Raw genomic sequence first — 138960 nt, forward strand, 5'->3', positions numbered from 1 at the left:
CACAAACGAAGTACTTATCAACTCGCTAGTGGTAACTATGCTATTGTAAGAGCTTCTTGCAACTTTTATGGGTTTCAGCATGAAAATTGAGAAAATATATTGCTAGCTGCTTTGCAGGACAGTCATGAGGCAGAATGTATGCCATTTTTCTTACCTACCAGAGTTAAGTACCACGATGGAATGCTTCCTTAGGCTATCCCACAACTCACTTTTTATGAGTCGACTGGAATCTTTTCCACGTGGATAAATTCATTAAGAAAAGAGAAAAGCTTACAAGAAATTGTAATGTTTATTCCATTTCTCCTTTAATCCAGAGTGACTGCTGGGAATGTTTAAATACTTCCAGAAACATTTCACTCACCACTTGGCTGAATGCAAGAGACGGAGGTCACGTCTGGTGTCAAAAGATGGAAGGTGTAACATAGAATTTGGGAATGTTGAAGAACAGTCAAGGTTTGTTTTCTTGCTTGACATCTGGACTACCATCCTGGACCTCAGGTGGAGGTACAAAATGACCATCTTTATTTCAGCTTTCTTGGGCAGCTGGTTCTTTTTTGGCCTTCTTTGGTATGTAGTGGCATATATCCATAAAGATCTGCCAGAGTTCAGCCCTTCTATAAATCATACTCCATGTGTAGATAATATCAATGGCTTGACCTCAGCTTTCCTCTTCTCCCTGGAGACGCAGGTCACTATTGGCTATGGGTTCAGGTGTGTTACGGAACAGTGTGCCACAGCGATTTTCCTTCTCATCTTTCAGTCTATCCTAGGAGTTATCATAAACTCTTTCATGTGTGGGGCTATTTTGGCCAAAATCTCCAGGCCCAAAAAGAGGGCAAAAACGATCACCTTTAGCAAGAATGCTGTTATTAGTAAACGGGGTGGAAAACTGTGTCTTCTCATCCGGGTGGCCAACCTCAGGAAAAGTCTGCTGATTGGAAGCCATATCTACGGCAAACTCTTGAAAACCACCATCACCCCTGAAGGAGAGACAATAATCTTGGATCAAGTCAACATCAATTTCATGGTCGATGCTGGCAATGAAAACCTCTTTTTCATCTCCCCCTTGACGATTTACCATGTCATCGACAAGCACAGTCCCTTCTTTCACATGTCAGCTGATACCCTCCTTCAACATGACTTTGAGCTGGTGGTGTTTCTAGATGGGACCGTAGAATCTACCAGTGCGACTTGCCAAGTCCGGACATCTTATATTGCTGAAGAGGTCCTGTGGGGCTATCGTTTTGCTCCCATCGTTTCTAAGACCAGAGAAGGGAAATACAGGGTAGACTTTCACAACTTCAGCAAAACTGTGGAAGTAGAAACTCCACATTGCGCTTTTTGCCTTTACAATGAGAAGGATGCCAAAGCCAAAGCAAAGATGGGATATGACAACCCTGCCTTTGTATTTCAAGAAGTTAGTGAACCCAGTGACACAAAAATGTAACTTTATTGTCATGTGGGATTCATGTGTGCTTATTTTTTGATAGGTCTGGGATGTGCCATGAATACCTAATTATTTTCTGTGCCCAGCTGGGGAAAAAACAATGAACTTGTTTGCTTGTAGACCATAGCAGTCTTAATCTAACCAGAAAAGGCCACAAAGCAGTAATTTCCCAGATGCAGCTAGCTATATTATATGATAGGTACAGAGCACACACGTGTGTTTGTGTGTTCTTAAATTGATAGGCCAAAGGACTTAGACTATAAAATTTGTTACCAGGCAAAGATCATATGTCCTGAGTAATGGGGGGAAAGGGGAAAATTTATTGTTGGCTGGATAGCAAGTGGATTTAAAATTAAATAATTGTCATTACAGTACTACTGTGTAAATGTAAGTGTTTCCTTATGTGGAATATTATATTCAGGGTGCAGTCACAGTGGATCTTAGCCAGCTTTGGCTAATTTTTAAAAATGGAAAGCAGAGTTACACTTGGTTAGTTCTTGGCTGAGAGATGACTAGAAAAGCTCTGGGTTAGATTAGGAAATTGAAAAATTAAAATTTAAAAAAAAAAACCCAGAGAGGAAGGCAATGGCAAATTAATAAAACTACATGGCTGCCTCCTTGAAGTCACCAAGAGAGATTCAAGAGAGACTTTACATTTTTATGATACAAGCATACAGAATTTCAATTGCCCCATGTTCAATAGGACAAAGAAGTCCAGGAAAAGGGCAGCTAGGATTAAAATACAGTTTACTTGCATTTCTGAGAAAGTGAGCTTAAAGGATTTGGGTCTCTTTAGCTTAGACAAATGACACAGTGATGATGAGTGTAAGACTGGCTGACTCTGATGCAGGAATCTTTCCGAATTCCTCCTGGAGATGTATTTGGTATTTCAGCAATATATTCTTCTAGTGGCCTCTTCTTTATCTATGCACAAGCAAAGGGATCCAGGGTTCCTTCCTTCCTCACTCAGGGAGCACCAGCTTCAATTCTGTATGACTGTCGCAAAAAGGAAAATTTGGGAAAGGATTAATGTAATCCTTTCACAGCAAAGGCAGCAACTTTCTTTCCACAGCCAACTCTAGTGTATAATCCTTTTGGAGGCCACAAGGCAGATATCAGACTAAGCTTAATTGCAATACTGCTGGGATCTGCATAAGGTCCTGCTCCAAGGGGGCTGCTCCAAGGAATAGGCATACCCTAGAGATCCTTCAACCAAGCCTTCAACATTTAAGTGATGCAGCTGAAAGAAATATGCTTATTCTGTAAATAAGATGGAATCCAATTCACAGTAGCCCCTCTAAGATGCAAGAGGGACTGTATGGCATGGATGTAAACCCTCTGGATTTGTGCTTATCCTTCAGGTTTTTGGAGAAGTCCTATGTTCTCTCCTTATTTGGTAAGTAAGTTAAAATTAAACTTTGTGGTTTTAAGGCTGAATAAGAAGAGAAAGGCAGGTGAGAGGAGATCAACTTAATGCCCCTCCCCCCAAAAAAGGTTCTGGATTAAGAATACACCCACTTTCTTCCTTTCTTGACCATACCTACTTTTTCACTGTCCTTCCCGCATGCCTTGGTTGCATTTTAATAATTTTAATTTAAATAATTTTAATAAATCTTCTTCTTCTTCTTCTTCTTCTTCTTCTTCTTCTTCTTCTTCTTCTTCTTCTTCTTCTTCTTCTTCTTCTTCTTCTTCTTCTTCTTCTTCTTCTTCTCCTTCTCCTTCTCCTTCTCCTTCTCCTTCTCCTTCTCCTTCTCCTTCTCCTTCTTCCCCTCCTCCCCCTCCTCCTTCCTCCCTTCAAGTAAGTGTCAAGGTAGGGCTAGAATTCACAGTCTCCCAGTTTGTAGCCTGGTGCCTTCACCACTACATCAAACTGGCTCTCTTCTTTTATATAATGCCCTGAAATCTCTTTTCCCCTTCCTCCAGTGAGGTGACTGATCAAACACAAATAGCTTTGGCCTTCAGGGATTTTGCTAGGATGCAGAAAACAGAGAGATGTATTCAAAGAAGTGTGGGAAGTGGGCAGGGATGCAAATGCTTGGAAGGAAGGCAAGAACTCCCATGCTGCAATCTGATCTCTACTACTGACTTTAGCTTTGCGTATTTAATCCACGTGGTACAAAACAACTGGAAAGGCAGCATTCATTTGTCTTCTGTGGGTATTTGCTGCAACCTTACCAATTAGGTTAGTAAATGCCAGAAAAACCCATAAATAAAGGATGCAGGAAGAAAAAAATTGTAAAGTCTTCTTTCCTTTTAGCCTCCTATACACACACACACACACACAGAGAGAGAGAGAGAGAGAGAGAGAGAGAAGTTTTGCAGTAATGGGCAAATAAACGTAATTATCATTTCTCCACTCCCAGACCAAGACAGCAAGAGTGATGGTATGCAGCAATTTAGCAATCTCCATCAAACGCGAGGTTAGTGGTTAATATTTCATACTTGATAACACCACCTTGTAAGACTGAATTGTATGGTTAATGTGCATAGCAACCAGACAGAGGGCACGTTCCTCCATTTCTTATGCCTCATGGAAAATATTAAGGGTATGCAAATATGCAGTTTCCAGCTACAGTTTAAGGGCAGTTCAAGTGAATCTGCAAACCAAATAGGATTTCTGAAAGAAATCAGCCTATCAGACTAAAGTGCAGAATCAAATGAGATGTATGATTGAAATAATTTCTGCCCATGCATACTAATGTCTCTTTCCAAATGGATAGGGACGTTCAACTTGAACTGTCAAGTTGATCCAGATTTTACCTGATCCACACACCCCTAGAGAATATCTCTATGATTGAGAAATGGCACATTTCTGGTCAATGTTCCTGCATGTGCGTATATGAAAAGGGATTGTGTACAGTGGGTAGTTTTGATGCATATTAATCATATTAATCAATCCTGGTGATTGGCTTCAACCACTGTGCAAGACCTGTTTTGGCTACGGTCAAGTGGGGGCCTCATTGACTCTTCTGGACCTTATGCATGCATACTCTTAGCGATTCCCAAAGGCTTACTCTTTTGTAAGAGTACTTAAGCATTCCTACCTGGTTTGGATGAGGAGCCTTGAGTGTTGTGCCCCCACCCAATCCACCTAATGGGCCTACAGATATATGCTGCAGGAAAAAGAGAGCATTTTCGCTCAGGAGAAGTGGCTGAATTGCTGCTTCTTTGATTGTAATTGCTGCGGCCTTCTAGATCCTCCACAATGGCTTTTAATTTTAAGAAACAATGAACACCTGGGATTGACACAGATGTTTGCATTTGTATTGGGAAAAGATCGCAGAGTCAAACCTGAACAAAAGGGATGTTTCTGATTTTCAGCATCTTTTTTTGGAGCAGTTATGAAACAGTATTCCCAAGAGTGGCTTCTACACGGTAGTGGTTTGCTACTTCCTCACTCAGATATCTTATTATTATTATTGGTTGCACTATCAGCCAGATGTTTAGACTGGATTTGGCATTTTTGTCCACCTATCAAGTCCTTCCCAAGGATCTCAAATAAGCAGATATTGTTGTCTGATGGTGTTGAAGGTATCATCGTAGGATGGTGATTTTGTCAGTGCCGATGGTGTTCAAGTGGTGCTCCAGATGTTTTGGGAATGCACCTAAGGCGCCTATAACTATTGGTGCTATCTTTGCTTTCTTTTGCCAGAGTCATTCTACTTCTGTTTATGGGTCTTTGTATTTTGTGATTTTCTCCAGTTCTTTCTCTTTTATTCTGCTGTCTCCAGGTATTGGAATGTCCCCTGTCCAGATTTTTTTGTGTTTCTTATCAACAGTTGTTAAGTCTGGGGCAGGTGCTTGTCTGTTTGAATTCTAAAGTCTCAGAACACTTTGGCTTCTTCATTTCATTTTCTATCACTTTGTCCGTTTTGTGGTCCCACCAGTTCTTGCTTGCAGGCAAATGGTATTTCTTGCAGAATTTCCAATGCACTGTTGTTGCTACTTTGTAGTCAGTCTATGCACTCTTGCAGCAGCTAACTTGGTGGTCCACTGTTTCGTCAGCTTCTTTGCAGAGGCGGCATTTGCTGTCTGTTGCTGCCTTCTCAAATCTGGCTTTGTATGCATTTGTTCTTAAGGCTTGGTCTTGTGTAGCCAGAATTAGCCTCCCTCTGTCTCTTTCTTCAACTTTCCTGCTCTTAGCCATTGCCAGGTTTTGTTGTTACCTGCTTTGCCTGCTAGTCTGTGTGTATGTGTACTGACCATGTAATACTTTGCCTTGCCATATCTCTTTTCTATTCTTCATTTGGTCTTATAGGCCAGTTTGGTCTCTTCGTTATTCAGTAAATCTTCATGGTGTACTAGCTTCAGTGCATCTTCTTCACTGTCCTTGAGATATTCTCCCAATGCCCTTTTTTCTTCTTCGACTGTCTGGTGTACTTGCAACATTCCACGCCCACCTATGCTCCTTGGTAAGTAGAGTCTGTCAACATTGCTGCGTGGATGAAGGACATGGTTCATTGTCATTATTTTTCTGGTCTGCCTGTGCAGGGCTTCTAGTTCTGCTTGAGTCCAGTCCACTATTCCAGCTGTGTATCTAATGACTGGAATTGCCCAGGTGTTAATTGCCTTGATGGTATTTCCTCCACTGAGCTTGGACTTTAAGATCTTCTTCATTCCCCTGATGTATTCACTACTAACCTTCCTCTTGACTTCAATGTGCTTGATGTTGTCAGCTTGAAGGATGCCCAGGTATTGGTAGTGATCTTCTTCATCCAGACTCTTGATGTTATTTCCATAGGCCATCTTGATTCCTTCAGTTTTCACTATTTTTCCCCTATTGATGGTAAGGGTGGCACATTTGTCCCATCAAAACTGCATTGCAATATCTTGGCTATATATTCAGACAGCGTTGAGCAGTGATTCTATTTCAGATGGTGTTTTTCCATACAGCTTCACATTGTTCTTATCTTCCTCTATTGCTCTATACTAACCTGGCGTCTTCTAAATAAGTTAGTTTTCAACTCCCACCATCCCTAGTCAACACTGCTTGACACTTTGGCTAGGTCTTTGTGTAGTCAAAAGTCATCTGGAGGGTACCAAGCTGGGAAGGCTATTCTGTGCATTTATTAATAGTTATTGTTAGTTTCAGTGTTTAACCGTTAGCACAATTGAGCTAGAAAAGCTGGTTGAAAATATTGTAAAGATACATGAAACATTCAATAGTGTAAATCTAAGTTTATAAAGTTTATTTTATAAATATTTAAAATATTTATAAAATATTTTTACAATATAATATTATAAAATATTATTATAAAATAAAAATAAAGTTTATTTTTATTTATTTATAAATTTATATTTACATAAATATAAGTTTACAAAGTTTATAAAGGCATTGGAAGCTGCAATTGGAGACACCCAACCAACCAATTCCAACAAATTCAGCTGACTATAGAAAGGGGCAGAATCTATCATACCTGTTTTCCACGTGGATTCATCTGAAATTTGCATTTTAGAACCTGAACCATTTGCCAATTCACAAAATCGTCTCATCTTGCAAGGATCGAGTAGAGAGTTTTCTGGCAGAGAATGCCCTCTTCAGGACCAAACTGTACTTTCACTGTCAAGTCATTGTAACTCCTGGAATAAATGCATGCAAACCCTTCCTTCCTTCCTTCCTTCCTTCCTTCCTTCCTTCCTTCCTTCCTTCCTTCCTTCCTTCCTTCCTTCCTTCCTTCCTTCCTAGCATCCAAACAAGGATGATTATTTCTGAATCAACATATCTTACTCATCTTAGGCAATAAGGCTTCCTAACTGGTAACACAATTTTTGAAAAATTTCACTTGGCTTTAATTCTTGCACCCTGTCTCTAATCCCCATAGTTTTACAATCCCTGAGAGCGTTCTTTCTGCCTTTCTGCTTCTTTTTCAACTTTCTTACTTCTTGGGTAACTATTATATTCTTGAGCTCCACCTTGTTTTATCTGGATCTCTCCTTGAGGTAACATCAAGCATTCCTGTCTTTCTCCCATTCCCCTTTTCTTTTATCCTATGGGTTTTTTTTTTAGCCTGAGAGTCAGTGCAATTCCATTTTTACTTTTGTGCAGTACCCATTGCACCTTTTTCTGTGTTTTTATTGAATAGTACAGTTATAACAAAAAATCCTGAAATGCTTGGTCCAAGCAGAAATCTGTCTGCTTTCTGTGTGGGAAAATAATTCTCAGCATAGCCACAGGATTATGGTGAAGAAAAATGATGGAGAAGGAAGGGAATTATATATATTAGGAAATGAATAAATTAAAAAAAAACTAAATTACAATATGCACACTCTCTTGTTAACCTCCACAGTTACTGTACCCAGCACTCTGATTTGCTCTTAAGCCATTTGTGCTAATAGCAATTGTGTGGATGTCTTCTACAAAGCAAAGCTTGCTTAGTTCATGACTCTGGTCTGGGTGGTAGTTGGGATTTGCACCCACACTAGCCCCAGGCCTAACTGGTAGGGGGCCAAGCCTATTTACACTGGCAGAAACCCTTCCATTTGTGTAAATGAGAAACATGTTTTCTAATGCATGCATCAGGTGTGGAATTCCAGTCTTAACAGGGGCCATGTTAAAGGGCAATACATACCACAGTCCTGATTAAGAATGGCAGATGACTTGAAAAATTGACTGAATTGCTACCTGCATGAAGAAGGACATATCTAATTTGTCCAATCTCAAAGCCAGCCATTGTTGTCAAGATCAAGAAACAAAGTCCTTTAGCCATTGGAATACCTTCCCAGTCTTCTTCTGGTTTTTGAACCAGAAGCCACACCCAACTTTTTCCATAATTACTGGGGCTAGATCCTTCCCTCCCCTGTCCATCCAATTAAGGCTCCCAAATGTTGTATCATGGCTGGAAATACGCTTCTTCATATGCCAAGCTGTGAACTTTAGGTATCCATTTCATCAATGTTTTATTTTAGTCACTTGACTCATAATGATGCAGGACTGTTTTGAGCTGATAAAAACCCCAAGAGGTAACCTGAGATCTAAGAATAAGCACAGAATATTTCCATGGAGTTCCTGTTGATTGCCATAGCAGGAAGTGCCTGTCAATCCAAAGATGATCTTGGTGGACCAGGATGGAGGAAGATAAGCATTCACCAAAGAGTCCAACATCTCAAGAACCATGAATGGAATTTCCTCTCTGTAGAGTGAAGGCTGTTTCTGAGCAGAAAGATATCAGTCCTCAGTCAGGGAAGAAAAGCTATCAAGGAAATGCAGAATCCACTTAGAAAAGATCATGTAGGAAATCTATTTCTGGGCTTGTCATCCAAAGCCATGAAGCAAAAGTTCAGTTAGGAGGACAAAAATAAATGTAATCTTCTAAAACAGGCAACCTTGCAATAGGAAGCAACCGTTTCATTTTTTCTGTTGGCTAGAGTCTTACTTTGGGAAGGGGGGGGTAGTAGTACTGGGCCCCATACACAGTGGGAATTAATCCCAATTATAGTTTGGTATTTAAAGGATTGAGGAAAATCAATATTTTTAATTCAAGGAAGTAAAACTAAAAGCATGTCAATGATCATTACAATATTTTGGTTTCTCCCACATAGTCCTATTTATTGGGCTATTGACAAAAATAAAAAAGGAAGAATAACATCTATATCAGACCTAAGGAAAGTGTGTAAAGGAAAGTGAGGGTGGGGGGTGGGGTCAAGTGAACATTACTGTATGCTCCTAGGCATAATTCTGCTACTTTGACAACTCTAGGTAATGCTGTTTCCAAATTTCTCAGACTTCTGTCCACCATGAAAGAGAGAAGAACAAAATATCGATCTTCTTCTTCTTCTTGGGGTACTAAAGGCTTTCTTTTACATTCCATGGGTTTTTTCTTAGCTGATCTTATTATTAAAAGGGGGGGGGGGTGCTGAGATGTCTCTTTCCATCACTTCAAAGGCCCCATGATTGGCCCTAAATCCCAGTCTGGGGGGAAAAAGTGTGGATTTCCTGCAGGAATCTTCTCTTGAGATTTAATGGAAGTGTCAGAAGTCAGGAAGACTGCAGAAAAGATCTGGTAGCTCTAAGCAATACTTCACAAAGAACTCATAAAAAGCAATCAAATAGTACCCCCATTTTACCCAGGTTAAGAAATGATTAATTTGCCTCAGGCCAGCCATGTCACAATTGTTCTTACTTTTCCTTTCATTGTTTAACTTCTATAAAAACCATTCCTGATTTACCCTGAGTTAGGCTTATATATTCTGATTTATCTTGTTTGCTCCCCATCTTTCAAGGTTTCAGATAAGGTTCTCTCCTAACCTCAGTTCCAGAAGACTTTGAATTGCAATTGAAGACTTGATGCATGCAAAACACGTGTTCATACATGAGGCTATGGGGAATGTGAAGTGTCTTATGAGAAAGAGAACACACTTGGCTTAATTTTTTACTGCAATTATTACATTTACTTTTATGGGAACTCTTGACCTCTACAGCTTCACCTACTGTGTTCTGTTTCCTTCTGGATTTTGTGAAGGGAGAGACAATAGAAAAGGTAAATGGAAGAGACCACAATGGGGTTAAATAGAGGGAATTAAAGACTTAGGTTTAAAGAAATAGAAATCATTTGTTTTTAAATGACCACATGGGGGTACTCTTGGGTTAAAGAAAGAATATTAATACCTTTGTTTTCATGATGTATTGGCCACCAGAGGGAGCTTTCCTTTTCTTTAGGAGACAATCTAATAGTCTGTGTGGCTGCAAGAGGAATACTCAGCCTAGAGGCCATCAGAAGCCATCGCTGTTTTCAAGAAAGCTTTGCTTTGTTTCTGAAAGGTGGCCTGACTATTGCAAACATAGAAGGGCTACAAAACCAGAAAGAACCAATCAAGCACTGTTCTCCTTTTATCTGCTAAAGAAAGAAGGACATAAGCTACTATTTTGATAACACAAATAAAATCTTGATCCCAAAAGCTGAGGTCTGGAAGAAAATGATAATGAGACCGTTCTGAGAGATTGTTTGAGAGCATTTTCACACCACAAGTTTTTTTCCCCCTCTCCTCAGTCAGTAGCAACTTGAAGGCAATTTGCAACTGAGGTGCTGAGAGCAAAGTACAAAAGTCTCCCCCTCACCTTATGATGCAGCCAGACTGCAGTAGCAAAAATGGCACCCCCACTGTGTACAAAAAAGAGAGAAAGAAAAGGGGAGAAAAAGACATATTTGGTCTTTGCATGCCATTGGTTCTTGCTAAAGAGAAGAGGAAAATTGTCAAAACACTTGTCAATTTCAATCCAGTTTGTTTGGGCTACTGAGTTGAATCCAGTTTGTTTGGGCTACTGAGGGGAGGCCACAAAGCTGTCAAGCTATCATTCCACTTACAGGATCAGCAACTCAGGAGAGAGGAGAAAGAGTGAGAAAGAAGTTCCCTCCAAAGGGGAAATGGTGGCCCACCCCCAAAAAACCTGTCTAACTTGGGAATAGTTTCCACTATAGTGTCCTGAGCCAAAAATCAATTAAGCCAATTTTCCAACTTTGCTAATAACACAGGTTAAGAGTGCCTTTCTAGGTGGGGTGCTGTCTCCATGTGCAAGTAACCTAGGCCATCTGAATGTAGGTGGAAATGCTTCTACTTCTACTGCAACTGGAGGGGAGAATTGTGGACAAAGAGAAGATCTGCTGAAAATACACAGTGACTCTATAGGAAGAGGAAGGCATGGAATCAGGTCTAAGATGCAAGGGAATAAACAGCAAGATGAAATCAAGGACCAAGAGCCATAGAGAGGGATCCACGAACTGAGTATGCTCTAAAGATATTCATTATTGAGTTTCTTCAACCACCTTGATTTAGAAGATCCTTCCTGCTGGAGAATTAATCTGGGATGTTCTGTAGGCAGAGGATGGCTCAATTAAAAAATAAAATCCCACTAAGCTATGGTTAATCGAGTAAGCCTTAGTTGTTTGGAATTATACAATATGCTGAGCCATCAACCATGATTGCCAACTAAAATGGCTGGGTTCATCTGGTACGTTAAGTCCAAACCAAAGACATCACAGTATGATTCAATGTGCTGTGTGAACCCAGCCCGTGGGAAGAAATAGGTGAATTCATACCCTGTGCTATCTCATAATGAAGTCTGTTTGGTTTTGATTTAGTATGATGTGTGAAACCAACCACTGTGGTTTTTAAACTAACATTTATGGCTTAAAGCTGTGTGAGAACCAGGCATTTTTGTGAGAGCTTCCACATGTTCTTAAAATCCCAAACCTGACTATTGGCTCTAAAAGGTGACTTGTCCACCTTTTACTCTTTAGGATTTAAAATCTGGATTTCTCTCAGATCTTTGTGAATTAAACTCAGACTTTCAGGTCTACGCTCTTGAGTTGTAAGTCCTTTCCTGAATATTGTTTTGCCTTCAGTCACAAGTGCTTTTCCTCTAGACTCACCCCATCTTTCTTCTGAAAGTCAGCTTACTAATCGAGAGTAAGTCACATAAAACATTGTCAATGATTTGATGCCAGGACCAATAACAGAAGATGCTTCCATTAAACAATAATTGACACATGAAGAATGGTTGTGTCTTTTCAGGTAGCATTACGAATGCCATTAAGTAGCATCCAGATTATAGGAAGAAAAGCTTGCAGAAACAAAAGCCCAACCTAGATGTTTTACCAACTAGTAGACTTGCCCTTTGATTGGCATCAAGCCTGACAGAATTGTTTAAAGCAGTTAAAAGGGACAATATAGATCGAATAGTTCCTTCCCTATCCTCTCCTTTATGCAAAAAAGGGTTAAGAGAAGAACAGCCTTTAGATTTCAAAATCCCACAACATTCTGGAGGTTCACCACCAGAACTGAGATGGGGGTAGAAAACAATTCCTCAGCACATAAAGATTAGGCTACAAATCCCACAGGGTCTCATATGGGTTCTACAAGGGTGACTGGAAGCCTCCAAAAATGTGCATTGCTTCGAGCACATTTATTTGATCAACTGCTGCACGGTAGCTGTGGGAGAAGGGGGAAGCTGAGTCAGAGGGCCATCCCTCACTGCTGTGTTGTGGTTCCACCCAGCCTTGAGTACCAGGAAGTCCCATCGTGAATTACTCTCCTCCCTCTGTCCCCTCTGTTCTTAGTCGTTCCCAATCATCTAACTTCCCTCCAAGGTCATGGGTGTCAAAGCCTAACACATTGTACACATCTTTATACATTTACACATGGCAAAAACCACTGAGGCTTATCTGTATGAATGAAAGAAACCCCCAACCTTCTTCACTTTAATCAGGAAAGAACCCTTTATTTCATTAGTTTTCACATTATAATTCAGCATACATTAATCTTCAGCTGACCAGGAAATGTTTAAGGGAAACAGCCCTTGAAGGTTACTGCTACGTATTATCTATCTATCTATCTATCTATCCATCCATCCATCCATCCATCCATCCATCATCTACCTACCTACCTACCTACCTACCTACCTACCTACCTACCTACCTACCTACATATCCATCCATCCATCCATCCATCTATCTATCTATCTATCTATCTATCTATCTATCTATCTATCTATCTATCTATCTATCATCTACCTACCTACCTACCTACCTACCTACCTACCTACCTATATATCCATCCATCCATCCATCCATCCATCCATCCATCCATCCATCCATCCATCCATCCATCCATCCATCCATCCATCTATCTATCTATCTATCTATCTATCTATCTATCTATCTATCTATCTATCTATCTATCTATCTATCCATCCATCCATCCATCCATCCATCCATCCATCCATCCATCCATCCATCCATCCATCTATCTATCTATCTATCTATCTATCTATCTATCTATCTATCTATCTATCTATCATCACATAAATATGAAAGGTGCATGAAAATACCCCTATAGGGAACTTTTTTAAAAAAATGGCTTTATAAATGGTCTGCACTATATTTTGCATCAGCAACCAAACATTCGAGAAAGCATTCAAGATAATGTATTTAACATCATGAAACTTTTATTGTTTGTGTGTCAGTTCTTCTATTTAAAATTATAGCAACCAGATTATAAAGTATCACTTGACCCTTTTGGAAAGACTTTATACACTATGTTTATATGTGGAATAGTATCAGCAGATTGAAGATCCCAGTCTTGACTGCTGAAAAGGCTAATTTTCTTCCCCATCTCAGTTGGATTACAAAAATCTCTGAACAGTTTTTATTCCCCCCGCCCTTCTCAGTTGTGTATTTATCTATGGATCCTGGCGGGTCTTCCAGGAAACTTCCCTACATTGTTAAGATTCTGAGAGCATTGTAGAGTCCATAATGCATCTAATGCAGGTTGTTGTTTAGGCTGTGCATGGACTGCCTGCTCAGTGTGGTGACCTGCAAAGCCCTTAAATCCTGCTCATCATTTTCCTTGCTTGTCAGCCAGGCAACGGGGGATAGCTCTTGATCAAAAGGCCAATGGAAGAGAATAAATTCAAAGCCTCTTCCCACAGTGGGAATGTGGCGAGAAGGATGAGATTTTAGCTTCACCTTCTTCTCTATCACCATCCTGCAAGTTTGGGTCACTCCAGAAGGGCTTGGGGGACATGCTGCAACTGGACAACATCAACAGGTTGCCCTCCTTTGTCTTCAGCCACTGGGCCCAATCCATTGTCCTGCATAATTGGCAATGTATGGATTCAAAACACTGTATTCTCCCTTACTACAGTGCCCTACATGTAATGGCTCATAATAGTAAACTTGCTTATCCATCATTAGATACATAAGATGTTATCAGACAATTGTCCAGGATGGATTCTCACTGGCACTGAGTCTCCAGTAGCTGAAGCAGAGAGACATTTTACCCAGTAGCTGTTCCCTGGGCATTTTTTAAAAATATGTGAGATCAGAAGTTGAACCAAAGATCTTCATCAAGCATACTTGTTTTGCATGGTTAACATTTATGCTTTTACTCCTAGAATCTATGTAAGCAGCAGGAGGTGGAGAGGATCATTCTGTTCAGTTTGGGTAGCTCAGAGAGAGAACATTGGTTCCCTTGCATTGCTCAACCCTCATTCTTCTTTTGCATATTTTTGAATTCATTCCCAAATATGAGATGACAAATATCAATTAAATTAATTGAAAAGGGAGCCAAGATGATATTTTGATTACCCAGAGTAACTTGAGAACATCACTATACTACAGACTTAAGTGGTTCAAATAAGCATTTATTCTCTTCCAGGGAAATCTGAAAACAGTAATTTTGCAAGGGGAACTTTGGTAGGGTGCAAAATACAAATCTAAGCCTTCTTCTCAAGAGTCAGTCACCAAATTTCTTTGGAGGTACCTGTGACAGTTAACCAATATAAAACCAGTATAGGTTTGTAATGTATGTTCATTCCACGTTTCTGGATGTAACCATCGATCTGTTTCCAAATGGTATGCTTAGTTTTCCAACAGACACATTACATGCATTTCTTTTTTTAAGTTTATTTTTTTAGCAAAACAAAAACAAAAACAAAAAAACCCAATACAAAGCTGCAACCCAAATGTACAGATTAAAAAGAACATTTTTTTAAAAAAATGGATTTGATAGTAGAAAAACCACAACTGCATTTGTGACCGAGGTCAACTCGTTTTCGTTTCCATCAATATTGTGAGATATAGGTTAAAAACATAACTCTGCATAATTTATACAGTAAGTTGCCCTCTGACTCTGTCGACCTCTTGGGTAGCGGTCTGACAAACGCACAGCGTTCGTGAATCGGTAATGTTTATTTGCAATTCCCCAAACTTTGTTGAAGCTTGTGGAGTTGCTGTCATTTTATATTAGCTCCATTTTGCATTCCTAAGAATATCTGTCCTCGATGCATTATAACTTCCTGGTTTTTTTTTTCCTGGTGCCTTGTGCTTCCAGAGTTATTAACAAAACCATGTAACACAATGCACATTCTTGTAAAGTCCTTTCAATGCCCTTAGTTGCTTTAAAATATACATATTTATTTATAGTTCATTCTCTTTTTTTTTCCAGTTGAGTAAAAAAAACACCACCACCACCACCAAGCCTTCATTGGCCTTAAAGCTAAAATTCCAGTTGGTGTCTGCAAACCAGGTCCTCAAAGTATGTGAATTTTTCTTCAGCACATCTCAAAACTGGAAAAAAAAAACCCACCTTGATTTCCCATTCGTTTGGAACAAACATTCATGTTCTAAGACTTAGATCTCTCTTTTTAAAAAAAGCTTAGGACTTGGCAATGCTTTGTCTAAGATTTTGAGTGATAACCACTGCGCAACCGTAAAACTGGTCCTATAAATGAGAAAAGGCTTTCAACCAAAACAAAAGTATGATACTGGCCCACTGGAGAATCCATCTGCTCCTCTGAGACAGAAGAAGCAGACTTACAAAAATAAAATGTTTATTCCAATAAAAATTATAATAAAAATAACAATATTAATATCCAGTTTTTCCGCTTTCCCCCCAACTGTATCAAAAAGTCCAGAGATTTCCAAAAAGGGAAGAAAACATCCAATCAAAATGAGAAAGCTCACCAAAGATGAAAAGCATTTAGTAGTAGCTGCCTAGGTGTGATGGCATGTGAGAATTGGCATGGCGTGGTACGTTGGGATTTGGATAAATACTTCCGGTAGGGGAAGTCCAGTATGGCGATGCCGCACCAAAGAAACTAGAGGAGGTGACGGGCATAGAGGAAGGGTGGGGAGGGACGAAGTTCATTTTCTGCTGGTGCGCATGGTATGAAGGCATGTAGGAGAGATCTGAAGGGTATTTGTACATTGATGATTCTGTTGGATGGGGCTGAAGTGCTTGAGCGATGCCGTGAAAGTCAAATTTGTAAGCATACCTCTTGCCGTGCACCTTGGTCATAATGTTCTTGTCATAGTAATATCGGAGAGCTCGACTCAGCTTGTCATAATTCATGTTGGGTTTGCTCTTGCGTTCTCCCCAGCGCCTGGCCACCTCGTCAGGGTCTGTCATCTTGAATTCCCCATTGGTGCCTTCCCACGTAATGCAGCTAGCATTGGAACTGTCTGACAGCAATTCAAGCAGGAACTGCCACAGTTGGATTTGTCCACTCCCTATGAGAGGGGAAAGAAAGAGAGAGAGATAAAAAATTATAATGTTCTCTTCTTGCTGTTCACAGGTCAGTCAAAAAGGTCCATCTGACTGGTGAGCGTTAGAGATATAAGCTTTTCAGTGGTGGTCCCCCAGCTCCTTCAAAAGAAGTAAACTGTTAAAAAGAATTTTAACAATCCTTACTTTTCAGTTTCTGTTTTATTTTTAGGAAATTGCTATAGCTTATACGTTGCTGCTTCTTTTATTAAATGATAATGTGATCATTTCATATGCATTGCAGGAATTATTTTACATTTATTGACCTTGTACTGAACGTGGGATAGATGAATTAGCTCATGGGTCAGACTAAATTTGATTCAGGTGGACTTACCTGGATTGGCTAAACGGCTACTGGTGGGTCCTAAGATCTGATATGGATCTAAATTGAGAAAAGAGAAAAAGGATTGGATGTTGGTGAACCCACAGCACAGAGACAGAAGAGCCATAAATGCATTTTTAGCCTGAATATGGCATTACTCCCATTATCTGTATCAGCATTTGTGCTATTATTCCTCAACCAGAATGGAGATACTGGGGAATGAACCTCAGCTTTCCTACACTAGGAACATGGGATCTGCTTCTTAGATCTCTCCTCTTATTGAGATCTAGGGGATAGTGCTTATAACAGTGGAATGGTTAGTTTTGATTCTCAAACTCAGCAAATTAGATCACCCTTATAGATCTATGAAAGAGCATTTGCTCCCTTTCTGAGAATGATCAATTTCAAGAAGGGTCTGATTGTAGTTTTTTCAGCTAAAGCTACTGCAACCAGCTACTGAACAAAAGGGGCTGATTACTTTTTCAAACTGGCACACCACATTAGATGACTTTGTTTATGAAATCAATGAAACAAACACCAAACTTTGGTGTTAGTTGTTCACTCAGTCTCCCTCTCTCTATAAGAGGATTGACATGCAGCTCTAATAACATTCACTGAGAAAGATATTCCAAAATTCAGAAAATCACACAAAATATATAACATTATAGCTCTGTTCCAGGAGACTCAAAGACCTGTTTGGGTCTTCTGGGTACCCACCACCAGAATTTGTTATTTTATCATTTTAGATTTTTGCAAAACACTGGTAAATGACTGTAAATAAACTTGAACTGAGCTAAAATGAAATGAAATGAACTCCACTAGAAACAATTGCTAACTGCTGTATTCAGATAATGGTCAGATAGTAATGTGATTCTGTTTTCACCAAAATCAGTAAAATTGTGTAGATTCCAGCACTATTACCTGGCTGGGGCCGCTGTTGTTCTACGTTTTTGCTTACATTTTGTGTCCCTCCTAGAGGAGGGCCTAGAGAAGCAAAAAAGGAGTGTTAGGTTAGGAAAAAGAAGGAACAGTACAGAGTAGACACCAAAATAATATCATTCACTTTAAATTCATTCACTGACCATTTATATTTATGCTCCATGCTAGAAGATGTTAGTGAGGTTCACTTCACTATTATCTCTTTCCCACAACTCTACTTTCTAATACGTCCACTCACCCTATTATCCTTGGATTGGCTTAGAAAATGAAACTGGAATCTTTTCAAAGTCCAAGTTGCAGCAGCAAAAAGTGTGTGTGTGTGTTGTGTTAATGTTAGAGAGTGGAATGTAACCCCTCAAAGCATCATGTCATACTGTTAGCATAGCCCCTAATTCTCAAGGTCATTGAGATGGCCCTGACCCCTGATGCAGAGAAAGAGGTGAGAGAAATACTACAACAAAAGACCCCAGTTCTTTCCAATAAGACAAGATGATACCACAGAGCTTTCTTTATAAATCCCTACTGAACCTTTCTATTCATGAGACAAGGCACAAGACATCACAAAAATGGAGGTGCCAAGGAAAAGAACTCCATCAGGACCTGTATTGCCATTTGATTTAGTACAGAGCAGTATTTCTTAACCTTGGCAGCTTTAAGATGTGTGGAGTTCAACTCCCAGAATTCCATGCTGACTGGGGAATTCTGGAAGTTGAAGTCCACCCATCTTAAAGCTGCTGAGATTGAAGAGTACTGGTATGGAGGATTAAATCAGTGTAAGGAATACTGTGAGAACACAATCATTGATATCAACTTCACAACACTTTAAATTTCAAAACATAACTTCTTTTGATAAACAACTGTCAGTCTATCAAGGCAAAAGGGATTATCACAGTGACTCACTTTTGTTGTGGCTGGAATTCATATTATTACCCCATCCTGATCTTCGAACAGCATCATAGGAGTTGTCTAATCATAATCAAAAGCAACAAAAGACAAGAATGGGGATGGTTAACTGCAGACCACAAAATTTGATGCTTAGCAGTAATTGAGAATAATCAACAGGCCAAATGCTACATTTTTGTTCGAAAATTTATAGAAATCTATTTCAAACACCATTGGGGGCTGGAATTCTGGGATTTGGTGTTGGAGGGCATCAAAATGGGGAAGGCTGTCATACAGAATGAGAGGTGGCCAACATCTCAGGTAACTTTAAGATTCATGATGGATCTGGGGATCTAGTACAAGTGTGATATAAAATACTGGCAGTAGATTACAATGAATAGGCTGATGAAGCAGGAGCATGGCTCATTTCAAAATAAGCGATCAATGTGGCTGACCCCATACCAGGCCACAAAGTGGATGATGGACATCCCAACTATTACAAAACTTTTCAAAATCATGGAGACAATGCCAAGTATGATTGTGCGATGACAGATCTTTCAAAAACGTAAGGTGTCCCAGCAGTTATTGCTAGCAACAGAAGTACAAGGTAGCCATTGTCCTCATGACCTGCCTTGAAGGCTTTCTTTCTTTCTTTCTTTCTTTCTTTCTTTCTTTCTTTCTTTCTTTCTTTCTTTCTTTCTTTCTTTCTTTCTTTCTTTCTTTCTTATTTATTTATATTATGTACAGCCACCCAATTCAACTCTGACTCTGGGCAACATACAAGAAAAACCATCCACAATACATGCAACATAAAAAGTACAACACAGCGCTTAAACATCAACTAAAACCATAAAATAGCAACTAGTTTAAAATATATTGCAATTCATCTGACTGGGACTCCATTCAACCTGACTCAAAGGCCTGGGGAAAGAGTCAGATCTTGACTGCTTTTCTAAAGGCCTGAAGGGTCGACCATACCATCCTTAGGTGTCTTTTGGGACAGAACAATGGTCTAGGTTGACATGTGGTCTGATCCATCAAGGTTCTTCTCCTGATATGTTTACCTACATGCAGACCTGATGGTTTTTGAGTACCTCTAGCCTAACAATTGAACATTAAAAAACAAACAGAGTTTGCCCATTAAATAAACACAAATGTTATATTTTAGACAGCAGCTCTGAAATGTCTTCATCTGAAACCAATAGCTATTCCGGAATTTATTATCTACGTTACAAAAGATAAGATCCAAAGGAGGAAATGGGTGAACTAACAGTTTGCTCAGTAAGAAACTTTTTTAAAGAAAAGATGCCAACGTTTTCCATAAGCAGACAGCTTAAAGACAGCATTGCATATGCTGTTTAAAATTAATTCTCCTCCAAAAACATTGGGGATGTGGAAGAAAGTAATTTTAATCTCACAAATGAATTAAAGCCAGAAGATTCTATTGTCTGCCCTTTGGGAAAATGACAGAAAATCTTCAGAAAATCCCATAAGCGTTTGTGAATTCTATTTGGCCATGGAAAAAAAAAATCCTTCTTGTTTTTTCTTCTCTTTGTTTTTGTTAGATGGCGACATGGATTTTTTTATTTTTTTATTAAAGGTTAACAAAATAGAGAGTGAAATCTTGGATGAGGTGCCTAGAAAAAAGGAGAATGTATGTGTTCATTTTCTCAATGCGCATGCTGAGTTTTTTTTATTTTTGTTTGTTAAATGTTTCTTTTGCTTGGAATTTAAAGAATAGACATAAAATCTCTACTACAATGAGTTGAGGATTATTGGTATTGTTGTTCTTGTAAAGACGTAAATGATACATTTGTAAAATCTGGGAAATTGTGGAAAATTTGAAGGATAAAATTATAGAAAAGAAATCAAGGCACTGGCTGATATTATTAGTAATAATGTAAGAATAGATGATAGATGATGGATGGATGGATGATGGATGGATGATGATAGATAGATAGATAGATAGATAGATAGATAGATAGATAGATAGATAGATAGATATACACACACATACATACACACACTCAAGCTTTGCAAGGACACATCTAATCCAGCATTTGTGGGAAACAGTGGCCAACCAGGTGTATTTAAGATGTTCACAAGCATGGACAGATATGTTCTTGCCCACTTCCACTGTCCCTCCCTAGTGACATTTAAGGTCTGCTGCCTATGATTCCAGAGGTAGCAATTAACCATCCAGGTTAGTAGCCATTGACAGCTTGAAGCTCCTTTTAAAACCATCTAAACTGTTGGCTGTTACCACATCTGGGAGTGAATCCACTGGAATTCACCATGGCTGTGAATTCCATTGTTTTCCCTATGGAAACTATGGAATGCAATATGACCATTCATATTCCTCCAGAAGTTAACAAGAAATAACACATAAAATGTAAATACAAATAAAATGTAATTAAAAAGGACTCCCTGAACTGAAAAGATAAAATACTCTGGTTAAAATACAGTTCAGACTGATGGCGGTGGCATGCTATATGGAGCTGTGCTTTGGATTAGGAATTTGAAATAAAGGACATCTGGAAAATGTGCTCTGCTGGTGCATCTTTCCAAAACATCAACAATAGTTGCTCAGATGAGCCAAGAATTTGCTTCCTTGCTGTCTCCCCCTCCACTGCAAATGAATGCAATGTGTACAGCAGTACTACCGAAAACCTCCCATCCAAACTCTTGCACAATGTACTTGAAACACAATGAGAAAATGTGAGCCAAGGAATCCATCCAGAGGCTTGGCTTTCATTTATTTTGCTTTATTTCCCAAAAAAATAAATAAATAAATGCTGTGCTCATGACCTGGTCCTCAGAAGTTCCAAGAGAGCCTTCAGAACCTAGTCTAGCCTACAAAGTGAGACACAGCTATCAGACACCTTAATTCCACCCCCAAACACACACACATACACATACACACTCCAAAATGTTGCTTTAAGCTATGAGGTCTATACTACAAGTCAGAAAGAAAAAGATTTGCTCTTGGAAGTAGGTTACTATTATTCTGTCTGCTTCAGCAGAAATTAGATTTGTGGTGGCTTCTGTGATAATTGTGTTTTTAGCTCCAAATAAAAGGCCACAATATAAATCCCCAAAAGCTTGCAAGAACTGTCATTTCACAGCAGCCTGGTTTACATCTCCAGCTTGAATGAGTGCAGACTTTCTTACAGATCAGGTAAAATGATAGTGGTAACCTTTACAATGCTATGTATTCTTTCATAAAAAGGTTTCTGCAATTTGCAAATCTTTAAGCTTCATAAATGGGAGAGGGGGGACAGACATATCAGCAGTATTTTCATTGGTGTTTCTGTAGGACATTTGTGGATCAAATCCTAGCCCTTTGTGCTAATCTAAATGGCCTGACAATCCTCCCCCACGTCATTTGTCCATAGCAATGTGACAATGGCTGTGTTTGCATTTCACACTGAACCACAAGCCAAGCCAAGCACATTTTAGGTTCGCTTGTTGTGGGTAAATTGAGTAAACCTCTGTCTAAGTGTATTGTGTGAAAGTAGCCAATGTAAGATGAGACCATCTTACATTGGCTACTTTCACACAATACACATTTCCTGTTGGTCCCCTTGAGGCTGGTCCATTACAACAAATGGAATGCTGTCCGGTAGGCCATGAAGACGTAATGGAGAAGGTGAGCTGAGGATTTGCGTGTCGCAAATTGTCCTACAATCTTTGCATTTCTGACAGAAAGCAGGAAGAGGGAGAGAGATGCAAGGAAAAAGAGAGAATGAAAAACTGCTATCATTTTTTCTAAATCCATATTTTTCATTTGGGTTCTGCCATCTTCTATCCAGCCCAGAACTCCTTCTCCCTCTTCTCCAAATGTGATTTAGCACACAACAAAGCCAACTGTTGGTTTCAAGGGCTAATCATTTGAAAAACAGTACATTAAACCACTATCAATGTGAGCATCCACAGGGGAAAAGGAAGGCAAGGGATGTTATTGTGCAAACAATGTGAATTCAAATTACATAGTTCATGTCATATGTGTGATGACAACATGACAGCTTCTGACATTACAGCTTCTAACATTACAGCTTCTAACAATGATAGCTTATGGCTATTGCACAACAAAGATGAAGATGAAAGCTAAAAAAAGTATAATGTTCAAGTAGTGTAAGACCGTTCGTCATGGCCCAGAAAAAGAAAGAATAGTTTTTCCTTGTCATTGTGAGGACATTGGAGAAGGTACTTGGTAAGTGTCTCTGCGGAGAGATACCAGAAGTAGAGAGTTGCAACCAAGAAGGCCCTGCTTATCACACCACTCACTTATCTTCTAAAGAGCCTACACGGATAATCTCAATGTTGTGCCTAGTTAATGTGGAGGAAGTAAGCTGTTGTGGCCAGCATTTAAAATGAATGTGGATACTCTTGTTCTCTCTGATATCTGTTTTCCTCTTTCTGACATTCTCTTCAAGAAGCTGAAGACCTGAACTGATCTTCTGACATGGGGTTTGAAAGGACTGCATGATGCAAGTTGTCCATCTTGGTTTTTAAGGAGAAATAATGCCAGGTTACTTATTATAACCCTCTCAACCACGTATATAACCTTTGAATTGAGTAACATTAACAGAAAACAGTAGACATATTGGTTACATTTCAAAATTAAATCAAAAGACAGGCCAGAAAGAAAAAAAAATACCTATTTTGTAAATCCTTAATTCTTTGATAATATGCTACAGACAATATCCATGACATATGCTTTTGTGAGTTGATGTGCAGACGGCGGATAAGATGACTTGACTTCATTAGTTCCATGAATATTCTTAGTTTTGTTTTGTGGGTTTTTTCTGCCTATGTCATAGTGTAATAGTCTGGATTATACAAGACTAAAAGAAAAGGCTATGGGGCAATGAACCCCCCCCCCCGCTTTACATGCATATTCCTTTTGGGAAAGGGGGGCCCAGTGGCCCATTTACAGGGGTGTGCAGAGGAGTTTTTTGGGCATCTAGAGGATAAAATTGCTCACACCTGGTCCCAGTTGGATACCAAGTGTGCAGCATGGTCTATAGAGATGCCCAGGTATAGACCTGCCCTGTTATCTGGGAACAGTTTGATCCTGTTGAACCCAAGGAAGTGGACAGGGTCCTCCAAATGGTCAATACCACCACTTGCCAACTAGATCCATGTCCCTCCTGGCTGGTTAAGGCTACTCAGGAGACAACATTTGGATGGGCCCAGGCGATGGTGAATTCATCCTTGAGGGAAGGAGTGTTTCTAGTGGCCTTTAAAGAGGTGCTGGTGCTTCCCCTCCTCAAGAAGCCATCTTCCCCACTATACTGGACAATTTTCGCCTAGTCTCCCACCTCCCCTTTTTAGGGAAGGTGGTTGAAAAGGTGGTGGTGTTGCAGCAACAGAGGATCTTGGAGGAAATAGTTTATCTGGACCCCTTCCAGTCAGGTTTCAGGCCTGGATGATCATGGATAATCTCTGGCGGGGGCAGGATGGAAGTAGTACATCCATCCTTGCTCTTCTTGACCTCTCAGCAGCTTTTGATACCATCAACCATGGTATCCTTTTGAGCCGACTTAGGGAGTTGGGAGTGGGCAGCGCAGTTCTGTGCTGGTTCTCTTCCTTCCTCTAAGGTCAATCCCAATCAGGATTGATTGAGAGTGAGAGAGCCAGCCCATGGCCCCTCCACTGTGGGATGCCCCAGAGTTCGGTACTCTCTCTGCTCCTTTTTAACATCTACATGAAACCACTGGGTGAGATCATCTGCTACCATGGGATGAGGTATCATCAATATGTAGATGATACCCAGACTTACATCTCCATCTCAGGTGATTTGAGCGATGCCGTGACCACCCTTTCAAGGTGCCTGGAGGCTGTGGGGGTCTGGATGGGGTGCAACAGGCTTCAGCTGAACCCTGGTAAGATGGAGTGGCTGTGGATTAGAGGCCCCTCTGTATCCGAGAACTTACCATCTTTGGTTTTGGACGGGGTTACACTGCCCCAAACAGACCCGGTGCGTAATCTGGGGGTCCTCCTGGACTCACAACTACTGCTCGAAGAGCTGGTGGCAGCTGTGGCCAGGAGGACCTTTGCCCACCTTCAGGTGGTGCACCAGTTATGCCCCTTCTTGGATCAGGAGGCTCTCTGGTCAGTCACTCCCACCGTGGTAATCTCTCAGTTAGACTATTGCAATGCACTCTACATGGGGCTACCCTTGAAAAGTATCTGGAAGCTAAAGCTGGTTAAAAATGCAGAAGCATGGATGATATTAGGTGGTCCTAGGATGGCACATGTAACACCTTTGCTGCAGGAGATACAGTGGGTGCCAGTTTGCTTCCAGGTCCAGGTGTTGGTTATCACCTTTAAAGCCCCACATGGCATGGGTCCAGGTTACCTGAGGGACCACCTCATCCCCATTACATCAACATATCCCACCCAGTCAGGCAGAGAGGGCATGTTGCAGATCCCATCAGCTAGGGAATGTTGGCTGGCGGTGCCCAGGAAGAGAGCTTTCTCTGCCATTGCCCCCACCCTTTGGAATATTCTTCCCCCAGAGGTGTGGGAGGCCCCTATCCTCCCATCTTTCCAAAAAGGTTTAAAGACCTGGCTCTGTCAGTGTGCATGGGGTGATATGGGCTATACCTGTCCCTGGGGATGGTCAGCCCCCTGATGATGCTTCCTGAAATTACTTGCCAATTTTCCATCTTCTTGGAACCTATTTATTTTTAGGATTGTTTTTATGTTGTATGTTGATGAATTTTTATCTTGTTGTGAACCGCCCAGAGTCATTTCACAAGATGGGCAGTGACAAATTTGATAAATAAAATAAATAAAATAAAAATATTCAATATCCAGGTAGAGCTAGAAAAGCTCCAGCCAGAACTAGAAATCATAAAGAACTGCTGACAATATTGGCTAATGACCACACTCCATGGAAGACCATCACCTATGGTCCCGTCATCTATGGGGCCCTGACTTCCTTTTGAGTCAATGCCTAAGGAAGGGGGATAAACATGAGAGGGAGGAAAAAAAAAATAGGTGGCATAATCACAGAGATTCCTTCTATCCACCTCCTCCTCCAAAAAGCTTTAGGTAACTTTAATCATTATTAGTAGTATTTCCCACTTCTCCAATGCTGAGATAAGCCAGGCTGGCAGAAATTGACCCAAAGCCAACTCATCCAGGAATCCAAGAAAGTGGCAGGCTACCGATTAAATTCCATAGATTCATTGATTTGCAAGAAAGCTTTGGAGCCCCACTGGGATGGTAGGGAGCATCCTGGCTGGTGGGTTGATTAGCCTTCTAGTATATAGGCATTTGGTATCTACCCAAGTCCGCCATAGAAACCTTTTAGTGGGCGCATCTCTCACCAGAGGTCAATAATCCAAACATACCCCTAGTTCGAAAAAGGTTCCCCATTAACTGCTGCTGGTTATCATCTCTAGGCCTGCAAAGTGTGACCAATGCGTGGTATAAACAGAATCCTGCAAACAGCCCTTGGAGCTGCTTAGGCATGGCTGAAACACAACCCAGAGAAAAGCTTACCCACTGCTAAGATGGAGAAGAAATCAGCCAGCCGGAAACACATTTGCTATGGTTTTATGGAAAGTGCCCAGCTTGCTCTAAGACCTTTTTGAAGAAGCAAACGTACAAGCAAAACAGCTCATAGCCCCGCACATGTGCAATAGCGCAGAGGTGGGGGGAAGCCCACTTATTTTGCTAAGGGAAAAGGAAACATAATGGTTACTTAGAAAGTGGTCCAGACAAGCTGTCAGGTTCAATTCAGAGAACTGGAGCCTGGTGCTAGGACAACACTAGCCTGCTGTCATCCCCTTGTGAGAACGGGTTTCCTGCCTCCTGCAACTCAGAGACAAGGAATCTTTGTTGTAACAGAGGCTTTTTTTTTTCCTTTTTCTTTTTTTAAAATTTCTCCTCTTTTTGGGGGGCAGGGTGAAAAAACATACGGCCACCTCTGAAGAGGGTCAGCAGGAAAGCAGACACAACATTAAGTCCGGAATTTCAAAGGAAAACATTTTTTAAGGAATCCATAAGAGCAAGCTACTGTCTCTCCTGGAATCATAAACTCCCATTTTGGACTGCAGAATCATAATAAAAATAAGCAAAAAGGAAAAAGGGGAAAAAATCCATTTGTGTGGGATTTTTTTTCCCTTTCTCCTTGCAAAAATATTATAAAATAGAGGCAGGCTATTTTGTTATTAGAAGAAAACTAAGATGCATATTATCATCATGGGAACAGATCCCTTGTAGGGAAATGTATGTTCTTTAACCAGCAGAAATTCTTCCTGGTTGGAGGGCCTACATTTTAAATGCACAATGTATTATTGGAATGTGTGGGTTTCTTTCAGATGAACAAATAGGTCTAGAAGTGGTTCTTCCCAAACTAAATATAAAGGCATTTAATTTTTATTTTCTGCTTTGGAGAATGAAACTTGAAAAAGGAGTTGGATGGTCTGTTCAACTGAACTGTGGCTGAAACTCATCAGCGTTCCTGCATGGTTTTAAGCCAGCCATTATTTATAGCCAGTGTTCCTTCTATAAAATGGGACTATTCATTATTCCTTTCATACATTTGTTGCTACAGTAAGTTAGAAATAAGAACTAAAACCACTATTCACTAATCTATAACACTATCTTCAGTTGAGGCTTCATCTTCTCCCACATCTAATCAGTGGAAGATATGAAAAGCCCCCTCTGTGCATTTTATGGGACAGTTGAAAATGCAAAGCACAGGTCATCAAATTTCTCTTGCTTAAGTCTTGAAAAGCGTTTTTCAACAAAGGCCTTTGCATAAACCACACAGTGTGGAATCTTAGAATGCAAAGGTGGGAAATGGTCTTGGAGGTCAATATATCTAACCACCCAGCACCAGAATCGTCAGGCAGAATGCTATGTGCAAAATAATTTGGGTTGTTGTAGGACCCAACTTGCAAAAGTACAAGATTATGGTTGGGCAGCTTGGACCATGGAGGCCTTTGGGGGTCCTCTTCTAAGGCTCGCTCTAACTGCACGGTGGAGGTTGTCAAGGTTTCCTGCCATTGTGAGACAGGAAATGCAAAAAATACAGGGTAAGCTCTGAATGGGTTTTTAAACAAAAACAACAACAAAGAACCTACCTTGCAAAAAACTAAGAAAGAAATGGAACATTATTGCTATGTCCATGTGGATGATGCAAACCTACCACATCACATAGCTAGAATGCTCACTATGGCCTTCAACCCTTAAAAAAAAGTATATCCCCTGGACCCAAAATGTTGCTCATCCCTACACTAAATCATATGTCCACTTGCACCAAGCATGTACCTGGGGACGCCTCACCTCCTGAATCCCTATGTGCTTTGAAAGCCCATAATATCGTCACTGAACTGCCAAAACCCGAAAACTGAAACAGACTCTTTCCCATTAAAACAAACTAAGCAGATAGGCTCCAGCCGTTCTACTCAAAGCCTGGGGAGTCTCCTTTCATTTACAAGAAAACTGTTTCTCGGCCAAAGAAAACTGGATGATTCTCATTAGAACAATCCAGGTCTCCAAAGCAGATGAAGACCATTTGGACCAAAGATGTCCTGCACTGGAAAACATAAGGATATTTGCTGGCGTGGAACTGTGGCCAATGTCCAGGGAGGTTGGGCTGGATTCCAAAGGAACCTGTTGCAGGAACTTCAAGTCAGATTAATGTGGGGGCAGGCAGAGACTTTCTAAGCTTGTCCCTGAGTAAAACCACAGCTGTTAGGACTAGAGCCAAATACTGGCCTGTTTAGTGAGTAGACTGCTAACTGTGAATGCTGATTAATAACTGAGCCATCCAGGAAGAGAGATATATCTCCATCTCCATCAGTGCATGCCATACATACCTTCTACAGTTTCCCCAGGATTCTGGTAGTCTTAATTTGGGGGAAAGCTGCTCTAAGGTGATAGCTGAGGCCCATTTTTCATACATCTTGCATGGAACCTGGGCTTCAGCAGTCCTTGCTGTTTGTCATCTTCAGAGTTTTCCTTTACTTATTACATTTCTAGGTTGTCCAGGAACCACAGCTCCCTGGCTTCTGCACAAACTCATTAAAATATATAATGCAAAACAAGAATGATATGGAATAGGAAAAATAACTATATTGGGGGAAAATGTGAGCTTGGCTGTTTGAGCAAATATGAGGTCCTAATTTGCTAAGCTGTGGAAGTCTTAGTGGTAGAGCTGAATGCCAAGTCACTCTTATTTTAACTATAAAATTATTCTGCTTTTGATTTAATATAGGGTGCTTATGTGTGTATGGAGGGAAGGAGAGAGCAATGCCTAATTTATTCAAGTAAGCATATGCGTGTATAAGAGAGAGAAAGCTTGGTTGAGAAATGGGGAATATCTTACTGTATGACAGTAACACATAAACTACTATACTTAATAATGAGAAGGAAGGGGAACGGGAATAGGAAGGAGGAGAAGGTGAGAAAGAATAAGAGGAGAAAGGGGGGAGGAGGAGGAGGAGAAGAGGAAGAGGAAGAGGAAGAGGAAGAGGAGGAGGAGGAGGAGGAGGAGGAAGAAGAAGAAGAAGAAGAAGAAGAAGAAGAAGAAGAAGAAGAAGAAGAAGAAGAAGAAGAAGAAGAAGAAGAAGAAGAAGAAGAAGAATAGCTAGCTATCTTCACTTTTGTCCATGAATGGAGTGCCTTGAAGTTGAAGTGACTGAAGAGCACTACATTAAAAACAAACCAAAGCCAGAAGAATGACTTTTATTGATTGAGTCCTCTTTCTCCCTCTGCTTTCCTTTTTCTATTTAGAGCTGTAGCACCTGCCTAGCTCCAGAAAGTATGAGAGCCAAGCACTCAGGCAAGCTTGCTGGGATGTGTGATTACTGCCTGCAGACTGAAGCGCTGTGCTTTTTGCTTTGTTCAAACAACCTTTTATGATTATTTAAATAGAAAACTATTCAACAGGAGAGGCAATTGCCCAGGAGTGGAGTCCAAACAGTTTCATTGCTACCTTGCATTTTTTTTTCCTGCTTCTGAAATCTGGGGCTGTTCTAAGTGGCAAGAGCTGTGGCTGGAGAGAGCGGGCTGCTCAAGTGGGCAATTGCTTTTGCAAACAAAAGCAACACCTGCAACATGCAGCATTGATCTTCTGCGCCTTGGCACACATGTGTGTTTCTCTCTCTCTGAAGCAGATGGCTTGAGGTTCAGTGTAGAATCTGATAACATCCTCTACTGAGGCTGAACTGAAGCCTTGCAGGAAACACAAGGATCCTGCCCCCAGCAGCATCATATTGAGTTTCCTCCTCCCTTTACACACTTCCCCACCCCGTTGTGTGTAGGCTTATTTACCTGTCAAGTTGCATCATTGCATCCGGTGCTTTCTTACCTCTCCCCCTGCCCCACTGGCAGCAGTCAAGAAAACTCACATCATGACGTGTGGGCCCTAGAAAAGATCTCTTTCATTGGCTAAGATTTGATGCTGCTTTCAACTAAAACAGTCAACTTATACCCCGTGGCTGAAAGTGGCCCCCAAGCTTCTTTCTTTGGGACCCATGGAGCTTGCTTTGACTACACCATTGAATGGCCTGATTATCCATCCATCCATCCATCCATCCATCCATCCATCCATCCATCCATCCATCCATCCATTCATCCATCTCTATCATCTATCTATCTAGCATTATCCAGAAGAAAAGAACAATAGACCGTCTGATAAGGCAATACAATCATAACCTTCAATCCCACATATTCCCTGCCACACTCAATAGTCCAGGGCCTGGGTGAAGAACCAGGTTTTCAAGGCTCATTTGAAATTTGAGAAGGGGCTGTTCAGTCTCTAGGGGGATGCTGTTTCAGAGGGTAGGTGCTGCATAGAGAAAGCCTGCTTCCTGGGCCTCATCAGGTGATACTGTTTAATTGATGAGACCTGAAGCATGCCAACTCTGTCTGATCACACAGGATGGGCAGAGACCACAGGAGACAGATGGTCCCTCAAATAAGCAGGACCTATACTCTGAAGGGCTTTATAGTAATAGGCAGCACTTTGAACTGCACCTGGAAGCCTGCTGGCAACTAGTGCAGTTCATGAAGCATGTTACGTGGCGTGCCCATTATTGCTTATGCTATATTCTGAACTGGCTGCAGTTTTTAAGTGGTCTTCAAGGGCAGTCCCATGTAGATTTCATGGGCCTTTTGGCCATAATAAATTGAAATGTAGATTTCATACTTCTGAGCCATAGTTCTGGCTCAGAACTGATAAATGACTTCACCCAATGTCTTACTATAGATGTTAAACAGGAGGGATGAGAGTGTGTCAAGTCCTGCAGCACCTCACATGTCAGAGCTAAATCTTTCCCCCATCAGTATTGACTAGAGCCAACCATGGAGAAAGGAGAACCACTGCAGCACCATGCCACCCACTTCTAAGTCCCTGTAGATAGTCCAGAAAGATACCATGATTGATGGAATCAAGAGCCACTGAGAGATCAAGGAAAGCCAAAATGATTGCCCCCTCTCTGTCCTGGCTCTATGGGGGTCATCAACAAGCATGATCAATGCTGTCTCCATACAGTGCTCCAGCCTGATAATTTTAGATATTCTGGAAAATCAATCTCTTCCAGGGCTTTCTGAAACCACAGCCTGACCACCTTCTTAGCAACTTTTCCTTAAAAAATGGAAGATTGGATACTTGATGAAAATTGTCCAAGATAAGCCAGGAGGCACTTGGATTTAATAAACCAGTGACTGGGTCAACAGTCCTGAGGACTGTTAAAAGTCTCTGCTCATCATTCCTAGCTGAATGGTTAGAAGAGTGAAGAAATAAATTTCCCTCTTCCTTTGCAGATGGGGGCAGGCAGTTCATGTACTGAAACTTGATTCCAAATAATGTTAGGCTTAAGGGAAACTCCTTTTCCCATCCTTTGTTGCTTTTTCACAGAACTACAAAAACTTTGAGAAAGAGAATTTGACTGACAACCCTACCTTTATCCCTTCCCCTAACTCTTGCATGAAGCCAAAGTTGACCTTACACTAGAAGTCCTGTCAAACTTTTAAAATACAGCTGAACTTGGGTTGGATAAAAACTAAACTGGCTGAGTTAGATTTCAGACAGCATGAATTCTCCTCTGGCTTTGTATAGATATTCAAATGGTTGTCCTACACATTTATATTGTTGTTACCCTTCTCCAGCCTTTGAGACACATTGTGCTGCTCTTTGCTTTTGACATACACACTGTGAGCTATACTCCAAAAAGCAATGGTTGGGCCAGAAAAAGACAGGGGAAAATGAAAGCTAACTTTGATTTAACTGAAATATAAATGTAATAAACGTTATATCAGATCAGTTAAATGCAAACACTTTTTTCTCTTCATCACATTTTTGGAATGGCTCTGGGGCTACATCCAAGACCTTCAGGGGCCATACAGTTTTAAAAAATTTTTTGTATCTGAAGTCTGGATTTCCATACAACTTAAAAGAAAAAGAAAAAGAAGAGGGCACAGTTTTATTGCCCATGTTCCAGAAAACTATTAAAAAAATGTCTTAATCACACATTATTTAGTCCTTTCCCATCCCTGACTTCCACCAGATTTTTCTCAAGACAGATCTGTCAGATCTCAGCACACAGTCAAGGTTGGCAAGTGTTAAACTGAAACAGGTCCTGCTCGCTTTTCCTGTGTTTGGAGAGTTAGTCCTATAAACTCAGAGTGAAGCTGGGATTTAGATTAAGTGACCACTGGGGGAAATGATATCAATTGCTGTAGGATGTGGTAATTGGGCTCTGAGGTGAAAGATAACCTTTTAAAGAATTGATTTTTATAGAAAAGGTGTGCCTCGAGTTGAAACTGGGGCCATGCAGAAAAATTCTCCTGCATTTTTATCTATCAGTTCTCATTCAGTTTGATGAAAAAGAATTTACTTTCCAAACTTCTTTGGAATGAGAAGAGAATCTCAGTGAAATGCTCGTGATCAGAGCAGCAACTCTTGCATTTATCTAGTTACAGGGGACCTCTAGTTAGAGATGTTCTGCCTTTCACTTTAGAGTCTCTCCAAGGAAGGGTGGCTCCCTGAAGTCTCACACTTCCATTTCAGCTCCTCAGATGGAGCTTCCGCAGAATAGGAAATGTGGCCAGCCAGGGAGGTTTCAATCCCTGAACCTCCCCCGCCCCATCCAATAAGAACAAACTCCAAAAACACCAGTGAGAGAAATTTGGAAGACATTTCAAATTTCTTTCACAAAGGAACCAAACTTTTGAGAAAGTGCCCACAGAGTTGTAGTGCAACATTAACTGAAGTAGGAATTCACAAAGGCACTGGTTTTCTACCGTCCAGGACCTCCTTCTCAGAGTACAGCTAGAGATGTTGGAGCAGTGCGCCTGGAAGGCATAATCATGAGAGTTCCTTCTTAATTATTCCTTTAGGCCAGTGTTGTCCAAACTTGGCCACTTTAAGATGAGCGGACTTCAACTCCCAGAATTCCCCATGGCTGGCTGGGGAATTCTGGGAGTTGAAGTCCACTCATCTTAAAGTGGCCAAGTTTGGACAACACTGCTTTAGGCAAACAGAAGGGTAAAGAATGAGTCAAGATTTTATTGGCTGACTTCTAATTATCCATGTTACATATAGGGCAGTGTCATTCTATGCAAAGGTTCAATCTAATCAGAGAGGCATGTTCTTTTTTATATGTATATAATAATTTTATAGAAATTTACAGAGGCAAAGATAAAAAACTAATGCAAGCTAAGAGAAATATAAAAAGCAAAAACATTAAAAGGGCAGAGAAAAAGGAAGAAAAGAATAAAGAAAAAAGATATATAAAGAGATGACTTCCCCCTTCATCAAGACAAGTACAATTTCCATAACTTATCACCATCTCTGATACTTCAGCAAAAAAAAATCTCTTCTTCCCATATCTCATGTCTGATCTATAAACAACTTTTAAAGCTTTGTCATTCAATCCTAGTCAGCAAAAGTCCATTAAGAGTTACTAGAAATAATAAGAAGCATATTCTGAGATTCGGAGGGCAAATATGGACCCCAGGAGTTTTGGAAACAACCGGGCCCGTGCAAAAAATGCTACCTAGTTATAATTTTTCATGTGACAGAAGGGGAAAAGGATGAACTACGTGGAAAATAATAATTGGAAATGCATCTAATTACTTTCATTGTAGTTCCATTTAAACAAAATCAAATATAATGTTTATTGTTTTTGGAGTGGGGCCCCTGGTATACCGTTCAAAGGCCAAATACGGATCATGAGTCAAATGTTTATCACTGATCAAAACCCAGTTTCTGTCCACATGGCAAGCACTCCGGGATGAGTTCAGGTGATCAAATTTACTGCACAATGGTGTTGTTGTTGCCGTTCTTTAAAAAAAGTGCAAAAATTAGGTAACTGTTGCATTAGCATATATTTTTGTCCGTTTTTTCCCCCTGGAAAGAGATATATGTATGCAATTTTCTCTTTTATACTCTTTTATATTAAAACAATACAACATTCTTGAATATTTAAAGATTAACTCTACTGAATTATACATCCATCCTGTGATTATACATCCATCTCTTCCATGATGGATTCCATATTTTTCTCCTTTTTGGTCATGCATTTGGTACACAACTACCTTGAGCCAGTTTCTTTGGTATTCTTCACATCAAGGACAGACCATTATTACTATGAACAAATATCGAGAACTCACCTTCTTTGGTACTGATGCGAGGTGATGGTTCTGTGTGGGTTGGTGTATTGTAAGACAGCAAGGAACTGCCTGCAAGGAATGAACAGAGTGAATTTAGTTTGTGCTTTGCACAGATTCATACGGTGCACCAACTACATCCTTCCCTGGACCAGGTGTCTCTCCTCAAGGTCACTCATGCTTTGGTCTCCTCCCAGGTGGATTACTGCAATGTATCCAACATGGGGATGCCATTGAAGGGCACTCAGATGCTACAGCTGGTCCAGAAGACAGTAGTAGAAGCAGTTATGGGTGCATCTTGATACAACCATATAAAACCTCTCTTAAGAAAACTGCACTGGTTACCAGTGAGCTTCCAGATGCAATTCAAGGAGCTGGTTACCAACGTTTTTCATGGCATAGGACCTGTCTATCTGAGGAACTGCCTCTCTCCCATTATTTCTGCCCACCCTGTAAGATCTATTAAGTGATATGAACTGATGGGACCTAAGAAGCCCAGTTGCCCTCTGGAATACCATCTCCTTAGAGACTTTAGATGTTTATTGCCTGTAGATGATTTTGACTTTAGATGTTTTGCAAGCTGTTAGATGTTTTTTGAAAAACTGACTTTTCCCCTAGCTCTGGGATAGGTTGATGGGGTGACCACTGAGATGTTTTGCTAGAATTGGTTGTGAAATATGTTTCCACCATTATGTGATGTTCTTTCTGGTTCTTTGTTGTTTTTAGGGATTGTACTGGTTTTAATTGTATGCTGCCCAGAGCTGACTTTGAGTTGGAGTGGCATTATCAATCAATCAATCAATCAATCAATCAATCACAAACCAACCAACCAACCAACCACCATCATCATAGACAGCTAATCACAGTCCAGGAATAACTGCAGCTAACAAACTAGCCAGAGCTTTAGTTTTTAGTCAATGAAATATTTTCCACTAATTAATAGGTTCAAGCTGGCTAGAGAATCTGTGGGCCATGAACCTTCTTTTCTTTCTGGGACCCTGGGGTCTCTTAAAACTGCATCAAGACATTTAGATTCTTGACCTTTTGAGTCAGGAAACACATGTGGCATAATCTTAAAATTGGCTTTACATCCCTAAAAAGTAAAAGAAATACTTCTCCCCAATACAGAAAATAACCTCTGCCTTTGTCTCATCAGCATGACACAGCCCGACCCTCATTCTATCATCATCATCATCATCATCATCATCATCATCATCATCATCATCATCATCATCATTATCATCATCATCATCGATTACATAGAATTCTCGAGTACTAAACTATTGCCTCCCTTCCTGGATTGTTGTACCACCATTCTCCACCTTTTCTTAAGACCTGCCAGATTTACTGTATAAGTCTCCACTGATACCACAATCCACCCTGATTGCAACTCCTGAATATTGGAAATTAGAGCCTGAGAAACCTTAAGAGTGGCTGGCCTTTACATAATACGTTAATCCAATAACAATAATACGTAAGTCTCAATCCAACAAATGAATCACAGCAGAGATGCAGTGACTCTGTTAATATTTTAGGCTTATCCAAATTCGCAGCATAGCACAACAGTGTGGTTTTCAAGCCTTTCCTGCAATTCATAATGATAAAGGAGGCATGTTCAATTTTTTTTTTCAATGGGACCCATTTATGGGAGGAATAACCCATTGTACTTGCATAGACCATACTTTATAGAATTGAAGACATCATATCGCCTTTCCTTTCCATTCCAGATGAAACTCAATAGGACAAATTCCAGAAGACAAGGTAGCCAGGGACCCTCTGTGTATTCCAAATGTGTACATGAACACAGTTCTGTTGGGGCTGTAGCATTACAAAGTGGAAGATCACTAAGATGGGTACTGCTATACAAAAGGAGAACCCCCTGATTATGGAAAGCCACTGTTTAAGAAGAAAGTCTGAAATCCACGCAAATTCCCTATCCCAACATTCTGGGGTGACATAGTCACATGGTGCCTGCATCATGTGACTTTTCTGAACAGGCAAATAGGCTATGAACCCACTGTTGCAAATATTCTAAATGGAATTCTGGCCATCTTAAAACATCAACCCTTTGATTATCCAAATAATTTATATTATCTGGAGCTTGGAAAACGTCCCTTGAACTTTTCTAGTTCAAGGGGTAAAGGAAACAACAATACGATGCCCAATGAAGCATATAGCTACAGTTTATAGCAAGGATAAGCAATTTCGAAGGCACTTCCTGGGAGATATGGTCAGTCACAGAGCACCTATTTACTGAAAGTCAGTGGTAAACTTGCTCTAAGACTCACCACTCTCAGAAGCTCTCTAAAATCCTACAGGTTTTTTTATTCCTGGGCAGGACGGCATATTTCCAAACAAAACGTCAGGCTAGAGCGATGCACCATTTGCTGAAGATGCCAACGAGGGTTAGGTGAGGCACAAAAGCATTCATGTAAATAAAGACTGTGCTAAAGGGCTGGTGCTTTGCCTGTCCACATACAATGGCCTGTTTATTTTATTTTACTTCTAACTATAGATTAAAAAAAATAACAACTAATGCCAGGTGGGGCAGGAATCTGGGCAAGAAGCCCAGTGGGCATCGCAAGAGGCCTATGAAACTGGGCAAAATAGAAGGGTCATGTGTATCATGGCTTTATACACCTATATTCCTGGCATTTTGTACATTATTTTTTGTTCTCAAATAACAGTGAGAAAGCAAATTTATGGCTGACACATTTTCTGGCAAATTCGAGACAGATCCTCATTCCCGTGCTCAGCATGACGAATACCAGCTCCTCTGGCAAGGTCCAAGAGGTTTCCAGAGATTAAACATGCTGTCTTTGCAGCTAAAATGTGGACAGACACGGTGGATGGGGCTGGGAAGAGGAAGGTAGGCAAGAGGAAAAGGAAAAAGGGAAAATAACCACTTTTGCTGAAAAGCTGCTGAGAGAGAAAAAGTTGCCCTGAGTTTATTGGTTCAGGTTCTCACCTTTGCCCAACAGTCTGACATTTCTGGTGGGAACACCAGAAATGGAGAGGAAAAATGTGTTTCCTATTAAGAGGTTGAGAAGAAAGAGGGAGGAGAAGACAAATTGGGGTGGGGGGTGGGGAACCAGACACAGCAAAATTTGCCAAGTACCAAGTAGACAGAAAATCCAGATCTGGAATCTTTTCTGAGCAGAAATCGAAGCAAAGCAATGCCATGATTATGCTCTGCCTGGAAGTCACACCCCATTTGGTGACACGTTTGTTACTAATTCCAGATAGGTGGAAACTCATGACAAATATTCAGGGATGGGTGTGGTACTTGGCACATTCTCAGTTCTATCTTAATAATTCAGTCTCTAAGTCCTGGCAGAAGGAAGGAAGGAAGGAAGGAAGGAAGGAAGGAAGGAAGGAAGGAAGGAAGGAAGGAAGGAAGGAAGGAAGGAAGGAAGGAAGGAAGGAAGGAAGGAAGGAAGGAGTTGCAGAAGTGGACTATTACCAAAGAGCCACCCGACTGCAGGGAAAGTAATTCTTTTTGAACACATGGATTGCTTTTGAATCTACCATCTTATTTATTTTTACAATAGGCATGCTGCCATTCAAAACCAGCTTTCACAGGGGAGGGAAAAAGAGAAACACCTGAGAGGAGTTCATGCAAATAATTTTGTACATTTTTTTTCCTTCACTGAAGTGCTGAAAACTTTCACCTCCTCCTTTTGGTCACATCAATGCTCTCATCACTGACACTCTTCAAAGAAAACAGTAATTAAGGGCTATATTAATGTATATTAACATGATTTAATTGGGGTAGAGGCGCCTCTCCCTACAATTGGGAGGGAATGCAGCGGTGAGGCTGCAAGAGAGTTCTTTGGTTGCTACACTGTTTCCTTATAAACTTCATAGCCTATTTTAGAGGTCTGGGTATTAAAGTTCTAGACCAGAGTTTCTCAAACTTGGCAATGTTAAGACATGTGGACTTCAACTCCCAGAATTCCCAAGCCAGCATATCCTTGACCAAAGATCAGTGCACTCCTATCTGGGATGGTCATCCTCTTCCATTAGGGTGCAGCTTCAGGAGGGACAGACGTGGAGTGATGAGATAGGAAGGGGACACCCACCTAGCCAGACAGATCAGCCAAATCAACCCTGACTATAATAATACAGATGTTGCAGCCAGATTGTCTCCACATTTACCTAGCTTTGGATATTATCACATTTTATGTACTTTTAGATATTATCTCATTTATAACCTAGATCTTTCTCAACCTTGGCAACTTGAAGATGTGGACTTCAATTCCCAGAATTTCCTAGCCAGAATTCCCCAGCCAGCCATCTTCAAGCTGCCAAGGTTGAGAAACACTGACCCAGATTATAGATTATTTCTTCTGGATTTCACTCACGAGTCCCAGTCAGGCTGCTTTATAGATGCATTTTAATGTTGTCTTACATTTTTATTTACTGGTTTCTTAAGCTAGACTGTTTTATAGGTACTCACAGATCACTTGTGGACATATTTCTTCTACTGGTCTGAGACTGCAGTAAAATGACTGACTGACAAAAACCTCCATACAGACGTCAGAGGCGTTCTTAGAAGATAAAATGGTGGGTGGCTGCAGCTTTCTCTTTTTATCTGCATGTCTCGGCATTGGCTATATCTTCGATTATCTATGACATGCTTGCAAGATTCCAAATTGGTCCACTGGCCTCAAAATATTGGATTTCCATGGGACAGCTTGTTCGGCTTGTTTTTCCCAGTGCCATCTGCTGGCAGTTGTCCCACCACTTGAACATACTGTAGGACCCTGGACTGGCACTTGATGATTCAGTATGAGCAGTACCCATAGCTAACCTCACTCTGCTGCTTTTGAAGTCATGATTTCTTTCCAAACATCTCAGATTGGCAGAAAAGCACACAATCAACATTCGTTTTTAACACCAAACCACTAATGACCTTCTGCAACACGCTTTCCCCTGTACAGGTGGTTCTCAACTTATAGCCATTCATTTAACAACCATTCAAAGTTACAGTGGTGCTGAAAAAAGTGACTTACGACCAGTCCTTGCACTTATGACCATCGCAGCGTCCCCATGGTCACATGATCAAAATTTGGGTGCTTGGCAACCGGTTCATATTTACGACAGTTGCAGCATCCCGGGGTCATACGATTGCCATTTGCGACCTTCCCAGGGGGCTTCCAACAAACAAAGTCATTGGGGAAGCCAGATTCACTTAACAACCATGTGATTCGCTTAATGACTGTGGCAAAAAAGCTCATAAAATTGGGTTGACTCACTTAATGACTGCATTGTTTAGCAATGGAAGTTTCTGTCCCAGTTGTGGTCATAAGTTGAGGACTACCTGTAGTAGTAATAGGAATGCCTCTAAGAACATTCCTGATTATCAGTTAGTGGCTATATAGTCACCCCTACAAGCTGGACCCCACATGAGCCCTCTTCCAGTAAGAAATGGTGGTGTACCCTGTCAAAGCATTGCAGGGTCAGCCAGAAGGTTAAGATGGTAGCCATCCATGCCATCATTTCAATAGAAGCCATTTCTATTTCAGGTGTTTTAAGTTCATCTCATTCATTCCAGTAGACTGAAGCATCCCTAACATTCTCTCTAGCAAGAAAAATAAGAAACTAAGCTCCTGAGCACCTTCTGCACTCAACTCAGCATTCAACGGCCACAGGAAATTAGGCCTGGAAAAACAATAAATTCCCTTCAAAGGCGTTACACCACAAGGGAGTTACCCAGAAATCCAGAAACCAGACTGTCATTAGGCAGATGTAAGAACAGCTGCTTGGAAAGAAGTCGTTTTCAGTAGCCTGCTTGGCCCGTAAGCAGGCTTTAATGAAGACAAGGCTCCATATATGTCAGAGTATCCCAGGGGCAGCCAAAGAGGACAGTGGAGTGTACAGCCATATCACTGTGCAAAGCAGGAAGAGTCTTTAGGGAAGGTCTTCTTCACAAGTGTGCAAGCTGTTGCATTGGGGTGGGGAAAAGAAAACACCCATTGAGTGATGCTAGGGAGATGATGCTGGTGTGAAATCAGCTGTCGATGGAACAAGGACTGGGCGGAGATATTGGTATTGATGAACTCACTTACTGTACTCAAGCAAAATACATTTCAGGGGCAGATTGAAGAAAACGTTGCAGATGACAATTTGCTTTGACTTGAACTGAAATGACCTGTTTGCATTTCTCCTTTCTCTGTGTTTTTGTTCCTCTTTTACCAAACAAAACAGACTTCCTCCCTGACCCATCTGGGTATATTTCTTTTTCTCTTGCTTTGTGGCTGTGCATAAGGGAAATGCACAGAAAGTCTAGCCAATTAATTTTATCAGTTTTAGCCAATGAATCAGTTACATCTGTATATGTGTATGTGTATTTGTGTGTGTGTGTGTGTGTGCGTGTGTATTTGTATATAGCTATAATTTTTAAAAAGCTTGCTTTGCTTTCTCTATTTTTAGATAAAGCCTCTACTTCATCAGCCATTACATTAGAGCTGAACTACATCAGATGCTGTAGCATTAACTTAAAAAAAGAAAGAAAATTAAGGAGCAAGTTGTGCACGGGTATAAATTAATACTGTTCCTAATGCCATCAAAAGAAATGCAAAGAAATTCTCAAGCCCACTGAGAATAAGGTAGAAATACTGAAGCTTCTTTCTCAGGGAAAGAACACTTCTGAGATGCTACAAGATCAGCACAAGATTTTATCAACTAGGATTAATCTTGTGCTGCAATCTTCCTTGTAGCATCTCAAAACAGAACCCGCATGGTTTGTTGATATTTCCTTTTAGTGTCCTGCATCCCCTTTCACTTAAATCTCCTTTCTTTGCCTTTCTCCATAGTTTCCCACTTCAGTTCCCAACCTATGTCCCAGCTTCCCATATCTGGTGTCCATCAGGTATCTGGCAACTATATAGTAATTCCCAGAATTCATAATAAATACGGTCCCTGATCATTCTGGCTGTCAGTTCACCCCCAGCTCCTCTAGATAAACTGGACATGAAAGAAGTTTTCACGTGGTCACAAGCAACCAGCCTGATACTAGATCAGTCCATTCCTAAAAAAGAGAGAGATGAAAACGGTCCTCACTCAAAGGAATGGCTCTTAGCTTGTTACATTACACGAGTAGGCAAAAGAGGCTTGAGGATGTGAGTTTCACTGATTGTACTATAAGTTGGGCTTGCATTTGATACACAACAATCATTGGATTTTTATTTTGCAATGGTTTCATTAGCTTTACTACAGCCATTTAAGGTAGCAAGGGAGAATAAAGCAGTAACTTACTTTCCCTGAGGTAACTGAGATGAGACAGCAGTACTTCTGTGTTGTAGAGGGAAGTGACACGGAGGAAATCCTCCTTATTCATCTTGCACAGTTCTTTGCCATCCATGTTCTGGAAGAGGTTGCTATCGATCTCCATTAAGCCGTATTCTTTAATAGCCCAGTCTAGCCACTGGCGTACGTGATCCTGGCTCCATAATGTGGGATCTGTCAGAAGAAATCAGACGGGTGGAAGGATGAAGGAGGTTAGATGATTGATGACCAATACTCTGTCAAGATCCTGGCTTTCGAAGAACAGCAGAAATGGCACATTTCCTTAATCATCTTTATTTAATTCAATTTATAGTCTGCCATATCTCAGGATAGACAGATATAATTTGATCCTTTACTCTATAATTTTCTGATCTTTTTCAAGTTTGATTGTATGTATGTATGTATGTACGTATGTATTTCTACAGGATACACAGACTTGGTATTTGGGGAAACTCCAAGGCTGGGAGGTAACTTTCAAATTGCTCTTAGCTTATACCTATATACTTAGAGAGTAAGAAAGATGACCTTGATGGAAATATGCAAGAACTGTTATCTAGGCCAAAGGGGCTGAAACATTTTTTAAGTCCAGAACAACAAGAAAAATAGTCTTAGCCTTCCTATGGAGATGATTTCCTGGTCTGGTCTACCTAGTGGTGCTGACAATACCCAGTCCCGCTTAGATACAGAAATATATTCCCAGGTGATGATAGATCATAGGAATACTTGCAATCAGCCAAATATGTTGAGGTCAGATTTCCTATTCTGGCAGTTTACTAACTGGAAGGAAAGACCATTTTCTTGTATCCTCCTTCCAGTTTCTTTCTTACTGGAGAGGAATGGTTAAGTGAAGTATTACATGATAGAGGCATGAAACTTAACTGGGCCATGGACAAGGTTAATGAGCTATTTGTGGTCTCCAACTGCTTTTCTGTCATTGTGGTTGTTGCTGCAATCTTGAGAGTCCCTTCAACTGCACTAAGTTTTGAAACAAGACACTTCTAGAAATTGTGGCAATACACTTTTCTAAACATATTCCCCCAAAGCTTGTCTCTCTATCTCCCCTCCCACAAATCCCCAGAAAGTCCCAAACTTGGCCTATTCCAACACAATCCCATCCAATCTGGTGTACACTTTTTCCCAAAACATGTGGTATGGCCACCAAATGCTGAACATGAAATAGTGTAGAATTGGAGTCTCTATATCGATATTAAGTACTGGAGTCGTCGTCGTCATCATCATCATCATATCAGTAAGCATCTTTGGCAGCTTCTATGGTCATTGCTGGCTCATTCACAACATTTCTTTTTCAATCACCATTCTCCAAAGACCAGGTTTATGTTTTGCTTTGTTTTTCTCCCCATAGCTAATCTTTCAGGTCTCTGAGAACTAGGCAGTTCCAGCCATGCTGTCCAAACTGTTTGACCCTTTGCTCAGCCCCTTACAAATTTTGCACAGATGGTTATTGCAATTTTTGGAGAGATGTTTATTAGCGTGCTCCAAAAAGTAGTAAATTCTCTGTAAAATGACCTCCCTGCTCAGACAAGTTTGCTTTATACGTCTGAGTCATATTTCCAGACTCAACTGCCTGACAAAAACAAACTTTTATTCCCACCCACTCACCCTTTCGTTTTGCAACATCAAGGCCTGCTAAGTCAATACAGATGGAGGAACAATGGATGCACAGAATTGGGTTCATGACTGTGTTTGAGGCCCAAATGGAGCGTTGTTATAACTGGTGGTGATCTTAAGAACTGGACAATTACACAGATTGGAGCTGTATAAAAATGCTGCTGGATCATGCCAAAAGCCTCTCTGGGCCATCATTCTGTGGCTGACTGAGCCTTTGGAAACCAAGCACATTATGCTTTTATTAGGTCATTGTTATTGGCAATGTCATACAACTGGAACACTGAAAAATATCTCACTGTGCTTTCCCCCAAACTGGCGCTCTTCAGTATGTGAGAATTCAGCCAATCCCCAATTTCCAAATCACTCTAGCTGTGAATTATGGGAGCTGAAATCCAACACATTTGAAGAACACTGAGCTGGAGAAATCGGACTGACTCACTCTTCATAAAGCCTGTTATTGTCCATCCTAGCAGTTGCTCTTCACGATTCTGGTAATCTTTTTAGTGAGCTCACACCCAGGCATTAAGTGTCTGGTAGAAGCCATAGGATCATCACATACATTATGTCATCATCAGACAAATGACAAAAATTTGTGTTATTTACATCATGATGATGATGTCGACGAGGATAATAATTTATCAAGCTTGTATGCTACCCGACTCTTAAAGACTCTGGGAGGCTCACAACTCTCCCTCGCTGAAGGGCTGGGTGAAGAGCCAGGTCTTCATGGCTCTTCTAAACAACAGATCTGGGGGACATCCGGATCTCGAGGACAGGCACTACTACAGAGAAGGCACGCTTCCAGGGTCCTGAGAGAGGACATTGTTTAATCAAAGGAACCTGAAGCGCACCAACCCTGCAGGATTGAATTGGCCAGGCAGATTTTATGGGAGACAGGGGGTCCCTCAAGAAACCAGGCCCTATGCCATGATGATGTCATAGCATGATATTGTTAACTGTTTCAAGTTTGAATGCTTCGAACTTCTTGAAACTGCTAGCTCACACCTGAAAGAGAATCTTCTAGTTTTGAGTGTTTCAAGCTTGAAACAGACCATTCTGAATCAAAGCAACCTTGAACCTGAAATGGGCTAAGTTGAACTTGAGGTGGTTTGAATTCGAAACTTTTGCAAACCCCTATTTCAAAATAAGTGTGAATTTCATTCCTGTTGCTAACTGAAAAGAAAATCTAGAAATCACATACTTTTTATTACAATATGATAATTTGTCAAGGCTGATGTACTTCAGAAGACTTTTATGAACATATTTGACAATATTTGCTCTCTCACACACATTGTGGTTTTTCATGCATTGAAAATGGAATCCGTAGGTTTTTTTTAATCTAATATAACTCCCCCCTTAGGGAGGTTCCTATCAGGCTACATATAATACTGTTTTTATAGAGTTACTTATCGTTAGATGTCTGTAGTTTTATCTGCATCCTGTGCTATTTTTCTCATGGTTTTTATCAAAAATGCACAGCTCTGCTTAAAAAAAAAAAAGACAGAACCAAATACTGTATATTCTGCACTAACGACTCACTTGCCTATTTTCTTCTCCTAATTTATGTTGTCTTCACGTTCACTTACAACTTAACACTCCTGGAAGAGTTCTTTCTATGTTCAGTAGTATTTGCTGCACTATGGGAAACAATGGATTGTGCATAACATGGGATCTTTGGTTGCAATCTGTTGTACACTTACTTGGTGGGTAAGTCCTGTTTGTCCTTACTAAGATTTACTTCTGCCCAGGCGTGCATATATTTCACTATTAGTAATTGAAGCAGATGCATGCCTATGCCTGCATGCTATGGATGAATCTGTTACCCATTCCTGAAATTCAATCCAGTAACTCCCATTAATGCTGTTCCCATTCCAAAGAATGTCTTGTGAGTTATCAGGGATAACGCTGGCTGCTCTCAGAATGACTGATCCTGAAGAGTCGTACATGAGCTCTTAACATGCTGGTTTGTTTGTTTGCTTGTTTGTTTAATGAGAGTTCATGCTGATTTCAAGAAAATTTCAACAAGTATGAAAATATTCAAAAGGCAACCAGGTGACCTCTTACCTGCTGGAACAATGACTCTCCTTTCATTTGTGGTCATGTTGGGAGGAGGAGGTCCATTCTTCTCATCTATGTAGGTGCCATAATTCAAAGGGTTGGATTCTGGACCCGCACCAACCAGTTTGTTGCATTTGCTAACACTGCAATCCACCGGAGATTCCCTGAAATATAAATACAGATGTTAGTACAATATTGGCTCAGCGTTGCTTTTGGGTCTGGATCCTTCTGCCAACACTAAAAGTTAAAGCCAGAGGAATGTATTTATTCATGACAGAAATATAGAAATCATAGTTCTGCCTATTTATACCAGGGATGGAAAATGTAATGGCATCAACAGTGAGTATGATATCTATAATGGTATCTTTAAAGCCCTTAATGGATTATGACTCGAGTACATGAAATATCTTCCCTTATATTACTCAACCCACATGCAAAAGTCAGTAAGGGAAGCCTTGCTTATGGTCTCACCTCTGGATCTGAAGATTATGCTGCTCCAAAACCCAGTTCCCTCCATGGGCTCACATTGAGCTCTCCCCAGATCCAGAATCTCATCAGCTGGAGCCCACCTTGCCCTGAGATCTAATGACTGGCTGATCTAGACAGACCTCTGTCTGATCCAACGCAGGCATTATTATAGTCATATGCTTTATCCATTATAACAAGTCAAGGGTGCATTTAGTTTTTTATTTTTATTTGGGAGGCTCAGGCTATCACTATTCCACATTGTGAAAGAACACGTGGGGAGTGGATTGCAAGACTCCAAGGGTTAGCAACATCTCTCTACTTAGACACATGACTACCTCCATCCTAATGTCCATCTGTCAGCAGAACCTTATATTCAGAAATGGAGTCCCTTTAGATACCAGCCAGATAAAGTGATGGGTCCTATAACCATCAGTACTGCTAGACAGATCTAGGTTCTGTTGCTATGTTCTGCCTATGACATTTTCTTTGAATTCATGAACCATGTCACCTGATCCAACCATCAGCCACAAGAAAAACAAGCTTTGAAAGAATCCAGTCCATTCAGTAAACAGAGAAAAGAACATGCCTGCATGTTAAATTCCCATCTGCTGAACAAGCCTGAAGGATTTTCCAATGGAGAACTTTAAATTTGTTTGCTAAGACACAGAGGCGGAATTATTCTAGCATAGTTATCATGGCTGGGAGATAAACGTTCTGCCGAGATATTCAGAGGCAGACGGTAATTTTTTCCTCATGTCTTTTTGGGGAGAAGGACTGCTTGGAAATGGAAATAAGATGTATAACTTACACATGTTAGAACTTAAGGCTGTACTATTTCGCCTACTGTTTTTCCAGGCATGGAACCAAAGGCGGTCTTCAGAGAGGCAAATTGCTGATCATTTTAATGTCCCCGTGGCAGGCAGAAAAAGGTTTAAGCAACTGCAGGAGAGAGAGAGAGAGAGAGAGAAGGAAAGGAAAGGAAAGGAAAGGAAAGGAAAGGAAAGGAAAGGAAAGGAAAGGAAAGGAAAGGAAAGGAAAGGAAAGGAAAGGAAAGGAAAGGAAAGGAAAGGAAAGGAAAGGAAAGGAAAGGAAAGAGGAAGGAGAGAAGAGAAGAGAAGAGAAGAGAAGAGAAGAGAAGAGAAGAGAAGAGAAGAGAAGAGAAGAGAAGAGAAGAGAAGAGAAGAGATCATTTCTCACTGGTGACAGACATTCTTTGTGTCAGGTGTTAAAAACTATAAGGATTCTGGAGTACAAAATGTCTGGTACTCTGTACTTCTATCCAGAGAAATTATAGTCTTCTCCAGAGCACAGTTTGATTGCTAACAGGCCAACATGGAGAGACAAGACAGAACAACATTAACTGTTACCAGGTGGTAGATTTATGTATTTAACCCTGCCTGCATCTAAGTCAAGCTTTGCCAACTTGGTGCTGTCCAGAGGTATTAAGACTTTAATGTGGGCTTGAATGGCACCTGTTGGGAATCATTTCATGCATTCCTGCACTGAACAAGAGGTTGGACCAGATTCCCAAGAAGTCCCTTCTAACATGTACTGTCCATGAGTCCAAGAATTCCTAGCCAGCTTGCCCTTTGGAGATGTTGGCTGAGAATTCTGGAATCTACAATCAACAATATGTCTGGAGTCTGCCAAGTAGGTGAAGTCTGATCTAGGTGGTACCTGGTTCTGGAGACACTCTGGCATAGTTAATAACCACTACATTTCCACTGTTAATAACCACTGCCAATTGTAGTATAGAGGTTGAACTATTGGCCTGGGACTGAGGAGACCCAAATTCAAGTCCCCATGACCACGAACTCATTGGTGATTTGAAGCAAGTCACTCAGCCCAGCTTACTTCATAGGGTTGTTGTTATAGGGGTAAAATGAAGTATCAGTCTGAACTTCCAAAGGAAAGATAGGATGTACTATATTAGGAAGGCTGACAGAGATCAGGCTTTGATTTGAAAATTAGCCTTACCTGAAAAGCAGTCCAGACCAAATCTAAGATAAAGGTTCACCACAGAACTGAGAGCCATGTGGACCCTGAAGTTGTCCATTCATAAATTTTGCCCACAAGATCCCTGGTTATATCCTCCCTGACTTTGATGCATTTCTATTACAAATAGAATCATATTTTTCTAAACTTTCATCTACACAGTGCAAATCCATACCCTTCTTTTGACTTTTTCTTTGGGGATAATGATGCAGAATTTTAGCTGCACTGTGTGGGGAACATGGCAACCAGGACAGAAATGCATTCACCCTCACCCAGTGGAAGACTGCTTTATGTGTAGACATGGAATGCTTTGGAAAAATGGCCTCATTGCAGCCAGGATCAAAGGTAGAAATGCCTGTCCTGGGAACATTCAGAAGCCATATTTAACATGTAGAGAATCAAGAGGTAAACAGATATTACTATCTGAATAAGTCCTTCCCCAAAAAGGGAAGAGGGATAAAGGGAAGGAATTCCATAGATGATAACCAGTTAAGGCCATTTGATATATTACATGTAAGAAAAATGCCTCTGATATCAGTATGTTATATGCATCGTTGCACACTAACACTTCATGTTTTATGGGGCATGCTTAAAATGTCTGCACCAATAAACACAACATGCAAAAGGTCTTGGTTTTTTGAATAAATAGTATTCTTCTACCAGCACTAAAACTCAGTGTATCTCAAGGAAATATAAGAAATATTTGAGGGCTCATTAACAATTTAAAAAACCCTGGTAAATAAAGATAATGCTAAGCAAGCATAACAAAGTTTGATGTGTTACCTTTGAACTATTTTTATTCTATCTCCCACCATCTCTGGCTTTCTGCTCATTAGTACTACTTATTTTTTCCTGTGGTGCTTTTATTTGTTTGTAACACTGGTTATGCACTTTCCATCATGAAACCATCTGAAAGTGAAGTATAATGCAGAGCTAAACTTGCAGAGCAGAGAGCAACCAGGATGTGGACAGGGAACTCTGGATACTGGGTGGATAAAATATGGGAGACTAGACTTGGCCAACAGTTGCCCATCCTCGAGCTAAGTAGATGTAGAAGAATAGAGGAAAGATGATTTGTGGATATTTCAGAAAAAAAAAATCTAAATATGTTTGCTCCTCTACATTTTTTCTTAAGCATCTTTTTGGGTCTTCCTCGTTGTTGCATTTAAATGCTTTCCTCCAGTCTTTGAAGCATCTGAAGATATTCCACTGTAGCTGGTGTGGGTCTTCCGGGCTGTGTGGCCATGTTCTGGAAGTTTTGTTTCCTAACGTTTCGCCATCACCTGTGACTGGCATCTTCAGAGTGCAGGAGCACAGACAGGAGCAGTTCTCTCTGTGCCCCTCACTGCTCCTGTCTGTGCTCCTGCACTCTGAAGATGCCGGTCACAGGTGATGGTGAAACGTTAGGAAACAAAACTTCCAGAACATGGCCACACAGCCCGGAAGACCCACACCAGCCATCGTATGCCGTCCGTGAAAGCCTTCGACAATACATATTCCACTGTAGTTTGTGCTGCATTGCTGGGACCTCTTCTCCACCAGTAAAAAGGTCAGAGAGTGGTGCCATCCTTAGAGTTTTCATGTGGGATGAGTTAAGGAAAACCACTAGTGAGTTCTCCCCTCTCCTTGCTTTATTTGCCCTCCCAGCAAACATCACCAGGTGATGGGAAATGCATCCTTCAATCGCTTTCCTAGATGGGGCTGGGAAGGAGATGAGTTTTAACAGATGGATAGAGTGTCAGGTTTAGCAATCTAGCCAAACTTACATTGGTACAGCGCAGATTATTTTTGCACATTCATTAATAGGAAGCCTGATTTTTTGGGCCTGGTTTAATGCTCTTTTGGAATCAGGGTCTCCTGAAATAACATTAGAATTCTATAATGGAGGTACCTCTCTTTAAAGGCACCTCTTAAAAGAAATTTAGAGGTAATTTAGAATTAAGGTAATGTCTTTAGGTTGGGGAGAGAGGCTTATTAATTTTGTGGTAAGCTTTAAAAGAAAAGTCCTGGTATTCTGTGGTACAGTGGCTTTTGTATTTTGAAATGGAATTAATTGGTATTCAAGGAGAAGGGAAGATGTTGTTATTCTTGTTACCTAAGTGATCTATTTTGCACCCCCTCTCTAGTTAATTCTGCACATGGGCTCTTTCTCTGCATCCTGGATGAAATGGGTTGTAGAAAAAAGAAGCAGCGCTTGAGGTTCATAGAAAAAAATAGAAAAAGAGGATGAATATTCTCTGGAGCCCTCCCCAGCTGGCCTGCAAATGTAGGGGGAGAAGGGGCCAACATCACCCCCACATGTGCACATATGCATCCTATTTTGTTTTTCGTTTCTAAGTCAGGTTTACTGCTCTTTGAAAAAAGCAGTAAATCCGTGTTTATGAAGACCCTGCGTAACACAGACTAGTGCTTTGGAAGGTGTCAGTCAGAAGCCAGGTGTCCGGTCTTTCCTGCAGCCCTAGCTAAAGTGACCATGGAAAATGCGCTCTGCAACTGCAAGGTAACCAATAGGAGCGGGGCAGATCCCAGACTCTGACTATGACTTCAGCAACACTGTCACTGAGATGTTGTAGACCATTCATATGGCTAGATTTGTGCTGGGGTAAGAGGGAAAACACTATTTTAAATCTGGAACAGCTAAAGACAAATATAGGCTGTCTCCATCAAGGGCTGGGACAAAGGTGACATAATGAGGACATGTCCTTTAAAGACAGTTCATGAAGCATCTTTGTGCTACAGCAAATAGGAACTGTGGATGAGCCTCCAAAATCATGCAACTATTGTTCTGCCAAAATAATAGTAATGAGGACAGGCTTTATATCACTTCAGTGATGAAAGGGTGATGCTATGAAGATGTTATCTGATCACTCTTGGGGAAATGACATAAGCCAGACCAAAAGGTAAAGATGAATTAAACTACACACATGATGTGGGGGAAACCATAATAGAATCCGCTGATTTTCAGAGAAGTTCATTGTCCACTACTCCAACATGAACCCAAACCATGAAACTGGTTGATTTCTTTTAACCCCTTTTCCTTTTTTATTTCCTCTACCTCCAAACTGGTCCTTTAGAAGAAAATGTGGAGATCATTCATGCATTTAAATTGGCAAAACAGTAGTGTCATATCTATAACCCAATTTTCTACACCTTTAGATTTTTTAAAAAAATGGTGGTGGGAGATATGCAATCATTCATCTCACATCATAGCTACTTTGCACCTTACTCATGGGTCGTAAAAAGAGTTTAATTCTTATAGCCTCTCCTGAAATTATGTTTTCTTAAATTAATTTGATTTTATTAATTTCTCCATTAGGACCATCACTGCAAACCCTTTGATCCCAGTCTCATTCCTCCCATCCTCATGACTTGTTCAGTCTCCAAAGTCCAGCCTTTAAACTAATCAGTTAAGCATTTGTCCCAGCTTACTTGAGGACATCTTTGTGAAACAATAACAGCTGTAATAATCCAGCCCAGACATACACTCAAAAATATTTATCTGCTTCTCCCTAGGAGGAGAATAATGTTGAACTAGCTTGACTTGCACAGAATTACATATTGTCCCCATTATGTGCCAGCTATTCCCTTTTTATCTGCCTCTGGGCACTGCTTCTGAACTTGCTTATATCACACAGAGATGGAGCTTCATTAGAAATGATGAGATCTACATAACTGAAATAAATACACATTTGATTATTGCTTTCCTGTTTTGATATGTTTTAATATTTATTTTTTGTTCATTTTTACACAGACATGTTTTCTTCTACCTTCCGTGTCTTTTCTGTACCAAAAGGTGGCTTATAAATCTAACCGATAAATAAATGGTTGCTTGCTCCACCTATGTTTTTCTGATGATTTTGCCTTGGATAAAATCTACAAAGAGTTTGGTGACACCTTGTACATCACAGTCCTTGTCATCCAGAACAAGTGTTATTCATTAATTGCATTCTACTGTTTTGCTTCTATCACTGTTTTTTCTTTCATACATATCGCAAGGTATCTACATATACCTATCCATCTACATCTAGATATATATCCCAGGATTTAGGTATGTAATCCACCCAGAGATCTTTCACTGTTGAGCAGAATAGAAAGTAACAATAACACTATCCATTTGATCCATGAGTGTTTATGCATTATTATTATTATTATGTTGTTGTTGTTGTTGTTGTTGTTATTTGAGAGCCAGTTTGGTGTAGTGGTTAAGCTAGAAACTGGGAGCCTGTGAGTTCTAGTCCTCCCTTAGGTATGAAAGCCAGCTGGGTGACTTTGGGCCAGTTGCTCTCTCTCTCAACCCAACCTATACATTAGGTGTGTAAGCTGCTCTGAGTTGGCCAAAAATAAAGGTGGAATAAAAATCAAATAAAAACAAACAAATAATAAAGATATTAGTCCCATCAGAATGTTATTTTTTGCTGCAAAAGGTTAATAATAGCCACCTTGTTAAAAAAAAAAAGGGGGGGGGTTAAAAACTCTTTTATGACAACCATATTGTACCCACATGTCAGCTTCCAATTTTGATATTTTGGGGGTGGATCAACCATTAGAACCGAGTCCATTTCAAGATAGATGTGCCTCTGTTTATGGATAGTGGAACTCTCTCCAGCAATCATATGCTGCCATTGGTGGGGGCTTATCAACACACTAAGTCCCAGCTTTTGACTGTAGTCTTGAGGTTTTTATCAGTTTGGGAACTCTCATTTATTAACAGGGAAGGAGCAGCAATATTTCACCGAGCAGTCTTGCGAGGTGCATTCAATGGGGCCATTGGATAAAAAGACTGACTTATCCCTCTTCCCGGATCCTGATCTCCCAAAGGAATGGCATGATGTTAGGATTGCATTAAGGGTGCCAAATAGAGCAGTACAAGCAACTTGGTGGCTTACCACCATCACAAGAAATAAACTGCTTGTCTTTTAAACTGATCCAACAATTCAATGGCCCTTTGTGCAAAGCAGCTTTCTTCCAAATTAATTCAACCAATAATTTAAATAATTTAATCCAATAATTTAAATAAGATCTGACCAAGTCCTTATCGCCTATCTGTTATTCAAGAAGATCAGAATGGCTTGATCAAACCCTGCTTTGTTCTTATTTTTAAATCAGAAGACTCCAGCAACAGATAGGCTGGACTCCTGGAAGAGCTTTGTGATGCAACATAGGCCTACTTTCTGTCATGTTGTATATTTTCCCCATTTGTCTGCCATTCTCTTGTGCCTCCTGCAATACAAAAACCGAATGCTTCCCAGGGCAGATGAGAGGCATGGGCAGACAAAAAAATAAAGAGAGTTGAAGGCCTCTCTCCACCGTCTCTCATTCCCTCACCGTTTTGTGAAAATACATGCAATGTCATTTACAAAGTTTCTCTGTTTTAGAAAGCCATAGTCTAAACTTTATCTCTCAAAACGTTCAGCGGTGCTGCTATTTCCTCCTGAAAATAAACCAGCAGAAAATAGCAGTATGTTTGTCTTGCAAAATCCAGTGTACTGAGCAGTTCTGTCTTCTTATTGGCTCATTGGGGTAGAAGAAAGGCTTTGCATGAAGAAAATCCACATTCTGCCTTGGCATCTAAGATTTTCATTCTGGGGACCACTGCCTGTCAGGGTCAACAAGACTGGGATAACTGAACCAATGATCTGGCTCAACAGAAGGCAACTTTTTAGATTCCTAAATCTTTCTGTCACTCAGCCCATGGGGGAAGCTGCTACATAGGGTTATATTTCACGCACACTTTGTGGCAAACCACCGACAGCTTCTAGGTGTGGCCCTCTAAGGTATGGTGGCTTTGCAATTATCAGCATCTTATTTCATCTCAGCAAGCAAAGTCAAATCTGAAGGGAGGAATCTTATGGTTTTCTCAATGTGTGTGGATGCCTCCCCAAAATCTTTTTTGAAACTTTCTAATGATAGAGAATCATAGCCCTTCAAATGTGCCTTCCTATTTGTTCAGACCAGCATGTGTTCTGCTCTTGTGAATGACCGAACACATGGGCCTATATTATTTCATTGCAAAGGACTTCTTAAGAGGCATCCTGATTCCTCGCTGCCCTGTTGATTAGCCAGCAGCTAAAAGAGAATAAATTGTTATCCCATCATTTCTCTTAGTAGTGGTTTTTTGAATGGATTTGTTTGTGCATTTGTTTGGGTGTGAGAGAGTGTCTCTATGTGAAAACTTAATGAATGGAAGAGAGTTCAGCAGCATAGCCATACAACTTACCCTCCATTCTCACCATCTTTCCGTGATCTAAGCTTCCCCTTATAACTGAGCTGAATATATCCATTTAACAGAGACCGAGTGCATCTAAGATACTAAAATCCTTACTCCCTCTAGATGGCAGCAAAGTTACTACTTCCTGTACATCTTGGCTGCCATCTGGTGGCTGACTGGATGTTTGTAGCCCTGATAAAATAGCCCCAGTTTATCATGCCAGAAAGGCCCTTGTCCATCCTTACCTTGATCCATTCACATGATCATATTCCCTCTTAACATTGACGCGGACTGGCTGATTGATCCACTCTTGCTGGGGAGGTAAAGGGTTGATCTTGTGTGGTTGACCATAATCTGGGTTCCCTGAGGCTGTCATGTCTGCTTTGGAAAGGTGAGCACCAGCTCCGTAGGTAGAATCAAAGAGTGACTGATCTTCACTCACCACTGAGAGAGCCTCCTAGATATCAACAGGAGAAAGAGAAATTAAAGCAGGTAGAATACCTTTGCTAGAAGTTCAGCTTATATATCCCTCTCACAGCTGGCAAGCAGATATCCAGAATTGCTCTATCTGAAACTGGCATTCACCCCAGAGTTGCAAATTGAATCACAATCTTTTGTGCTTCCACCCAACCACTAAGCCAAGCTTGTGGGTTCTTACCCTTAATTTGAGCAAGCTGGAAGAACCTAGAGCAGAAGAGCTGAATACTTTAGCAGTGGAGAAAAGCGCCTCCCTTTGTTTTGATAATTTGCCAGATTCAGAAGAGCTAAGCCATCCTTCTCCAGACTGCTGCTCCATGGATATATGGTGAATGTAACTCCCTGAATTTCTAGCTGACAAGATCTTCATGATGGATGGGGGAAAATACCCAGTTGGAGAGGCTGAGCTAAAAGTCTGCTACATGGAAAAAGTAACCATGTGGAAGCAGCTTTCTCAATCAGACATTTGGTGTGCTATTTTATTCAGCACCACCCATCTGCTGAAGCCTATGGCTGGGACAACTTGATTTTGGAAATGTATAATGCAAAACGTCAGCTACAGTGTGCTGTGTTACAGGGGATGGCCAGTGTTTCATTATTGGCATCCATACATTAAATAATGACAGCTGTAGACAAATGCAGAGAAAGTCTGAAACCCTGGAAAGCTATCCATGAAGAATAATGAGTCTTTGGTCACTCTAAGGCAAGGCTGGCCAATCTGAAGCCTATGCAAACAGAACCTAATTTATATCCCTGATACTCTGAAACTGCATCACTCAAATTTAGCTGCAAAATGACTGACTTTTTTTTAAATGTGATTTTAAGTTCCCTTGCCCTTCAGATAAAGGTGAAAATGGGAGCTATTTGATCCTCAGACATCTCCCACTAATTCTATCCTTAACACCCCCAACTTGTGCCTGAAATCATGGCGCTGGAATCCAGCCATTTTTCTGAATTTGGGTGGCACAGTTATGAGCAGTTTGGGGGTAGTTGGGTGGGATTACAAAAAGAAAAGGGAAAGGTTGATTTCCAGAAACTTCGTGTGTCACTTGGCACCCTTAATGAGCCCAAAATAAGAAGGAAAAATCCATTCCTGTGATGTGACCAGCAATGTCTCTTATAGCCCCTTAGCTGGTTGGGGGAGTGAATTATAGCCTCCAACCCTTGGAACATTGCTCCCTGCCTTTAAACAAGGATGATTAAACTAAGGCTCAGGGCCATGTGTGGCCACACTCACACTTCACAATGTTACCTCCAAATTATAATTTTAAATATGTCGCAAATTGGAGAAATATTAGAAAAGTGGGCAGAAATAATATTAGTTGTATTTAATGAATTACATTTAATTGGAATTTGAATTATATGCTCATTATATTGAATCAAATGTATTGTTAGTCCTGGTACCATCCATTTTTTCTGATCTGGCTTCATCTAGCAGGCCATTCAAATCCCAAATACATCCTTCAGCCCAAGCAAGTTGTATACCTTCTCCTTAAGAATTACTCAATATAATTTGGGCTTAGTTTGTCTATCACAATAAACCTGTCACCTTTAAGATGCCATACGATTTAATGGGAAAGACAGTACATGCAACAAATGTATACAGGGAACCCTCTATCAATATTCAAGTCACCACTGACAGCCCTTAAAGTTAATTTTCCATTGTTAAATTTCCTCCAGAATGCGAGCAAATACGTAAATATTTCCACAGAATTCCACAGAATCAGCATGCACATGGGGTTAACAACATTTAACAAAGATGTGGAAGAAATCATCATGCTGAGCTCCTTTGATAGCCTACAGTTATAGAGGTACTATGATATAGTTCTTAAGCATAATCAAAGCATGACTTTCATGCAACAGAACAGTGAGGTAGTTTCTTCTAGACTGCACAATTGTTGGTCTCTGACATTGTCCAATGGTCCAGACTAGACCTGAGACAAATGCCTTGTTTTTTATATCTTACATGATGTTATCCTTGGTAGTTGGCCAGCTTTAGGTTTCCTCATTTTTAAGTTACATTCCTGGCATATCGCTCTGGGCTCTGTCTGTGGCTGAGCCAAGATCCAACCAAGTTTCTGTGACTGCTGACACAGCCCAGTCCTCTGTCTCTTGAGGCAACTTCATGAAACAGAATACTGGCTTTTATATAGGGGTGGCTGGTGAAGGGAAGGCAGGGCGTAGTGAAGAAAAACACCTTCAGAAGTAACGGAGGTATGGAAAGAATTCATACAGAAAACAATTTATAAACCTGTTGCAGGCCAAAACTCAGAGCAGGGCTATAATGGCAAGAGTCCAAGAACTTTGCCAGATAATTGAAGGTTTAGACCTGAAGCATTGCAAGGAAAATTCATAACATAGGCATTCTGCTGCCCATCAATCTTCCTCCAGCTAATCCTCACTTGGAAGATCAGGATGTATCCACAGGGTAAAGGACTGGATACCTTGTGATGTTTTATTAATATTATGCCATCTGCCCTCATTTTCAGGGTGCCTAAGAGTTTCTTTCAAATCTCTTTGGATGTGTTTTTAATCTCACTTCTGATTGTAAGGTAGCTAAGGATGCTGTTCTTACTGCTTTATTTACATGTCTCAGCATCCTCGGTTGCTTATGTTTAGCTGTCTAAAAATCCATCATGGGAGGAATTTGCTCAAGAGGCCTTCCTTTGGGATTTAACTGAGGGGTGGAAAGTCACGGGGACTGCTGAATACTAAGAGATAATTGTATGACAAAGTAGGACAGGCATACACCCATCAGCCATCTTATATACTAAATGTACACTGTATTAAATCAAACCAAATAAGCCATACTATAGTAGGGATCTATGTAGCTCAGGTTTCAATTGTTGGGTTCTTGATATTCTCTGAGCTTGTTTCTCTTCCTTCAGGTAACTTCATCAGTGCACTGATGATGTTACCTAACCTGGCAATGAGAGGTTTGCAGGAAGCCAAGCAAACTCAGAGAACACAAAGAACCCAACAGACAAGCCATGTTAGGGGTTAATGCAATGGGCAAGTTATTATTTGAACATTAGTTCATGACAATGGAAGATATAGTTTGCAGGCTTTCACTTGGGATCTCCAAGATTTGACCTATGTCTAGAGAAAGAGGAGGAGACAGGAGACTCATACAAGCCTGAGACTCATTGTGGCTTATTCTTATAACATTAAACTGCAGCATAACTTTACATTTCATCCAGCTTATTTTTATCACAGCTATGCTACATATTCCAGTGAATTCATCACATTATTTGTGACAGGCAGGAAAGAAATTAAAAATCACTCATATGAAAGCAATGAAATCTGGGAATGAATATCAGGAGTTCTTAATTAACTTTCTTTTTCCTCTGTCTCAACAGTCATGCGAAAGATAACAGAGTTGGTATCTCTTAAAACCAGAGGTGGGTGGAGTGGGGGCTTCCCAAGAGAAACAAAGAGAACAACTCAAGGGTATAGCTGGTCATTTATTTATTATTATGTATACATTGTATAAACAAATATCCTTCTTACTTCATGTCCTCCACCATTCTAGCACTTAAAAGCAGTATCTATATATTTGAAATACTGAAGCAGGCAACCATTTATTTTGCATCCTTTCCCCATTAATACAGCATTTGATCTACATTTTGCCTCACTGTTTAGCTGGTTGGTCAGGGTCTTACTATAGTATCTTTACCAGAAGTGTCTCCTCTCAACAGGAGGAAGACAAGACATTTCCTGTCAGCTCTGCTCCATGTCAGAGAAAACTTCACTTGCTATGCATTTGCAAACTGGCCAGCATGGTTTAAGAAGATTCATTATCTGAGATAGGAAGATTACCTACCAGTCACCAATGCTGACTGTCATTTATTCAATCAGTCAATCAATTTATATAGCCCTTGTCTTTCTCCTGCCTGCTTTTGTGCTGGGCCCACAGATGGAGCAACCTGATAAAGAATAGTCTTCTCTAGAGGAGAGAAATTCCCAATCCCCACTGCCTGACTTGAAGCAGTTATAGAAATATATCCTCTCTCTGGTGGTGGCAGTGTGAACAATCACCTTTCAGCTAACAAATTGGCTTAACATTTTAAAGGCATCATTTAAAGGTATTTGGTCCATCCCACCACCCATCGGTGGGCTACCTGAAGTGATTGCTTCATTATCCCTAATGACAGAGTTGGCTAATGGCACAGAAATGTGGTGTGGTGAAAAATCCCACTCCTTCCCATTTCCAGAGCAGCCCATGCAACTTATGGTCTACCAAGCCAAATAGAGTATAAATAGGGTATATCAGCCATACATGATGAGTTTATGATGGTTAACTCATGGTGCAACCAAGAGTTTATGGCTGATAAACTCTTGGTTGTACCATGACTGCAAAAACAGTAACTGGGCCAACCATCTGGTAAACCCCAATCCATGGCTGATGGGCTGGATTCATGAGATATGTAAACTTGGTCTAGAGTGTTCATGCAGACCTTACTACATTAAAAAAAAAAAAAAAAGGGACCCACATTCAGGTCTTGCTTAATTTCTGAAGCACATAACAATGTCATTTTTCGACTGCCCCACAATTCCATACTTCTAGATTTGTCCTTCAGAAAGAAGGAAGATCTGAACAAGCAATGCTGCATGGTTCAAAGAAATAACAACAATAACAGACGTAATAATAATAAGGATGGAGTCTCCCAGGCTCTATTCCTAGTCTGAAGCAAAGCTGTGTCCTGGCCAAAGGACTGCAGCTGATTTGGCAGCCAGGCTAAACTTATAATGCTAATCACAACAAGAACCATCTGGACCTGGTGGATTGATCTGAGCTGGCAAATCAGTTCAAGATTTTGAGCTAGCTTCTTTCACAAAATATGCCCCACTTTCCCCTTAATGCTTACATCTGGCATGTACATAATAATTTACAGCACCCTCAATTGCCCACAGACCATGCCTGGAGAAACTTGTTCTCTCTCTCTGCTTACAGATATCGACTCATTCCCCCCTCCCCCATCTTCCTCTCCAGTTGTTTCCTTCATTTTCTTGGGAAATAATTAGGCATCTCTATTTGTCAGCATTGACCCAGGGCTATAAATACACAGCCGCGTATTGCAGACACAGTTGTAAATATTGTTTTAGCAGGTTTTATGGTCTATTCAGCTGGAGATGCTTGGGGCCAGGAATAAGATGGTTTCAGAAACTGGCTAGTTTGCAAACCCCAACACCAACCACTTCTCAGATGAATACATTTAAAAAGGCAAAGTCACATTACAGTGTTATATTTCAGCTCTCTTGCAGACAGATTTTAAATTATATTTCTGCTACAAGGAAATTATGAAAAAGAATAATTTCAATACTTGGATCTTTCAATACTTAACAAACGTCAGTGATGACAACAGGAACAAGACGAAGTCTCCCCCTATTGAGTCACAGACTCTGATTTGGAGGGAGACTCTAATGTGTCACTTCCCATGAGCCTCTGAGGTTGACACTTTCCAAGGTTGATACTTTCCTGACATTCAAAGGACCCATCTATGCCCCTTTTCCATGCCCCTAACTAGGGGAGATATTTAGATTGGTAGGTTGATCTACCAAATTTCCATTCTGTTGCTTGCAAGGGCATTAGGACAAAAATAAAAAATAAAAAAGGAAATAAGCAAATTTCAAATTCCATCTTCACATCTATTTGCTAATTTTAACTAACAAGTTGTAGGGCTTCTCAGTGCTGAAACAGTGCATCTCTCTCTAACAAATGCCAAGGAAATTAAGAACTTGATTCTGATGAAAAATATGAAACTTGCATATCTCCTGTGAAATAGAGAGGATAGATGGAATATTTTAAAATCTTTGAAGGTAGCTGGAGTTCATTTTTATCTACTTAGAAAATACCTACGATCTAGATACCACACATCGTCTTAATGGCTTGGAATGAGGTCATTCAAAATATAAAAATAAAAACAATCCTATGACTTGACCATGGCTGAAATAAAGTAATTTGAAAAACAATAGAAAATAGCATTATTTAGAACAAGAAATATAAATATTAAGACTAAAACAGAAAATGGTATATATTAAAACACTAAAGCTGTAAAAAGTTTGGATGAATGACTATGTTTTTAGCCTTGCCCTAAACAGTCTCCATAACCTGAAGCAAAAGAAACATGACAGTTGAAATTAATTGAGATAAGATTAAGATTTAGTAAGTATTGGGATTTCTGAATATCCTTTTAATATGTATCTTAAAGATTACTAAATGTTACTTTGTGTATAGCTTCATCTGTGCACATTTTTATGCTTACTTAATATCTGAAGATTTGTTTTGTAAATCTGATAATTAAAAAATTGACTATATGTGGTTTAGCCTGAAACTTTGATTTAAATCCATTTTTTTAAACTGTTGGTCTTTCTTTTTCTTTCTTTCTTTCTTTCTTTCTTTCTTTCTTTCTTTCTTTCTTTCTTTCTTTCTTTCTTTCTTTCTTTCTTCTATTTCATTCCTGAAACAGGAATGATCAAACATAATTTTGTGAGGTTCACAAAGATCCAGGAATAGGGACTGTAAAAGCAAAGACTAAAAGGAAGAGTTGGGTTGAGTTTCCCTGCCCTATTTTTGGATGTGAAATGATTCAAGAGGTTTTCTTTTTAAATAGAGTGTCATCAAGAAATGTGTAGAACATGAAAAGCTGCCTTACATCAAATCCAAGTACTCTGCATTAGCCAATCTCTTTATTCTGATTACAAATGGTTTTGGCAAAGGTCTTGGAGATATGGGGGGTTACTCTCTTGAATCTAAAAGAGACCCGGTTACTGAAAACTGTGTTTTTCTTCATCCTCCTGGTAGACTGAAAAAATGCCTTAGAGTGAACCTGATGCTCTCTGGTGCTTACCATGGCAGAAAGAGGCCATTTCTTGGCCATTGTGGATTGTCTTTCACTGTCAGCCATGATTTAACTTTCCACCATTCCTCTGGATCACATTTAGAAACACCAAGCTAATCAATTCATTCAGAGACATGAAACGACGTTTTGATGCTCTTTCACCATGGAACGCTGACCCATTTTCAGAAATCAGGATCCATTCATTATTATTTTTAACCCACCCATGACACTGTTATTCCAGCTACATTCATAAGCATTGTTTAGTTACATCCTGTTTTGTTATCCCAATGGTTTCTCGAACAATGGCCGGAACCCCATTAGGAAACATTCACAACGTGCTGATAGAGTACAAAGACCAAAACATTCATTTCTGGTATGAGATGTCTTGCTGAAGATAAAAAAGAGAGGGTGGGCAGGGGAAGTGGGCCAGATTGTGTTAGGAAAAAAGGCAAAGCTACCAGAAAAAAGAGAAAGAATGCAAGGTATATTTTCCTTTGTAATAAATTGGGCTAAAGTCTAAAAACAAAACGATGGGGGCATTGTATGAATGAACTTATAATATTCTGGAACCTGGAACATTTAGCCTACTGTTGCTATGTCATGTCAAGACAGCAGAGAGAGACAGATGCTGTCATGTCAGTTTTGCCTATTGGCTAGGGGATTCAGCCAAGCTTTCTGAATCTCAAGATGGTTTAAGAGCTGTAACACATTAGGTGTTCCCCTATATCAAATCATACTATTGTTCCTTCTACTTTATAACTGTCTACAAGGCTTCAGAGAGTGTCTTTCCTGGCTTTATCATTGGGTTCTACCACTAAGCTGCTATCCCTACCCCTCCCCTAGCAGATATGCCCTCACTCCTTAAAGATTCTTAGTCTGGTGAACTAAATGTACCCATTCTGCTGGATTCCTGATGAAGTTATGATATTGAGATATCATATCAATGCTCCAAATTTTCCATTGGCTTCCAGTTGGCTGTTGCACACAATTCAGTGTAGTGTTGTTGTTGCTAACCCATAATGTCCTGGAAAGTCTTCAATTCAACTGTTTTATCAGAGTATCTTCTTTTCTCTGCTCTTTTACAGACTAAGATCCCCAACATGTGATCTATAATACCCATATAGCAGAAACAAGAGTGTGATGAACATTCATGCTACAAAACATAGATTTCTGTCTTCATATTATCTTCATCTCTTACTAAAACTCAGGAATCCAATGTTTGCTACCTTGACCCTTCTCTTGAACTTTTATAATGTCTTGTCGCTAACTGGTCTCCACATTTGGCAGTAGAGTCCAAAACTGCTGCCCCCACTGGGCTGGCATGCATCTGTGTTTTCTTTACACACCCACCCCAGTCGCTGGCTCCATACTGACCAGCTTGCTTCTGAACACGCCTATAGGAAAAAAGCAAAGATTTTTGTTGCAAGCAAGTCCTCTTGTGGCATTCCAACAAAAACATCTCAACAAGATTACATCAAGATATTTTCTTTGTCAGTCACAATTACACTATGGGGGACAGAAAATCCAGCTCTTAACCACTGAAAGTTCTCTGGGGTGGTTTAACTGATCTCATTTTCTGCAAAGATTCATTAATGTTCCAGTCTCTGAAGGAGTGAGAGGAGGTACCTCTGGTTCTTCTTGGTGGATTGCAGGCTTGGAAAGAATGTCAGCCAATTTGCAACCTGCGTTTGGATCCAAGTTTAATGTAGCTGTATCTCACCCATTTCCAAGCTGGGTGAACACTGGTACAAGTGATAAATTGACTGCCTTCCTAGTGAATGTTAGTAGAAATCCTTTAATGATTCTCAGCATAAAGAATAACCAGGATTATCTAGTGAACGTTTTGAACAAAAAACAGTGACTAGTGGAAAGTTGCATATGCGCAAGTTGCAACAGTCACTATATCACCAGGAAATTATACCTCTAGAGTTTTCTGAGAGATCAAAAATCAAAATGCATCCAAAACATGGGAGATGGTATAAAGAAAATAATAGGAAGGAAAGAAGTCTGTCTCCTAGTCTGTGTATCACAGTTTCTGAGCTTTCTTGATGGTTAATAAAAAGTAGTACTTAATACGATGTAATATATTAAGCAGTTGGAGCTCTTTGAATCTGAAATTAAAATGGAAACACCACCTCCCTCTGCCATTAAAAACTGCAGTATGGAAAAGGCTCACAGTACAGTGGTTTGAAATGCAAAATTTCAATCATGTTTGAAATACAAAATCTCAATCACGTAGCACCTTCCTTTTAAAAAAGGATATCAGGCCCTAAGGCAGGACAACCTCCTGGAGTGCTATGGTCAACCAGAGAATAGATGAAGTTGGCTCACAATGAAATACTGCATTGGCTGTCTATCTTTGTATTGTCCATATTAGCTGACAGTTGCTCTCCAGGTTCTCAAACAGGGCCTATTTCCAGCCCTACCTGGAGATGCTGAGGAATGAACTGGGGACCTTAAGCATAAAAAGCAGGTGCTACGGCATGGAGCCTGGCTGAGTATTTGTTGCCCTGCAGTGAATCGGGTCCTTATTTCATCTAGGCTGAATGACAGCCACTGCCTAAGGTTGTAGGTTGGAGTCCTGCCTGGAAATGCATGGGCTAAACCTGAAACTGGCAAGCATGATTACTGAATTATGAATAGTAGATAACAGAGATCAGGGTGGATTATGAACCTATTTGATATTTGACAGCCGAATACCAGTGACACTGTGGTATACTGGATCCAGACTAGGGAGATTTGAGTTCAAGCTCCTGCCCTGCTATGAAGTTCAGCAGGGCTGCTTTCAGATGAGGCTGTTAATGTAAGATCACACTACCATATTTGCAGAATTTCCAGAAGTCATCATGTTCTATTTTTTAAATTGCCTGCATTCTCTAACCCCTTCTTCCATCATAATTCTTACTACCAAAAACAAACAAAACACCACATTGCAGAAGGCAATATTGAACAGCTATATCATTTCTTTTGACCGGAAGTTCTGGAGGTCATCCATCTGGAAGTGCCCTTAGTGATTTTGCTCCAGTCACTCTCTCAACATAAAAATCACCCTTTCACTGTATTTGTGCATATCATGCCAAAAACTACTGCAACTTATTGAGGATAAAGAAAGAGAAGTAGCTATATTTCCTGTTCCACACTCTTGAAGGTGACAAATGTAACCTATCAGATGAACACCTTCATGTTCGTCTTTCTCTAAGAGCATTTTCAAGAGGAAGCCAGATGCAAATCTGCATGCTTCAGGGCTCTTTGTGTTTAAACACTACTATTATGCCTACTTTTGAAGGAGACAATTGTTAAGAGTATAGAAGTCTTCAAAAAGTTTGGTGTGAAAGTTAGTTCTCACATGGTCAAAAATAAACATCCTGATACTAGATCTGTTGGTTACCAAAACAACACGTATACAGAATTTGGGGCTCTTGTCTCAAAGAAAGGGTTATTTAGCCCATTGCATCACTGAAATGGGAAAAAGAGGGTTAAGAATTCAAATCTTGATTTTACTATCTATAGGATTCAGATCTGATATAAGGTAAGTTGCTAGAATTCTTTCATTATGGTTTCACTTTTCTACAATAAACCTATTTATAGGAGCTTTTTCATCCTTGGAAATTATTCCTGAAATTTTTGCCTTGTCAGCGAAGGGAAAAACTTCCCTATCTCCATCCCAAAGCATCTAGAGTTGTTGGTCTCTGGGCATGACTTTGAGTGCAAGGGAGCTAGAATTCAGTTTCAGACAAGGCAAAAGCAGTAGGGGTATCCTTTTTTGTAAACCTCCAGAGGTATCTGGCTGATCAGCCGGGAGGGAAGACTGGGCTTCAATGGACCACTACACAGCATGGAGTACATATTAGTGGGCTAAAAATAAAAACAGTGGTCAGGATAAAGGAATTTTATTTTTTACATTAGGTTTAAGTAGCCTGTTTGTCCCATATCAGGCAGACTCGTCTTAGCACTGTAAAGAAATATTACCCTGATTTTTTTTCTACCTGATCTCAGTTCAATGAAGGAGAAATCATTTTCAAAATTTCTTTCAAATGAGAAGAGAATATGTGTGAAATGTTCATGTACAAACTCAAAATCCACCTATTTCATTATAAGATGGCCAAGGGGTATGTATGAATGTCCCATCTTAATTCTGTAATAAACTCTACAATAATCCACGACTTCCCCGGCTTCTTTTGCTTCCACTAAATCTTCAAGGGAAGATATCCTGAAGGAATATTTCCTATGGACTCTTTTTAAACTGGGCAGCCAGGTAAAATTCAGAATGATGGCAAAATATGTAATTACATTAGCACATTCTCTGTTACTGTACTCAACTTAGAAAGATCACCAAGATAAATTCAAAAGAAATTCTCAAGCACCTTGAGAATATGATGGGGAAAAGTAGTTTTTATCTTAACCTTAAACCATCTAGCTCAGCAAAAAAAAAATTAAAAAATGGCAGGATAAAAATATGATGATGATGATGATGATGATGATGATGATGATGATGATGATGTCATCATCATGGACCAGTAGCAATAATCTAGGATTTCAGACAAGAGCTTTTCTTCCAAGAGATACATCCAAAGTTCAGATTCTACCACTGAAAAACAATCTTATATTTAGATAAGCAGGATTTTTTTTTAATTACAGATTTTCTTCTTTTAAGATGCAAATTGAAATGAAGGTTTCAATTGAGGGGTTTTAGGAAATATTTGAAGGTGATTAATTTTTCCAGAAGGTTGGATTAGGAATAACTGGCAGACTGTTTTATTTGTATATTTTCTTTCTGATTCCTTCATTCTTAATCTGCTTTATTTGTCTAGGAATTAATTGTTTATCCAGATGTTGCTGAACTGTAACTCCCCCCATCTTTTATCATTGGCCATGATTCCTAGGGATATTGGGAGCTGAAGTTCAGCAATATTTTGAGAGCCAGAAGTTAACTACCCCAATCTAGGTTCTTCTTCAGCAAACAACAATCAGGATGGCCACAGCTTCTTCTATCTGTAAAATTGGCACATGGCCTGCAGGACTCAGCTGAGGTGAGGAAGGGAGAGCAAGCAGAGAAGGGAAGTGAGAGGTTCATATTTGCTGAAACAATTGCTGTGCATCCATGGGGCAAACTAAGCCTGGGCAGAAAATAACTAGTGCCCCAGTTTTCCTGGAACGGGGTTAAGCTTTCACTCCTGTCAAAATGAGCTTAGCGATCAGGCTAACCTTTCCACACAATTAAAGGACACATCTGTCTCACAGGCCTGCTTCTCTTCCTTTGCTGAAGCACAGACATGAACTAAACAGCTTGTCTTGTTGATTTGGCCAGGGAACAAAGGGGCTCATTCATTGAGTACTCACTTGGTCCACATGTGGGTGTGCAAAGCTAACTTAGCTCTGAAAGGTGGGTGGACAGCCTTTGCTGGAAACTCAATCCTGCCCTCCCCACCCACCAGCCATGATATAAATCAATCAGTTGCAGTGGCCCAATGAGGTAAGGCTCCTTTTTAAATTTTGACCTGGACTTCACATTGAGGAAAGAGAGAGGGAGGGGGAGAAAGAGCAAGAAAGGCAAAGTAAATATAGGTTATGTTGGGTTAAATTAAGTTAGGTTAGGAAACAGAAAGTCCACTTTTTGTCAAAGATCAACATTTCCATTTTCATGGGTCTTAATAATCTATTTAGGTTTGCATTCTTTGAGACTGACCATCAAGTGTCCTCTGAGTAAGCTAGATATAAATAGGAAATAAATGTGGTAACTGAAAGAAGCAATCATCATAGCCTATCAGTCATGAAAACAAAAACCAAAAATCCATACTTGGGCAACGTTTTGCAGAACCAACCAAAGAGATACAAGAATACAAGAGTTCAAGCTCTCCTGTCCTCTCAAACTCTTCATCAGGCAGGATATCACAAAGAGCAAGGTATAGAGCATAAGCAAGAAGGTACAACAGTTAGGCCATTCATTCTTAATCTAAATCCTGTCATGGGCAAATCTCACAGATTTCTGGCCTGGAAGAGGCAGAATTCAAGAAACATTACAGTCTTTATAGTAGCAAGTTTAGAGAGTAATTTTGGATGGCGCCTAATGGAACCATCAGTAAAGAAAAACTCTGTGATGTCTCAGCCACCAGTTAGATCACTGGTATTGATCCTATGTTTGCTAGATTCAATCTTCAATGTTTTATTGACTAATCAAACATCTTGAACTACTGATTCTGCCCCAAGATTCACTTTGATCCAAACCTCTGTTCAGCCCAACAGGCTCTATTTCACAGCTCATTCAAATTTACCCCACCCCTCACTTGGAGAATTTTGTGATCAGTTCACACTTTAAGTCTGATGAGAAACCTAGCATTCTTTTAGAAATCACAGCTTGGCCAAAGTCATACAGTGTGTTCTTTGCTTCCAGCATCTGCTAAACTGAGATTTCTGTACAGCCATATCATGCATAACATACTCTCGGGTAGTATTGAAAACTATAGAATAAAACTAGATATGATGTCATGAAAAATAAGTAAATGTCTGAAACACCCTTCCCCAACCCCAAATACTCTATCATGATGATGATGAGTTCAAGTCTTCCTCAAAGGACAGTTTGCAAGAGACTCCTTCCCACCCCCCTTGCCAGCTGAGATTCAAAAGTTGAACTTCAGATGGATAGTGTTAAAATGTTCTGGCCATTTTCCTCCAATGGCCTTAATACAAACCTAAGAATGTAACATTCTCTCTCAGCCCAACCCACCTCACAAGGTGGTTGTTGTGGGGAAAACAGGAGGAGGAGGAAGGAATACTAGGTATGTTCGCTGCCTTGAGTTATTTATAAAAATAATAAAGGTGGCATAATTTTTTTAAAAAAAATCATATTAAATGAGTGATTGATTTCCTTTATGCATTTCATTAACTGCATATACTTGGAATCATGCTGCTGATTTCTTTTTTAATTAATTAAGACATCTGTTCTTATTTTGCTCACCCTTCCCCAGCTTTGGCACCTTGTAGCACTGTGGATCTCAAATCCCAAATTCCCTGATCCGCGTGGCTATTGCTGAGAATGTTAGAAACTGAAGCCCATGTATTTGGGGAAGGCTAGATCTGCTCATCGGCAAAAAAGCGTGGAGCTGTTTTGAAGATCAGAAAATGGATGCTTTGGGGGAAGGTGTTTCACCCTGTCTTAAAACTGCTCTTCGCCAGTGAAGGGGGAGGCAGAAGAAGCTTCAGCCAAACCGTTCAAAATGCTGGTGACCCACTTACATTGCATTTGGAAAATCAACTCACTGGGACTTCAAAGAGTTTTTGGTGTGGTTCTTCCTTGCCCCACCAATGCCTGTGGATCTGAGCCACCTCTTTGAACTCGGAGCAAGGAGAAGAGTCTGAAACACACTTCTGCACCTATTGGCTGATTATATACTAGATGTTTTGCAGGCTGACCTACGGCCCAAATGGGAAGGAAAGCTTTGGGGGGGAGGGGGAAACAACCACCCGTTTCACAAAATAGTCCAGACCACATGGCAAAGGACGTAAGAAGCTAAGTAGATGGTTGGTGTATGTGTCATTGCACAGACTGAAGTCACACCCTCACCCGGACTCAAAGCTTTCACAAGCTGCAGAAAGAACAACAGGAAGTGGCCGTAAGTATTTATAGCATCATTGTGTTTATCCCAAAGTGACGTCCTGTAAGAGATTGTGATGCACGTTAAAAAATAAAAGACAAAGAGAGCAGAGGATGTGCTGCCAATCTTGATGACCAACCCAGACCCTTGTAACTTGCAAATCATCTCCCTAACAACAGACTTCCACAGCTTGAACAGTGTTTCTCAGCCTTGACAACTTGAAGATGTGTGGACTTCAACTCCCAGAATTCCCCAGCCAGCCATGCTGGCTGGGGAATTCTGGGAGTTGAAGTCCACACATCTTCAAGTTGTCAAGGTTGAGACACCTTGGCCTAAAATCTTCTAGATGCATTGAACTGTCACTCCCATCATGCCCAGCAAGTAGTCTGCAAGTTACCAGCTTGGAAAAAGGCTGAACTATTCAAGAAAGTAAACAAGAAAAAAAAATACCATGGTTTTATTATTATTACGGTTACCACTACCACGCTCACAGTAATTCTCACATCTTCTCATTGTACACCAGTTGACCATCCTCTGCAATTCATGTGATTTACACAAAAATTAACCATTTCACCTTTGTCCTCTCTTTTGTTCCTTGCACAATTCATTCCCAGAATGAACCAAACCTTCTTTCCCAGCACTACCATTTTTTGTGGGTAGCTATCAAAACTGGGAAAAGTGCTCCTCAGCTTAATTTTGGCCATCAGGCTCCTGAGAATCCTAGCAGTAGTGCATGCACGCCAATGTATTACCTCCTCATCACGGAGCTAATTAAAGTCACAGTGCCCTGTTCTCAAGCATCCAGATTAAGTTGCGCCATGGTAAAACGTGCTATATGTGTCTGTGTGTGTGCAAGTTCACAAACTCCTGAACTTTTGACTCCATCCCAATTCTGCACATTGTTGAATTTTTTGTATGACAGATTGTGCTCTTCAGCTGGACAAGGGGTGGGGCATGGAGCAATGGATATGAAAAATTCCATCTGCAACCACTGGAAATTTTATTCAGCATCTAAGATACCAAAACACCAGGCTTTTGTCCAGAGCCCAAAGCATATTTTGGACATGTTTTTATAACACACACTCTAAGATTCTCAGAAGGCTGAATACTTTATGCTTTGTTCTGCGTTCAAGCCATACAAACGGTCTTCTTTGTTATCATCCTCGAACTGCAAAGCTAATGCTACATTTGCAATCTACCAAGAAGAGTTTTGTTTTCTGGGTCCTACCCTATCAGTGTCCTGATTGGGCACAATGACAGTTCACACAACAGAGTTTACCAGGGTTTGTTTAACCATAGCTGGATAAATTAACCACAATGGCTGAATTCATACAATATGCTAAGATATGCTATGCAAAAATAAGTCTGAGAACATTTCATGCAGAATAGGGTTGAGTGCAGTGTTATCCTGTATGTAAATACCTTGGTGATAAAACCTGTAGAGCAGGGTTCCTCAGCCTTGGCAACTTTAAGATGGGTGGACTTCAACTCCCAGAATTTCCCCAGCCTTGCTGGCTGGGGAATGCTGGAAATTGAAGTCCACCCGTCTTAAAGTTGCCAAGGTTGAGGAACCCTGTTGTAGAGCATCCGTGTGTCACTGTGGAGGATAGTCCACTAACCAACAGCATCTTCTATTTCAAGGGTTGGGAAGCAGACATCTTACTTAAATAAGAAGGGGGGAACAACTGAGTTGCCAGTTTACGTTTAGCAGCCTCTGGACTGCAACAACAGATTTTACCCTGGCGAGATGTATTTCTAGTTTGTACTAATTATTGTAATCATTACACATATAAATACTTTTGTATCGTTCCCTTTATTGCATTCATACTTTCTTGATTTTGGAAATAGCACGGGGCAGTCGAAACTTAGAGTCAAGCTTGACTGAATTTTAGAACGAAAACGGTGCTACGAATTAGCCCTCCATTTCATCTGTGGAATCGTATGCTACAGTAGCTTTCTTTTATTCATTATTTAAATTTTGAGGCCACATGACTCCATAATGACTCTGAGCAGCTTACAAATAAAAAATTAAAAAGAAAACAAAATATATCCAGAAAATATTCGGCATCTTCCAAAAGTGTTGGATTAAATCTTCTGTCATTCCCAACCTTCATGCCCTGATGCCTGGGGTTGATGGGAACTGTAATCCAGCACATTTGGAGGAATACATGTTGAGGATGATGGTATTAGAAGATATGACAAATGTATGTACTGGGTCTAAAGTGGGAACCGAAGCACTGGCTAGATGTTTTATAGTTGCAGTTAAAAAAGTTTGTTATCAGTTCTCACCAGGTCCAATGCACTAGTGCCAAGCTTTGAACCCAGCTTATCCCAATGCTGCATAGCTTTTGAAAGTGCAAACATTTCTCAAACAATTTGCAATTTGGGATAGATTTGTTGTAAGTTAAAAGGCTGGGGAAGAAACATGATTACAGGGTTAACTATTCCAGGATTTTAACATATCCTTTTCTCCTGTAGGGAATCTGCATCTGAAGTGGCAATAGGGTTAACGTATCTGCAGCAAAATCAAGAGGTAAGGTGGAGCGTGGTTTCCCCCATGGATACTGACCACCTCAACTTGCACATGAGGAAGAAGCCCAACGTTAAAACCCTCAGTGTAAGTAAACAAACGAATCATCTTGCACGTGGAAAGCTACAGCATTAGGGAGAAGCATTCAATCTTCTAAGCACGCTAAGAATGATTTCCCCCACCAGCCACGATAAGCTTTATCATGTGACTACGGCAAATGCATAAACTGAACCTTAAATTTATAAACAGGGCAGAAAGAACCAGCAATGCCAAGATACATGTTCATAAGAAATCTAGAAGGGGGCTGAGGTTGGGGGAGGAACAACAAAGGAGGCACAGGAAAGGGGGAAAAGATCCAGGGTTTTGCTAATATAAAATTAAGATATTTCCTATAGGCATAATTGGACACAAGTCATTTTCATAACGTACTGAAGTATCTGAGTTCTGTGTATTAGTGCATGAACTTATATTTATTCACTTTAGTAATGCCTCAGTTTTCAAGGAAAAGGTCATTTTTGTGACACCTTTGAACCATGGGATGACCCACATAATTTTCCGTAACTGCTGGTCATCATAACACAGAAGGATTCAGCTATAAGATTATAGAGAAATTGGGAGATTTGATTTTGCTCTGAGTAGCAACCAGTTTTTGGACATTTCAGCCTTCAGTCATGCAACTTTGCATTTCTCCCCATTCGTAAAATATGTCAGAACTCCTTCCCATATTTGTAGAGATAATACAATCTCCCTCTGTGTATATTGATTTGGAAAAGAAAGCCGAACAGCTACAATGACAACCACAAAAGCATCAAGTCTTTTCTTTTTCTTTTTCTTTTTCTTCTTGCAGGGAGACAACGCTAGCCTTTTGCTTTTTGATACATTCATTAGTGCAATTGAATCAATATCGGAGCCCGGCCTGTTTGAAGGGAAAGCTATTCAGCAACATTATCATGACTATTAGTCTTCATTATGGTAGGGCTGATGAAACCCAGATTTCCAGGGCTTATTTGCATGGGTCTTGGCAGGTGTTAAGCCCAGGTGCCCTCCTGGCATTCAGAGAAGATGCATACAGAAGACAATCCAACCTCCCAGCATAATTTGCATGAAAAGAAAAATATGGAGGCAGATAAAAAGGAAGGATAATGAGTCCCATCTGGGCTTGAGTCACATGACCTTTAGGCATGGGGCTGGCTGTTTATTTTTGGTCCACAAAGATATTTTCTGTTGCTTAGTTGCTGATGAGTCCATGGAAAGACAACTCATCACCTCCCCGCGGTCACCAATCTAGCCAGCATGGATTGATAGAAATGGACAATATTGGCCCATTTGTCTATTCTTAATTATCTGAAGAAGTTATTCTGCAGCTTTGCATAGTCTTCCTCTTCCTCTGTCTTTCTGTTTCAGGGCTTAACTGGGTTTGGTTATAAATCTGGGTTTACACATTGTGCAAGCCATGGTTGGTTTCAACCATGTTTTTGTTGAACCAACCATTACTAGCTTGTCTCAAACACTAAGCCATAAAACAATGTGAATTAACTCTTGAGGCTAAATTCATGCATAATACCAAGCTAATATCAAATAAATTATCTTATGGCTTAATGGTAGGTGTGGAAAGCACTATAAATATGTCCCCAGCCCGGTGTCCTTCAACCGTTAGGGTTATCTGAGCACAGGAGATTTGCAAGAAGGAGAAAGATGAATGTGAATATTCAGAGTAGGTGAAATTTGAAGCCAACTAAAAGTCACAGATATAATTCTAAATTGTGACTTTTGACTAAAAGTCAAAGACAGAATTCTCCAGTGTAGAGAATCCAAAAATTCTCTCACCTAGAAGCCTTACTCCTTAAGCTGAAGTCCCCACCCAAATACCCCTCTCAGTCCCACAGTCTGAATGTTCAGCGTCATACTCATCATTCTTCAGTTGCACACATATCACAAGTGAGTCAATTTGTTTTCTTTTAAACCAAGCAAAACAAAGAACAGATCGAAGTAGTGCTAGAAATTAAAAAAAAAAAAAAAACACTGACCAGAACTCAGACAATTCTCATTTTATCAGAGAGAAAGATGGGGAGAGAGAGACCAGGAGCTAATGTTGAATGCAAACATTATGTGAAGTTACCCAGGAGAGTTGGAACAGGAGCAGTCCAGGAGTTATAGCTTCCTTTGTTCTGTTAAAAGGGAAAAAGGAAACACACTAGGAAGCCAGGCTGTGGAGCACAGGAAGTCTCTTTTGGCCTGATAAAAAGAACAGAGGCAAGGTGGGTTCCGATGCAGTTATAAGTCAGTCAAACAAAAGCAGAGAAGAAAAACTTGTACCCAGGAGCAACCATGGAACGGAGAAGAAATACAAATTTACATGCAGCTGAAACTCCTGTTATGTCTACAAAGGAACAAACCAAAGTCTATTTTATTTATGAGTTAAAGCCAGATTGCATGTTATCCCAGCAAACAACAGTTCCTAAATTAGCTTACAGCACAAATAGGGAGCAGAGGGGAGAGACTCATTGGGTGTGCTTAGCCCTTTCTTGCCTGGTCATTTTCCACTCCAAGTACCTCCCTGCAAATCAAGCCTACTTCCGTTGCTACTGCCATTTCCAGTCTCAGAGCTAAGGTGGGGAAATAGGTGAAAAAGTGCAGATGGGGAAGATTCCCAAGGAAGAATGAGTTACTGCAATCTTTCCACTTACTTTGAGAAGGAAAGATTGCATGAACCATGGTTGTCTTCCAATAGGGACAACTCATGACTTGGGTTCATGTATCCCAGTCTTCCAAAATGTGGCTTTGGATTAGTTGATAAGTGAGCATATCACCAAGGTTGTAAACAATAGCTTATGGTTTACTGCCATGTGCACCTCAGCCAGTTGTAGCTTATTCAGTAAACTATGCTTAAACTAACCATGTCTCAATGTGATGTGTGAGCCGGGTCACTGAAAAACCTTAGAAATGGCTCCAAAGCCTAAAACTTTTATTGTATATGGTTGGCATCACCTGCAGCCCACAATCTGCTTCCACTACCCCCTGAACAGGAAGAGAGTCTAAACCAGGTCTGCCCTTTATGGAACACTCCAGGTATGTTTGACTACTTCTCCTATAATTCTGCAGTGATAAAGTTCAACATATCTGGAGGATATCAGGTTGAATAAGGCTGGTCCAAACTATATCCTATGATTCTGATTCTTATACCAGTAAGATAGAGCCATGGATTATACAGATGCCCCCTATTTGCAATAAATGTAAACATGTGTAACATATTTTCTGAAGTGCTTTTCAAGGAATTAAGGGGAAGTCTAGAAACCACCTAGAGGAAAGTTTAAATCCATGAAAATCAATAAATCAACCATTCCTTTGATTTTTCCTTCACAAGTAAAATGCGATTTATAATGCACTTGAAAATAGTTGATGGCAAAGTCATGCTGGCAGAAATGGGTATTTTCCAGCAATGACAAGATAAGTTTGTTGAGGACATGGTAAACTAGACACCCCTAAAGAAGTGGGGATGGCATTATGGTGGAGACTGGCAGCCAGATGGTGGATCCTGGCCAGTGAAATCTCTCCGGAGGGAGGAGAGATCGTGAGATCACCCACATATACTCTGCACAGCAGTTCCTCATGAATAGATTGGAGGAACCAAGGTTTTTGCAGTCAGCTTGTGAGTTGAGGGCTGGGAGTCAAGGGATTCCAACTAAGCTCACAGTTGTAATGTAGCCCAGATGGACATAAAGTTAATCTGAGCCTCATTTCTTAATCACTTTTGAAATGACCTTTTCACAGCTTTTCAAATATTAAAAACCTTTGAAATAGCCAATTTTACGCCATTTGCTGGGTGAGTTTCCTCCAATCCTTAGTGAAGGAAGTTTTAAGTACCAGTTTAAGGACTTAGGAAAAAAAAATAAGCAGCAAAAGAGTGATTAGAGTGTTGATTTTGGAAAGTTATAAATGGACTAAGGGTCCTGATGGATTTGAAATAAGATTTTGAAATTAATTGTAAGAATCCTTTCCATGGGAAACTTCTGTTGTTTTGAATTCTAAAAAAAAAAAAAAGTTAGGATAAGACTTTGAAGGTTAGCTATTAGAGGGAATCAGAAGCAACTAAAGATTACAATTAAAGGAGAAGAACACTTAAATTCAACTTGCTAACACAGAATGGAGCAAAATAACATTGGATGTATTGAAGGATATTTGTGAATAATGGACTCAGAAGTTAATTATAAGAATGTCTGCCATTATAGATAGACTGTGTGTAAACAATGTTATGGAAGAGAAACAAGTTCTATCAGACAAGACTGACATTAATTTCAATGTGGATTTAAAAATGTCAGGCTACAAGAATGTTATGGAAAAAGATGATGTACTGGATATACAAAAGAAACCAGCTGGTGTCTTAATAATTAAAAGGGATACACAAATAATAAACCAGAAGAGTGACTTGGATAACATTCCTATATTGGATTTACAAAAGAGACCTGTTAAAGTTTTGAAGGATTTTGTGAGAAGGAAACAAAAAAAAAATGAAAAGAAATCAAGGTCTAGGACATTATTTGAAGGGACTAAAGACCAAGATTGTTAAGAGTAAAGGGAAGGTTATTGGTGACTGGAAACCCTTTATGGACTTTTTGCATAAAACTGAAAAAAATGAACTCATGATTTAAGGTCTTGATGATTAGACAGGATAGATAATAGAAAGAAGAGAGTTATGCTATAACTTTAGACAGAGAGGTTAAAATATAATTGTACTTGTCACTGCCGTGAAGAATATTGGAAGAGGCATCTTCTTTTTTCTTTCTTTTCTATTTTTTCTCCACTTTTTCTTTTCTTGCACTTCTCTCTGATCTCTTTTTCTTTTCTTTGTCTTACTTTACATTAGTTTGTGTTAGTTTTTATATTCTTTTAAAAAATCTTTAATAAAATTATCTTAAAAAATAAAGGGAAGGCATATAAAGTTGGTTTACTTGATTCAGGTTAAAATAATCTGTTGCTATCTCTGGTAACCCTCAATGGACTTTTGCTGAACAACGAGGTTTTAAGGATTTGTTTATAGATAAGAGATGGGCTATGGGAAGAAGAGATCATTTGTTGCATTTTAAGAGAAGGTGATAAGTTACTAAAATTGTTTATACTTGTGATGAAGGGGGAACTCATTTCTTTATATATTTCTTTTGTTTTCCTTTGCTATATTCTTATATTTTCTTTCTTTTCTATTTTTCTTTCTTTTCTTCTTTTCTACACTTTCTATTTTTTCTTTTTTCTTTTTTATCTTTTAAATTGTAATTTTTAATAAAATTATTAAGTAAAAGATAGGTTTGTGGTTGTTCACTAGAAGAGATCTTCCATCTTTTGACTGGTATTTTCAGTTCTGTAATTTTATCACCATCAGCTTCAGAAAATTATCTTAGTGTAAGAAAAAACTGTATGCCAGTTTATCTCCATCAAGATAGAATGGCTGGGTATATCATGCTAATCTATAGCATAGGTTGCTTTGTCTTTGTTTAGCATATGGTGTGGGCCCAGTGACTGTTGTTTATTCAAGAAAACATGGTTAAAACAATGTTTGTTTGTTGGTTGGTTGGTTGATTGATTTATAGATGCTTCCTTTAAGAGTTCAGCCTTCTGGTTGAGCTCACCTTCTAGTGACTTCATGGTCAGTTCAGTTATCTTGGCCACAGAATGGAAATGGATTTGACACTGCCTTTTCAACTCCCCAGCCTAGCCTACCACTTTCCCAGCCAAGTATGAATCAGGCCTAACCTTGCTTAGTTTCCAAACCCAACAAGATATCCCCAGTTTTCTCCCTGTTGGAGCCTTGCAGGATCAAAGTATGTAGTGCAAGGGGAACTGCTTGTGCCATTGTCTACATTAATACCAGGTCCCTTATTTGCTTACTGATGCTTCTGCAGACATAAGCAGTACCATCCACATTTAAGAAAACCATATCACCAGGTTTGAAGGAATGACACGACTAGCAAAATTGCACAACAGCCACAAAAAGTGGGAAGAACCCAAAGCAGAAGAAATTGTAATGGAGCCCAACTGTCTGTTAGAGCTGAGAAGGAGGAGGGAATGGAAAGGGCCTGGCATCTAGCTGGCAGGATACAATGCTAAAAATGTAATTGATGGGATATAATGCACAGTTCCTTATCATATGAAAAGACTCCTTGAGGGAAGAGAAGTTGGTAACCACCATGTTCAACTACTAGTTCTCCTTATCAGCTGGCAAGCAGCCTTCTTGCTTCCTCTCTAACTTAAAGGCAAATGTGTCACAGTATGATTTATGCCTTTATTAAAATTCATACAGGAAGGTCACCATCTAGCAGGGTCCACAGCAAACCACAGTGATATCAAAATGACATGCATGTAGTGACATCGTCGGACAAATGCCATTACATACTTGCCTTCTGACATCTGATGCAAGTATACAAGCTGCCGCATTTGCACGGTGATGTTGTCACATATTTTTGGTCATCTGTGCCCCCCATGGACTTCTATGCTGCCATCCACTTAACACTGAAGGGAATCAGTGTCTTATAGTGGTTAAGGTGCTAGATTAAGACGGGGAGATGCAGGATCAAATCTACCATTCTCCACCAAAGTGACTGCCTTTCAGTCCAGTCTACTCACAGATGTGATATTAAAAGGAAGGCAGACCTACTTGTAAGTCAGAGATAGGATAGAAATCTAAGAAATGCAATACAGTATAAAAACAAAGCATGAAATTTATAAACAGAGTAAAATTCATTTTTATACTCCAAACCCAATATTTACTCAGAGATTTAAGGCTGATGAGACTGTGCTAACCTGCATATGGCTGAACATGGGGATCAGACCATTTCTTTCTGTTCCTCATAGTTTGGTGAGAAATGGGAGATCAAAAGATGACAGCTTGGGCCAAATCTGGTTTTAAGGAATAACTCCTGTTTTGTCCTCTTCTTTCTTTCTAACTCCCAATCCAGAAGCAAAGAAAGAGCTTTGCAATGGAATTAATGGGATTTGCTGGAAGGTGATATGTGAAATAGCAGTTGGCCCATAACCTCAAAATGGTCCTCCAGCCAATTTAGTTCCCCAGCAGCAGCAAAGATCCATGTTTTGTTTTTACAATAAAATTCAGCCAATCAATCAGTTTATTATAGCCTTGGACCAGTACAATAATAAAACTCAAGATTACTCCATCTTGCAGTTTCTCAAACCCTGCCCTTTTTCTCAAACATTATATTTCACATAAGAGGAAACACTGATGTATTTGTGGTGGTGGCAGTAGGAAATAAAACTAAAGTTTTTGTATTCTGCTAAACCACAGTTTCTTTAACTATGATTTACTGAAATTTATTCAAACCTCAATTGGCAAAGTTCATATGATTTGCTAAGTCATAAAACATGGTTTTTGAACCACAATGGGTGGGTTCATGAATTAGTGGGACATGTGAATCCAGACAATTTTTCTTTGTTAATTTCTACCAAAGTTCAAAATTCATATGTTTAGATGTTACTCTATGATCATATGTTACTTTACATAGGGAAGTAACACTAAGGCATCCCTATCAACTGGATTTTTTTTCACTAATTTGCACATTTTGATGATGTAAAATTAACCAAATACGTTAATATATACAAAATACTGTAAATGCCAAGCAAATACTAGAAGCTCTATTTCATCAATCATTCATAGGTAGGTAGACACATCAAAATAATTAACAAATCTGATCCATCCATATTTGGTTTCAGATTGTTTGGAAGATAACTGCATCATGATTTCAACCTTATCGCTTCATTAGATCCAGGAACCTGCATTTTAGAAATTCCAGTTAGATAGCCATTACATTCCTAGATCTACATAACAGTACACAAAGTTTGCATGTTCACTTGGAAATAGTTCTATTAAAATCACTGAGTTTACTGCTGAAAAATCTGGTTTATTCGAGTCTGGTTGGGATCTTGTAGTGAATCAGCTGCTCCTTCAGTGCAAATTCCTTCTTTTTCAAAAATACTTTCACTGGTGAAGCTCTTTTGAGAATGCAACTGTTTCAAACACATCAACTCACAAATAACTCCAAAATAGTTCCTGAATAGATAGCATGCTTAAATTCCTAGCCCATGAATTTGAAATAAGCAACGGCCCACTTTAAAGGCTTCTAATCACAAGAAAATATATATAGAATTACCTTTTTGGTAACTTTTAAAGAATGTTCAAACATTTACTCAGAACAACAGGACCAATGCATAAAAATGCAAAATTTAGACCTTAGTGTCTTAACACAGTTGGGAAACAATGGTGTCCTGTGATGCTTCTGGTTTATCCGAGTAACTCCATATGGAAGCTACAGTGTGATAGGTAACACTTTGACCCAAAACAGATGCCAAGAAATGGAATCAACGTCCAGACAACATACTTTCTCCAAGAGCTGTATACCTCTAGTAGTAGATTTTATGACCAAAGTTTAATCAACTTAGAGCAAAATGCTGGTGTTTAGAAACAGGGAAACACTAAAGGGTCATGACGACACAGATACATTCATCACTTCAAGTATGTCCTTCAGGTGGCTTGCACCATGTATGGTGAATTCTTCTCATAGGGGCTTTTGCCACTTCTTTCAATGAAAGGAGCACTTTGGGATGTGTTGCAACACATGGAGAAGCTCCTGCAGTTGTGGTTGACCTCCATAACCACATAGGAAGATTCATCGTTACAAGCAGTTGCTTTAAAGCAAGTCCCCCTTCTTCCCATGAGTGTGAGTCTATGCCCTGAGGGCAAGGGGAGAACTGGGTGTTTTTCAGTTATGTTGCTAATTGCAGAGATATAATAAAACTATATTGCTGTAGTCTGCAACCAAGCAAGTTGCAGAGCTCATTGTGGTTATTTTTGTTGCAATCTGACCACTAGTTAGTTTCTCTAGACAATCTGGATCTGCAGGTTGATAGTTATAATAGCAATACTAGTTATATTTTGTGTCATTATGTTGTGCATAATGCACATTTTGACTCTTGCTCTCTTTTCATCTCCTGCAGAAGAACAGCAAGCACAGTAATAACTGACCTTGTAAACTTCTCTGCTAATGTTCATGCTGAACATCTAAGTCACCCCAATAAATGGAAGAGGAAGAATGGACGAGGAATAGCTATACGAAGCTAGCTACTTTTTACCATTGTACCAGATCAGACTGTTTCTCCATTTAGCCTACTAGATTCCTTCTCTGACAGAAAGGAGCTCCATGTCTTAGGCACAAAGAGTGCTTACCCATCACCTTCTAAATTAGAGATGGATCTTTATATCTTCTGCTTCTTCTGCCAATGAATTCCTAGCCATGCATGCTGGCCAGGGAATTCTGGGAGTTGAAGTCCATACATCTTAAAGTTGGCAAGATTGAGAAACACTGCTCCAGTGGCTGATAGATGACAAGCTCTTGCAAGTTTCAAGCAGTGTGAAACTAAATCATTTAACATTCTGGACTTAGTAAACTTTCTGGGAAGATGAGTAGGTATGTTATTTTATGTGCGAACTACACATTTCTCTTCTCTTGGAAACAATTTCTACCTTCCTGATAGAGCAGATGTTTCCAACCTGGTACTATCCAGATGTTCTAGATAATCCCTTTTAAAGAATAAACTAGACAAGGAGAACTATTTGCCAATCCTGATAAAACAATATATCAGAGAGAGAATATGGAGCCAATTAATTAGTGGCCCATGGATTGAACAGGAGAGGGGCCTTCAAAAGAACATGTTCTGTGCCACTGAGTTATAGCACTCACAAGGGTATTCAAGACCCCAAGAGTTTGTACTTGTTTTACCTTAATTGTGTTAATGCACATTTGCCTACTACCCTTAAAACACAATTATTGCATTCATAGAACACATGAAACTATGGTTTGCTGAGCCATGGTCTGCCAAATAAACTACAAGTGAATGAAATCATACCACAAACTGTGTATGATTAAATGTGAGGGTTACCTTGGAAGGCGGGGTGGTGGTGGTGGTAGTGTAAGAGATGCTGCCTAGGGAATGATCAGATAAAAGAGAAAGGAGTCCACAATAGAGTAACAGCCAGAAAAAGAAACTTAAGAAGGACCTGACCTAACTACTCAGGCAGTAAATAGGGAGGAGTAGAATTAGCTTATCTAGTTGTGTTTCCTGTCTGGTTTACCTGGGAGGGCTGACACTATACCATCAACCATAGTTTACAAACCATACTGGCTGGGCTAACACAACATGCTAAGCCATAAACAAGTGGACCATATTTTGTTTTAATAACTTGTATGAAGCTAGATACTCAGTGGATCATATTCTAGAACAACAACAACAACACACCATAAAAGAGTGAATTGTTCTACTTGTTAGAGAAAGAGAGACACTTGGAAAGGCCATATGCATTATTTATACGTTTTAAATTCCAGCAACAGATGCATTCCTGCAGCATAGAGAGCCGAAACTGAAATTGGACAAATATTCAAGCAGAAAATACTTTTCAATGGTCCCTGGCCTGTCCTTAAGATGATCTTCCATCCGTTATATTGTGGCAAACCAAATTTGCAAAAAAGGAGGAGCTGCAGCTGCACAAAAATGCCTGTTACCGTTAGGACTTTGCCAGGTGTCCCTCGCCTGCCAGAGGCCAGGAACTTAAATCATATTTCTCTTGCCCATTTCCTGACACTTTTTAATCAGCCAACCCAGAAGCTCTGAAGTTTTACCCTTAATGATCAAAGTCATGTCTCATCTCCACCAAGGATTGCATAGGGTTTTGGAGCAGTGCAATCTGATTCCTATTTACTCAGAAATTGCTGGCTGGCTGTATCACCATCAGCAATACTACAGGTCCTCCTTCCCCAAGATCTGTTTCTGTGAGTCCCTGACTTATTTGCTGCCATGCTAAGTGGTTGTTGCAGGCAGCAAGTGCATTGGGTGCTCCAGGCATCATGCTGTATAATCTTCAACACATCAGAAAAAGTAGAGAAAAGTCAGTAAAGTCTTCAGTGGTTTTCCTTCTCAGACAAAACAAAACACAGAGTGTCCTGAGAAAAAAAATTCAGCTTACTTCTAGGTGAAATAGATGGCCAAAAAGGAATTTAAGTGTACCCATGCAACAAGCCTTGATTAGAAAAATGAGTCATTTAGGGACACGTGCAGCCCCCAGGCTCCTTTTATTTATGGCTGCTGAAAGCTAAAAACAGCATTTTCTGCCTTTTTTGAGGTAGGGAACCCATGAAAATGGTTCCATAAGCCCTACCATAGCTTATCACAGCCTCCAAAACCTTCCCGTTGGCTTATTCATACCCATTGGCTAGTTTGGCTCAACACATTTAACCACATCAGCTAAGGGCTTAGCAGCTTCATTTGTACAACATGCTAAGCCAAGTTAGCATTTATGTTGGAGAAACCCAGTCGGTTTTCTTAGTTCAGTGTGTTGGTCAAAGCCAAAAACTGGGTTAATTCCATATCCAGTTAGGTTTGGTGGGATGGTGTGCTCAGTTGACAGAAGCAGGATGCTGGGTTTAGATCTGTGCAAAGCCGGAGTGATCCATCTCATCAATGAAGCAAAACCTTGAAGGCAAGATTGTCCACCTTAAGGAATATTAAGGTGGTATCTGACCCACCTTCACGGGTTGCTTCATTTGCAGGCAAGTGCTTCTTTAAATGCTCTGCAGAGATGCAGAAGACCCCTGAAGGTCCCGAGAAAAGCCCAAAGTGACTCAGCTGCCCTGATCTAGTGCTCCTTGTTTTGTGGCTCTGCTTCAGTGGGGTCATTTGACCAAATCCTAATAGGTTCTGCATTTTACACTGCCAGTTTAGACATTAGGGCATTTAGTTACCAGTTTCAAGATCTACATGCAACTGAATGCAAGGGGAGGAGACTCCTCTTACAAACCCACCTCCCCACTTACTCATTTTTGGTGCCTTTTGTTTTTCCTTCTAGAGGTGGGACCTCCTGAAAGATCTTCTCAACTGACCATTTCCTTTAATACAGCTTCTGACTCTCCTTCTCCCAGAGGTCTGGCCCTGGACTGGGTTTTTTTTCCATTGGGTGGGGAAAAAACCTAAGGTCTTCCCAATGCTCCCAGTTCTCCTTGCCACTGGCAAAGCTGGCTGGAGCAGTTGGAGCTACTGCTAGAGCCCCCCATTTGTCTGCTTCTGAGCTGGAATTCCAAGGGCAAATTGGAGGTGCCCCTTCCTCTCTACCACCAGCAGCACTGGTGCTGTGCATTTTGGCCCACTCTCCCGCTTTTAATCCAGAGGAAGGCAGCCACGCCAACCTTTAATCTGGAGGACAGTTTCATTGCATGGAAAGAAAGCTGAGAGACCAGATGGCTGGGCCTGGAATCCAGGAGGCTGAAGAGGGAACTGGGCTCTTCTCCAGGAGATGTGGTTAGGAGACAAAATAGCCCCAGTCTTGCCGCAGCTCCCGGAATGCCAGGTCATCAGATCCTTGCTGATCCTCGCCACTCGCTTCCTCTTCCTGCCCATCCCTTTGGGGGTGCAAGGTTGCACTTGTTACTCACAAAAGCCAAATTGGCAGTCTGCCCCCCTCCCACTGACCAGTTGTGGACTGGAGGAGGGCAGAAGAAGACGAGGAAGGCCAAGCCGTAAAGCCTTCTCCTCCTCTTCCTCCCTTAATTCAAGCATCCTCCTAGGCTAAAACACACCTGGTGCATCTCCTCAGAGGCCTTTTGACAGGGTTGCTGAAAAGTGGGGTGGGGGTGGGGGGCAGGAAGAAAGAACCATTGGCTTCTCTGCAACTTTTTTTTTTTTTTTAATTAAATGCATTGCAGCGGCCGGTTCTCAAGAGAGGCTCTGCCGCAAAGAAGTTAAGCCACAATTTCGGCCTAGTGTTGCACGAATCCTCCCGGGGCGCTGCAAAGCCAAGCCCGCGGAGAACTGAGAAAACCTGCCTTCCTTGTCAAACCTTAGGTACGCGGGCCGGGGGAATACGGTCCGCGGCGCTGCAGGATTTCCATTAGCAGAGGATCGCAGTCTAGGAATTGGAAGCCCGCTGCATTGGAGAAAAACAATAAAAACCTTTCGGCTGATGCGGTCTTCCGTGCTACAAGAAAGCAATTGCCGGACCTGGGCTTTATAACTTCCCTCCAACGTTGGCTTCCTTTTCCTTGTCATATTTCCCAAGAAATACGCTTTGCCATTAAAAAAAAAAAAAGCCGAAAGAAACGTCAGGAAGAACAAAATCGCTTACTGACAGCCTAAGGAAAGAAAAGTTCTTACAAGCATCTCCCTAAAAGCCGGGAAAGGGGGGGGGGGTAAATTGATTCCCCCCCCCCCCACCGCACCCTTTTCCGCCGCTCTTGCCCCGTCTTTGAGTCCCCTTGCCGCAGCGCTACTCCGAACTCCGCCCAGCCTCTGGGCTCCGTCGCAAAGTCCCCTCGGCCCCCAGAACAGCCCTGTCCGCTCCGCTGACAACTCCGTCAGGTTCTCTTTCCCCCTCGAAAGGACCGTCCAGATCTGCCCCTTCCAGAGGTTTGGGGGGGGGGGTGGAAAGGCACGCACGAGCCGTAGAATGGCTGCGAAGGCGAACTGCCGAGCCGACGGGAAGGCCGGACTGGGCTCGGCTGGGCTGGGCTGGCCGGAGGCGAGGCTAGCACTGGGGCGAAAGGCGCAGCGCTGCGCTCCGCTCCGCTCCGCTCCGCCAACAACTGCGCTCCCCCCGCCCCCCCCGCTTTCCTTCTTTTCCAGCGGTTATTGTTGCAAACTTGCAAAGCGGGTTTTCCGCAGCGGCGAAAGTGTGGAAGGCAGAGAACTGGAAGAGGGGGGGGGGGAATTAAAAGGAAAATCCGCTCCATCAGGACTTGAGTTAACGGAAGCCAGCAACCTCGCCAAAATAATATCATACCGCCCCCCCCCCTTTCTCCGGCGCCCGAGGCTCCTCTTCTTCTCTCCCGCTCTCAGTCCCTGGCTCGAGTTCTGCCGCCTCCCCGCCTCCTCTTACCTTGATAGTCCCGTCCATTGAGGTCGATCTCCAGCCGGGGGTCCCCAGAATCCCCACATTGACCCGGTTTCCGCGTGGCACCCCAAAGACGCCCCTTCCCGAGAGCCCCAAACTCGGGTCCTCGCTCCCGCGACTCGTCTTGCCTCGCGTTGCTCGCCGCGCGCTCCCGACGTCGACTCCCCCCGCCGCCGCCGCCGGGCGCGCGCCCCCGCCCTTCTCCAAGCTCTTTCGGGGACTCCCGCGCTCAGCTCCAACGCGCCTCCGGACGCTCCGCTCTCCGATTCCCCTCGCGCTCGCCGCAAAACGAAAGGGCGACAGTAACCGGATGAAACTTTTCTTTCCCCTCCCCCTGCTAATTTTGGGAAGTGAAGTCACTGAGTGAGGAGGAAAACTCTGTCCGCCCGCCGCGCCTGCCTTCGCGATCCAAAGAGGACTGGATGCGCCTAACAGCCAAGCCTGGCGAGGTCTCTGCTCCCGGGAGATAAACAGGACAGAATAACTTTCGAGGAGGCGGGCCGTCCGGACCGTTCCGGCTTCTGCGGACCAGTTGGGGAGGCAGAAGAATGGCTACTTTTGTTCTCCATCGGGTGGCATTAGATAGATAGATAGATAGATAGATAGATAGATAGATAGATAGATAGATAGATAGATAGATAGATAGATAGAGGGAGCTGATCAACTCTCAGGGTCTATGGTACCCCCGCACAGGCGTTCCGCAGCCCACTTTTAATCGCCTTGACGCGGAAGTACGTCCCATCCTGTTCGATAGGACCTGTTCCCTGGTCAAGCCCTGGAGGCCGGCTGGAGAGATTACATTTCCGTTTTGTTTCCCGCACATTTGGGGGGCGGGGGGGGGGGCGTAGGGTTGCTCATCCTTTGTTGTTGTTGTTGTTTTGTCCGGGGTTAGAGTAAATTTTGGAGACGGGATGAGAGGCTTAGCTATCTGTAATTCAGTCCAGATTTCTGTATTTCGGGGGCGGGGGGAAATATTCGGCGTGTCAACTCTTAGAATCCCCCCCACTTAAAATAAATCCATCGCCAATAAATAGCCTGAAGTTGTAATAGGAGGATCGCGGTTATTTATGTTAGACTATTCCCCCTTCTCCCTCCTCCCGCCCCCAATGGGATTTATACATATTGCCAGAGTGGCTGTAAAAGCCACGGGAGCGTGTTTAAGTAGGATTTCCTTCCTTCCCTCCTTCCCTCTTGACTCCTGACGACTGCCTCGACTGGTCCCTGCAGTTTTCTTGGCAACCCTTTTGGAAGCGGTTTGCCCTTGCCTGTTTCTTCCTAGGACTTCTTCACCGGTTGACTTCGTGCCTAAGGCAGAACTAGAACTCATGGTCTTCTGGCTTCTAATCCAGTGCCTTGACCGCTATACCAGCTGTCTATCTATTTAAGGCAACGGCTTGCTTTTTTTTTTTTTTTTAATGGTTTTGTAAACTTCGCAGTGGATTGTCCTGATAATGCCTGGTTTGGTCACGTGTCCTGTGCGCGTGGCTCTCCAACTGCAATTTTTTATACGGTAGATCTGGAAGCAAGTCCCATTAAATTCAATCAGACCTGTTCAGAGCATCTCTTTCTTTTCAAATGTTGCTCTAGGGCAGAATTTCAGCCCTTGGAGTTCTTCGCAGGAGTGAAGCGTTCCCTTTGTTTCTGCACCTGATTTTTTTAGCTTTATCTCTAGGTATGAGGACTTCGAACAAGGCGGATCGCGCTGGGAGGCCCTGATGCTGCGGGACTCAGAGACTTGCGCGGTGCCACCCAGAGCATGCTTCCTCGGAAGTAAATGAATTTGAGTTCTGTGAATCTCCACCGAGGATCTTGCCCTGGAGTTTGCACGGGACGCCGTCCGCTGCCCTGAGTCTGGCACCTGAGGCCGTTTTAAAGCGCAGTCATCCATCATGTAAAGAGAAAGCAACGTTTGTTGTTGCTACTCTTATCCATGTCAGTTTCCTAGAATTCGGAGGGATCGTGAACACGAAATAAATACCAGATCGCCGATTGTTGAGGGCTAAAAGCGAGTAACGGAATGGATCCCTCCTTCCTAGATTTCGTCTTGAATTCAGCATCCCACTTAGCTCGGAGACTCGGGGCGGGCAGGGAGCTAAAATATAGGGCAGAAGGGAAGCGAGATTCGAGACCAGCGAAGCGTACGTCGCGCTTTCTGCGCCGTTTGCTCGGAAGTAAGGCACAGCACCCTGCGTTGGGGCTGCTGTCGCTCCGGCTGGCGGCGGCATCATCCCCTGCCACAAAGAAGAGCGACTTAACCCCCCCCCCTTTAATTCGCGTCTGTCCCCTCCCGAAGATCCCACGGCGGCGAGGACCAGTGGCTTTTTTCTCGGTTCGCGTGAATATCCTGGCGCAGATTCGTCTGCAGAATGACCCCCGCCCTCAAAAAAAGCAGCGACTTCTCGAACCGAAGTGAGACGATTATGATCATCATGATTAAGATTATCACCTTCCTCCTCCTCTTCTTCACCATCTTGGGGGAAACAGATCTAAGTGAGTTTCCCAAACTATTTCAACAGATCCGCTTCATTCGCTCCGCATCCTGCTTAGGTTCCTGCAACAGGTCGGCGACTCTTGTGCTTCCAAGGAGTGGGGAGGGGGTGTGCGTCCAAAAACGTGGGTTAGAAAATCGAAGAGGACCTCCCCCGCTCCCCCCCCCATTTTGGGAGCCTGTTGGGCTTTCCTTACATCTCCCCCCTACCCCTCCCGAAGACGGTTACCTTCTTTCGCGTCCACTCTTTTTTCCCCCTCCTTTCCTGCTCAGGATTTTTAATCCAACGAGGCAGCGAGAGATGGTGGGAGCCTGCGGGGGTGTGCGGGGACCCCGAGAGAACCCCAAGTTCCCTTCCACCTCCCCGCCTCCAAAATAGATGCGCGGCGGCATCCGCTGCGCCGAAGGAGAGGTGCGGGCTTAGGTCGACGTTCGCTTTCCTCCTGAGGAGGGTTAGGATGGAGGAGAGCGGCCTCCCCCCACCCCCCCGTCCCTCCCCTCGGCTCCCCCCTCTTCCGAATTAGCCCTCCATCCATTCCATTCCACTCCACTCCACTCCCCCTTTTCCTAGTTCAGACGTAGCAGACTCTGAACGTGGCCAGGTCTTCCAGGGCCGGGATTCCTGCTTGTCAGCCATTCAGCCCGCCTCGGCCGGATAGGAGGGGGAATGCAAGACAGGCCCGCCCTCCCCTCCCCACCCCAATCCCGTCTACTTTTACAATCCAGGCGTGGGTCTGCAGAAGTGTCCCCTGAGATCCGCACACATCTGGATGCTGTAGCGGGGTCAGGTCCCTGCTGCCTGGGGCCACTGGCACTGGCGTTCAATTAAAAGACGTCGAGCTTAACTCTTCCCTTGCCGCCGCCGCCCTGGTTTTGAGCGACTCCCCGCCCCGAGGACGCCTTTGCATTACACCGCCCGGGGAACCCGCCAGCCCTAGCCTCTCTTCTTTCACCCGGATCCCGAAAGGGAATATCTGTATTTGGAGGCGGCGGCGGGAAGAGAAGAAACAGTAAAGAAAAAAGAAGCCACACGTTTTCTACACTCCCCCGCCCTCCGTGGCTCGTCCAATATTCGCAGCCAGGCCCTTTAGAGATTAACGTGGATTTCGGGCGGGGGGCGGGTTACTTACAAGGCAGGGGTGCCCCGGACGGCAGTCCCGGCAGTCAGTTTCTAAAAGGCCTCATCGAGGCTCCTATTTTAATCGGATCCCAGAGAAAAGCAATGGAATCTCAAAACTCCCGGCTCCCTCCAAGAGCCCCAAGACGTGAAGTTTGACCTTCGGGCGACCTAAGGGTGGAAATCGGGGGCGAATTCCAAAACCTGAAATTGAGGAAAGTGGCTTTAAAAAGAACGGGGGGGGGGCGACATTGGGAAGAGGAAGGAAGGAAGGAAGGAAGGAAGGAAGGAAGGAAGGAAGGAAGGAAGGAAGGGATTGCTATTAATGAACACTCTCCCTCTCCACTTCCACGATCTTGGCTCGGGGCTCCCTCTGCCTGAACTGATTTCCACGTGGAATCCTGTTCTCTTAAAAGGCCAGTGGGGACAAGGCGTGGAAGAGCGCTCGAAACCCAAGTCCTTCTCCTCCCCCTCTCCCCATCAGCGCGAAAAATTTTGATTTGAGATGCCACAGGAAAGGGAGGAATCATCGGCTTTGGAACGCAGCCTACAAAGGGACCCATTCCCCTGGCTGGCGGTGGGACGCCTGCAAGGGGCTCTTTCATAAAAATCGGGGAAGAGTTCTCAGCAGGAGCGCCCGGCGCGGGTCCTCGCCTTGCATCTGCCCGGCGCCCGGCGTCCCTTTCCTCCTCCGCTCCCTGCGCTGGGGCTGAAATCAACGGCGCTCACGCCCCAGCAAAGAGGACAGGAGGGGAGCCACCGGGCCGTTACAGCCCCGCCCAAAGCTGAACAATGCCAGCGGGTTATTTGGGCAGCCTCCTAAGAACTAACCCAACAGGACCGATTAAACAGGGCGATCCGATGACCTGTAGAAAGGACCAAGCCGTCTGTCCTGGGGGGCGGGCAGGGGACAGCATCGTGGCAAAGCCAGGTTCTGGAATATCAGGCAAGGCTTGCCAGGGCCAGGGGGTGGGAAAGTATAGGGTTTTCCCTGCTACCTTCTGAGGACTGGTGTCTCACCATTTCTTTATTGGAAGTCTTCTTTCCGCAGCTGGCTGGGTGAGTGGTTTTCGGCCCTCCGCTCAAGCAGCAATCGAAATAATGGCCCTTTTGGCTTAACGGGGTTACCAAAGGCCACTGGAGCCCTCATTTGAATGTAAACATGGGAATGTATTTATTTACTTATATAGGGATGATGATCAATAGTCACACATAACGAAAAGAAGAGAATGCCGCTGCTCGCCTTATCAATAATATGAAGAAAGCAAAGATGGTACCAATACTAATAAGCGCCTTGGGTGCGATTCCAAAACATCTGGAGTGCCGCTTGAAGACCCTCGGCATTGACAAAATCACCCTATTGCAAAAGGCAGCTTTACTTGGAACAGCTCACATCCTGTGACAGTACCTTTAATATTATTAAACAACATCATCTACCTATCCCAAGTCCTTGGGAAGAACTTGATAGGTGGGTAAAAATGCCAAATCCAGTCTAAACATCTGGCTGACTGTGGGATCAACCATCATCATCATCATCATCATCATCATCATCATCATCATCATCATAATTCGGTATCAAGAAATCACACACCCTCACTCTTAGCTCAAAGCCACTTGAACTTGATCGCGGCGCAAGCCTAGGTTTACTTGGGAGTAAGGTTTTAATGGGACAGCTGGGAAAGGGTGCCTTACATTGAAACCTGTTTGTTTTTCGGACCTTTCCCCCCTTGCTGCTCTTAACTCTGGCAGTCTCTACCCCGCACAGAGCGCAGGTCAGTTCCCGCTGCCCCCGAGGCAGACAGGAGACACGTCTCCTTTTCTGTAGGATCGAGGGTGCGCAGGAATGTGGCAGACAAGAGGCGCCTGGATGGGCGAAGGCAGCTGCGAAGAGCAGAGCGCAAGAGCCAGGCCCTCTTTCAATTGAGCTCTGATGCTGAACTTGCTCGTGTTCATGGAGAGGGGGGCTGATGGGGGGGGGGAACGGGTCACTCCTTCAACAGGCAGAAGGACGAGGCATTTGACCGCTACCTTTTATTCTAGTAACCCAAACACAACTGTGTTTGGCATTTTGTGAAGAGTGTGGCATTTTGTGAAGAGGGCTGTTTTATGCAAGGGATCTCCAGCAGAAAGTGTTCTTACCCTCTGGAGACCCCTTGCAAGATTAAACAATGGCCAGTTCTCCCCAGAGCCAGTTTGGTGTAGTGCAGTGTTTCTCAACCTTGGCCACTTTAAGATGTGTGGACTTCAACTCCCAGAATTCCCCAGCCAGCACAGCTGGCTGGGGAATTCTGGGAGTTGAAGTCCACACATCTTAAAGTGGCCAAGGTTGAGAAACATTGGTGTAGTGGTTAAGGCACCAGTCTAGAAACCAGGAGACCTGAGTTCTAGTCCCGCCTGAGGCACAAAGCTTGTCATCAACCCTCTACAGGTGTCTCAGAAGAGCAACAGATGGGGCGATCCTGTCATAGTCAAAGGCTCGCTCCTCATTATGTTTCACAGAGATAGTTGGTTCTACTAAATTTAAACCAAGCCTCTCCCAACCGGATGCTCTCCAGATGTGCGGAGAACTCTAAGGATTCCCATCCAGCATGTCCTCCACATCTGGAGGGTGCCGGGACGGAGAAGGCTGGCTTAAACACATGGTACACAGAAATGCTACAAACGGGACACCAGTGAGCCTCCAGCTAAATTTGGAAAAGTACAGATTGTAAATGGCTTCTCAACACACGGAGAGAGAAGTCAGGCAGAATTTCAGGAGGGGAATTTTCCTCACAGTCCAGGGATGGAATAACATGAAGCACTTCTTTGCTAAACCAGTGCAGGCAGGAAATTCCTTGCTAGATATTCCTAGCCAATCTTTTCTCTCCCTCCCACCCCACACACTTTCCAATGGGGTGGGCAGAACAGTGTAAAGGTTAGAAAGTTTGTCTTTGCGTGCCTCTGCAGGCAACGGCAGCATGTGTTTTCAGTAAGCGTTGATGCTGGCAAAACATGTGCCTTGGAGACCTGGTCACACTTCATCCTAAACCATAATTTATTTGTGGCTTAGCATGCTGTTTGGACCAGGCAGTGTGGCATTTTGTTTTCTTATCTATGTTTTTAACTGTTTTAATTGTACATTCTGATTTGTAGGCTGCTCAGTCTTTTTGAATGGGCACCCAATAATAATAATAATAATAATAATAATAATAATAATAATAATAATAATAAGAAGAAGAAGAAGAAGAAGAAGAAGAAGAAGAAGGAGGAGGAGGAGGAGGAGGAGGAGGAGGAGGAGGAGGAGGAGGAGAAGGAGAAGGAGAAGGAGAAGGAGAAGGAGAAGGAGAAGGAGAAGGAGGAGAAGGAGAATGGTTTATAGCTTTGCATATTGGACAAACCAACTGTAGTTTATTCAGCAAATAATGGCAAATAATGGCTAACAGCTATCATGGTTTCAGGAACCCAGCACACCATGGCTTAGCCATTAATAACTTCTATTTTTAAAAAAAAGACAGGGGAAGTCCCCTTTCTCTGATCTGAAAATTCTTCTCCTAAGCCCAGCTGTATCAGTGGTTATTCAGTGATAGGCAGGAGACCCTTTTGAAACATGCTTTTCCGTCGCACGTCTCTTCTGCAGAAAAGGAAAAGATTTCTCTTTGGTTAGGCCCCCATGCTGAGAGATCAGGTTGGCCCTTCCTTGTCAATTCAGCCTCCCCCACAAATATTGAAAAGTTAAAGGGGAGGAGGGTGAGGGAGGAAAAAGAAGAAGGGGGAATGAAGGCCCAAAAACCAGACTGTAGCACACTAGCTCAAAACGTCTGGCCCCTCGCTTGAGGCCATAATTAATTTGAGATTTATTTTTATTGGAGGACCTCGTCTCGTCTGACCTTAGCTAAACAAGACTCCAGCTAGACCCTTGATGTGCTTGAATGAAACGGAATATTTCTCTCTAACTTCTCTTCAGGCGTCCAGGCCTGCTTTGAATTTATTCCTCAGACTTCATATATTGGAGATTTGAAAGAAAGATTTAAGGCTTTTCTCTACCCCCCACTCCTGCTTTCCTAACATCCAGCTCCCCCATTGCAGCCTGTCTTGGTAAAATAGAGGTGCTGCCTAGCTAGAAACAGAGAAGACCCGTTGCGTGTTTTCTTAAAGGTATATTTTCCTATGTGTTCCCCCAAAGAATGGGACTTCTAGAAGGTCAGCAGAATTACTGAATTAACTGAAAGGATTTGATTACTTAGATTCTGGAGTCTGGAAAAACTAGAGACTCGCAGCGTAAGAGCTTGTTCCATATGCATTCTCTGTGTCTCTCATTTTCTTTCTAACAGCCTCAGGATGGTGAATTTTCCAGGAGAAATAAAGCCCCCCCTCCCCTGTTATCTTTAAAGCAGATCAGACAATAATTTGTGGTAGTTATCACTGCTGTAATGAAGAACAAGATAAAATTTGTACTAGGAAAAGATAACCTATTAGTGTATTTTAAAGCAGTCCCGTAGATTCTTTTGGATGGTTGAAAGAACTAAAACTTGGTTAAATACTGGAACATCAGCATGTATATCATGAGATAGATAAAGTAATTTTCCTCACATATCTACCTACATAGCTTAATGCGTAAATCCCACTGAAGTCCAGAGGTTTTTCCAAATAGACATGTACAGATTTGAATATGAGAGAGAGAGAGAGAGAGAGAGAGAGAGAGAGAGAGAGAGAGAGAGAAGCATTTAGAAACAGCTCAGGAATAAGAGAATATGAATGTTTAGCTTAACCATGCCAGATAGCTTAAATCTTACCATTAGCAGAACCAGCTGTGTTGATAAGACATCACGTTTTGCAAACTGCACAGAACTTTCATTGCTCCATTGAAGACACTTGCATCATTTACAGATAGAAAACTTCTTTTTGTCAGGATCAGCATTCTGGGGTGGGGGAGTGGGGGTGGTCTCAAGCCAAGAGGAGGAAGGGCAGAGGCAGAATAAAAACTGTGCACCCTTTTTCTCTTTCTGTATCCTTCCTTCCTTCTCCCTTCTTCTCCCTCAGAGGTTTCCACAGAATGTTTGCAAAGTTTTTTTTGCAATATTCTTCTCTAGTATGATTAACATATATTTGATGTCAGACCGCCTTTCTAGAGAACAAAAAGCTGCTTCCTATGGGGATTCCCACTTTGTGGATCTCCAGCCTATCCTCCTTCTATTGCAGATCAACAGTCCCTCTCCCACCATGTTGGTTTTCAACATTATCACTCTTCAGGTTTCAAATGTGCCATTTCATCCACAAGTATGTGCTTTCAATAGCACCATGAAGAAAAATTCTCCTTTTCTCTTTCCCCTACCAAACTGCAATCAAGAGAATGGGTTCTCAACATTTCTTTCAAAGGAGAAGAGAATGAAATCTCCATGGTTGGTTCTTTGCACTTACTAACTTATGAGAAGGCCATGGTTTCTATGTTAATGTAGACTTTTTTTCACCTCTCTCCCATACTTCCAGTAAAACCTCCATGGGAGAATTCACAAGGGGCTTTTCCATATTGAGAAGGGTGGGCAGCCAAGGAGGACTTCAGCATAAGAGCAAGACTAGCAACAGAAGATACCACCACCAGCAGTAGCTTTCTTGGACACCTTAAACAGTGACATCAGCTCAAAAACACCCCCAAAGAAATGTGAAATAAATCCTCAAGCTCCATGAAACTAATGAAAAAACCAAAAACCAAAAACAGAACCCCCTTTTCGTGAAGAGAAGAAAGCTTCCCAGAAACTTGTAAGGCAAGATGGGTGATGTTTGGGAGGTGATGATTAGACCTCATACTGCCTTACATTTATGCTTGATTGGCAGCTGTCTGGAGATATGCAGAGAGATGGGAATGTTTTTGGTCAAACAATTAGGAGATGTGGGGTACCAATAGAAGCGAATATGTGTAGCTCAGGGTCGAACTGTGGAGTCCTTGGGGTTCTCTGAGCTTGGTCGTTTTCTTGCAAAGTTTCATTACCGGCTAGGTAACTTCTTCAGTGCTAGAATGGAGTGGGGTTTGCTCTCTGTTTATATACAGTGGCCTGCCCTGCCAGGGTTGGTGGGGGTGTGGGTTCTGTTTTGCTTTATTTTTTCCCTCTGGTAGTTCCTTGATTAGGGTATTGTTTACTGCTTAATTGTTTGGTATTAATCTTAGTATTAATCTCTGCTTATCTGGGCAATGATTGCTGGCAAGGAGAAGTTCTGGTCTTTGTTTCCTTTTTATTGTCTCTTTTCAATAGTGTGTAGATGTTGTTTATCTCTGTCTGGAGTAGCTGAAGCCTTCTGAGTTACATTTTCCCATCTGCCTTGCTCTTGGCTCAATATTCACATGGCCATACAGTAGTGAGTTCAGATTAAAGTATCTCAGACACAAGGGGTTGCTGTGGCTGGACTTGACTGCGCTTGTGGTCCTCAGGGACATCCAGTGGGGATCCCCAGTTGCAGCACTTCAGATCTATGGAACAAACCTAGCTCTTGAAGGTGGGGCATCCTTAGAACATGTCAGCCCTTGGGCAGCCAAACTTAAGCATTTCATAGTTTCAAGGGTGTCTGCAAGGTAAGGTCAAAACAGCCAAGATGGCAGCTACGATGGCGCAGTTGTACATGGAAAACAGGCAGAGCTTCAATCGTACTGTCATGGCTTCTCTCGTGGCATTTTTGACCTCACTCCACAGATACCTGCTTCACACAGAAAAATGGAAGATTCTGAGGCAACGATGCCTTGAAGTGATGGCAGACCTATGGCCTGACAGATGCTGCTGAAGTCCCAGCCTGCCTCTTCCTTGGCGATGCTTCTTAGCATTGTGGAGTGCTGAAAAGCAGCAATATCAAGAATGATGTATAAGTTGCCCAGCATGGTTTGAAACCTGAGCAAATCAAGAATTGTAGGGCAAGTAGGAAAGGGGTTTGCATTAGCAGCCTCCAGGAATGAAAAAGGCAAATAAAGATAATGGGTCCCCCCCCCACACATTATTGCCCAATTGACAATAAAATAATTGCAGTGAAAGGCCTTCCTTCTAAGGCATGCATGAAACAGGATGGTCATTGGCAAATTGGTATAGAGTTGGACATTTTCTCTGTCAGCCACAGACCATTTGTGACACTGTAGAATACAAATCAGAAGAACGTCTGTCTGCATTTGTCAAGAATATTAATATTTTCCTGTCCAGTGAAAATCTTACTCATTTTAGCCACCAACAATTCACATTTTTATTTTAAGCTTTTTTAAAGCTTTTTTCTCTCTCTCAAACCTTCCAGTCAGGGCAATGCAAAGAACAAGTTAAATATTGTTTTCATTCACCACAGTTCCATTTCTTCTATGAATATGCTTCTTTGTGCAACACCAAAAACGTTATGGCTCTATGAAAATCTATTTTTTTTTCAAGCAAGACATTATTCTATGAAGTACAACTTCCTTCTCAACTCATTAAGATGGGGTAGAAGCCCCTTCCCTTGCTTGGTGAAACCATACTGAGAAACCTAACATAATTTTTTTTTTCCTAAAAAAAGAAATTCCATCAAAGAAGATGGTGTGTTTATGCATGCGTGTCTGTGTGTGAATTGGTGAGGATATGATTTACCCTTATTGTTTTCCTTCTATTTATATCGCCCACCTTTTCAGGGCTTTATTTCATCCATCTTCACAACTGTTTCCCCATTATGGGAAAAAAATGATGACTACCCTGTAGGGAATCCTCAAATCAAAAGTTATGCTACAGTCTGAATTGAGAGTAGAATCCTTATCTTTTCTCACCAGCACTAGAAACACCACAAAACCTGTATTTCAAAAGATTTAGAGAACACTTTTCCAACCTGTAAGTTGGCAGGGTGTGATCAAAAAAGTAAAAATAGCAGCCACCACAGCACATTCTAAGCTGTACCTGTTTTTCATGCATATTGCCACAAAATGCCTTGAAAGCTTGCCTTGTTTTTCCAAATCTTATGGTAAGAAATTTACCAACCCACTCGAGCATGAGAACAAGGTATGCTGTTCCTTGGATCCTGGCCAGTAAGTAGTTGTATTTTATCTCTACACATGAAGAGATGACAATATGTTGGCCAGTTTGAATTCGCCTATTAATCCCCAAAGCTTTCCTAAACCATCATCATCTTTAAGTATTTACTTTGCACTTTAACAGTATTCACACCCAATGGACCACCAGACCAGTTTTCTTTAGAAAGGCAGATAATCACCAGTAGAGATACTGCCATCTGAAACCCTGAAAGAATAATTGTAGGCACCTATGTTTGTGGAGGCTAAGGAAGAATAGGGCAGATTTCTTGAAGTTTTGGGGGGAAAAAACTATAATCCAATGTTAAGCCTTGTAATAATTAGCACATGTGGCTGTTTCTCTTCAGGACAGCTACAGGAAAGTGATGTGTTTTTCTCTGAACTGGCAGAAGACATTCCCCAAATCTCTTAACTCTGTATGAAGAAAAAGATACAAAGATTTCTAGCATGAATCTACAATAGACAATCATTGGTCAAAGATGTTTTGGAGAACCAAGGACTTCAGTGATTGAGATCATGATGTCCAGGATTATTTCCATAGACTTCAGACTTCCCAGTATTGAAGCTGTTGGTTTTGTTTTCATCTTCTTTCAAGTGACTTGAATAGTTTCCCCTTGTTTTTGTTTTTGAAGTATATTAATCTGCTTTTATTTTTGCCCTGCAACAGCTTTTTCATGTGTCCTGCCTCGAAATGGTGGGAGGAGATGGAAGAGGACACTGAAAAAGTGTTTAGGGGATACGTGCAACACTGGGGTGCAGATGGCTCCCCTTGACTACAGAATAGAACTGTATGATTTTGTATTTCTAATTTCATAAAATCACCAGCCCTTTTAAGGTTGAGACAAATGCTCACGCAATAATGCTGCCATATGTAAAAAGATGGAGATGCATGACATATTTATCCTAAACACTGCCTACATCCCCACGGATCCTTTTCATACCAATAACACGATTGTCCTGTTTTTATTTCATAGAGAAGGTGATTCAAATTTTGGGGTATCTGTTGTTATTTTGGGTTCCATCAGGAACCCAGTGGGAGGATGTCAGAGGGTCCAATAGAGATAACTGTATAGTGACTCAAGACACTAAGTCCAAACAATGACAGTGCTTTCCAACTTTAGCCTGAATGTTTGAATATCTTCCTTCCATAATACTGGCCCTCTGTAGGTTGATAGGAATTAAAGGACAAAATATTTGGAGCCCACCAGGTTGCCTATCTTGGTTTATACCGGCTAAGATCAGCTCTTAACAGCTTCAGACAGAAGCCATTTCCTTTCCTCTCTGTGGATGCCCAGGGCTGAAAGCGAGACCATTTGCAGGCAAAGCGTGTCTGCTATTAACTCAGCTTTAGCTATTCCCAGATTTACTTTATTTATACTTGAATTTAGGATTTGTGTGTGCTTTCAATATTACATGAGTCATTTAGCTTCCTTTCCACTGAAATAGTGAAAACAGGCTTGGTCTCAAACAATCTGTCCCTGAAACAAACAAACAAACAATCCTCTGTTGCTTATGGCTATGGATCATGATAATATCAGAAAAGTTTTCAGACTTCATACTTTGGAATACAGCCCATCTAATGCAACTGACTATCCTGTTATGAACACTGCAAGTACTAAGGACTCATTCATTCTTTAATTGAGTTCAGTAGGGTTAGCATTTTGCTGTTTTGTTTTGCCATATAATTTCAGACCAACACAAATGAAAAGCAACCTTGGAACAGTCATCAGCAGGATCCCCATGATCCAAACACGAGCTAGCTCAACCCTCCAGTTACTCAGATCCACAATGCATCTTTTGTAAAGGCCCAGAGTCAGCATAACTTTGCATGAAAAGATGAACGGAATTGTTTGATTGAATAAGGCATAGACCAGGGCGAGGTAGTGTGCCATTCAGAAATGTAGCAAATTACATTTATGGTTGTTGTTACTGCTATTGAAGAGTAAGTATGGAGCTTAGTGGCATTTTGTTGTTACTTTCCATCTCTGATGATCAATATTTTGGGCAGCTCCACTACGTAATAAATGTCATCTTTTTACTAGGCCAACCACCTGCACACCTCATTCTTCTCTTCTTCTCCTGAGTGGCAGAAGGGTAATTTTAACTGGACCTATAGAAGAGACACAATGACAGAGATCCATGCTTCTTATCTAACCACTTCCCCAAGAAGTCCATATATTAAGGCAGTTATGAGGAAGGAGATGTATTACTACTGAGATCAGAAAACATACATGTAAAATATGTGATCAGAGGTATATCACTCTCTGGAATGAGGCAGGATGCTGACATATCCAGGTTATATTTTAGGATACATACAGTTACATAACACGTAACATAATCTGAAGCACTGGCTCTAACCCTAAATCAACTTCCATAGAAGTTCTACCTTTTTCTTGAATGTACAGATGATCATTGAGCAGAAACAAATGCATTGTAATAATGCATTCATTTCAACTAAACCTACAGACCAAACAGCCTAATTTAGATCAGCAAACCATTACTTCTGCATACTACCAAATCTAGCTACAACCAGTGTAGAAGATCATGGATACAGCATTTTTCAGTCCTACTAGGCACACTGGTTAGAAGGTGGGCAATACATTTTCTTCGAGAGTCCTTATAACAAGATCATAGCATTGTAGAGGCCACTGATTCGGCCCCCTCCCCTGCAACATGAAAACAAAATCTCTCCATGTATGAGATGCAGAGGAATCTGCCTTCCGGCAAGAATGATAGAAGAGTATTCAGAAGGGCCATGGAGAATGCTATCTTCTGGGACATGACAGTGAGGTTGGGAAGGTTATCTGCTTCTATGTATCTATTCATATTGCTTATAAAGTTGCAATGAATGATCATTGGGTTCTACTCCTTTGGGTGATCAATTTCCCATACTTTTTGCCCAATTATTGCTTTAGCATTACAACCACAGCTGGGGCAAATCCACAGCCTGGAAGCTTACTTTCCAGAGTCTTGATTGAAAGATATCTTGAAGAATTAAGAGAACCAACTAAGCAAAGAACAGTCATTTCAACCAGTATGCAAAGACCTTCTGTCCAGCTCATGTCTCAACTGAAGCATCTCAATTGTACTAGGCGAATTTTTCACGGAAGCAATCAGTAAAAAATGCTGGTGCTCAGAACCCAGGTGGTTTGCCATTTCTTTTCGTGTTCAGAAAGAGATACATAACCATTGCAGACTGGTCCAGACGTTCTTTTTCTTCAGAGGACCGTGGGAACTAAAAAGCTAAGGTAAGGAATGCTTTGGAATCTCCACGAGAGAATACAGGTCCCAAAAGATCCCATCAAACCGTACTTCTTTGGGGAACTTCTAACAATTATAAAGCTCAATGCAAGCTGATTATGGAATGATACCATTTGAACAGTAGCCATCCTATTAAATTAGGAAGTTGTTAGTTTACTAGAACTATGTCAATGATTTTACAGACATTATGTGTTTGAATGGAAAACAGAAGTATAAAATCCTGTCCTGAGAAATTAGCTTGCAGTTGGCTATTATGCATACAGTACTCAATAAATGTATCTAATTTGGAGAAGGTATCTTGAAAGCTGTCTTTTGTACATCACTGGGTATCTACAATATGCCAAATTACCCCTTCCGAAGTTTACCCATCAGAACATCTTATTCAAGTATCCCTCTGAATGAAGGGTCCCGTTATAGTCTAATCTTTCCACATTCCATGCAGCAGAACTATTGTTTTTAATAGTTTAAAATAGTTTAAATAAACTATTTAAACACTTTGAAATGTAAAAACTATTAATCCAGTTTATTGAGTAGTATAAGCTTATGCTTCATTTTCCCAAGAATTCAATTCTGGGATGTGTGTTGGGGGGGGGCGGGGGGAACATTGGCAGACTAAAATTTGATGCCCTACAATGTGTGTGTGTGAGAGAGAGACAGAGAGAAAATCTCAGTGTGAACATAGGAGTCTGCTTTGTGTTAACTCAGCAAGAGGAGAATGAAACAAAAACGGTGACTGTGAAATAAGAGATAAAGGATTTGGAACTGACAGTTAAGCTTTTCTTTGCAAAAGATATTGAGAGGGTGCAAGAGGAAGATATGAAATAGGTCCTTACTAAGTCACAGTTTAGGTCCAACAGACCCAGATTTCTCCCACTTTTGTTACTGTAGGCCTAGCATTAGTAGATAAGAAGATTGGGCTTGAATAAAGCTGAACAACATGCAAGCTATTTTCCATCACCTGCAAATGGTTATTTCTCCACTGGTTTCCAGGTGCAGCTGAGATGTTGTCATGCCCCCAATACTGTCATTGGGAGCATAATAGAACCTTGATTGTCCTCTAACACCCAGTCAAGAGGTCTCCAAGCCACAATGCTGAGGACTTTCCTCAGTACTCCTGACATACCTTAGTAGAATTTGAGCATTCAACTGCATAACTATGCCAAGAGCCAAAGAAGGCAGGGGAGAGGGAAAGAGGCATTGCCCCCTCCCTCCTTCCATATTGCAGAGGATTTAATCCATGCCAGAAAAAGACACCAGGATGATAATACTGCCTGGTGCCTCCTATTGCCTTGCCTCCTATTGAAGCAGATATTTTGGGTCCATCAAGTTGCATACTTCCAAGCTGGGAAATACAAATGTTTGCAACTTCACTAGCTTTAATCAGATGTGCAAGATATAGAATCTCTTCATACAAGGGTCAGTGAACCTTGTGGGATTCTTTCTGACTTGTAAGTAAACATCCATAGGACTGTGTGCGCTAATGACTAAAGCAGTCCAGCTCAGATGGGGTGGGGTGTCTCTCTTTGGAGGTTACTGTCATTTATGTTTATAAAGAATCCCGTTGCGAAGTTCACAGACCAGCCTGACAAAGAGGGAAGAAGCAATTTTCACACAACGCATGGGTTTTATCACACCCTTCTTTAGACAAGGAAAGTAGCAGCTGACTGCATTTAGGATTCTGATACATACTGTAGTTGATTTAAAATGTGTAATCCAGATGTTCCAGGCCTGGTTTGTTTACATTCTTGAGAAATGTTGTGGGGAAAGAAAAAAAATGTGTGTGCATGTACGTATGCACACGGGCATGCATACACTAGTTAAACATAATCCTGGGTCCAAGTGAGCTTTGAAAGAACCCACTTTTGTAACCAGGTTTTTGTCATCTGTTTCAGATGTCTCTGTTCATGACAAACAAATGGCAAACTCTTATATAAGCCAAACAAAGTCTACTCTCCATGTTTTTCCCTCTCCAATTCAGCTGAGCAAACCTCTGTTCAGTTTAGACAGAAATACATGACATTCATCTGTTCAGCTATCTTCTCTTTCTGAATATTCTGTAAACTGCCTAGATTCCCTCCCGTCTGAAGCAAAGACCCATTGCATTAATACTCCTCCACTTCCAATGGCTGATCTCAAAACTCACGTCTTCTGTGAAATCTTGAGCTTAACTGCCAATCTTTGACACCTCCTGAAAGTCAGGTTTCAGTCCTAAGCAGGCTGTGCCCTTGTCAGTTTGGGGAAAACGATAGTGTTAAAGCTGTGCAGGATTCTGGGATGGCTCATAAGAGAAATGTAGCCTAGGCAATGAAAAAATCCATGTGCTGGATAGCTGATGATTTTATACCGTGCAAAGAATGCATGGGGAGAGAAACACTGAAGCCAGGATAATAACTTTTGTGTTTTGGTGTTTTGGGGGGATGGGGCTTGTATGGAAGAAAATAAAGATCAGCTTTGTTTAGGACATAATATGGGGATAGGAAAACCTGAGTTTGTCTACAGCTAGAAACCTGTAGGGTGCTGTCCTCTATTATGGAGGGAGGGAGAGAAAAAAAGAGAAAGAGTCCAGGAAGTATCTGAACTGCTCAGGACAAAGTCAGGGGAGGAAGTAAACTGGGTTGAGAGAGGAAAGAAGTGATGGAAATCCTGAGAATATTAGTCTAACCAGCAGGAGGCATCTTACATAGACCCATACAAAGTAATACTTTCAGATGAGGAAAGAACACAAAAGTGCTCTAATTATACCTTCATTTACTGACCCAATATTAATCTATTATTTCAATTTATAAGGCCGCCCATCTCACATTCATAAATAACAGAAAAACAATACACATAGAAACAGCAGCCAGGTTAAAAACAAACTCGTGATTCACAAATCAGCATAACCAATGTACAGGCTCAGATCTACTGTATCTCCTGACCCCCAGGCCCCAGGACAAAACCAAGTCTTTAAGGATTTATGAAAGGCCAACAGGGTTGGGGCCAATCTAACCTCTGGGGAATGATATTTCAAAGGGTGGGCACTGCAACAGAATTGGCTCTCTTCCTTGGCCCCGCCAGCTTGCCTCTTCTGCCGGGCCTAATGGGGAAGGGTAGATGTAATCAGTGAGAGGTGGTCCCTCAAATAACCCAGCCCCATGCCATGTAGTCAATGGGTTTCTAAGTGCATGAAAAGTTGAATTCCAACAGTGTATGCAAAAGAAACGACAAGAAAGAAGAACTTGCTACAGTTGCCACCAGCCCCAAAAAACCAGTTACTGAGCAGAGGAAGAGGTTATTTTACAATGTCCAGTTATTACTAATCCTTTTCCCTGATTGAGTGTTCAGCACGTAGGTGCCTGTTAACGTTTAAAATTTCCCTCTTTCTCTCAAGGTACATTGTCCCACTGTCCTGTCCCTTTAGCATGGCCAAGAAATATAAGGAAGGATTTTGAGAAAGGAATCTTGATTCCTAATGGCTAGTTACAAGCAGCAGAAAAAATGATTTAATTCTTAAGGGTGCCCAAATGGTCAGATCCATTCCTCCAGAGAAGGCCTGTACTTAGAAGTCCTGTTGTAAGGATGGAGCCTCTGCTTCTTACTCTCGTAGTGGGACCAAACCCTTGCTGATGTATCTAAGGTCTGTATGTGGGATGTGTGCATGTGTGTATCTGTGTGTGCATGTGGGATGATGCAGACAAAAAAAGAAAAGAAATTCTTGTGATTTATACTTTTTTTTTTTAACCAGTTCCCATTCAATTTGATGAAAGAGAACGTACGACTAACACGTCTTCTAAAAGAGAAGAATGTCCAGGGCTAAAGGTGTCTGTGTGGAATTCCTGGTTTTCATTGCACAATAATCTGTCTGAGACCCACAGCCTCCCTGGCTTTCAACACTTCCATTAAATCCCCAGGGGAAACTCCTCTTATGACATTTGCTCTGATGGGAAAGTGGAGGCAGCCAGGAGGCTTCGGTGACATGTAACCAATTCCAGCAGTAGAACTTACACCACCTTCAACAATCTTATCTGTTCTAAAACAACACCAAGAGACATTGGACAGGAATTCTCAAGGAACCCAAGAATAAACAGAAGCCAAAGTGAACAAACAACTCAAAAATGGCAAGGCAGATGCTGGTGTGACATGGGTTCTTGAAATTTGCGTGCTTTTCTTATGCACACCCCCTGACATAAGCAAGATCATTTTGTTATTGAACTTCATGGGAAAACACACACACACAGGGAAGAGAAACACTTCCCTTCCTTTAGATCAATTAGAATGGGCTCAGAACGCAGAATGCTTACAATACAGAATATGGAACAGGATTTGGGGGGGTTCCAAATTAAGATGGCATCTGGGAACTCTTACATGTGTGAATCAAAATAGATACCCTTTTTTACATATCAGAAAAGAAAGCCAAATAGGGTAAAATCGCCAGTATCAAACACGTTATATTACATTACAGAAATGCATTCTCAATATTGAAGCCACGGACCAATATGATTTAAGTGGTTGATAACTAACTATTCCCATATATTGTCCTCTATTCATCTATTGCCACAAAAGCCACCCTTTTGAACTGACACAAACAGTTGATTGAATATATGAATATTGTAAATATTGGACATTACCTGCTTCAAGATGGTGTCATGTCTTACCTTGACGTAAGACGACGTGTCTGGGACTGTCTGGAACATCCTGGTTTGCAACTGGATGTCTGAAAGAGCCCTCAAACCAGCCTGGAAGGAGTAATTAGAGATGTGAACTAAAGGGAGCCCCAAGTCTGAAGGTGTCCTTTTTGTAACAAGGACAAGCAAATATATTCCAAACAATGTCATTATGTGTAAGCCCAATCATGACACCTCAAGCAGAAGGACTCTCTTGTGAAAGAAGCCCCACAAAATGGGTGGCTTTCCTTCTTTGTTGTTTTGTGCCTCTCTAGTTTTTCTTGAAAGGACAGAAGGAATAAGCAGGAAGGAGGAAGAGAAGGAGGGAGAAAAGATTTTTGCCTTGAATATTTGATTTACCGAGCTGCCATTTAATTTGATTAAATGCATTTACAATTCATGCTGTGCAGAAATAGTCATGTATGAAAGATAAAGCTTGCGCCCCTTTCCTATTGGCACTGAGATGGGGATGGTGGCATTGTTCTACAAAACTTAATGCATTGCATTGAACATTTTCTTTCTTGCTTGCTAAAAAGTATTTAGGCTTTTTGCACTCCATGGTTCAGATGATGAAGTAAAAAAGAAAAAGAAAAAAAAAGACATTTGCCTAAGTAACCCTGTCTCTACAAAATAACAACAACACAAACCAAAGAGTAGACACTGTACTTTTTTTAAAAAAGGGTGTGAAATGCCTAAATTTCAGCTTTGTTGTAGCACCCATCTCTCTGCGTGCATTATACAGCCATTGGTCTAATTATGCAAATGCTTGGCCATCGGCCAGTTGAAACTAACCACTTAAGTTCCTGTTGTCATTAGTGAGCACAGATCTGCTTAACTTGCTGCCGTGTAAATCAACGGCACGAGGCTGTAGTTGCCCCTTTATGACTACATTCCATAGTTATCAGCAGGCATTAAGCAAGGATGAAACTCCCATTATACACCATGCTTGTTTCTGGAATTATTACTCCATTCTCCAATAAGCATTGCTAGCAAGACCAAAGTCAACCAGAGTCATTGGTGAGCGATAATGGTGATACTTGCATTAACTAGTTGAGTAAATTGAGACTATTCCTTTGCCACTGATCTTTGGCCAAGGAACCCTTGTACGGTAGTTACAACAATTGCTGTGTTTGGTCATGTAAACACTTCTGGACGGGAGTTATCAACACTGGAAGTAACATGGCCAGTGTTATATCTGCTGTCAAAATAAATGGCTGTTTTTACAGAGCCACTTTCTCCAAAATCTAAACGTAGTAGCATTAAGACTATCCAAGATCTAATCTCTAAGTGATGGTTGTGTAGTTCAGCCTTCCCAGGGTTGCATTTTTACTTAGAAGCAATCCTACAGCACTGACTTACAAAGAAGGGTGATGTTGTAAAACATGGAAAGCGTGATAGGAAGAAAGCAGAAACTTCCCCCTCTTCTCAGTTAAAAGATGCTATAATAAATAAAAAGGATTTATTATACTTCTGTTCATTCACTATTGTGCCATGATATTCCTTGAAAGGGACCCTGATTGATTTCAATGGAAATTACACGCAAGCCATTTCATTTGGATAGGAGGGGCTGTCTGTTTAAAAAGCTTTGCATAGCTAATAATAGGACTGGAATGCTGGCCATGATTATTATTGGAAAGATTGATTCATCTCACACATATGCAAAATCTCCTAAATGAAAGAGAACTGAACTTTAAAAATAAGTGCTTCAAAAGCTATAGGGGAATTTGGTTCATTTGTTTCTTCTCTAAGGTATGACCTTTGCCTTCTGCATAAACTATCAGCTGAGTGTTCTCAATACGTTTACTTAGAAGTCAATTCCACAGAACCCAGGAAAACTTGCTTCATAGCACATACAATATAGAATGGGAGTACAGTGCTTCAAACGTGGACCTTTGGAAATGCAAACCAGATTAAATTCTTGCCACAGATGCAGCTTGCATATCCCAAATGTGCATTTCCTGTTCAGTGACAGACCATCGTTACTTAAAATAAAGTTGGTTTGAAACCCAGCCATTGGTGAGCTCTTCAACTTCATCTCTGAAGCTCCCTTGTCCAGATTTGGGGCACAAAACAACTGTTCCCAAAGCTCAGCTAGAGTGTTACTAGAAGTTCCCCTGGGCTAAGTTGGAGCAGGCATCCTAGTTCATTCTACAGGTCAGGGATATAAAAGCTGAAGGTCTGTATTTGGCTACTGTGGGGATTTGTATACATCTCCAAAAATCATTTTAAAAAATAGAGTTTTATCATTTCACCCTATTTCTGAGAGCATCCTATTTCTTTGCCAAAATCTTTGATTTTCCCTAATGTATCCACCACTAATCACAGCAAACACCAACCTCTGAAAATATACCTTATGCATATTTTTTAAAACTATTAGCCAACCAATTGGAACCAAAGGCAATTATTCTCAGCTGCAGCTCTGATAAACTGCAGATTATTCATTCTTGCTGAGACAACCTTTCGTAGTTTGGCATCCTATCGTTGGGCACAACTTCACCTTCCATCATCCACAGCCTACCTAGTCCTTAATCATCACTACCCAGGAATGTTGGGAGCAATCATCTAATACTTCTAGAGGACACCAAGTTAGGGAAAATAGTTTTAGGATGTTCCAATTTTTCTCTCTCTGCACTTTCTTCTGAAAGAGCAGGACGATAGCAATCTTATTCCCTGACTCAAGGACTGTTATCCTCAAGATCTCCTTTGTCCCTCTCTCTGGTAGGTAATCTTCATTCTGTCCTCACTGATCCCAGAGATATTTTTTTCTATGAACAATGTACAACTTTGGCTGAAGTGAAACTACCTGTGAAAAACGATCAGAGTTGGATGGAAGTAGCAGGAACATTTCCACTCCTACGAAGCCCCACAGCCTAAGAAAATCAAGCTTTTCTCTCTCTTTGCATTGCTCAAGCTGGGAAGAACATACAAAAGGCTTACCTTTTTTGGTGTACTCTCTCTTCAGCCAGTTGGATGATCGAGCAATACAGATCCACTATGACAAAGGAGAAGCCAACTAAAAAAAAATCTTCCCCAGATCTAATAGTCCAGCAGCCACATTGTAGCAAAAGATCGCCTTTTCCTCCACTTTCAGTAAGAACAAAGATTAACTTGGTTGCATCTGAAGCAGCAAGAAGTTGCCCTTCCTCTCTTAAGAAGCCTTGCAGACTGTAGCAGTTTTCACATATCCTCAGGGTTGGGGGTATTTTTTTTTTTTTTGGACAACTCAACACCGCATCCTTTCCCCCTTTCCTTTCTTGTGCCCAGACCCTCTCCCTTCCTTTCCTCTCACTGGATTTCCTCTCTCCCCCTTTATCAATATTTCAACCGCTCCTTTTATAAATCACCCTAATATGACATCTTTGCCTGCACCACCTCTGCTCCCTGACTCGGTTCTTCAGCTGGAGTGGCTTTCATCTTCCAGAAACCCTATAAAATTACAAGAATACACAACTTTGAGACAGAAAACACACACACACACACAGACACAGCAGGCAGTCCAAAAAGTGACGCTGAGTGGTGCTCAAGGGCTGTTTCCAGCCCCTGCTTCAAAAATAAAGATGCCTCTGGCTGCTGCTTTTAACCAGTATTCTGCAATTTGGACTTTATTATCACCATTGTTACAATTCCAGGGGAAAATATTTGAAAAGGATGGGAACTGGGAAGAAAACCCCCTACCCTACCCCCAGCACTGCATGTTCTGTGACTTCAAACCCTTCCAGATGTAAGAAGGATGGCTGGATTTATTTATTAGCTTAAAAAACTCTAAACTCTGTACATCCTCAGGGATATTTCCTTCTTTAGTCTTGGAATCTCCCCTCTCCTCTTCAACATTACAGTAGACTAACTAAAGCAGTTTCCTGACCAAAAAGCAGGGAACAAAAATATTGTAGAGGTGGCCAAAGTACACCCTAAGGTTGCTGAAAATGAAGTATATGAAACCGAAGCAAAACAGTCCACAATGGAATTGAAAGCAAAGCAGACAACCCCAGAATGGTAACCTACTATAAACACAACCAGGGTCCTTACAATCAGTGTAACTGCAGGTGCTGAGAACTCATTTGTCACTGGGCTCTTAAATTCTTCAAGTAGACACCCCACAACAATCTCTGGAAAGAGGTCTCTCAGCTCTTTTGCCACCCACTGCTCTTTAGAGAGAGGATCAAAACACTGTCTGTTCGTTTCCATCCCTTTAAAATCCATGTTATCAGTTGATCGTGATGTGTGGGACAATTTTAGATGATCAGCATCTCTCAGCATGATTGGCTAAAGACCTTGAACAACTCAACCGTGCATCCAGGACTGAAAGGATCCTGAAAAAGACATCCTTTATAGTCTCTCACAAATTCACTGGCATTTTTTTCTACCCATAATTCTCTCTCTCCCACCCCCACATCCAGGATCCCTGCTTCTCTTTAAGAAGAGGACGCGACATGAGCACAGTGCAATTTTGTCTGTGGTATCTTCAGCCGTATAGCTCCAGACTTCTGCCTAGTGACATAACCCTAACAGTAATATTTCTGTAGTAAGATGGTGGAAAGATAAGGAAAGTTTAGAAAAGGAATGGAGCATTCTCTTATTCATGTCCCAAATCAGATTCCATGGATGATGTAGTAGGATAACACCGTAGAAATTTCTGGCAGTATTCTGTGGACCTATAGATGAGTTAGATTTTTAGAATCAAATCCTCCATTCCTTTGCTCAGTGACACACTCCTGGTTATTACAGCTAACCTGTATGTGGTTGAATCTTGACTATGATGAACCCCAGTTATGAGGATGATTTCTGTTTTTTGAGGCGGCTGTATTTGGAGGTGATGTTTGGTTGTTTCAGAAAGGCATTGTCATCACTTGATGTTGTAGTCATCAAATGACGGATGCATAAAACAGAACTGCTCCCAGGTCTGTTCCTTACTTAGTCACTGCATTGCCAAGTGATAATTTAAATAGCAGCCATAATCTAGTGTCAGCTCAGAGCACCTTCTACCCAGGTCAGTTTTTTCAAGAATTTGTTGCTTGGTGGTTGACATTTGAAGACTGCAGTTGAAACATCAAAACAATCAGCTTGCAGGTCAGAGGCAAACTAACTAGAATAGAAGCAGCAGTCAACAAGAGCCTCAGACCACCACCTTTGGGTAATCAAGTGGTACATAAGCGTGTGCAAACTGCTAATAATTGAATAATTTTATTTTTTATCCGTTCAATCATGTCCAATTCTTGGAGGCTGCCTGGACAAGTCCCTGCAGTTTTCTTGGCAAGGTTTTTCAGAAGTGGTTTGCCATTGCGTCCTTCCTAGGGCTGAGAGAGAGCAACTGCCCCAAGGTCACCCAGCTGGCTTGTGCCTAGGTGGGACTAGAACTCAGGGTCTCCCGGTTTCTAGCCTGATGCCTTCATCACCTCACCAAACTGGCTCTCTTTTATCTCAGTTGAATAATAATTGACCATAACTGAAACATCCAAATAATCAGCTTGTAGGTCAGAGGCAAACTAACCAGGATAGAAGTAACAGAGTCAACAAGAGCCTCATAACACCTCAGACCACCACCTTGGGGTAATCATGTGTTAAATGAGCATATGCAAACTGCTAAAAAGCCAGACTACTGAGCCAATAACTTCTTTCTTAATGAAACGTATTTGCTGTTTCGTCTTCCTCTGCCACACGTGTTGCAAAACAGATGACTCTAGATTGAGATATTTTTCAACATCCACTCCTATTGCTGATTATCTAAACTGTAAAGAGTGGATCAAGATAAACCTTGGGTTGTGAAGTGCTAAAATCAGAAAGAAAGAAAGAAAGAAAGAAAGAAAGAAAGAAAGAAAGAAAGAAAGAAAGAAAGAAAGAAAGAAAGAAAGAAAGAAAGAAAGGAAAGAGAGAGAGAGAGAGAAAGAAAGAAAGAAAGAGAGAGAGAAAGAAAGGAAAGAGAGAGAGAGAGAGAGAAAGAAAGAAAGAAAGAAAGAAAGAAAGAAAGAAAGAAAGAAAGAAAGAAAGAAAGAAAGAAAGAAAGAAAGAACTATTGTGCTGGGCTCTTATAGCCTCTTCGCTTATTTCAGTTCTGCATAAATTCTAAAATATCTGGTATATTTTTAAAAAACCCTCGTTGCAAAAATATTTCCCTAGAAAGGATATACAGAAGATAAAAGCTGGATGTAAAGGAATACTCTCTTTCACCAGACTTTCCTCTCACCATCTCACCCTTAAGTCTAACATATTGAAACATTTTCCTCCTTAATATATATGTATAAAGTGGCGGGGTGAAAGGGCAGTTAGGAGTCGTGTCTATATACAATTTACTCTCCAGCAGACAGAATTCCTGACCATTCTTAAAGAAAACAGTGCACGGCTGAGACGTATATTCTGGAGCGAGTAAAGACATTTTGAATGTTGGCATCCTTGGGATTTCATTTGATTCTGAGCCGATTGTCATGAAAACCAATTTTTCAGGCAAAGTAAATGTTGCAGGTTTGCAAGGAAAAAAAGAAGCAAGCTTCGGTGGATGTGTAACGGGCAATCTCTACAAAGCCCCGCCATCTCTCCGGATGGCCTCATAAGTCACTGTGGGTTTCGTGTTTGTTTTTCAATTTTTTTTCATAAGTCATTGTGGGCTTTTCTTTTTTCTTCTTTTTTTTTTAGGATTAGGCCTCCAGTAATAAAATAAAATTGCTCTTTGGGGGTCCCCAAAGGTCTTTGAAATGGTTCTTATTATGAAAATGACAACACAAAGCAAACCAAAATAATCCCAACCTAAAACGATCGACTGACAAAATGCAATCGTGGCATTACAGGGTTATTTGGTTCAGTTTTGCGCTGTGGCTGATGAAATCCTTGTTAACAAGCCACTGCTGCGTAAATATGAACAGATCTGGATACAAGGAGACATTTCCAAGCAAGTAAGCATTCTTCCCCTTTCCAATAAACATGATATGTAGTTCAAGTCTAAATATGTCTGCTCTGCTTAGGTGAGATAACAGTATTTTAATTAAGATGGGGTTTTTTTTAGATCACATACACATTGCCAGGAAACAAAATGGAAGGAAGGAAGGAAGGAAGGAAGGAAGGAAGGAAGGAAGGAAGGAAGACTCAAATACATGCTGGCCCTTAAGTTTAAAACACCCACTTTTCTCCTTTTTTCCTTTTCGCTCAGGGTCATTTAAATCAGCAAACTTTTGAGAAAGATTTCCAGCTCAGTTTTAAATAAATAATAAAAAGCAATGAAAAACCACGAGAGTTTAATGAATCGCTTTATCTAGGGATTTTTCCACTGACAACCACTTAAACATCATTTCAGCAAAATTCTTCCTTGTGTTTTAGAGGGAGCTAAAACTGAAATACTAAATCATGCTACCTAAAGTCTAGGATATATTTTTAAAAATGTGTGTGTTTGGGAAGGGTGGTATTTAAAAATATCTTTATGTCTGGATGTACTCTGTTTTTCTGTCTTTGTAATCAATATCATGGTTGGGTCCAGATACCCCATGTGGCTAGTTTAAGTCACCTCCAGAGCTTTACTAGCCAGAAGAAAATTACAGGCAAATTGGAGCCAGCTGCAGACCCAGAAACAAAACAAAGGGACAGGAAGAGGAGGGGAAAATCACTCCAGAAAGGCAGAAAAATTTAACAGGAGCTTTGTTTACAGAAGAAAGGAGTTCCGAATTCAACCTGCCATCTCAATAGCTAGTCAGTAAACTCTAAGTGACTTGTAGGTAAGCAACTTTTCAACGTTCCCATCATAGGACATCGTTGGAAGAGGCCCCTGGAGTCCAGAAATGAGTGGCCAAGCATGCTTATTTGGAAGTAAGTTTCACAGAAAGTAACAGGACACACTTGGGATAGGTGGAGTGTCTACCTGTGGATGTCATGAGTAGGCCTCCACATGACCGAATGTGTGGCCCTGATCTACCATCTGATACTACATGTAGTCCTCAGAAGGCAAAAAAGAACTCCCATCTCTGGATTAATACGCTTTATTTTCTGAAGATAGAATATACAAGTTTAGGATGTAGGAGGGGTAGATATTTTTTTCTCTCCCTCTGTCATGTTAGGGCCAGGGGGTTAATATAATATCTTGTGGTCTCAAGTTGTGAGCCAAAGCAGGATTTTATTTTTTTTAATGATAGTTTGGGCTGAGAAGAGTTTCAGATGTGATCATGGTTCTAAGTTGGTTTTTCAAGATCAGTTCCTTATTCACTTATCTTTAGCCCTGTTACTCTCTTTTAGAGGTTTCTAAGTTCTTCTGACCACCAGCACCTCAAAACATGCCAGGATGCTATTAGCATGTTCAAAATGCCTTTGAGTACAAAAAGATCAAGGCCAACATTAATATGTATTGAAGTTTGGACAGACAAAGTTGAGTATGTCTAGAGCATTTCAAAATTAGGAACAGTAAAGTTCTATCTTAAAAGACACACATAAAAAGAGTTTAGATCCCACCCCATTGGAACTCTGATTTAAGCCCTCATTGTCTGAAAAACGTTTGAATAATTTAGAATAAGTAATCTAAGCATTCCCTGGTCACAAAATATTATACTAAATCCTAACTTTAAGATGGCAAAAATTCCACGTACAGAAAATGGGTTTATTTTGAAATTTTATATCCTGCCCTCTGTTTTAATGACTCTCCATGGCTTACAGGTATAGTAAAAATATCCATAAAGCAACAATAAATGTATCAAATATAAAGTACAAATGCTAAAAGAGGAGCATTGAAAGATTTTGGAAATTAAGCAAGCTTTATACCTCCATCTAAATGTAAGGGGGAAACATTCTTCAACTCCAGTTGTTAATTTCTCTATAGATAGACCCATCATGACAAAAGCTGAATCAGCTGATGATCTCAATGTTCTTTGGCAGGAGCTATACAAATGTTCCATGAGGTCCAAGAGTGCCAGGTGGACTATACAGGAAAAGGCAATTTGATAAATAGTTTAAGCCTAAACTGTATAACTTGAATTGTTCTCAGAACTAAAGCAGCTTCACAATAGGGCTGAAGAAAATAGCCATTTCAGATGTTCATAGCTCCAAACAAAAACCATTTATTTTAGGAGTATTGTTCAAGGTTGGAATAAAATATGCCTTTTCGATCTGACTTTGGAATAAGATCTAGCCATTTCAAGAAACGGCATTCTAAGTGTTCCATGTGTAGAAAACAACCTTGGGCAGTTTCAGTCTCTGAAATGGGCTGTTTTGAGTGTTCCAAGCCAGAAACAAAATTCCTATTCCAAGAGTTTTATTTTGAGATTCAGACCACTACTGTGTTGAACATGGTCAATTCAGTTGTTCAGAAGTGGGGCTGTTTTGTTCAAGGCAACATGTTTTCCATTTTGTGCACACCCATAGCTATTTCAAAATGCAGGTAAGAAGGGACACCAAGGAGACCTCACTCACTATTCATACTGCCACATTTTGGGCAAGCTGAAATTTCCAAACTGTCTTTGACACCTGTCCCATGAAGAGCCTTGCAAGAATCCAGCTCTGAATCACCAAGGCCAGTTTGAGACACCTTTGCTTTGTTTAAATGGGAAAGGGGAATGTATTTCTCTATTATAAAGGGAAATCTCTTTTTTCTGTCCAAGGGTGATATGTGCGGCCACTTGGTCAGGATCTACATCCATTGTAAGTATAATATGTGATCCCTCAGCTGTCCATCTGAGCTTTAGGATTATGACTTTATGGGTTTCATTTCATTGAAATTCCATAAAATTGAAATTAATTTTAATTTGTCAAGAATTGTTGGGCTTTTAAAAAGCAACGATGAATATTTTAACTTACCACATGTATACTTACTTATCCCACAGTCTTGTGAATATGCATAAGCCTCTACATGGTTTTGAGTGGCTCCAGTTTTTTTCTTAAATGGTTGGCACTCAACCACTTTTCTTTTAGGAAAAATTATATACACTCACACACGCATACATTCTTACAAACATTTTGAGAACTAATGAGGTGCTTTTGAACAGCCCCATGTCTCTGGAAGCTCATACCAACCATATGATTATGAAGGCCTTCCATATGTCCAGCAAATGGCAGAAGTACCTGAAGCTGTCAATCAAACACTTGATAACCTATTCTCCATGTATACCCACCTCTCTAGAGGTAAGGATAAAGGGTCCAGGTACTTTACCTGAAGCATAAGATTTGCTAAAGATTAGAGACATACTCATACCAACATTATCTGGATTGTTAAGGATTACTTTAGTAATATATCCAAAAATATTGAAACTGATGGATCAACTGAATTCTAGGGGGGGAAAAGTCTGTGGGGTTCTTATATAAGAACCCTCCCCTGCCTGTTTATGAGATATTTTGAGAGAAAACAGAGTGGAGCAAACCTGAGTTTTAAGAAACATTTTAAAAGAAGTGGAGGTATGTTTTAGTAGCAGCATCTGTATTTGATTAAAGACATCACAGGGTCTGCAAGGCTGGGAGGGGGAGGTTGGTTAGAGATTCTTGGGGTTGCTTTAGCATGAATTATAAGCACAAATAGGTCAATTTAAAATTAAGTTTAAAGAATGAGCTATAAAAGCAACATTAAGCCCTGTTTTGCTTTCCATATCCAAGAAATCACATTTACTATGGTCCCTGCACAAACCCTACTGGAAAGGCAGGGTGAAGCAACCAGGTTTCTTTCAGATATTTTGGACAACAACTCTCAAAATCTCTTCCTGTTAGCAATGTGGATTGGACTGAAGTCTAAACCATTTGAGGGTCACTAGTCTGACCCAAATTTAAATGTTTGTCATGGGAGATGCCAACATTTCATTTAGCATTTAAATTCCTTGGGTCAAGGTGCTATCTATATTGCTTATGTAATGGCCACTGATTGATTATGTACCATCAAGTCATTTTTGACTCCTAGTGACCACATAGATTTTCTCCATGATGCTCTATCCCCAACTTCTTGTTTCAGGTCTCTCAACAGTGCATTCATCGCCACTCTGAGTCTAACCACCTTGCTGCTGGTCATCCTCTTCTTTTCTTTCCTTCCACTTTTCCCAGCATTAGAGTCTTTTCCAGAGAGCTGGGTTTTTGCATAATGTGTCTGAAGTAGAATAATTTGAGCCTGGTCATTTGTGCCTTGAGTGAAAACTCTGGGTTGTTCAATTGGTTTGTTTTCTTGGCTGTCCACGGTATTCTCAGGAGTCTTCTCCAACACCAGAGTTCAAAGGAGTCAATACTCTTCCTATCCTGTTTCTTTAAAGCCCAACTTTAAGTTCCATAGCATGTCCAGGGAATACCATGGCTCGCACAAAGCTGATCTGATCAAGACTAAACAAATTATATTATGGCTTACCTTGTCATGTAAGCCAGGCTTAGACTTAGATGAAATGGATTACAGACAGGATGATGATAATAATGTTCCTTCTGAAAAAGTTAGAATTATTCATCCTCAAACATTCAGTTTACAAAAAACATAGGTTTGCTTTTGAACTGAATTGAGACCATTTCCTAAGCTGCTTCCTCCTCCTCCTCCTCCTCCAGTTGTTTTTGTTCTGGCTCTTTCTAAATCTGTTGTTGTTGCTCTGGCTTTTTCTAAACATTAGCCTTTATGAGATAATTAATCAATTAACCTCTACCCCCACTCCAGCTTTATATTTCTGCTCCATAGAAGAATGACAGTCGTGCCCTGAGTCAGACATTCCTGATGGACTCAGTGGACTTGTCGCCCGCCCAGCCAGGAGCTTGATTTCCTGCACTTATCTCACCCAACAGATTTCCCTTCCTGGCGAGTGCTCTCTCACCCCCCACTCACTTATACACCTTTAAAATCCATTTGCAAAGCTGATCTAAGTTCACAGCTTATTGTAAATGTAAGCGGCAGAAGATAGGAGATAAACAGCTGGGCTATATTACTGTTTTCCCAACTTCCCTAACTTGAGAGAATCCTTTTCCATTCTGAAAAGCACAGTTTAAGGAAAAGGAAGTGTGTCTTCTTAGAAGCAGTGATGGAAGGCAGGAGATCCCAGAGATGAGAGAAAGTGAGCAGCTTCAGTGGGGGAGAGAAACTGTGTTGGAACAGTGGGAGAGAGAAAATAAAGATCTATAGAAGAGTGAGAAAAGAAAAAGAGGGAGGGAGGCCAGTACAGTACACAGCCTAACATTTCTTTTTTTTCAATCTACGTTGACCTTGTGCAAAACTATTCAGAATCTGAGAATGGCCTTCTGTTTCTGTCTCCTCTATCCAGATGCAGCAATTTAGGATTTCAAGGAACTCAGGATTTTTTGCATGTAAATTGGATGAACAGAGTGAGAGATCCTCCATGATATGCACAGTTTGGTCTTTTGGTGAAGCTGAAACTATGGTCTTCATTGCCATCCCTACACATTTAGTGTTATGTGTTACTGGTTCCTGTGGGAATCCCCACATCTGACTTGAGGCACGCTTCAGTTGGAGGTTCAGAAAATTTGATCCTGCCAGCACACATGTAAAGCTGAAAGCACTGAAACTATATTTCTCATATCCCCAGTAAGAACTCCTTAACTGTCAAGGATATTAATCATTTGCTACTGCAGATAAGATCCTGTCTTTAAAAAGGGAAGACTGAGCATGCACAGACATACTAAGCAATGAGGGGAAAAACTTCTCCATGACGCCATTTTCATGGCTTAAATCTTCTAGAATATATTTGAAACCAGTTACGGGATTGCCTTCTTTCCTGTTAATTCAGAATTTTGAGAACAGGCAAGGAACACCATGGAATTAGTGCTCCCTCCAGCCAAACTACACAGTGTCCAAAAATCAGTGCCTCTCCCTCCAAAGTTACAGCAACTTGTGGAGAACAAAAATCCTCTTGGTCTCATGCCATATTAAAAAAAGGAGGGGGGGGGATAAATTGATGGTTTCCTCCTCCCATCATGTTTCTAGTACATGCTGTGCATGTTTTTCTGCCCATTTTGCAAAAACATATGAGCAGTTGGTATGAGGAGAAAACTGCCTGGTTGTTAAGACATAATTTTTCCTGATATAAATTCTCACTGAAAGCTGTGGTGATGACATGAAACCATAGTCTTATAAGCCAAGGGCTTTATCCAATTGCAGCCTTGGTTGTAGGCTGCAATGTAGAACCAACGTGGAATGGCTTGCTTGAGTCTGGAGGGTGGGAGTGAGGCGAGAGAAGAGTTTGGTGCTTGCTTCTCTGCTATAAGCAAAGAAAATCAAGCCAGGCAGATTTTTTTTTTAAAACAGGGATTATGAAACTGACTAGAAGGATTAAGACCTGCTGATCATATTGCCTGTGAAAGCTACTAAAAAACCCCGAGTTCAAACTGTAGATGATGAGCTGCGACAAGAGTTCCAGCAGATGGGAAAACAGCCCAAGTCCAAACTCTGCAGAACTTCTGAATCACAGATCACACAACTGAAGTTTTTCCATTTGAGTTGCAGTTCAACTAAGCTGAAATGAAATCAGCTTGGTTGCCCAAGAGGGATAACGTCATGGGTACTGGGCATCATAGTGCCAGTGTTGGATTGGCAGAAATGTGTGTGGGGGGAATAATCAGATAATGATTGTTAGTAAACCTTCTTAAGAATGTTACAGAGATGAAGAGACATAGCCAAGGAGTAGCACTCATGCTTTGCCTCCAGAAGATCTCTAATTCCATCCTTGGATTTTTCCATCTTTCCAAAGATCTCAGCTGGAGGGACAATGCCCTCTGACTGAGATCTCAAAGAGCTCTTGCTGGCCAAATGGAAACACGACTTGGGCAAGAGAGATCCATCCTGTCTCGACTGAAGCTTCAGATGTGCAAATACAGAAATACATTGCACTATCCATTAGAAAATGCAGGATTACAAATTGGATGGGGACATGGCAAAACAATGCAAGCTGGATCAGAATGCAAGTAGCTTGGAATCCATAAACAATAGACGTTAAACATTATTGTCCCAAACAACCGTTGCAGCAAGCAAATGCCAGCTTGTCATGTCTCCCTCCAATTTGTAATCCTGCAGCTTGTGGTCCTGACCTCCCTTGCAGGACTCTATTTCCTGTCCTGACTGCTATAGGTTCATTTATCTGGATTGGCCACCCATGACCTCCTAAGGGAAATGGAGGGAGACTCAAGCATCGTTCCCTCCGGCAGGAGGGCAGGAGAACAAAGAGGTCTGGAGATAAAATCATTTCTTTTAATCCTAGAATCATTTCCCCCACCCCACCCCTTCTCCCTGTAGTTCATCCACCCAGATCACAAACACTTGGGTAATGATGTGATGCCTCCTCATTCAAGTTGCCTCAGAAAGTTTGGCATTTTTAGGATTGTTTCCCATTATGCATTCTTCTTTCCTCAGGTATGGAATGAATGCAAGATTTGGGAAATTTAACCTATCCAATCATGCTGGAGAAAATGTGTGTGTATGTCCATAAGAAACAGAGCAACAGGTGCTTGAGAGCAAAATCAGATTTACACTCTCTGAGTATAGATCGATACTTGAGTTCCATGCTGCCAGCTCTAAGCATGTTTACAGGTCAGCTTTAGGGAATTCATGTGTTATTGGCCTCGGTATCTGATGGAATTCTTCCTCCTGGATTTCACTCTCCATGCCCTAATTCATCTTTCAAACCTGTTCTTCCTCATTCTGAAGTCCAGAAAGAAACCCATTTTGGTGATGGTTTCTCATTTATGAAGCATCCTCTCTAGGAAATTCTCATGTCACCAATGCTGCTTTCTGTCCATTTCTGTTCTCCCAACACACATTTCTGCACTGAGTGGTCATGCACACGTGCCCCATCAAGTTATGATGAAAGAGGGAATTCAGTGTTTTCATTGTAACAATTTTCTTGCATTTTCAAAGGGAAGATGGAAATAAGTAAGCCTAGTCTGGGTTGAAGTTTCAGTCAAGAAGAACAGACAGCTAAACTCACAAGGCTGGAGCTTCTCAGCTCTTGTTTCATCAGTCAATGGATCACACCTCAGTTTAACTTTAAAAAAAAATCAGAAAGTTCATATACATCTGCAAGTTTAGCAAGACTGCTCTTGGCCCTTATGTGTCTGCTTGTGCACATGTGGAAAGGAGATGATGCTAAGCATTTCCAGATTCTGCAAATGAAATACCAAGGACTGGGGTGAAAGAAAAGGCAGGGAGAATTGTTTGGAGTCACCATGCTTCATCTCTCTCTCTCTCTCTCTCTCTCTCTCTCCCCCTCTCCCTCCCCCTCTCCCTCCCCCCCCCCCACACCACTTGGGATAACTGGGCAGCTGCTGTAGTCCCGCAACCTGCTTTACCTATTTCTTAATAACTTGATGGCCCAGTGTTTCATAATAGGAGTCTAGCCACCACTTAAATGTCCCATCATGCCCTGGAGTGATATAATGGAAATATTGGACAGTAAGAAATTAGAAGCTGCCGTGTACATTTTTTAAATTTATTTATTTATTTATTTATTTATTTATTTATTTATTTATTTTCAAATTTGAATGCCACCCATCTCCCCCAATGGGTGACTCTGGGAGGCTTACAATAATAAAAAAAGAAAAAACACAGGACTCTCCAGACATAGTACATAGCCAGACTATGTATTGTCTACACCAGGGATACCACTATCAATCTATAGATCTAAGTTACGAATGGGCAAACTTTCAATGGCCAGATATACATAACATTTGGGGCAGGGATTCCAATGCGTGGGTCTAAGATTTTCCATTTCCCCAAATTTAGAGTTTTCTTTTCTTTGGTTTTGTTTTAGAAAGTGTTAGCTTATTTTAAGCCAAAGGTTCTTACTTCACAATAGCAAAAAATGACACCACCAATGTTTGGCAATCACACTGTTACGATTTACATGCTCAGACAACATTCCAGGAGGTGCCCCCAAAGAACTTGGAAGGCTACTTGCAAAGTATTCACTTCTGACCTACACACAAGGAGCCAAGGCAATAAAAATATATCCCTACATTCCATTAACCCCCCAATACTGCTTGCCCACCACCCCTGCCTGAATCTTCTCAGAAGGACAACCCAGAAGCCTCTCTCCTCCTCTGCAAAACTGCTTGCCACTGGCAGGAAGACAGAAGCTTGGCGTAATATAACTTTGGATCAACAAAGTAAGCAGGAGCTGGTGGCAACCAAGTGAATGCTGATTTTTATTTAACTTGAACTTCATCCTTAGTCATTTCTTTCCAGGATGCTCACTGGGAACATGCGCTATTCTCCAAGGAGGGCCACTATGCCAACAGGTCTCTTAGACCATTGGGAGCATTACCTGAAATGAATTATGTTCCCAGCTGTAATATGTCCATTTAATATCTGACCCGTTTTTCCTTCTACAATGTCCTCTTTTGTTTTTTCCATCTGTGGTTTCTTCGCAACCATCCACCGAGAAGTATCTTCCAACCCTGGCACCTGACTTCAGCCCTGCCTGAGCCCCAACTCAAACCCAAATGAACAATTCCTTCTGGCTTAGTGCTGAAGGGCTGAAAAATTAGAAGTAACCAATGTTCGGGGCTGCCGCAGAGACCCAAATCTATGCCCTTGTGGGGCTAGGATAGTTTTAACTATTCCCAGCAGATACTGGAGAGCAGAAGGCTCTATGAGTTAACCCAGATAAGGGAGTTTTTGAAAGCTTGGACTTTTTTTTAAAGATAGCGAAAGACAAATGGGGCATTTATTAACCCTCTTAAATGCCATCAAAGCAGACACGTATGTCTGATCATGAGATACTTGGGTGATTATTTTCCTCGTTTATTTTGCTGGATTAACTGGTGGGAATATGATCCCCTTATCTGCCAGATATATACTTTTAGATGTATTGATGTTTATTAATACATCCAAAACGGGTCAGATATTAAATGGACATATTACAGCTGGGAACATAATTCATTTCAGGTAATGCTCCCAATGGTCTAAGAGACCTGTTGGCATAGTGGCCCTCCTTGGAGAATAGCGCATGTTCCCAGTGAGCATCCTGGAAAGAAATGACTAAGGATGAAGTTCAAGTTAAATAAAAATGTTTAGGTTTTTTTAAAAAATAGTCATATTTCAAATCGACCTGTGGCTCCTTGGTAAGTAGAAAGGCAGGATATCAATAAATATGTTTTAAAAGGAATTGTTGTAGCCAAGGGATGGTAGAGGTGATATTTGTACCCACATTTTATGGAACTTCTTAGGCCATTCTGCATGAACAGCTTACCCCAGTATAAGTATGGGTCACTGACCCTTTTTCAAAGGCAAGAATGCCATCTTTTACCTGCTCCCAGATGACCAGAAAGGCAACCTCTGGCCTTGTTTTTCTGCTGCAAATCAAAAGCAGGGTTTTCTGATTTTTGCTGGAAGCCATCTGGTTTGCCTGCGGTGCTTCAAACATCTCCATTCCAATTTGGTGTGGTTATTTCAGGGAGGACCCGTCTCCAATCATTGCTGCCTGTCAGGTATGATCAGGTGGGTGTGCCCTGGGTCCCTTCAGTTAAAGGTGGTCATCTTGCAGGACCAAGGAAGAGAGACTTCTCTGTGTGCACCTGGAATAGCATCCCCCTGAGTGGTGCATGGCTTCCACCCTTCAAATTCTCTGAAGACCTGGCCCTGTTCCCAACCCTGGGGTAGGGTGTCTGTGGTGCCCCTGGTGTTTTCTGGGTGGTTATTCATGTGCTATGCTGAATGTTCAAGAATATTATGTATTCTTTTAAAATTGTAAGCCACCTAGAATCTTTGTGGAGTTGGGCAGCCTTAAAATCAGATGACAGGTAGGTAGGTAGGTAGGTAGGTAGGTAGGTAGGTAGGTAAGGAAGTAAGGAAGCTTCTATGGTGGGGTTCTCTTTGGTCCTACCCTCCATGTCTTTTCTTTTTCTTTTTTCTTTTTTTGGTGCAACTTCACTGATGGAACAATAGAACCACAAACCTTTTTTCTTTTTCTTTTCTTTTAAATCAGGTGGGATTGACAAGAATTTTGTCACTTTTCCCTTCCAGCTCATGTAACAGGACAACTTATATATATAATTTTAACCAGTCCAGGAGGGGTAAAGAAGTAGGAGAATCCACCAATCGGGAACTGTGGGAACTGTGGTACAAATAGAACTTCAGCCCCCCACCGAGGCCCAAGTGGAGCAAGGGGCTGAAATCCAGAAGGGAATTGCTTATGCCAGTTTCATTTCCAGCAGGTTTACACATAGGAGAGAAGCAGCTGATGGTTGCAGTGTGAAAAACCCCTTAGCCAGTACATTGGCTTTTCTCAGCTGGACCCTTATGAGATATTATGGAGAACAATAGTCTTGATCCATAGGCATCTGGAGATGGTGGGACTGTAATTAAAGCCATCAAGAGGATACCCAGACAAGAGAAGGTGGGGAGGGAGAATATCAGAAATGGGGTTGGCTGGCCCCTTAGCAGCCTGGTGTGGCCCCTATCGGCCTCTTGGATTTTTTAGCTTTTTTATGTTTCTAATGTTTGGTTTTTATAACTTTTAATTGTATTTCTGTTTTTAGTGTGTTGTAAGCCGCCCAGAGTCCCCCATTGTGGGGAGATGGGTGGGGACAAGTTAAATAAAATAAATAAATAAAATAAATAAATAAATAAATAAATAAATAAATACCACATATTAATTATATAGACAGATGGCTACTAAAAGAAATGGAGTTGTAGACCTGTGCTTCCTTTGCCCATAATTAAGATGCACAAAATTGCTTTATATTGAACCTATCCTTTGCTCTATGTCATCATGGATTCATGCATACATTCTTTATTGTGATCAATGATCCATGCCCATTAACAAAAGCAATTAAATATACAATAATCAGAGATAACATTATTGGAGGATGTGCCTTGACTGCTGCAATGGAAAAATTGGCCACAATGTTAGTGATGTTGTCATCAGAATCAGAAAGTAGAAATACTTTGTTTGGAAATATCTGGGATGTAGGAACAAGTTAGGTATTATGTCGTGCCTGAAGAAAAGTATTTCCTCAACCTAGGGAAAATGAGAGATGTCATATTTGGCTAGCATACCAGGATCCCTTGGAATCCAGGTTGCTCTATGTAATCTACAATATAGCTTACCCTAAGTGTCCACAGCTCTTTCTAGTTTTCAGATGAAGCACTTGAGGAGACTGAAATGGGAACAAAGTACGTAGCCTACCCATCTCTGGAACTGAATTTCATTGGAAGGCTGGGTTCACCTCTCCTGTCAATGCATGATGCAATTTGCTTGTTTGTAGCTTAGCAGAATATGTGAACCTATCAAATGTCATTTGTACATTGTGATTTATGGCTCAGTTATACATGAAACTACTAGGCCATGCTCAACAAGCCATGATTAAAACAAACCTTAACCTGAATTAGTGCAATATTGTGAATCAGGTCATTGCATGGGCTTTCCCTATGTCTTAGGATCATAATTTTTCAGGTCTTTAAGAGGACTACATGAGTCAGGAACTTAAAGCTTCTTGAAAATTATGGCTGTGTCCTTGATAAACTGTTCAAGGCTTTCCTAACAATTTAGAATTGATTTTAATTGGCCTGACTGCATATTATGAACATCTGGAGGTGAGGTGATGTTTCATATCATTCTGTAGCACCAGAGCAATGGAGATGGGAGGAGGGGGAAAGGAACTCTTTTTATAGCACTTTTTATCCAAAGAATCCAGATGTAACAGAGCCCTTCCTGCTAAACAGCTGCTGTCTGATATGTCTTGTGGCCAACAGCTTGGAGAGCTGAGCTGTGTTGCTTTGTTTCTTATGTCTGGGAAACTTCAAAGTTAAAACGAGAGAGCAAATCATGATTACATATGAAGCGGTAGCATCTTGAAATGGGTTGGAAGGACTAGAGACCATAATGGCATTTTTGTTTTTGCTAGTTGTCACTGATAAGTCCATGTTATAAAGGAGGACTGTAGATAAGTGATAGAGCACTTGCTTTTCATGAAGAATGCCCTAGGTTGAAGCCCTAGCAGTGAATGAAAAAAACGAATGTCTGAAAACCTGCAGAGCTGTTGGTGCTGCTAGTATTGCCCTAGATAAGTGTTGTCCAAACTTGGCCACTTTAAGATAAGTGGACTTCAACTCCCAGAATTCCCCAGCCAGCCATGCTGGCTGGGGAATTCTGGGAGTTGAAGTCCACTCATCTTAAAGTGGCCAAGTTTGGACAACACTGCCCTAGATGGACCAGATTGTCCTAGATGAATAATGCTGGGCCTGGTGGTAAGTCAGCTCCTTAAGATGGTTTGGAAGCATTGCTTATTTAGGAAGCTGGTATGAAGAGAAGTAGCAAATGCTGATGCTTGTTTCACACACTCACCAAAAAGATCCATTATCTATGTTCAGGACATAGACTGAGACCAAAAAAAAAAAATTCAGAGTTTCAATAATACCAGACCTACATTAAGCATCAAGAAAGGAAATGTTGCAAGAAATCTGATTTTAGATCTTTGGCCTTTGACACAGTGGGTGGTGGTTCTCCTTCATCTGCAGTTTGGGATAATGATCATAATGCATGCCTACCATCATTGACAAATCAGAACGTATCATATTTAACTTATTTTCTTTGCCTGTCTCTATTACAGACTTTGGATTTTGTTTCATAGTAATTGGCGATACTTTTTGGAGGGAAAAAGTGTAATTCAGTAGCAAAGCATGGACTGGAAGCAGAATGTCTCAGGTTTAAACCCAGCTTATTCAAGTAAATGATAATCAATTAATTTAATTAATAAATAATAATAGCTTTATTCAAGTAAAGATACTGATACACAGAAGCTGAGTTCATACAATTCATTAAACTCTAAACCTGTGTTAACAAAACAATTGTTTTATGGGACACATTATACATAAACAAGCTGTTAGCCTGGATGGCATTGGGACTGTCGGTGAAGGCCACCTGCTGGGAAATCAGTGGGCTTCCAAGTGCACTTGGCTGGCCATAGTGAGAACAGACTGCTGGGTAGATGGGCCAGAGGCCCAACCTATCAGGACACTGCTTATGTTCTTACGTAAACCCTTTATCACTTAATGGGATGGCCTCGTTCACATAGCATGCTAAGACAATGGGTACATTCCCATAATGTATTGAATTACAAACCTCCCAATCCTATTTTAGCCTGGGGTAGTATGTTGTGCAAACCCAGATTCTTAATCTAGAGAAGCAGGAATGGGCAAGCTTCTGTAACATCAATGAGTTCTCACTGCTTCCCAAGCTATAATTCTTGCTTTTGATTTAGCAAGAATTGCATGAACCTAACCTCTGAGGTTGGGGTTGGGATTGGTAAACCACAGTTCATACCTTACTGTTATTTCCTAAACACACCCAATTCTAGTGTATTCAATAAAGCAGTAGTAAACCATTTGTTCAGCATGATGTATAATCCAGCTGACTGATTACATAAAAAACTATATCCAGTTTTAACATAATTCTAAATAGGAAAGAATAAGATTATACATAAATAACATGTTACATGAATTTAAGACTAAGCATTACCCTGAAAACTCTGAAAAAGAGAGAAAAACTAAGCTGCTTTGTATTTATCAGTTTTTCATGCTAGGGTTAGACTACAATAACCAAGATGTCCTCCTCATTTTTCAAATTATGTCATTGGATATAAAATATAGTTTTTAATATTGTGAAATCTAAACTGGCAATAGCGCTTTTCTTTTGGGTATATAGTAGGTCTGTTTCCATATTAAGTCCCTAAATCACAATCTGCATAGATCAATTTCTGGTTTATTCTGCAAACCTTGTTTCATACAACGTGCGAGCCCAATCAGTCCATGGTTCACACTTCAAAATAACCCATGTTGTTTTATTTCCTTTGGACTTAATGTGATACGTGAAGCCAGCCATCACTACTTAGCATGTGTGAACCAGGGCACTAAACCTAGGTCAATAACCCAAAACTAAAACAAAACCAGATTTAGCATGACCGAAAGGTGCTGGAATGGTTGAAAAAGAAGCTAAGATGCTAGAAAGGGCTTTCTGAGGGAAAACAGCCATAAGGAGTCAGAGTAGCATGTTTCCTGGCTTTCTTGATCCCAGGAGAGATTCAGACAAAGGACCCAAAGAGAAGCCCAAAAGCTCATCTGCTTCCTTGGACAAACGTTTAAAGAGTTAAGAAGGTGGCTTGAGAATGACTATGGGGTTATTAATCAAATGGCCCCACCCCAACAGCCCAGGAGTTGCTTCTCCTTACCCCAGATTGGCTAGCCTCATTTAAGTCCTATCTGAAGATCAGGCAAGTAGAAGGAACTTGGAGGAATCACCCAGGCTTATCATCCTTCTGTAGGAATGGCAGGGGGCCTGATAAATATCTGTAGAACCCAGTAATGTAATTGTATCCTTCCTTCCATAGATGGGAGTAAACTAGATTAACTTGATTAAACCATCATGGTTCAATCACTCTTGGAGTTTCATGTGAATGAGGGCATTCTGACAACGGTTGCAACTAGTCACTTACCTAAATGAATGTTGTTTCAGCAGAAGGCTGAAAACTATGCATATTTACCTGGAAGTAAGCCTCATTCAAGAGCTGGACTTATTTGGAGAAACATGTTTAAGGTTGTACTGTGTAACTATCTGAGGTGTCATTTAAAAAAAAATCCATACTCACATTGGAAAGAACAATGGCTGGTAGAGGTTGCTGAGTATGCCAAGATCTGATTTAATTTGGCAAGTTGTTTCAAATTTTTGATCTGCTATGAAGGGTTGGTTTGTAATTGGGTGCGTGCCTATTATGTACAGCAGCCCCAAAACCTCTGAATCAACATAAAGTCGCTCCATTTAAGTTGATGCCTCAAACTGATTGAATGATTCAGTTCAAAAGGAAGATTTGATCAAATAAACTCCACTTGGCTGGGTTAATTCAACATGTCAAAAAAAAACAACAAATCACGTTGTGGTTTAGTGCAATGTGTAAATTGGTTAATCCTTCTAATAGAAAAGTAACATTTGTTTGCTGTTTCAGATCATGCTCAGCCATGTCTCATGAGGCAGCTTCATATATCAAGACAAGCCCTAATATGTTTATTTTTGGCTTAACATACTACATGAACCCAGCTCATTGTGGTTTATTCAGAAAATTATGGCTTAAACATGCATGATATATAGCCAATCATAAGGAAGAACCGAGTCTTGGATTTTGAGTTTCAGGTAGATTATCAAACTCACCTGGCTTTGGCAAGTGAATGCAGTAATTTCATATTTTGTATTTTGTTCTCTTACCTTTGTGGCTAGAAAGGTGGTAAAACTATACTGTAAAATGACCAAAGCTTCTTTCTTTTTCCTGCAGTTCTTATTTTTCTATCATTAAAAAAGCATACACTAGAATCAGTGTTCTAGTCCTTAAGGTGCCACAAGATTCTTCATTGTTTATGCATAAAACTGCAGCCTTACTAATAATTTGTCCATTGCACTTTGTGCATTAAGAAAATTACTACTAGGCTATGGGGGAGACACAGAACCAATTGTATATATATAAAAAAAATGATTAAAAAATCCCCTCTCACCCCTATGGGTGGTACGTATCTTCCTCAGTCTTGGGTCCTCTACCAGAGGCCTGGGAGTTTGAAGGTTCTGTGATACTTCTTAACTGTTCTCAGCACTGCACTCTTCTGCACAGAGAGCTCTGATGTTGCTCCTGGGATCTGTTGGAGCCCCTCTCCTAGCTTAGGAGTCACAGCCCCAAGTGCTCCTACCACCACTGGGACCACTTTGGCCTTGCCTTTCCACATTCTTTCTAGTTCTTCCTTCAGGCCCTGGTCCTTCTCCAGCTTCTCTTACTCCTTCTTCCTGATGTTGGCACTTGGCACTACTCCATCTATCACCATCACTGTCTTCTGGTTGGCTGGATAATGTAGTGGTTAGAGTGCCGCCCTTTGACATGGGAGACCGGGATTCAAATCCTGGCTGGTACCTATTACCAGTAGGGGTCCCTGGGCAAAGACCCCCTAATGCTTCACCTGCCTACCTCGGATATGAGACTGACATGAACTAGGAGAGTCATGCCAGCTCGGATGTTGCCCGGATTAACAAGGTCCACATCGGATGGTGGGGAATCAGGACAATCTGACAATAAGTGGGCTACTGGAACAAACCATACAAGGGAACCTGGGAGGGATGGATGGATGGATGGATGGATGGACGGACAGACAGAAGACAGACAGACAATTGGGGTGCCTTCCTAAATTAATAAAATGTTTGAATTGTATTTTGTACTCAGTTAATTGACTAATGAAAGTTAAACCGATAGAAAATTTCTTTCCTGTCAGACCATTGATAACCAATCAATATTCTTTTTGGAATACTGGAAACAATTACCTCGCAGGGTTATGCGTACAGCAATTCTTCAATTGTCACTGATGTTGCATTATGTCTGAGTGAGGTGAACTTTGGAGTGCATATGCTTAGGGTTCCATTGGTGAAATCAGTATCGCCTCCATATCTACTGCTGGAAATGTAAACCAGAGGGCTAAATGCACCTTCTATATCTGAATTATTGGAAGCACAGACATTTGGGGGGAAAGTTCTGGTTTCAACCTCCTAACAATCCCAGCTTTCATTAAAAATAAATCATGTGGCAAGCTGCTAACAATTCAGGTAAAAAGGTTTAAAACTATTTGGGCAATGGCTGGTGGAGGAGAGAAGACCTGCCAAGTAGAATTACTAAAGGTCAGGGAGCTGGGTGATCTTTCCTTCAGTCAGCAGAAGATGAATATTGAAACTATGCACAGATTGGTATAGTTTCTCAGAATTTACTTTTCCTTGGCTTAAAATTCAAGACAACCTTAGTACCAAGCTTTGATATCCTCTTAATGTAAGAAACAAAGAGAACCCTGGAATAAAATACTGGTGGTGCTATTTCCCCATCTATGGGGGGGTTGGGATAATGCATAAAAAGGGCTAGTTCTGTACTGGATTGCAACTGAGATGCAAGGAAATCAAGATATTTTCTTCATCACCCAACTCACCCCAGTTCTATCATAGGGATTAATTTCTTCCTTGTGGCTGTTAGTTACAGACAAAGCTTATGCTCCACTTCACATATAACATCATATCCCTTGCATGGAAAAATATCATGCTGCAAAGGAATGATCATGGAGCTTCAGTGTGAATTGAAAAATGCCAAGCAATCTTATTCAGGGCAGGTTTCGCAGGACACAAATATTATAAAGTGAAGGTGGATAGACTTTAGAAATGCCAAATATATCATATATCGTATCATATATCTCTCTATAATTTTTTTATTAAGAAAGAATGTTTTACAGGATTAAAAACTACAGAAACATAAAAAGAAAATTAGAAGAAAGAAAAACTATGAAAAGATAAAAGAGAAAGTGAGAAAGTCAAAGTCAAAGAAAGGGAAAGAGAAGAAAGAGAAAGTTCTAAAGAAGCGACTTCTGATCTTCTTTGCAGCAGTTACAAACATGATTATTAACATTTCCACCCACCCAAATTACATATAAGAGTTATTCCATAAACGAGCCTTTTTAGTCAGTAAATCTTGAAATCACCCATTCATTTTTGTCCGTTTTCAGCAAAAAGTTCATAAAGGGAGAAATGTCAAATTTCTTCTCTTTGTTTTATCAGAAGCCCAAGATCCACCCATCAGAGGCAGATGCACAAAACACACTGAGGCTACTTTACTACAGATATCACACAATACAGAAGTGTGTTTGGTTTGGTTAATTGGCTGTGCAAAGTCAGCCACACTTAACTGAACCAGGGCTTGGTGAAACACAAAAGCCAGATCAGTGCCCCAGTTCACATATCACAAAAAGCGATGGTTTATTTAATCATGGTTTATTGAATGGACCACAGTGGGTTGTTGACCCAATACTCTAATTGCTAAACCATGTTTGTAAAGCACAGTGGTTAGGTTCACACAGCACAGAAATAAATCCAAATTCAAATAAACCTCATTATGGCTGAGTAAGTTATGCGAACCAGAGCTTGGAATGAAAAGAACAAGGCCGGGAATTCATTTTTCATATTAGAACTCAACTCTTAAACCTTTCATACAAGTCACTAGATCACACAACACACTAAACCTTGGTTTATTTTAATCATGTGCTATTAAACAACTGATAGGAACTCTGTATATACAACAGACTAAACTATAAAATATGATGTACAGCCGCAATGGCTGGGTTTGCACAAGTCAAAGCAAGTCATTATGATTTAATCATGTGCAAATCCAATAACTCTGTTTTTCCTAATGTCAGGACTGGAAATTAGAAACCTTGTGGATTTACTGCAAATAATCCAGGAGACTAGTGATAGATCTTAGTTTGCTACTTCCTTGTATGAAGAAACTCCCTCTTCCAAATCGTTAAATCTAGTCATCTAAACACATTTACTTTATTTCATTCAGTTCCATGAGACTTTTTAAGAATAAAGATAATCAAGACTTTAAGTTGCTGGCTTGGCTTTTGGACAGCCCTACCGAGTCTGAAATCTCTTAACTAAAATTATTTGGACAAAACCCTGCAATTCAGGACCTGGATTCAGACTCTCAATATCTTTTTCCTCACTGTCAACAAAGGCAACCAACTATTAAGAAAAATGCTGAAGCTTGCATTTGGCTTTTTCATTTGCCACAAGAGTGAAAAATGAGCTATTTAGAGAAGTAGGCATTTGCAAAGGTATTGCTTTCTCACCCAATTTTAGTTTCATTGGATTGTTTCCCGAGTGACCGAGAACCGTTCTCAGAGACACTGCCATCTCGTGGTTCTTCGAACGCAATGTCAAAGCATTATGAGAATATCAGCATTAATAAGCCTCTGATCTTGGGAAAATGTAAAAATGCAACTTTGGGGTGACACTGTGATGGTTGGAAACTTCTGACGACAAACCCTGAAAAATAAATATTTGGATGAATCGGAAGAAAGCCAGCGTATAGACAAGTGGAATCTGCCACACAACACTGTTGTATGGAGTGCTCCTATTCAGGGTTCTAGTGATTCTGGGTTCATAATGTGAGCAAGCTGGACTGTGTTTAGATGTAGAGAACAAGCTTTAGAATCCCTAGAACCCAGATTACCTGTTGCTCTCTTTTCCAATTTATTTTAATGGGTCTGGACTAAAAGTGGCACTCTGCATTGCATCCAGGGCACTGCATCAAGTTTTGTATCCTTCACCAGTAGGAACTAAAGTTAGTCATTAAATTGATAAACTGCCCTTTCTAATGGACATGTCAGTTAAAACTTAGCATGCCAGCTGCGAAACCAAGTACCAATGTTTGAAACTTTAAAGTAAATTTTTTTCTTCCTCTTTTTTGTAGGTCTTCAAGTTAGCGTTTACTCCTGGCGACTGCCTGGAGAAGTCCCTGCGGTTTTCTTGGCTAGATTTTCAGGAGTGGTTTGCCATTGCCTCCTTCCTAGGGCTGAGAGAGAGTGACTGGCCCAGGGTCACCCAGCTGGCTTTGTGCCTAAGGCAGGACTAGAACTCACAGTCTCCCAAGTTCTAGCCTGATGTCTTAATCACTACACTAAACTGGCTTTTCAATTACACCAAACCTTTTCTCAGGTGTTCAAAATTCAGCACTGAATTTTAAACACCTGAGGGTACAGTGTTTTCTTTCCTACCCATCAAATGCAAAATCAAATACATAGTCAAGGATAAAGGCTCTGTCTCATGTACCTACCAACCTAGCCCCCTGATGATGGATTATATTTAATGGCAATCATGAGTTACAAGCAGGGACATGTATCAATGAAGCCAATGGACTGCATAATTGGTGTAACACATGAAGACCCACATCTCTTTCAGGACAACAATCTTTCCCAAAGCCCTTTAGCTGAACTGAGGATGGTTGGCACTGTACCTGGGGTTCATTTTCTTTTTTGGTTAGGGTAGCTCTACAAGTGCCATGGCATTTCATGTACAGGGAACAGCCTCCTGAACATCAATCCAGGGAGCCTGGCCATTCATCAGAGACAGCCCTCCTTCTCAAAAACACTGTCTGCCAGTACTGCCTGTTCCTCGTCTGTACTGAATTCCAGCCAGCTGGCATTCATCCAAGATCCTATCTCCTTCAGACGCTGAGTAAGGAAAATGATTTAGATGGAAAGAAAATGTAAAGCAGAGTTGGGTGTCCTCACTTTCTGCTTGTTGACAGTGACTTAGTCCATCTGCCCAGGTTCACAAATCCATCGTCTGCTCAGTAGGGTTATCCAGATGTGTGTAGACAGCAAGGTTGTCTTTGACCTGTGTCACTGTGAAAGTTATTCCACGGTTAACTGTGAGTAAGCATATCAAGCAAGCTTAGTGAAACTATTGTAACAGCTGGGGATAGAGAAAAGTTACTTTTCATGTGCCTAAAAGACTTCCCTCTCATACCATTTCCCAGCACAGATGTTGTTCCAACTCCTTAAAATGTATTTATTTATCAATCATATTTATATAGCCACCCATCTCATAAAATGTTACTCTGGGTGACTTTAAATAACCCCCCCCCCCTGTAAAATAGCCATATAAAAAACAATCCACAATTAAAACAATATATAATGAAAAGGTGAACAGAGAACATCAGATGTTACAGACAATGGAGCTGCCTCATCAGCTCACCATTCCTGTGAGACCCCCAGGCCTGTTGACACAACCAAGTGTTGAGGAACTTATGGAAAGTTGACAGGGATGGGACCATCCTTATGGTTTTTTCCCCCTCCATTTTCAATCCATAAAAACCAAACAAATAGATCCTCCAACAGGGCTTCTTTAACCTCCTGGCCCAACTGCCTGAGGGAACATCCAGGTTTTTAATGTCTTATGGATGGCCAGAATGGTTGGGGCCATCTAGATCTCTTGGGGGGACACTGTTCCATAGGGAAGGCCCTGTGACAGAGAAGGCAAGGCACGACTCCCAGGTCCCACAAGATATCTCCTAATAGGAGGGTCCTGTGGCTGTATCCATACATCATGCTTACTCATTATTAATAAGAATCATGTTCACAAATGAGCATCTGTGGTTTGTTGTGTTCATACAACTCACTGAAACAAAAAAATAACAGCATGGACCAAGTTTTCAAAATACACTAGGTGAGAAATGGTTATGTGAACATAGTCTTGTGTTGTAAGGCTGCTATTCCTCACATTGTTCACTGAAAAAAAAAATACATGGATTAATGTGGAATTTATTTCTAGGTAAAGCTATCCAGACAGGTTCCACAATTCTTTTCTAGTATTATTCAATAAACAAGCTGCCAACATAATGTTTACCCAGGTGAGATATTGCTTTAGTCCCAAATGAGTGCACTTAGGAGAACCGTGCTAGTCTGCATGACAAAGTGTTGATTAACCTACAAGGACAGCTGACCCACAAACACTTAAAAATACAGAGTCTCCCCACAGACGTTGAAGGTACAGAAACGTTGCTTGAAAACCACAAGAGCTGATCCACACAACACACTATACCACAAGCACACAATTACATGTTGAGCTATCATGTAGCGTGAAGTGTTTGGCTGATAGAAGGATGCAGACAGAGTGGGCAAAGCAAAATCTTGCATTTGTGCTCATACCTTTGCATGGACAGAGAATACAAGCTCTCAGTCTTGTGAACAAATTTTGCTATAGGGTTGCTGTTTCTCCCAGCAATCCATATTAATTAAACTGGGTTTGGGGTGGCCTCCAATTTTTCCATAAACCTTTGAAGATGCATTAACAGAGGGTTGCAGTGGTGGACAATTTCCTCCAGGGGGTGCAGTTGTGCTTCCTTAAGATGCCATGCCCCAAATAAAGAAACATCGGAACAACTGACAACTAAAAACACCCTCCACAGGTTCCTCCTTGTTGATAAAATGAAAGTCTTTCACAAACCAGCTTCTCTAAAGGAGATTTGGTTTCTAGGAAGCTCTTGCTTGCCACAGTTACAAAACACCCCCCACCCTCTACACTTCAAAGGTGACCTACAAAAGGTTCATAAGGTGTTAAGATACCCAAACACCTTCAACGTGGTAACACAATAAAAAGCTGAATTAGATATTAACATCTGATTAGGAAGCCTGATAGACAGAATTGTGATTCACACATGCACATTTGTCCCTTGATTCTAAGATGATAGATAGTAAGGTTGCACAATGCTTTGGATACATCTCTAAAAATGTGCTTCAGAACATTCAGGGGCACGAATGGAACCCATTTCTGCAGGTATATGTTTTTCTGGGATCATGCAGAGCAGTTGCAGAGGGTTACCATGTGAATCAGCCTGCCTTCTTTCTGTAAAAGTTGTTAAGATAACCAAAGATTTTTTAAAAAATAATGAATCAGCCTGCCACTGGGAATCCAATTGGGACACAGACAAACAAGCCAGCGACTGGATTCGCACATCACATGGAGCTATAGTTTGATTTAAGATGGTTTATAAAATAAACCACAATTGGCTACTTTCACACTTTACACTGCTTGCTTGGTTTTAACTTAGCATGTTGCATGAACCCAGCTACTGTGCCTTGCAAAAGCATGGCTTATTAGCACAGAGTGTGAAGTGAGCTAATTAAGGTTTATGCAACAAGTCAGGGTTTAGAATAATGGAGAAACCCTGTCCGGTTCACAAATAAGAAGTTAAAAACTCTCTTAACCAAGGAGCAAGTGCTGAAATAGGCAAAAATTTGTACCAGCAGTTGAAGAATCACAGAGCCAAGTTCCTCACAACCAGTATAAGCCGCTGAAATGAATGAAGGCAATTTGGTTACAAAAACTGCATAGAACTTGGTATGTCCTGATTGCCTCAAAAAGTTAGAATTCAGACAGGTAGGTTAGCCACCTCTCATTAAAATGATTCGTTTTCATCCAGTAAGTTGCAATAAAAGGGCAATTGCTGCTTTGATACAAAAGAATCCTTTGGTGTGAGAAAAATGATTCTGAGAGCTGTGCAAGTCTGGAAAATGACTTGGGTGAACTGTTATTTATTTAGTTCATTTAGCCTGCCTTTTTCTAGCCTTCCATGCAAGTATTTCTGAAGGGTGCACAGCTCTCATAGTTTTCCCCCAAACCATTTTAAGTTGAATTTGCATGATCCATTAAGCCATAATCTATGGGGCTGGAATTGCGCAAATACGGCCAGCTAAGATATGATAGGCCAGACTGTATTTCAGTGGGTTGCATAAACTCAGGCAGTTGGGTTAATTCAGTCTGCTATTAGCCCAGCTAATGTGTATTTGATTCTCTTTATTGTATTTTGTGAATCCAGCAAATTGGTCAACGATCTATGGTTTAGCACAGTCAATAAACTCAGCTCTATTTGGCTGATAGGACAGCCTTGTATGGGTACAGAAGAGAAGAACTTTGGCTGGAGAAAGTTTGCTAAGAACATCTAAGACCTATTTCAGAAGCTCTGTCGTGACTGCCTGACTTTAGAACTGAGATTCTTAGGAATTCTCCCGCTCCTGAATTTGAAGGAGCAGAGGCTGTGAATTTCTAACTCTCCCATAATTTCTGATGGTCCAAGACACGCTGCGCAATTGAGGAAGGCAAAGGAAACTGCAAAGGGAGGAGTGGTGGGGAGAAGAAAGAGCTGTGAAAGGAGAGTGGGCACAGCTGAAATTAAAACAAATAATCACAGATGACTGTTATTCCAGCTTGGCTGAGTAACTTTCAGAGCTGCATCCGCTAGAGAGAAGGGCTGGCAGCAAACTGTGTGGCCCCCATGCAACAATTAATGGTACCTAAATTGCTCTTTCCTTTGTCTTTTATTTAGCAACTGGGCTCTGCCCAGGAAATCTTGGCTTCCAGTCTTGGAGTGTTTTGACTTTCAGATTGTAAACTCAGTGATTTCTTGGACAAACACAATCCATTTGGGTTCCCCCTCCCTTTTCTCTGAGCACAATGGATGTTTTGATGTGAGCAAGATTCCAGGGCCAGTATGAGAGGTGTCCCTCGAGAACTTCCTCTTGAGGAGATGCAGCAGAAGCTGAGTGCACATTAACAAGAAATGTAAAACTCCCTTTGAATTGCACTCAATTCCTTGTGTCTTCATGGACTTGTCTATGTAGTGTTGTTAGTAGCAATAAAGAACTTTTTTCCAGTCTAGCACATAGCCCTGGGATTCCCTGGAGTTATCCCAACCAAGTACTAACCACCACAATGACCCCAGCTTTATAGTCAAGACAAAGGGAATCATGATGGATCACCCTCAAATTCATGGTGGACTCATGTCTTCAAAAGTCTAATTTCATCAAGGGCATTTTTGTATGACCTGTGTGTTGTGGGGTGATGATGGGATCTGTCATTCAGCATGAGTAGATGGTATCAGTTTGAAGAAGGCTGACACAAGAGGGTTGAATCTGGTATGGATATGTAAAGCAAATGCAATTCTTAGTTCCTTTTTAGGAGAAATAGTCCCTGCTTTTTGGCCCCAAGTCATTCAATATGTAAGCTACAGCTTACTCAATCATGATAGGTAAGCCATAATTGTTTGGGTTGCTTTACAATATAAAGCCATAAACTAAGATTTACAAATCATAGTCTGGGTTCACGTAATATGTTTAGCCAAAACCAAACAGACTACCTACAGAGTAGTGTGAAATGTGAAAGTCACTCTGGATCTTTGCACACCAGATATTATTGATTGGGTGCATACACTGAACTAAGCCATTGGCTGTATTCACAGAATCTTTTAAGCCAAAAAGAAATCTGGGTTTTGTTTAGTTTTGGTTTAGCAGGATACACGAACCCTAACCCTTACAGTGTAATTTGTAAACCATGATTTATGGCTTTGTGTGATATAAAATGAAGCCAGCCAGAGTTGCTTGGCAAGTGGATGGCAGTATAAATGGAATGGATGGATGAACTGTGATTGAGTCAACAAATCTGTTTAAACAAACCATGGTTTAATTATCATGAACATTATGTGGTTTTCTTTGGTCTGGGCTTTTAAACAGGCAGAATATTCAAATGAGAGAGGATAAATAGATGATAGATTGATAGATCACATGAATGGTTTTTAATCCATGTTGGTTCACAGCCTTTGATTACTTCCCAAATATGTCCTCTACAAGTCTTCTCCTTCTCTTTCCTCCCACACCACAAAGACCTATAAACAAATCAGGTCAGGTCTTTTATTTTTTATTATTGTTTCATTATTTATATTTTAAATTATTTTTAGGCCATATCTCTCCCAAGCCAATCAAAAATTGCAGGGAATCCTAAAACGAGCTAGCCTTAGAACTTAGAACATCTACTAAGCAAATGCTCCAGGAAGTGAAGGAGCCTTGCCTTATTTGGTATCATTCACTGTAGTTGTGCCAGATATCTTTTCTTAGGACTCATATTTTATACATTTAAAGCAGCACAAGTTATATCTGTACAACATATGTTTCACCAAGCCCCATCAAATTTCACCTGCCTTGCTGAGTGGCTGCATTCACACAACTTGCTAAAGCCTAAACCTGAGTAAACCACACACAATGGCTGTATTTCCATAGCATGCCATGACCCACAAAATAAACCAGATGATGGCATAATATTATGACCTGCTTCACACAACACACTAGGATAATGACTGTGTTTCCAACAAGAGACTGGACCATAGATGTCTGCAGAGAGTATCCATGTGTGTGATGGTGATGGGGCAAATCATAACATATGCATTGCAGGATCATGATGCAAACCGTGTGATTGACTTATCTGTGTCCAGTTACTCCAGGTCACAAGTATAAAAAACTGGGTGTTTGTGTTGTGACACTGTGACACACATTTACCATATTTTTTCATCATTGCAGTTTCTACCAGATGCCTATGGAGCAAACCATAAACTACTCAATCCTATTTTAACTTAGTTTAGCCCTGCAGTCGCATTAATAGAAAACATTATAAGCCCTAGTTGGCTAGGTGGGTAACGAAAGGCAGAGGGTTCTCAAGCCACTTCTCCTCTGCCACAGGAGGATGGCCGAATGGTAAGTCACAAGCTCTTTGTGGACAGCATAAACTGATAAAGTCTCCCGTTCAGTTGGGTAAACTTGATGGGCCTCCGGAAGAGGAAGTTTCCGGTGTAATGCACTTTGAGGAGAAACCTGCCAATGGGCTGTGGGGAGGAGAGCGATCTGGTGATTAAGGAGCCTGGTAGGGGGAGGAAAAAGGTAAGAACTCTTAGATAAAATCCCTGCTTCTGAAGGCCTGACTTTCGTTGATAAAGACCTTTACGAGCTGAAACACAAGACACATCCTCCTACTTCCTCACAGTGTCATGACTTGGAGATATTAGTGCTCCTATCTTTGGAATGGCCAGACTGCTAAAAAGTACAACAGAGAAAGGGAGAGAAAGA

The 138960-nt window shown here is 41.0% G+C and overlaps 2 protein-coding genes across 3 annotated transcripts; one reads left to right on the plus strand and one right to left on the minus strand.

The window, feature by feature from the left end:
• The first annotated feature begins 328 nt into the window (after positions 1-328).
• KCNJ1 (potassium inwardly rectifying channel subfamily J member 1) lies at positions 329-1499 on the plus strand. Its single transcript, XM_007425398.3, has one exon. The coding sequence runs from the start codon at positions 329-331 to the stop codon at positions 1445-1447; it is 1119 nt and encodes a 372-aa protein (XP_007425460.1). The 3' UTR covers positions 1448-1499.
• Positions 1500-13678: 12179 nt separating this feature from the next.
• On the minus strand, positions 13679-88129 carry FLI1 (Fli-1 proto-oncogene, ETS transcription factor). Of its 2 annotated transcripts, none has more exons than XM_088139052.1 (9): positions 88011-88129; positions 54162-54373; positions 45252-45409; positions 41529-41732; positions 34272-34340; positions 18648-18713; positions 17730-17792; positions 16821-16868; positions 13679-16452 (listed from the first exon to the last, which is right to left on the minus strand). In XM_088139052.1, exons 2-9 carry the CDS (start codon positions 54290-54292, stop codon positions 15923-15925), a joined length of 1269 nt encoding a protein of 422 aa, XP_087995178.1. In that variant the 5' UTR covers positions 54293-54373; positions 88011-88129; the 3' UTR covers positions 13679-15922. The 2 variants fall into 2 exon arrangements, with proteins under 2 accessions (XP_087995178.1, XP_087995177.1); XM_088139051.1 differs by lacking the exon at positions 88011-88129 and adding an exon at positions 85279-86032 and having other exon boundaries at positions 13680-16452.
• Between the last annotated feature and the right edge of the window lie 50831 nt (positions 88130-138960).

The sequence above is a fragment of the Python bivittatus genome, unplaced genomic scaffold (assembly GCF_059951505.1).
Source record: "Python bivittatus isolate LINGU-HERP-01145 unplaced genomic scaffold, Pbiv_v1 ctg000320_np1212, whole genome shotgun sequence".
Classification (NCBI taxonomy): Eukaryota; Metazoa; Chordata; class Lepidosauria; order Squamata; family Pythonidae; genus Python; species Python bivittatus.

Bases quoted from the DNA above. Each gene is read 5' to 3' on its own strand.
- KCNJ1 (XM_007425398.3), top strand. From the start codon at position 329: ATGTTTAAATACTTCCAGAAACATTTCACTCACCACTTGGCTGAATGC.
- FLI1 (XM_088139051.1), bottom strand. The intron at 45,410-54,161 runs GTAAGGATGGAC...TTTATATTTCAG, and splicing joins GATCATGTGAATGGATCAAG to GGAATCTCCGGTGGATTGCA. The intron at 34,341-41,528 runs GTAAGTTACTGC...CATTCCTTGCAG, and splicing joins TCTCAGTTACCTCAGGGAAA to GCAGTTCCTTGCTGTCTTAC.